The sequence below is a fragment of the Citrus clementina genome, unplaced genomic scaffold (genome assembly GCF_000493195.1).
Source record: "Citrus clementina cultivar Clemenules unplaced genomic scaffold, Citrus_clementina_v1.0 scaffold_4, whole genome shotgun sequence".
Classification (NCBI taxonomy): Eukaryota; Viridiplantae; Streptophyta; class Magnoliopsida; order Sapindales; family Rutaceae; genus Citrus; species Citrus x clementina.
The window spans coordinates 16,009,884-16,152,802 of record NW_006262274.1 but is presented as its reverse complement, the minus strand read 5'-3'; the positions used below and the strand labels follow the sequence as shown (position 1 = coordinate 16,152,802).

The 142,919-nt window shown below is 34.0% G+C and overlaps 15 protein-coding genes and 1 pseudogene across 22 annotated transcripts; 6 read left to right on the top strand and 10 right to left on the bottom strand.

Annotated features, from left to right (window-relative positions):
* The first annotated feature begins 1,070 nt into the window (after positions 1-1,070).
* LOC18045504 lies at positions 1,071-2,955 on the top strand. 2 transcript variants are annotated; one of them, XM_006437129.2, is made up of 3 exons: positions 1,071-2,023; positions 2,138-2,236; positions 2,673-2,955. In XM_006437129.2, the coding sequence occupies exons 1-2, from the start codon at positions 1,241-1,243 to the stop codon at positions 2,228-2,230; spliced, it is 876 nt and encodes a 291-aa protein (XP_006437192.2). In that variant the 5' UTR covers positions 1,071-1,240; the 3' UTR covers positions 2,231-2,236; positions 2,673-2,955. The 2 variants fall into 2 exon arrangements, with proteins under 2 accessions (XP_006437192.2, XP_024042318.1); XM_024186550.1 differs by having other exon boundaries at positions 1,071-2,063.
* A 309-nt stretch (positions 2,956-3,264) lies between these two features.
* On the bottom strand, positions 3,265-5,636 carry LOC18045503 (peroxisomal and mitochondrial division factor 2). Of its 2 annotated transcripts, XM_006437128.2 has the most exons (3): positions 5,494-5,636; positions 4,509-5,402; positions 3,265-3,680 (listed from the first exon to the last, which is right to left on the bottom strand). In XM_006437128.2, the coding sequence occupies exon 2, from the start codon at positions 5,399-5,401 to the stop codon at positions 4,553-4,555; it is 849 nt and encodes a 282-aa protein (XP_006437191.1). In that variant the 5' UTR covers position 5,402; positions 5,494-5,636; the 3' UTR covers positions 3,265-3,680; positions 4,509-4,552. The 2 variants fall into 2 exon arrangements, with proteins under 2 accessions (XP_006437191.1, XP_024042509.1); XM_024186741.1 differs by lacking the exon at positions 3,265-3,680 and having other exon boundaries at positions 4,267-5,402; positions 5,494-5,635.
* Positions 5,637-9,865: 4,229 nt separating this feature from the next.
* Positions 9,866-10,679, bottom strand: LOC18045502 (transcription factor PAR1). Its single transcript, XM_006437126.2, has one exon. The coding sequence runs from the start codon at positions 10,412-10,414 to the stop codon at positions 9,992-9,994; it is 423 nt and encodes a 140-aa protein (XP_006437189.1). The 5' UTR covers positions 10,415-10,679; the 3' UTR covers positions 9,866-9,991.
* A 5,461-nt stretch (positions 10,680-16,140) lies between these two features.
* On the bottom strand, positions 16,141-23,093 carry LOC18044455 (mitogen-activated protein kinase 20). The gene is made up of 10 exons (XM_006437125.2): positions 22,624-23,093; positions 21,065-21,473; positions 20,621-20,748; positions 20,424-20,483; positions 18,518-18,667; positions 18,209-18,364; positions 17,870-18,081; positions 17,666-17,767; positions 17,137-17,300; positions 16,141-17,059 (listed from the first exon to the last, which is right to left on the bottom strand). Exons 1-10 carry the CDS (start codon positions 22,645-22,647, stop codon positions 16,605-16,607), a joined length of 1,860 nt encoding a protein of 619 aa, XP_006437188.1. The 5' UTR covers positions 22,648-23,093; the 3' UTR covers positions 16,141-16,604.
* Positions 23,094-33,960: 10,867 nt separating this feature from the next.
* Positions 33,961-41,675, top strand: LOC18044454 (protein MEI2-like 2). Of its 2 annotated transcripts, none has more exons than XM_006437124.2 (13): positions 33,961-34,302; positions 35,205-35,272; positions 35,393-35,536; positions 35,621-36,081; positions 36,734-36,892; positions 36,985-37,101; positions 37,209-37,360; positions 38,283-38,374; positions 38,503-39,502; positions 39,610-39,694; positions 39,781-39,849; positions 40,119-40,298; positions 41,080-41,675. In XM_006437124.2, the coding sequence occupies exons 2-13, from the start codon at positions 35,230-35,232 to the stop codon at positions 41,194-41,196; spliced, it is 2,619 nt and encodes an 872-aa protein (XP_006437187.1). In that variant the 5' UTR covers positions 33,961-34,302; positions 35,205-35,229; the 3' UTR covers positions 41,197-41,675. The 2 variants fall into 2 exon arrangements, with proteins under 2 accessions (XP_006437187.1, XP_006437185.1); XM_006437122.2 differs by having other exon boundaries at positions 35,193-35,272.
* On the bottom strand, positions 41,165-45,955 carry LOC18044453 (ribose-phosphate pyrophosphokinase 4). Its single transcript, XM_006437119.2, has 7 exons — positions 45,621-45,955; positions 44,713-45,028; positions 44,113-44,208; positions 43,836-43,904; positions 43,586-43,714; positions 42,283-42,382; positions 41,165-42,212 (listed from the first exon to the last, which is right to left on the bottom strand). The coding sequence occupies exons 1-7, from the start codon at positions 45,758-45,760 to the stop codon at positions 42,079-42,081; spliced, it is 984 nt and encodes a 327-aa protein (XP_006437182.1). The 5' UTR covers positions 45,761-45,955; the 3' UTR covers positions 41,165-42,078.
* A 4,437-nt stretch (positions 45,956-50,392) lies between these two features.
* On the top strand, positions 50,393-52,623 carry LOC18044452 (glycerol-3-phosphate acyltransferase 1). The gene is made up of 2 exons (XM_006437117.2): positions 50,393-51,275; positions 51,542-52,623. The coding sequence occupies exons 1-2, from the start codon at positions 50,529-50,531 to the stop codon at positions 52,424-52,426; spliced, it is 1,632 nt and encodes a 543-aa protein (XP_006437180.1). The 5' UTR covers positions 50,393-50,528; the 3' UTR covers positions 52,427-52,623.
* A 1,946-nt stretch (positions 52,624-54,569) lies between these two features.
* On the bottom strand, positions 54,570-55,655 carry LOC18044451. The gene has a single exon (XM_006437116.2). The coding sequence runs from the start codon at positions 55,455-55,457 to the stop codon at positions 54,570-54,572; it is 888 nt and encodes a 295-aa protein (XP_006437179.1). The 5' UTR covers positions 55,458-55,655.
* A 2,114-nt stretch (positions 55,656-57,769) lies between these two features.
* Positions 57,770-60,397, bottom strand: LOC18044450 (PLASMODESMATA CALLOSE-BINDING PROTEIN 2). Its single transcript, XM_006437115.2, has 4 exons — positions 59,739-60,397; positions 58,496-58,972; positions 58,360-58,390; positions 57,770-58,257 (listed from the first exon to the last, which is right to left on the bottom strand). Exons 1-4 carry the CDS (start codon positions 59,800-59,802, stop codon positions 58,089-58,091), a joined length of 741 nt encoding a protein of 246 aa, XP_006437178.1. The 5' UTR covers positions 59,803-60,397; the 3' UTR covers positions 57,770-58,088.
* A 2,776-nt stretch (positions 60,398-63,173) lies between these two features.
* On the top strand, positions 63,174-64,783 carry LOC18044449 (pentatricopeptide repeat-containing protein At2g42920, chloroplastic). The gene has a single exon (XM_006437114.2). The coding sequence runs from the start codon at positions 63,174-63,176 to the stop codon at positions 64,776-64,778; it is 1,605 nt and encodes a 534-aa protein (XP_006437177.1). The 3' UTR covers positions 64,779-64,783.
* A 98-nt stretch (positions 64,784-64,881) lies between these two features.
* Positions 64,882-65,811, bottom strand: LOC18044448 (AT-hook motif nuclear-localized protein 16). Its single transcript, XM_006437113.2, has one exon. It carries the CDS (start codon positions 65,746-65,748, stop codon positions 64,951-64,953), a length of 798 nt encoding a protein of 265 aa, XP_006437176.1. The 5' UTR covers positions 65,749-65,811; the 3' UTR covers positions 64,882-64,950.
* Positions 65,812-66,291: 480 nt separating this feature from the next.
* LOC18045441 lies at positions 66,292-73,885 on the bottom strand. 3 transcript variants are annotated; one of them, XM_024185626.1, is made up of 10 exons: positions 73,509-73,884; positions 73,143-73,186; positions 72,375-72,492; positions 72,159-72,279; positions 70,458-71,134; positions 69,402-69,729; positions 69,058-69,325; positions 68,094-68,240; positions 67,213-67,614; positions 66,292-66,795 (listed from the first exon to the last, which is right to left on the bottom strand). In XM_024185626.1, exons 1-10 carry the CDS (start codon positions 73,705-73,707, stop codon positions 66,577-66,579), a joined length of 2,523 nt encoding a protein of 840 aa, XP_024041394.1. In that variant the 5' UTR covers positions 73,708-73,884; the 3' UTR covers positions 66,292-66,576. The 3 variants fall into 3 exon arrangements, with proteins under 3 accessions (XP_024041394.1, XP_024041395.1, XP_024041396.1); XM_024185627.1 differs by having other exon boundaries at positions 69,414-69,729; XM_024185628.1 differs by lacking the exon at positions 67,213-67,614 and having other exon boundaries at positions 73,509-73,885.
* Positions 73,886-77,796: 3,911 nt separating this feature from the next.
* On the top strand, positions 77,797-84,616 carry LOC18045440 (annotated as a pseudogene).
* Positions 84,617-84,693: 77 nt separating this feature from the next.
* Positions 84,694-87,131, top strand: LOC18045439 (two pore potassium channel c). Its single transcript, XM_006437106.2, has 2 exons — positions 84,694-85,940; positions 86,578-87,131. The coding sequence occupies exons 1-2, from the start codon at positions 84,910-84,912 to the stop codon at positions 86,720-86,722; spliced, it is 1,176 nt and encodes a 391-aa protein (XP_006437169.1). The 5' UTR covers positions 84,694-84,909; the 3' UTR covers positions 86,723-87,131.
* Positions 87,132-87,225: 94 nt separating this feature from the next.
* On the bottom strand, positions 87,226-90,395 carry LOC18045438. Of its 3 annotated transcripts, none has more exons than XM_006437104.2 (5): positions 90,118-90,395; positions 89,636-89,835; positions 88,303-88,772; positions 88,132-88,206; positions 87,226-87,472 (listed from the first exon to the last, which is right to left on the bottom strand). In XM_006437104.2, exons 1-4 carry the CDS (start codon positions 90,275-90,277, stop codon positions 88,167-88,169), a joined length of 870 nt encoding a protein of 289 aa, XP_006437167.1. In that variant the 5' UTR covers positions 90,278-90,395; the 3' UTR covers positions 87,226-87,472; positions 88,132-88,166. The 3 variants fall into 3 exon arrangements, with proteins under 3 accessions (XP_006437167.1, XP_006437168.1, XP_024041142.1); XM_006437105.2 differs by having other exon boundaries at positions 88,307-88,772; XM_024185374.1 differs by lacking the exon at positions 87,226-87,472 and having other exon boundaries at positions 87,634-88,206.
* A 13,473-nt stretch (positions 90,396-103,868) lies between these two features.
* LOC18045437 (probable WRKY transcription factor 28) lies at positions 103,869-106,733 on the bottom strand. Its single transcript, XM_006437103.2, has 3 exons — positions 106,114-106,733; positions 105,517-105,654; positions 103,869-104,797 (listed from the first exon to the last, which is right to left on the bottom strand). The coding sequence occupies exons 1-3, from the start codon at positions 106,614-106,616 to the stop codon at positions 104,410-104,412; spliced, it is 1,029 nt and encodes a 342-aa protein (XP_006437166.1). The 5' UTR covers positions 106,617-106,733; the 3' UTR covers positions 103,869-104,409.
* Between the last annotated feature and the right edge of the window lie 36,186 nt (positions 106,734-142,919).

The following is a 142,919-nucleotide window of genomic DNA, read 5'->3' as shown; positions in this document are numbered from 1 at the left end:
AAAATAGGACAAAATTCATCACATTATTTATCATTGTATGTTCCTGCATCAGGCCTTGTCATCCGGCCGAGCAGCATCCAGTTTCAATCCCCAGGAAGATTTTCAACTTCTTTTTCCCGGTGGTGACGGTGGAGCTGAGGAACAACGTCACGCGGCACGTCCACGTCAAGTGTGGGGTCGAAGAATGGAAGGACGAATTGTTGGCGCTCGAGAGTGGTGAATCAATATCTTGGTCGTTCAGAGAAATTCTGTTTCCTCTGAAATGGTGTTACGTTCATGTTAATGACGATGTTCAGGGAGTTTTCTGGGCATCCCACGTGAGATTGCAATGCACTGACTGCCATTGGATCATTCAATCTGATGGGGTTTATTTTTACAGACAGAACTCCAGGAAATGGATCAAGAACCGTCTACTCTTTAGACCCCTCGGAGAGATCAAACCTTGATGAGAACGTATGTAAATATGCAGGTAACAGGTTCAGCTAGTTAGACATTGGTCTCTCGGCCGCAGAGAGAGCATGGAGATTCTAGTTAATCACCAATGCGTCGATTGATCAAAGATTATGTGTTACCATTGTTTTGGGATAGTCCCAGCTGGTTGATTCGTGTTTGATCATTCTTTTCAATGAATGTAATCCAATAGACATGGCAACTCAATGTGGCAACTTGGAAGTGTTGTTAGTTTGTCACTGATGTATGGTGCAATTGAATCAAATTGATGCTTAACTAGAACCAGATTCCAGCTGAGCTAATGTTTCATTAACTTTGGAAATTTTATAATTAAATTGTCCAACATATGAAAGAAATAGAAATGAAGGGGACGACTGAGATGTTTATTTTATTTTTGTATCTACCATTCCTAATTCCTTGGTTTCTTTGAAAATCCAGCTTCAGCTGACAGTCAAAAGAAAGTGACAAATAGAAATATCACCACTCCCCCATCTCCCATTCAACGCCTAATCTTCAATTATAACGTATATTTTCTCATTTCTTTATATCTTTTTTTTTCCATAATTTTCTTGATGGATATCTCTCCATGTCTCATGGATGATAATTTTCTTGATGGGTATCTCTCTATGTCTCATGGATTGACTTGTAGCAAAATCAGGATGCCACGATGAGCAGATTGTATGCGGTGGCTATTATGACAAATTTCTAAGTGTTGAAAAAGGAGGAGGATAAAGAGAGAGAGATATCATTTTACTGTTGTGTCATTAACTTCTGAAGAAATCATTACCAAATGGAAGAATCTTCAAACGGAAAACTGGGGGAGATCCAGAAAATGGAAACACAAGATAGGTATAGAGAAGTGTCTGGAGAGTTCAAAACTGAGGTTGAGGCTGGTTCTGCAAGAGCGACTTTGGTGACTTTGAATCCTGAGCCTGTGACTGAAACTCATAACAGAGATGATTCGTATGAGGCAGATTCTAATGAGTGCAGAACTGATCAGAAGGTGGATTCAAGGGAAATGGAGGAGAAAATTGTTAAAGACTCGAATGTTGATTCAGTTGAGCCTGAGGTTCATTCTCCATTTGAAAAGTTGATTGAAGGTGTAGAGGTACCTGTCGAGCAAGAAGAGGCTCTAGATGATGTTGCTGTATTGGAATCCACTGTAATTGAAGATAACCTATCGCTGTCTTCAGTTGAAACAAATAGGGATTCCAAGGTCATTGAGGAAGTAATTGTGCCTTGTTCGGATGCTAATGGTTGTTCTTCTCAAGGTGAGACAAAGGTGGTTTCCAATACAATAGAAGAAATACCAATAGCTTCATCTGATGAGGGGATGGTACAAATAGAGTGTCCTTCTCCTGATGACGATTGTGAAGTTCCTCCGGCTACAGTTGATGTGGTGCCGAAGGCAATTGACAATACGAATCTGCCAGCCTTGGAAAAGAATCCTGAAGAGTCATCAGCTACTGCTGATTTGGAATCAAAGGAAAAGGTTGACGAACCATTGAAGGAAGCTGCAAACGCTGGCTCTGCTGACAACGAGCCTGAGATTCCTGCAAGCACTGAAAATCAGGTTAAGAACTTTGCAACTCAGCCTAGATTGACATATCATGGTCAGTATGATCACGCAGGGCAAGGCACAATGCTACAATTGAATCTTTATTGTTGAATATTGTGTCTTATGCAGCCTGTTACACCTTTGAGTCAGCGCAGCATACAACCAACGTCATGGAGAAGCTGCTGTGGACTTCTTCAGATTCTGCATCGCTCTGACAGATAAATCAAGGTGAGCAGCAACACTTGTGGTGATTTTGTTTTCCAGATACTATTTTTAATTTGTTTTTCCTTCTGTGCACTTCGTGAAAGATTTTTAAGAATGAATTATACAATACTGGTTTCAAAAGGATAAGGCAACTTTAAGCCAAAAGTTTCTGCTCGTGGCCTATTTCTGTATCCTTATGGTTGGGCAATTTCTAAGCTGATCTCGTCCCATTTTGTCGGAGCTGGTGCCTGGAATCACTCCATTTTTCAGAGAAATTAAAGAATTATTTCTCATCAATTAGTTATAAAAACTTTACGATTTATCTTAAATCATTTTTTGAATGCAGGCAATCTAATAACATGTCTGAAACATCTTTTTGTGTTTCAAGCCATCTCCATCAAGTGATTATTTTTTTTCCGCTCCCTTTTTTGTTGCTTAAAAGATCTTTAATTCTTTATAGGAAGTGCTGTGAAACAAGAAAGCTTAAGGAATCCTAATTTTAAGTTTGATACAACATAAAGGTTGGGCTGATAACATTCTCCAGCATTTTTGGTGAAGTAATGATTGATTTCGGAGAAAGCATAAAAATATGAAGCATGTTAGTTCTGGGAGTGTGCGTGGGGTTTCTTCATCTGGTACCATTTTATGTAGTTTTAATTTCTCTAAATATTTCCTTGTTTCATAGTGATGATTGTAAAATTCTAATACCACTTATGACAAGTTTTAGAAGCCTATAAAACCAATTTGAGGGTGTTTTTGTTTTTATTGAGGTTTCTGCTATGGCTCGGGTTAATTTTGAGAACAAAGCAGCTCTTATGTCGAAGAAATTCTCATGTCCATCGATTGACATTGAGCCGGCAAGAAGGCAATATTGCTGTAATGAACAATTCAGCATAAATGAGAATACAAGACACGTCTAGGTTTTGAACCATAGCTGGTTCTTCCCATTCTCTCTGATTTCACTTCTTATAAAATAAAAAAGAAACCAAAGGACATCCAACCGCCAGAAATATACAGTAAGGCACGAAGTACGAAACTCTTCTAAGATTGGTCAAATGAGCTTATCTCCAATGTGTCATATTCAAATTACAGTACAACCAGTCGAGACAAAATAAACTAAACTAGTGCAAGAACGAACCATGTCTGAGTAGTAATATGTATTCGCCACATCAAGTTGCTATGCAGAAACACACAAGAAGAAAAGGTTTCCACAGCACATCAAGTGATGTAACCTATTAGGAAATGTCACACGCAAGGACCAAAATATAATGTGATCACGCTTGTAGTGCAGCCAGCACTAAATGTCATTTTTGCTTCACAAAGGAAAAGGCTCATTGTCAGGATCCAGCCGTAGGGACAATTCATGAAGTGGTACCTTATGAAATGAGTTTCCCTTGCCTGTAAGTGGAAACCTCATAGGATGGCAACAGCAACTTCCACAGGGGAGCCTTAAACTAAGGCAGGATCACTTGAAGGGAAATTGAAGAGAACCAGGAAAATGGAGAAAAGAAGGGAAACCAAAACAAAAGAGCTATTAGAAATAACTTCAAGCTATTGATCTGTCTTTGATTTAATCAGCTGATAAGCATTGGAAACTAGTCAAAAGGCCTAAATGATGCTGTCTCGAAATGCTTGTGCTTCAAGAAATTAAAATATCATGCAATTACACCAGTTACAAAATTCTATAGATAAAGCCTCCGACATGAAAAACTTCCAACATTTACGTGAACCTTGGGACGTTTTCTCGAAAAGAGTGTTCAACAAAAACACCAGGTATTAGGACTACTCAAGAGTGTGTTTTCAGTGACAGGTCAATTTTCTCCGAACCATAAATTGGTTTCACCAGTGCAAAATTATGAAATTAATCCCATACCATTCTAGCTGCTTAGCCTCACAAGGACAGCGCGAGCAATGCAACTAAACCAGACAATCAATTGTTAAGATGTCGAAGTTCCACTTTATTAACTGTATAATGATCCAACTTGTAATATCCAATACAAAAATCAGGCAAACAGCGAAATACAGAAATCTGAAGTAGCCCAACATGAAACATATATCAAATTCAACTAGGAATCATTTCTATAACTGCAACCAATCAAAATAAGAGAACTACATAGAATAGTTTGGTTTTCAGAAGAAAATGAGTTATCTGTGTCCAAATATCACAGCATCCAAATTATCATCAAACACCACAATCCATAAAAGGGCTCAAAAATATAGCCAAGCAAAGACATAAATCCTATCAATCAAAATTGAAAGTTTAACACATATTTGTAGTCTAAGGTCGTGCAGTCACCTCTTCAATTTTATCTCTTGCTCTCTATTTTGGGCAGCGTGCAATCACCTGCACCTAGCATAGCAAACACAAACCACAGCAGCGGCAGTAACAGCCGCAAGTGGCAACTGCCAGTTCAACCTACTGTCCTCTTCCTCGCCGTCACCATTTAGCTTAACAGCCCTCGCAGTCCCATTCACCCCATCCAAAGTCTTGTCTTTCAATCCAGCAATCACCTTCTCAGCCTCCTCAATCTCCTTCTGCCAAAGCAAAATCCTCTCTTCCATCTCCTTCACCGTTTGCTCCGCAGAGTTCTTCTCAGACTTACAGTTACCCAATTCAGACTCCAAATCATCAACTTTCTTCTTAAACCCAGAAATTTCTCTATCTTTCTCATCAAGTTTCTCCCTCATTTCCTCCTCAACCCTCACCCTTTTACTCTTCTCCTCCATCTCCCTCACTTCCAACAAGCCAACATTCCTCTCCAATTCCCTAACTTTCTTCTCACTCTCAACTTTCTCTTTCTTCAACCCATCAACTTCCCTCTCTAGTTCCTCCAATTTCACTCCTTTTTCGCCCAAAACCCTCTTCAACTCAGCCACCTCAGCACCCAATTCATCACCTTCACTCATCGAAGTCACCAAGTCATGCTGCAGCCGTGAAACCTCAATCTCCAATTCTTCGGCTCGAGCCGCAACCGACTCAAGAATCCTTTTATCTTCCTCTGATCCTTCAATCTCGATTGTAAGTTTCTTGATTGTGACCTTCATTTCCTTGTTCTCCAACTCTAAAGATTCCAGCTTTTTAGTTAGTTCCGTTACTTTGTTGTTGCTGCCGTCTTGATCCGGATCGAAGAAGTCCTCCGTCGTCTGATCGTCGACGCCATTGATCGCCACTGCTGTTGACTCCGCCATCCTGAAAAGAAAATGCTAACGCAATTGGATTATCAAAGATTGTATTGTATTGGGTGGGAACCAAATGAAAAGATAAAACGCAAAAGCTCTACCTTTCCTTTTAGAAAATCTCTGATTATGATTCTATTAGGGTTTCTGATTATTATTATTCTGCCCGAATTCTGAAAAAAAGAAAAATATCTCAAAAGGAAATTAACCCCAACGAATCATACAATGAGAAATAGACAGTTACAGATTATCAAACGCAGTTGGTTTTTTTTTTTTTTTTTGGAAATTTTTAATCTATCCCAAATAAATTGACATTTTACACCGCATTCTTAATAAATTTAACTTGTTGTACTGCACCCTAATTTTGTTATTTTCTCAGTTAAATTTAACGGTAGAGGGGTAAAATTAAAAGTTCATTATTTAAATTAATTTTAATAGGAATTCTCTTTATTACAATTGAAATAAAAATATTTAAAAAATTAAAAGAAAAATAATAGTGGTGACAATGTACATGTAATAAGAAATTTTTTTATTGCAATTAAAATAAAATTCTTTAAAAAATTAAAAGAAAAATAATAGTGGTGACAAATGTTGAAATGTACATGTAACAAGAAAATTTTTTTATTGTAATTGAAATAAAAATCTTTAAAAAATTAAAGGAAATAGTGGTGACAATGTATATGTAACAAAAAAAAATTTTTATTGCAATTAGAAAAAAAAAGGCTTAAAAAATTAAATGAGCTAAAAATTTTGGTTTTTTTCACATAGAGTGGCATTTTTATCATTCAATCAAAAGTTAGACGAAACCGTTAAAAATAACTGAAAAATTAACAAAATTGAGGATACGGTGTAATACATCAATTTTTTTAGGTGCGCGGTGTAAAATATCAATTTATTTGGAGTAGGTTAAAATTTTCCCTTTTTTTAAATCATATGAGTATGCCTCGCACGCACGTGCTTCACTAATTAGATATTTGGATTGGAATTTGGAATCTTTTGTCAGTACCAGCCAATAACGAGTCAGAAAAACTTCCTGAAACAAATTTTAGGTTACGCTGTAACAATGAATAACAATTTTTAGTTAAATTTGTTAAAACAATAAAGATTGTAAATAGAAATTGTTCAAGAATATCAGTTAACTAATTTCATAAATATAATATCTCAATTTAGTTAAAAGAAAAATCTGAAAGTTTTTCATTTTTAGTAGATAAAAAAGCTCTGAGGTCTAATTGAGGTTGATATTATGAACACGCATTGATATCACCTAAGTTTAAGTAATAATTCAACTTAAGAGTTAGTATTTAACAGGCGATATTCCCCATCTCGTCTAAATCTTAACACTTGTCATTTAAATGAAGTTCAATTAATCATGAGTACATTTTGATATTGGTATTTAGTGGGTGAAATTTCTTATTCCTATAAGTTCATCCCTCTTTTTTTGTCATGTTATTTATAGTTAAACAAGCAACTTTAAGGGTTATACCATATTATTATTGAATTGTAGTTGGCTTCATTTAAGTAGTACTATATTTATAAAGTTGGAATATAAAATTTATATTTTAATTGATATGACATACATACGGTTCTAGTATAAACTATTACGTGACAATGAAATGATAAATAATCACTCGACACACGATAATTTACTCTGAAGCTATATATAAAAATATGTATCTCAAATTTCTTTACATACAATTACAAAACTTAAATTACGAGTTTGAGTATTATTTATACTTATTACTGAGATAAACTTAAGAAACCCTCAAAGTGGGCTTTTCTTTTATTTAAAAAATATCAACGTGGGCTCGTGTGTATATCATCGGACTGCATATTTGCTCAGGGGGACCAAATGACAATTGACTACGAAGTATGAAAGACTCATCTACCATATTTGGTGTAATCTTTATTTGATGAGAATTCATGCATGGCTCCAATTTTAATCTCAATTTAGATTAGCTTCTTTCAAGTCTATTTTCACTTTTTAACTCTTCATCTTGACGGTTTTGACTCTTTCTTGAAGTCTATTTGAGCTCCCCTAGTTCTTGATAAGAACTCAGTCGAGTCCAGTGTGATTAATTTGACGATATGGAAAGAAGAAAGAGTCAGTCATGTGATGTCTCGTGCACCAACATTGTCATGTCTATAATCCATCAATTGCCTTATTTGAGCTCGTTTACTTTCTAGATGTTTTCTTCAAGATGATGCTTGAAAATTACCACGCATCTTATTTAACTAACTTCACCTAAATTATACTAATTTCTTCCCAAATTTAGTGAGAAGAGAATTGAAACTATAGGCCCTTTTTTTTGTACCGTAAAGGCTAAACTAACTATGACTATCCAATAGCATTAAACCCGATCTGTTTTTGTACATAATTTGTTATTATTGAAACAGAACAAAGAGTCAAAAGAACAACCAATTAAGTTATAACATACGCTCACTTAAGCGTTGTTTGGTATTGAGAAGTTGTAGTTTAAAAAGCTACAGTTACTATAGAAAAAAAAGTTGTAATTGTGAAATAAAAGTTAATCGTATGTAATAGATATAATTTTTAAATAATAATTTTAACAAAAATGATAAAAATGTAATAGATTTTTCATTATGGAAGTGTAAAATCAAATTAACTTAACTTTTAACCTACAACAACTAATATTTACTAAATACTTCAATACTGTAGTTTTTAAACTGCAACTGGTCAACCTCAATTTCAAATGAGGGTCTTAATTTATAACCACAAAATCCACTTATTTTGTGATTTCGGTTATGCACCTTAAAAGTGAGACAAGGTGAAGTTTGCACTTGAAATTCAATAATAATTTACCGTGAGGTGTTTTCCAATTTTCTGTAATACTAATAAACGCAAGTGGCCATTCAAAAGTTCTTTTCAATGAATAAAATTACTAATTTCATGCTTAATTATTCCAATTTCAGACTGCAATAATGTACGTTGATTTTCGATGGTTTAGGATAAGAGGAAGTAAACCATTACTAATGGGAATGAATACATCATCGCCACATTCTTAAGATCCAAACAAGAGTTTGAGCTTTTCTATATACATTATGAGAGTAGATTTACTTCTAAATACTTATAAGTAAATTACTTTAAAATTTCTACATATTTAGAAGTAGATTTGCTTTACTCCAGACTTTAAAATGTGAATTGCGATATCATAAGTTTGAGGCAAAAAATACTATTATTTCATAGCTATGAAGGTCGGACCTTTTTTAATTAATAATTCACACCAAAAAAAAAAAAAATACCGAAACCCTAGATTTATTAGAATTAGACCTTGATTTCGATTATTGAAACCACACAAAGACCTGCCATATGGTGATGACTGATGATTGTGACCAGTGTTAAATGTTTTCAATTTTTTTTAATAAATAAAGTTCATAAATAGGCAAATATATATTATTCAATTCATGATTAAAGAATGGATAAGGTTATTTATATTTTAAAAATTACTTTGAACACTACATATTACAAAAGTATCCATAATTTAATTCACCATTAAAGAGAATCTTACATGATTAAATAAATACATTACTCTTGACCCTTTCACTACATCAACATAAACAACCCTAATCCTAATTTTTATTTTTCTAATTTCTTTGTTATGCTTCTTGAAGTCCACATTATAATCAATTTTACACTATTATACACCTAAAAACATTTTAGAATGAGAAGTTTTGTTTCTTTATACATGGGCTTCCCTGCTGATGATGTTCCTGAAACTACCGAATTTAATAATTTTATAACTAAACAGTATATGTTGAATCAACTTTTACCTCCAATTCTACCACCATAAAAAATCATATTTGTAAGAACTCAAGGTTCCAATTTATCAAAAGTTTGTATTTCATATTTGTTAGTTCCCAACAGTCACAGGAGCATACCATCCAATTTTTGTAGCTCCTTTTTCTGCAGCAGGTTCAAGCATATCACTATTAAGCATCTATGCTATTTTGCACCCTCATCATTGTCCCTTCATTTGGAGCAAGAGCAACTAAACAGAGGTCAATGCCATTGTGTTAGAGCTGCAAGGGAGAGCACTGCCGGATAAATTCTTGGTATGAAATTTAATTTTCTGGGTTTATAGTGATGAACAAATTGAGGATTGTTTTGGTATTTTTAAGAATGTATTGGATAAAAATTCTTATAAAAGTCTCAAAAAGTGAGTGTCGCAAATAAGAGTGTTCAAAGAATTTTATAGAATACAATTAGCTCTACCCTCCAAGAATTTACTGAAAAGTGAGAATCGCATTAATATCTGAAAATTGCTATCCTTTCTAACATTGTAGCAAACTGAAACTATTTATCCTCTTTCCTAATTCCTTTCTTTCCTCTTCTTATCGCACTATCAAAATAATAAACATCTTAGAAAGCCAAAAAAAAGAAGAATAATAATAATAAACAAATAAATTAAGGGACATGCTTTTTCTCCCAACATTTGCAAAATAAATTTAACCAAAAAAAAAAAAGATTAAAAAAATAGACCAGAGAAATGGTGGGAAAATACAATTGGTCTGTCATGAAACTAATGAAGCCAACAAAGTCACCACAAGCAATTATCAATATCATCACTAATATTCAAAGATTCATCAAGCTCCAAATTTGCTCTTCTCCTTCTTCAACCCTTCAATAAAATTAGTAAGAACTTTCATGGCTTTAATCTGACATTGCAAAGCCAAAATGTAATCGGCAGTCTCTTCAAACAACTCGTCAACTCCTAGAGTTTCTCCTCCGGGCACAATCCTCTGCAATGCGAAAATCTTTGTCTCCAATAACTCTTCCTTACTCTGATCATCTTGATCTTCTTGAACCTTGTCCTTCTTCTGCTGCTGCTGCCGACGATGATGATAAGCGGCTGTGACGTCTCTTGTTGTTCTCTTCCTTCGGTTAACTAATTTCCGGTGAGCTTTACGTGCATTTTCATGATGACCCATCTGAGGTTTTTGGCTGGTTTTTATTTCTTTTATTTGAAATGCAGCTGTTGGGTTTATCTGTGTTTTAGTAGTCTCCATGATGGAAATGCAGAAGGAAAATGGAGGAGCTTGAGCTTGAGTTTGAGCTGGAGAAAAGGTGCTATTGCTGAAGCTAGGGTTGTGTTGTGGTGTTAAGAAGCTACGCTAATGAATGAGGGGGTGATGGTGATAAATTATTGTTGAGTTCTAGAAATGTCAATGCCAACGAAGCGGAGGGGCCACTTAGTTTTTGGCTTTCGAAGTTTTGTTTGGAGTTGGGAGGTGACGTCCACGATCCTTTATCTTCGCGTGGTCATGGTGAGGATATGAGCCAATGAGTGCTTGCATGTGCCATGTAGAGGCATTATCACAAATCCAAAAAGCATACAAAGTCCCACTTGCATGCCTTTTTTTTTGGGTGGGGGGGGGGGGGGGGGGGGTTGGTCTTCCATTTTTAAGTCAATGGTAATAGATTTCGTAAACATTTATAATTTCATTTATTATATAATTCAATGTAATTCTCTTTTTAAATGTACACTCATACAGTGGTAACCAATGAGTAAATTTCACATTTGTGCTCTTGTTCGACTTGAACCTGCTGTAAAGAATGACACAGAGGTTTATTCATGAGTAATTTTATTACGCTTTTTTACAGGGATGATTTTCCCTTGTGTTTTCTCTTCCAGTAGGGATGGAAATGGAAGGGAAAATGACTGACATTTCTATACATATTTCTGATATTCTCCATATATCCTCGTCTCTATCAGAATTTCTTCAAGGAATATTCATCTCCTTCCCGAATAATAACAGGAGATCTCTGAATGTCTCTGATATCTAAATAATTAATATGTTTTCAATTTTTTATTTTAATTCAATTATATTAAAATAAAAAATTTAAATAAAAGTAGAGTTAAGGTCAACATGATTTTTTTATTAAATAAAAGTTTAAAATATTTAATGAATATTACAATTAAAAAGTTTTAGGCCAACATGATCATATCCGGTCTTTTTAATATTCTAAATATAAATTTAAGACTACAATTGGTCGACTACGCCCAAAAATTTAATAATAGAAATACTTTGGTATTTGTTATTTATACCAATATTTAATATTTTATCATTTATATTTTATTATTTATTCACTAATAATTTTAAAAAATTAAAATTAAAATGGGAAAATGGAGAGGGCATGAGGTGCCCGTCTCTTCCCCGAATAAAAAACTGGGTAAAAAATCGTCTCCATCTCTTTCATGAATAAGAAATTATGTATAAATTTATCCTTATATCCTCTCCAAATGAAAAAAAAAATTCCCGAAGGTCCCCATCCCCATAGGAATTTCTACCATCCCTATCTTTTAGTGTCGCGAAGCTTCCCATCTAATGGAGAGGCGATGTTGGAAAATGGAAAGTGTGGTTCTAGTACTATATTTTGTGCTTTCTTTTATTGAAAGGAGTGGACCAAATTTGATAGATTTTTTAGCCCCTCCTTCCACTATAATTCAAAAATGGGTGCCTAACTAGAAAAAAAAAAAAAATTACTTGAAATAAGACAGTAAAGTTCTGAGAGTTTGTTTTGTCTCATTGTTTCAATGTTTTTATGTTGTTAAATAAACTCATTGGATTTCTCATTCAAAATGTTTTTTGTTTATATCTCAAACTACATTGATCATTTACGTAGATCTTGTATGTGCTTTGGAGTTTTTTTTTTTTTTTTTCGAATGAAGTCTTCATCTACATTAGTTAAGATGGGTCGAGAAGTGTAAAGAAGTAATCAAACTTATAGATTTTCTCCTTATTATCATTAGAATGTAGTTGTGAAGTCATTCGTTATTTTTTTTTTGCAAAAAAAAAAATATAATAAACGAAATTAGTTTTATGTTGTTAGTGTTATCATGTATTTAAGGAAAAAAAATTAAAATACATAAAAAATATTATATTAATAAGTAAATAATATTATGACATGTATATATTTATTTTAAAAAATTATAAATTACGATTAATTAATTATTTTATTTTTAATGTGTTCTAAAATTCTCAGTATTCTAGCAGTCGTGAGCTGTGACTTACTACCACCCAATATTGGCTATAATTTTCGCCCATACTTAATGCAATTTGCTCCCCTATCAACGAAAAAGTTTCAAGCACTCCTTAACTCACATCACTATCAGATAAACATTCGATTACATGGATAATTAGAATACTTTGAGCAATTCCCACGCGCAGACGGATGGCGAGTGTGCGAGGTCCTAATCGTTGGATGATCGATCACCTGCGAAGAGTGGGGAGGAAAAAAATGGTCCCACAAAACACAAAAACAAAGGGGAAAGAAAGAAAGAAAGGGGAGCACATGTGATCACATGATTTTCTTGAACCTAACACCACCCATGTGCTCTCCTTCGATCTATAATCAATACCATTGGCATGGATGCCACGTGGAATCTTTTATTCATCGGCCCCACCTAGAGCCCCGCGAAAAAATAAAAAAGTTAAAAAAAAATTTCCCATATTCATTTTTATTTTTGATAAACGGTGGTGATGGCAACGGTGAGTGTTGATGTTTCGAAGAAGGAAACAAAAGCCGTCGGGATTGTGCGTGAGATCTTGTTGTGTTGGGCATATGGGGCTCCATGTGATCAGAATCACCTAATCCTTTTGTCTTTTAAGCACTACACCATGTTTTCATTTTTTTTTTTTTTTACTATTTTTTTAATTCCAAAATTTTCTTGGATCTCTATAATCCCATATTTTGTTTTGCACATTTGTATTTGTTAATTTTTTTTTTTTTTGGGAATCCGTACTCATTCCGAGTACAAAATCATATAATACACATTGATCAATTGTTATCATTTATTCATTTTTATCACCCTTCTTCTTCGATATGATTCAAATTAGCACTACTATGATAAACTACTAATGAAAGAGCATTATTTATGCGTCAATGTATTTGTAACTTTAATGAAACCTTTACACCTAATGATGCATGGTTAAAAGTTCCCTTTCTAATAAAGTCGTCAACATTGATCGCAAGGTTAATGTGGTAGGAAGGGCAAAATATCTTAGTACATAATTTCCTTTCTCATCATTCATTGAGAAAAATCTATGCATACAATCATAAATCTATCAAAATCCGAGATAAGTTTTTTTAAATTATCTTGTAATTAACAATGTACTCAAATTCCACCTATGTAAGTGGAAAAAAAAAGAAGTGGTTAAACAGTTAATTATTACAGAAAGAATTACGTACGTCGAATACATTATCTGAACATATCGAGGTAGTGCGTTTGATTAATAAAACCTATCATATACGACTTAATTTTTTTCTTTACTTATTGAGTGGTTCTCGTCATCAACACATTTACCTCAGTATTTATATATGACATCACTCTTCTTTTTTTACCACAAGCAATCAAATGGCATCCTCACAAACGAATTTAAAAGTTTAATGCTGCAGAAAAGAAACGTGGACTTAATTTGCTCCTCAATTTTGGTTAATATGAACTCTCGATAGAAATGAAATAATGCAGAGATAACTATTGATGCAACACCCGAAATAATAATAATAATAATAACTTTCAGGAATTATATACTTGTAACAACGCAATGACACATTATTAGCACTTTAGCATATAGCCATACCTGTATTATATTATTTATAAGCAATTAGATGGGAAAGAAATCGTCTCTATTCACAGTTGAAAACCAAAAGCTTTCCTCGTCTTGATGGCCATGATAGTCCTTGATTATCAATTGAGAAACACTATTTGAATAACAGTAAGAGAATAAGAAGATAAAATTAGGTAATAGTATTTATATACTACAATATTATTATAATACAGATAGTATTTATATTTTAATCTTTACATTATCTTGCTGCTGTTCAAATGTCTCCCTGCTGTTCAAATAGCTGAGCACTTTCCGATTTCTGCATAAATTCTTGGATGGTATCTTGTGTCTGAGCTGTCTGATTTCCAAATAGATGTAAAGGGCGCAAGTGGGTCCTGATTTGATGGGATCTGACGGGACAACGCATGCATGCATGATGCATATGGACATAATTTAAAGATGCTACGGTGCGATGCATTGAATAATGATGGCTTGTGCCTTATTGGTGTATGAATATATCGGTAGATACGTTCTAGCTGAATGGCAATGGCATGAAATGAATTGAACCCCATTTCCAACAAATTATAAATGAATTGAAATCACTGTAAGTAATGGTTATGGCCTGCGACTGAGAGTCAGAGATTGTTGCACCATTGCTTTGCTTTTGCCTGCCCTTTCATTTATTCGCACCACCCTCCCCATGCCCCATGTCCTAAATCTTTACTGTTCTTTGCCTTTACTTTTATTTATTTATATTTGGTCTCTTACTCTCTTAGTCTCTTTCTAGTTTAAAAGAAAAAAATGATAAATCACTAAAAAAATGATAAATCACTTTCCCTCTATTTTTTTTAAAAAATAGAGAATCTATTTTAAAATCTTTCTGCTTTTTAGGGAATCTATTTTAAAATTCTAAGAAAAACATGTTTTTTCAGCTTAATTTTAGAATAAATTTCCTAAATAGCGAGGCATCGACTTGGAGCACCCCCAACGGTCTAAGAAATGTCCCAGAAGAGAAAAACCGAGTTACTTTTGGAGAAAAACCCAACTTCTCATCTCGAACCCGTAAGCCAAAGGTTATAGCACACCAATTTTGGGTCTTTTTCATGGGCCTCCCCTCAGAGAGTTTTTTTTGAGAATTTATTTCAAAATTAGGCAAAAAATATTGGATTTTTCTTAGAATTTTGGAAAAAATTCTACCAAAACTATTTCAGAGCCCCAAAATGACTCTCCTTTTTTCTGGTGGCATCACGTTGCCCGTGGGAAGGCGCGTGTGAACTTATTAAATTTTTTTTCTAAAAGGTGAATTTATAAAAATGATGAGAGCTGAAATATCTCGACCCACCCTTATCATATCATATTGTAAAGGATTTGAAGGCCCACAATCATGCCCTTGAGGTCTTGAAATTTTGACCCAAGTTTTTGCATGCACCTCCCCGCGGGCGAATGCAATGCCATCGGAAAAAACAGGAGACCGTTTGGAGCCCTGGGACAATTAATTTCTTTTCAAAACATTTAAAATATCTTTTTGAAATCCAAACACAAGGGTTGCACTAATACAAAATTAATATGAAAGATTCAATAAATTTTATATCCCATAGGTGATTGTCAAGATTTTTTATTTAACTAACCATTCGAGTTTGAATACTGAGGGGTGAGACGCAAAAAATTCAATATGAACTTTACCCAACGCCTTTCTGCATCTGAGATTTTCCCAATGCCTACTCCGTATCATTTTAGAAGTTTCTTTTTTAAAAAATCAGTTTTTTTTAATACATTGTAAATAGATTAGTTTTGTAAAATAAATTCAGAAAGAAATCAATAATTACATTGCAAAAAAAAAAAAAAACTTTCTTTCTTCAATTAAAATTTAAATTGTAGGTCTCATGTAATCATATGTAAAATATAATTATTAGAATTAAGCAAAAAGAGTAGGAATATAATTGGTGTCATGTTGATGTTTCAGCTTTCAAGAGAAGAAACCTGATTACACATTAAAGTGAGATATAATTTAATTATAAATGTCTACATTTGGTTTAGGTTTAGAGCGGCTGTCCTAAAAAGTCTGGCAGTTCTGGCCCGCCCTATACAACCGTTTTTCTGGTTTCTCTTCATAATTTCGTTATAAAATCTGTGATACAATTAGGCCTTTTTGGCTTTTTACATACCAATAATTTCCGAGACAATAGAGCAAAGTTATCTCTCACTTCAGTAATTTAATGAGATGCCCAATGAATAGACAATTGTCACAGATAAATCCAACAAAGTGAAAATTTCAGATTTACAGATGAATTACCAAGAGGGCCAGAACTTTCGGTATATTTGAAGCCTTTTCATTTTATCATTAAAATGAATCCACATGAACTTCCCATTTGAAATATGTTTCAAGAGAGGAGAGAGAGAATTATTTTTCTTTAAGGATGGAATTGTATAATTTCACTAACATATCATTTCTTATAAACAAACTTTTACTAGCGCCTAAGACAAACCTGAGAAAAGCTAGCTCTTTGAAGGAGTGGACAAACCTGAACTCGCATATTTTACACATCCTACTGCTCAATCCGCATTTTCTAGTTTTGTCCCAATGCCTTCAAAGAACCCTTCACTGTCAATTACTCAAACTTTACTGAAACTGCCTCTAGTCCTTTGGCTAATACATCCTCGTTGTCATACCATACTGAACCGTTCCAATCTTTCTGTGAGCGGCAGCTGTTGCTGCAGCAGCAGTGGCAGCAGCACCAACCCCACCATACTGAGATTTTGTCTGCAACAAATTTGTGTCAATGGAGATTTGGTCTTCTATGTGTTCCACCTTGTTCACCCCTGCTCGTGTCATAAAAAAGGGATTGGAGTCGATGTTGATAGCTATGTCTGTTGCAAATTTGGCCGCCATGCCACATTGAGGAACATGTTTCACCTGTGAAGGCATTTCCCTCTCAGAATCCATTTCTTGCTTTCCTGTACTAGATTTGCGGTAGCAATAAGCAGCAGGGACTGCCTGAGGGAGCACTGTGCTTCTGATAAATGTTCTTGGATCATAAGCATCTCTCCTGACACTTGCATTCTCATATGGCACAACTGGTCCCACAACCTTTCCTGGTTTGGCTGAAGAGAACAGCAAGTTTAATTCCAATCAACTCAATAGAGTCACTATAACATTTACCATGCAAGAGTAATAATACCTAATGGAAATCTTTGTTGTGCTGGCAAGGTCCTCGACAAATTTGCAGGAATTCCTTCTGACTCCTTGGAATTTTTGTTGAATACCTCTTCTGCAGCCTGCCGATCTCTGGAAAGGTTCTGCTGTTCCTTTGGAGGAACTGTATTTGAATGCACAATTGTTGACCTGCAATCATCAAAGTTAATCAAATCGGTCTTTATTCCTTGGGCTATCTGAAGTAAAGCAAACATCTCTCAAGCAAGAAATCTGTATCCTTGCAATACTGGTTAACCAGTTAGAACAGCCAGAACTGAAAGAAAATCCTCTGTAGAGGGGATTTCATTTGATATAGAAGAAACTGAAAGAAAATGTGATTTAGTAGGGTGCTTCAAGATGCCATTATATTACAGACTATCAAAACCTATAACTGACTATCTAGTCAAAGAGCATTAGTAAAGAAGAATTCATTGATTGATCCTTTGTTATCAACAAGTTATGGATGCTGTATATTTTCATGAACAAGAAGAATCTGCAAAACCAGAGTGTCCTACCTTGGAAGAGATACATGCTTTCTTTCGGGCGGGATTACCGGCCCACTTTTACCTACATTTTCCTCAAGATGTGCAAACTGCTTTCTGAACTGATCAACAGCACTGTAGATAAAATAACACCAAAAATCAGCATGAAGTAGAGACAAAAAAACATGTGACATATTTTTAATATCAAAACTAAATAGTGACTGAGAAAGTTATAACCTGGGATAGAGGAAATTAGTCCTCTCGGTTCCATTCATATAATCCTTTAGCAATTGAGGATGGTATTCCAATATCTCTCGGAAAATTAGTTCCCGTATGTCCTCCTTTGTGACCCTCCGTCTCTCAAATTCAAACTCCATCTTCGAAATTGGCTGACAGGATGGCTCCCTTTCAACTTTAGACAACCCTTTAAAATAGGGATCTGCAAGTGCCTGATAAAACACCAAACAAGAAAATTTCAACAAATATTCTTGTGGTTAATATTAAGTCAAGATATGACAATAAATGAGAATGACAAAACATGCTGTGTAACAATTCATAATCTAACACTAAGATAACCTCTTCAGCAGTTGGCCGGTCTTTTGGGTCAAAGGCAAGCAGCCTTTCCAACAGTCGAAGTGCTGAAGGATCTGCATTTGGAAATTTTTGTGAAAACTGAACCGGCTGTTTTTTCCTCATGCTGGTTAGGTATCTCCTTGCCTTGTCATTTCGAACCTGAATCCAGAAAGTAAGACATCAGAACCACAGACCTTTCTCTCCCTTGTCTTCCTTGGAAGGGGGCATGGGGTTGGGGGAATAAATTCTAATCAAATAATTCAAACTTTGAACACCATAACCAAATGACAGACAAATGAATTATTTGACTACCCGAGAGATTGTGTCTAACGAAGGTGTCCCAAGCAGATCTGTCATCAAGTCCAATTGGTGAACAACATTTTTTCCAGGGAAAAGTGGCTTCCCTGTTAGAACTTCAGCAAAGATGCAACCTATGCTCCATATGTCAATGGCTGGTGTATACTGCAAGCGAATGCAATCACAGATAATGGTGACTTCAAGTTATACTATAGGTAGAATTAAGCTTTAAAAAAGTAGTGGAACAAGCATACATGGCTTGCAATATTCTAAGACAACAAAAAGAATAGAAAAAGATGACAATTTGAACCTCAATGCTTCCTCTCCTATGTTCCTATGTTAGCGTGTCATTAGATTTAGATGGTGAATGGAATCTCTCTCACAGTACAACTGTGAGCATGCCTAACCAACACCAGCTTCAGGTATACATTACAACTCCTTAAAACTTGATGACCATGAATGCAGAAACAATAGAACATCAAGATAAATCTTGCTTGTGTCAACTAGTAGCTTGAAGTTACTTTTTGTGCATGATGTAGATTGTCTTTTTTAAAAACTTCTGTTGACATATGGTCTCAGTCTGCGACAGAACAAGTTACAATCAATGTACCACATTGAAAATCCAACTCCCTCTCAGACTCTCCATCTATCATCATATATCAGAAACATTCAAGTGCTGTAGAGACACAGCCAGAACAATCAGAAAAAGTGAAATCTGCTAAGCTACAATTCTATCCCATCTTGCAGCCTTCCCTATTGGAACTGATGGAAGTCGAACCAACTCACGTGGATCATAATGCATCCAAGAACTGATGGAAGTTGAACCAACCACAAGTTCAGCCCCTTTGAAATGCCAAAACATCATTCTTTAATTGGGTGTAAATGCATACATCAGCAAATATAATGCCAAGCACCACCATGTATCGATGATTTCTCCAATCTGTTTCACAAAAAGAGGCTAAAATGCCACTTTTGATCGACGAAATATGGATAAAGTTGACCATGCAGCTGAATAATATTGCTTCACGGACCTACTAAATAAGCTATAAGTAAATTGATTTGACAGAGAAATAATAGATGGAATCCCTTTATGTTATCTGGAACCTGGGATTCACGGGATATATAATGTGTTTTGAACAATAGAATTCTATTTGCAAGTATGCGTTTACACTTTCTTCAACATTCTAACATGAGTAACAACTAAAAGAAAGACGCTATTAGCCATTTAAAATTCCTAAATGATAGAAAATGTCTCTTGCATCCAAATTGATCTCTTGCAGTGATGGTGCATGAAACTCCATCAATCCCGCGTTTATGGGTCATGTGACTACTGGGCAGCTGCTATCAAATGATACTGCATAAAGTTTTCTCTATATTCTAATTCTACACTAAATAAAATCAATGTACGAAATCCTGAGCAGCCAATCAATTAGAAGCCATGAACGAAAAAGTTGTAATTCGGGAAACCTTTTCTTCTTTTTTTTCCCCCTACACTAAATAAAATCAACACATGAAATGCTGAGTAGCCAATCAGTTAGAATCCATCAAGGAAAAAGTTGTCATTCAGGAAACCATTTTTTTTAACCTTGCAATCTGAAGCAGCAACATGTCACTTATGGAACATAGAAGCCCAATATTTTTAAATTTTTCTGATACCCAAACTGGTTATACATTGTCAACCTAAAATCTCAACCCAAAACACTCAATATTGTGGTCACATACTAGGCACCTTACCCATTCATGAGCTACTACATGATCCATCAATAAAGAACTTCATAGGCGAAAATACAACATCCAGTAAAGGATCTACAAAATGTCATGGTCCAAAACTAGCACAAAACTATGCTAGTATTATTGTTTTGTTTTCATAAGACACCATGGCTGTCAACACTTCATTGGAAACAAGCGGGGGAAGCCATACCTTAGAAAAAAAGGATCCACAAAGCTCTGGAGCTCTATACCATCTTGTAGCAACATAATCCTGCAGAAATACCATAAAAGAACAAGAAATATGAGTTCCTATATTCAGAAAAAAAAGAACACAAGACATATAAATTTGGTAAGACAGTAATTTAACAATAATCAGAAAGGTTATATATAAACATACAAATGACATACCGTCCAGAAAATTGTAGTAGGTGTATCATTGAACGCAACTCTTGCTAGCCCAAAATCACAAATTTTAAGCTTACAGTTTGCATTTGCCAATATATTCTTTGGTTTTAGATCTCGATGGTAGACATTTGCTGCAACCAAGTAGATAACTATTAGATAGACATAAAAAAAAGGGAGCAAGAGAATAAAGGAAATGACAACATAGAATGACAGCAAGATATTATCCAAACTCAAGGGAGCAAGCATAACTAGATGAAAACAGGTCACAGACAGAAAGGCAATACCAGATTGTTGTGTCTTAAAAATAGTAAAACCGCAGCAATAATTATTTTTTTGCAACTACTACATACGTCATCCACAATTATGTCAACCAGTCAACTCAATTTTTGTTATTAATTAAGCAATAATGCCAGACACTGACAAAAAAGTTTGTAGTACGTAGATTACCTGTGTGAATATATTTTAGCGCACGCAAGAGCTGGTAAAGGAAGAACTGATAGTGCTCTCGTGTCAAATCATCATTGGCTTTGATGACTTGATGGAGGTCTGACTCCATGAGCTCAAAAACAACATAAATATCTTTAAAGTCCCTCCTCGAAGGGGGAAGCATAATGTGTTTGATTTCAACAATATCAGGATGTCGTAAAAGTCTAAGTAGTTTTATCTCCCGAAGAATGCGAGCAGCATCAGATATGTGTTCGAAAATATCGTGTATCTTCTTTATTGCCACTTTCTCACCAGTATGAGTGTCAATTGCTGAGCAAACAACACCATAACTACCTTTCCCAATAACTTCCTGAATTTTGTACCTACTGGCGTCACCATATTCAGAGAAAAACTCCATCTCCGGAGAATTCTGCAACATAGAAAAACCCAAGTGGCCAAACTAGGTTAGCATACCAGTGCAAGTAGCTAGTACTGACAGACTTATATCCACAGATACATGATATTAAGCCAACATGACTATTCAAATTCAAATTCATCGCTCGTAAAAATTGAAAATCTTTTGTAAGTTAGACATGAACACTTATTATGACAGGGGACCTGCCCAGCAACAAAACAAAGCTTGAATAAGCAGGATAAAAAGATAGTCACAAATCGCTTTTATCTACGATAACTTCATACTTCTCTTATTCTTCTTAAAATTATTAAATATTTCTTGCCGCTACGTATATTGTTCTATGTTCAAAAGCATGTCAACCAAAGATCAAAATCACATCTTGTACATCTCCAATTCATGAACATACGATACAGCAGCAAGTGAAAATATGTTTTAGAAAAGTGATGTCTAAGAAGAAAGCAATGGATTCCCTTAGTTCGCATTTGGCTGAATAAACGGTCCATTACATTATATGTTATCTAGATTGAATTCTCTCATAATCGAAATTCCAAATATGTTTTGAAATTGCTGAAGGTATAGAATTTTATGACAAGATGAGAATTAACACAGTTCTGAAAAAAGTACATTAAAAAAAAAAATCTAATTCAACATTTTAACTAAAACACAAAATCTGATAAATCCATTCCACGAGCAGACAATCATACATGTATCTAATTAGTAACTATACATGAACACAAATCAAAACCTCAAAGAGCACGGAGCATGTTCAGAGAAGCACACAAAAGGATCCAAGCAAAGATCCAAGGAAGCATACACAAAAGTAAGATCAAGCTCACATATTTTGTAAATGTCAGGATGAAAAAAAAAAATTTATCCACTCACAGCAATAAATGAATAAACAAATAAAACAGAAAGAGTAAACAGACAGCGAGTACTAGAGAGCGAGAGAGAGAGGACAGAATCAGGTCCGCTTTTAGATAGATACACAAACACACAGAGCACATAGCAGCATCTAATGAGATCAGATTCAAGCATTGAATTCAATTTTAAAAAAGAAAAAAAAAAGTAAATTCGCATTTAATTATGCTGTTTTCCATTAACAAAAAATATAATAATAATAACGCATAATCAAATCAATACACAAAAAAAAAGAAAGAAAATCAACCTTCTTGCGGTGATCTTGCTGCATAATTTAGTTGAAAACTGAACAAAATAATTTAAGCAACGGAGAGATAATGAAGTGAAAATTGAAAATGTTTTATTTTCAGAAATGTGGAGATTCAAATTAGCCGCATTTGCCCCATCTGCCTCTGCTCCTGATGACAAGGCCGCAGTCCCACCACAATCCTCTCCTCATACGACTCTCACTCACAACCGAATAACCATTGCCCTCAACTAACATAAATATGATCAACACGAGCGAGCAGGTTTACAGGTACTGCGATCTTGAACCGCACTTAAGCTTTGCTTTTAATTTTTTTTTAAAAGCGACCGCCAGACGACGACGTTGAGTGTAGATGCTGCAAGATCTCAACACCGACAGTAGGGAGAAGCAAGCTCCGCATACAATATATGTGAGAGAGAGAAATATTTTTTTTTCAATTGAATGTATTTTTGTCGTGAATCTAGGAATATATACAGAGTGTTATTAATTTCCCATCTTTTTAGTAATTTTTTTTCTTTTTAAATGCTTATCCAATTACAAATTTTTTTTTAAAAAAATACGGATAATGCGAGTTAAGTACGGTAGTAGTGGCATTGATGTGTAATTAGCGGTGAAGTTTAGGGGTGAATTGAGAGATTCGTTCTTTTGTTTGGGCGGGGTGCCGGGTGGGAGGCCGAGAGAATTTCGGGAATCTCTTTTCTGTTTCCAGAATTAACCCGTACGCGTCGTTTCTTTCTGAAAAGTGTTTTTGGACTTAGTATTATGCCGCGTGGGGGTTTTTTTTTTATTTTTTTATTCGTAGAATAATAATTAGTAGACCCACGTGGAAGGCCGAGAGAGACACGGGAGTCCAGACACGCTCCTACCGGAAACCTTTGCAATCATATTGAAAATGTATTTGCCACACTTGTACCAATCATTCAAATTTTACCATCATCTTCTATTCTTTAGTTCAACGTTAAAAATGCTTAAAGCCGAAAATAAATTTTCCAAGGTAACATGAAGTAGTCCTCTAGGCTATATCTTTAAAATGGGAAAGTGTTATTAGTGGTTGTGTATACTATCTAACATGTTTGTTACATGTGTCAATCCTTCTTGAACTTGAGTCGAGTGACCGGAGAACTTAAATTTTTTCACATTAATTTTGAAGTTGTGACTTTGAATCTCTCCGTGTGTTTTGTTAAGTAAATATTCTCTTTTATGTATAGTTTAAAAAAATCACAAATACTCTTAGAGCACTGCTCTTTTTTCATTTGGTATTGAGTACGTGTATATATTTCAACTAATTATGATAACACACATATTCGTATAGTAAGTATTGAACAGAGAAGGAGTAATGCTCCTCCATAAGCACTAAATAGCTTCTCTCATTACTAATATTTTCGAGTTAAACTTCAATTATGATACATAAACCGGGTGGCAAAATATAATTATTAGCCATTGAAATAGGTATCCGACTATGTGAATGGAAAAATAAAAACAAAAATACATGTGCAACACATGTCAAAAATGTTTTTGAGGAACACGTTTTCTCGGGAGTCTCGAAGTGAAATTAATGGATAAATTTATTAATTAAACAACCGTCACCAACCTCTTTTGAGTTTTGAACATTTGTTTTAATCTCATCGGTTATGGGGTATCTGAAAACCAGCCGCACACCAAATGCTCTGCTGACATTTTATCCTACTTTTAAATTGACCCAGTTTATGATTAAAAATTAATTAATTTGAATTTTATCGTAAGTAAAAAAATTATATTTTTTTTAAACAGGAAAAAAAATATATGTTTATGACAGAATGGTTTTGAAACTTCTAAAATGACGGCTATATTGGCGAACAAAAGATTTGATTTGAGGATTCAAAATGTTGGTGATTTGTTCCTAACAACCCATTACATAACGAGGGACAAATAGCTAAAAGAAAAGAAAATCCAAAGCAGAAGCCATTAATTTTGACCAGAAGGCTCATGAATAACTGGGATTGGCTGAAATTTGAAGACAGAAAAGGGTTTTACAGTCAACATCTACCCAACAAAATATTAAAAGAACAAAGACTAAGCAAAGAGATTCGGTCCGTTGTCGTTATTAATCATGTAAATTAAGAGGGTTGAGAATTAGGGTTAATCTCAATTTGATCTAGGGTTAATCCATCATAGTTTCAAACCCAAGGCCGTTAATTAAGCTTGAGTTAAGACAAAATTAGGAATAAATAACCACACATCTATAGCCTTACTTTAACTTGAACTTGGTTTGATTTTATGGACATATCGTACAATATCCTTTAGAAGTAAAAAGATAAACTTCAAATGAATGCAAAATGGCACAGTATTTTTAGGTGCAGATTTGACTTGGTTATGTTACAACTCGTCTTAATACTTACTATTTTATTTTTATCAAAATTGTTAAACTTTTTGTAAAATATTCCTATAGTGTCAACTAAGTATTCAAATTAAATAAGTTTAAAAATATTGTTCTACAATGTTTCATTTGTAAAGTCATTTTAAAATGTTTGGAAGCAGCATTGGAGGTGACACTCAAATACAAATAAAGACTCTAATGAAATACGAACTAAATGATCAAGTATTTAAGATGAGTGTCATAATGAGAAAGAAAGACCCACTGCATCGAAGGTATACATACAATAAACCAATATAATCATGATATGTATATGATGATGTACACATTATGGTAATTTTATTGGATAGTTATATGTACACGTATAAGAATCTCTTTTAACTCAAAAAGATTTTATTATAAGTTTGCTAGGGTTTTGGCTTTTCTTATGTTATATAATACAGATCCAAAGTTGTTGGGAAGTATCTAGCATTAGAATATATTCACATTATCATCATCTTTCAATTTTTTTTTTTAATCAGTAGATATATCCGGGGGGAAGAAGGATTTTACTATTATTATATGTTAATGCCTTCAAATTGTCAAATCATGATTAAGGGTGCGTTTGTGATTGAGGTTGGGCAGCTGTAGCTTAAAAGCTACAGCACTAAAGTGTTTAGTAAACACTAACTGCTGTAACTTTTAAGCTATGTTGATATGATTTTTCACTTGTATAATATAAAATTTATTATATCTTTAATAATTTTATTAAAATTATTATTTAAAATTTATATTTATTATATATTATTAACATTTATTTCATAATTACAGCCTTTTTTTCACAGCAGCTGTAGCTTAAAAGCTACAGCACCTCAATCCCAAACGCACCCTAAGATTCCTACAACAATGTGACTATATGATATAAGATTTATGGGGACACATTAAGGTTTATTCATTTAGGTAATTTTTAATGAGGGACCAAGCCAGTCATGCTTTCAGAAGTAATCATTTGGTGTTCAATTTATGATTCGGCATACTCGGCATTAATAATTTTGTAAAAATAGTCATCTAGATAATGATTCTGTTTGATATTAAGATACCGTTACTTTTATATAACAATTATTGTAAGATAAAAGTTGATGTAATAAGCATGATTTTTAAAATAATAATTTTGATAAAAATAATAAAAAAATTGTAGATTTTTTTATCATATTAGTGTAAGATTAAATCAATTTAATTTTCAAACTACAATAATTATATTAAACACTTTAATGTTATAACTGTTTAAACTAAACTGTCCAACCTCAAAGCCAGAATCTAAATAAGTTCTCTTAAACCAGGCCCCTCACAAGTCAACAATAGGTTGCGTTGACATAATTAATTAAAAAGCAATTGATTCAATTAGCAATATAAAAGCCATAGGCAAAACCAAATAAAAATTAACAATTGTACTATTCTTCCAATAAAACTTCCCCTATTATAAAATATTGTGGAAATGGAAACAATAAGTCCAAAGAGATAAAAACAAATATTTTTGGATGGTCTTATCTCTTCTATCTTTCTTTTCGTGTAATATTCTGTAATTTAGTAACGAGAGCTGTTTCAAATCAATTCAAAGAATGGAGCAGCGAAGGCATTGGGTTAATGAAATTATATATTCCCTTTCTGAGTCAACTTTTGAATGATTTAACAACGTTATAGCCACTCACCGGCAAGGCTAATTAACATTGAACATAAGATTAATTAAAAAGAAATTGAAGTTTAAAAATAAATAAAAATTGAAAGCAGATCTTTTGTCACTATCATTCAATCATTGATTTCTTTTGCTTAAAAGTAAGATGGTGAAAGAAAGAGAAAGATTACAAAGATTACACAAATTTAGACAACGCATCCTCGTTTTTGCCATTACAAATACAATTATTTTGGAATTATAACATTAAGACATTAATCACGTATTGAAACCAAATATCAATTTTTTTTTTTTCACAAAAAGAGGGGTTTTGGGGGGGAGGGGGGGAAGAGAGAAAGAAAAGTTGATTTCCTTAAGATAACAAATGAAATGATAATTGCTTTTAATATCATATACCATTAATTACTCTGAAGTTGCCCAAACAAAGAATATTAATGGCATGAAAATTGAAACACATACATTATTTTTAGAAAATTATCATCATGGTATTAAAATTCTGGCTAAAACCCAAGTTGACACAACATATGTCTAAAGATATTTTCAGGTACCAGCAGTAAATAGTTAGGCAATACAAAAATGCAAATGCTGGTATCTATATATGTGTGGCATGGTAATTTTCTTAAAAATAATTTAAAATATTTTTTTTTCCCAAAAAGAAACCCTTGATATTAAACAATATGCTGTGATTTTGAAGGACATGTGTGCCCAAGATGTTGCCTTATCTTTGAATAATTTGAACTATACGTTCACCAATAATGGAATAAAAGCATGAACATCAACTCAAAGTGGGAACTCATCGTATCTGTGATTAAAACTGGCACTCCACCGACTGAACAATTAACAGAGATTGAGTAAAAGTGCCCAAGGAATATAAACCGATGAAGATAAAGAGTAATTATATGCTCACGTATTTAGGGTTATGTAAAGATATATCAAAAGGGTCATGTTATGTATGCAGTGCAGTGTCTGTAAAGTTACAATCGTCACTACAACTTTTTCATTATATGTTATAATTTCTATTAATAGCAACACTATCGTTACGTATTATATAATTTCCATTAACACATAATGTATATGTGTACAAAAGGTAGTTAATTAGTAATATAATGCAATTAATGTTTTTTTTTATTATTTTATAAAAGTAGGTAGCATTCCAATTTCTAAATTGAGTAACTCAAATCACCAAAGCAAAGTACTCAACACATGGAGCACGTTAAACCAGACAAAGGTATCCAACTAATTCTTCCTTTCTTATGACTATTCTAAAAGTAGATCCGACCCAGTTCTTTCTTCTTTTACGTGAGTGATGATGAATTGATTGAATTCTCTCTCTTTTGCTTTTAAAAGCCTATAATATTATATTGCCCCAAAATGATCAAACGTTATAAATATCTTCATCCAATCAATCAATTGAGTGGCGTGTCGCATATTTGAATTTAAACGTGTTACAAAATTATTATAATAATAAATTTAGTAATGCTTGAATTAATACATTAATTAAAGGTCATTTATACGTTCAATTTGATATTAAAAAAATAGCCAGCTTGCATTTATATTGAAAAATATTCATAACCATGTGGTAAAGGCCAGTGCTACATTACGTTAATCGTAACGTACGCCACACATAGTAACAGTAGCGGATCTCATCATGAGAACTGTTGCTGTATGTGGATGTACGTTACGATAAACATAACGTAGTGTGGTTCTGTGCTAAAATATTTATTTTAAAGATATAATATCAAATGGTAACAATTTCTTATTTGAATTGGTCAATCACTTTCTTATTTCATTTTTAGAGTTGAGAGTTTGAGTCTCTCGTATATGTGAGAGCTCATATATTAATTTATCGACAAGATTAAGTTCTAGTATATATACACCGTATAGAGTCTCAGGTCTCGACAACATTATTTAAATGACTTATTTACCCTCTCCCTTTCATATCAAGAACTTAAGTATACGTAACCGTATGCTATGCGGTTTAAAAATACACACGGATACAGAAAGTGGAAAGAGGATATCCTTACCGTAACCTGCACGACAGGTATGTGGTGATTAAAACCACGTGGCCACGTGAAGTTTTCTTGAGGCAGTGGACAGTTACAAAATAGCCATACGAACCTTTTCTTTTTAAGTTGTGGGTCCCTTGTCCGGCGGTTGTACCTACCGGCCGCTGGGCAAAGAAGATGCCACACCACGCAGCTTCCAACTCGACTGGATCGTATCACTCGCTTGTGAGACGTATTCATCCTTCGGTGTTTCCTTTCCCTGTCTAGAATCTTTTGTGAGGACAAAACTCATAAATGTGTTGACATGGCAATTGATATTTTGCCTAAATGATTTTTGCTTATTTAAAATGTATAAATTATTCAATTTGTTCGCGTACTCAATGGAAGATGTAAAAGGCAGATTAATCGAGTGATTTTTTAATTAGATCTTTGTTCCGTTTGACCATCTGAGTTTAAGTTCTAGGGGGCATAAGGGTTAAAACTTAAAAATATATTTAGTCTTTGCTCAATCCTACCTTTCGTTTTTTTTTTTTTTTAATTTTAAGAGGTAGAAGCAATATAAATTGTAAATTCATATTTTTTCGAGTTTGATTTTAATGAATGTAAAACTCCTTGAACAGTGCTATATATTTTTAATTTTTTATCCCAAAAAATTATCTTCAATGGTATGGTATTCATCAATTAGTTAATAAGATAATACAATTAATTCACTTAGATCTAATAAAGAATTATCGACCATTTAATGAATTATTTGAGATGAAATTTAAAATAAAAAAATTGATTGTCTGCAGTGGTAAATTTTTTGTAGAAATAATATGGTGATATAACAAAATTAATGGAAATTTTGTAGAAATAATATGGTGCTATAGCAAAATTAATGGAAAATAATAAAAATAACATGTCATGTTGTCAATGGTCCAAAATTCTGATTGGACAAGATTATAATGGTGAAACTATAAAATTGAGCAACATAACATAAAATCTATAAACTTGAGGAGGTTAAATTAAGGGTGCGTTTGGGATTGAGGTGTTATAGTTTTTAAATTACAGCTGCTGTAGAAAAAAATTATAATTATGAAATAAAAGTTAATAATATGTAATAATAATAAATTTTAAATAATAGTTTTGAAAAAAATATTAAAAATATAATAGATTTTTCATTATACAAATGAAAAATCATATTAATATAGTTTCCAAAGTATAGCAGGTAGTGTTTACCAAAAATTTTAGTGCTGTAGCTTTTAAGTTACAGTTGTCCAACCTCAATCCCAAACGTACTTTAAGAACCGGTCAACATAATTCTATAACAGAATTATGTAAACCCAAGGGGCTGAACATAAAATACGTAAAGAAATTTTATGAATTTTCAATTCATGAGCTTATGAAATTTATCCTTATATATAAGTCTATGACAATTGGTTCAGATGTATTAACAACATTTTTTTTTGGGTGAAAGGAAAAAATAATTATTAAATAAAATAGATAAGGTGGGCATTGAGCCCAACACAACCCAATCCGCAAACTCGCAGTTATATTTTTTAATAAATTATTAAATAATATATATATTATATTAAAATTTAGAGGAAAAATAAAATATTGGTTTGATTTTTAAACTTTGAACTTCTGGATTTACTTGGCGATGTTATTATTTGTTTTTTTTTTCCGTAATTATTTTGATTAATTTATTTATTTTTACACTTTTCTAGTTTTGAAACAATACTAAATTGGAAAATGAGCCTTTTCTAAAAGCCCAACCCTCCCAGCCTACACCATTTACGGGTTATGCGAGGCCGAATGTCAACCCGATTCAATTCACCGCCCTTACAAACTACAAAGGCATAATCAGCTAGCAAGAAGGTTGAAAGGAATCTTTGTGGCTTTTATATTTTAGTTTGCACATAAGAGACTCGTTAATGTTCGAAGCGATTAAACTAGTGAACAGTCAAAGTATAAGAATAATAATTAAATGAAGGGACATTCAAAATTTAGTGTTTTTCTTCAGCTTTTTTGTGAAATGTTAAATTAAATAATGATCTCATGTAATATGTGCTTGTGTGTTTAATTAATAAAGTTTTATTTTAAAAAAATTCATATTTCAAATCGCTATTGTCAGTGCCGTTCATTTTAAAGTTGGCGAAAAGTTCGGGTTAGCTGAGTAGAGATGGCCAATGGCCCGGGCGACACGTGGCACGACACGAGCACGCTTTGGTGAGGCACGAGGCACGGCACAGCACGCACGTGGGCGGTCCCGGGCCTAGAATTTTAGGCACGCAGGCCTTAAAGCACGGCACGATTAGAGATGAGCCAAAGCACGGCACGCGAAAAAGCACGTAATAAGCACGGTTCATTAGTGGGCTAGCACGCGGCCCATGAGACATTAATAGCACGTGGGCCAAAATATATCTAAGTAAATTTTTTTAACAAAAAGTAAATATAAAATGTTATGAAATTAAAGTAAAATATCTTGAAATTAAATGTTTTAATATATTTTTTAGCATAGACTTGTAAAAATTAATTTAAATCATTAAATCTTAGTTTAAATAAATATTCTAATTTTTTATGTTTATAATTTATTAAATGAATAAGTAAATATCATGATTTTAATAAATAAAATTATAAATATCATAATTTTATATATGATATTTATTAAATGAATAATGTTATTTATGATATTAAATTTTATTTATGATATTTATTTAATTATTTATTTATGTTTATAATTTATTAAATGAATAAGTAAATAACTAAATATCATGATTTTAATAAATAAAATTATTATTATTGTTATTATTATTATTATTATTATTATTATTATGTTGGTAGGCTTAAAAAAGCACGTCAGGCACGTTGACTTTTTTAAGCACGCTAAAAAAAAAAAAGTTGGTGGGCTTTTTTTGGGTACGGCCCACACCGTGCTGGGCTCAACTAAAAAAAGGTACGCACGGCACGGCCCACCAAATTGGTGGGCCGACAGTTGCCCATTGGCCATAGTTAGCTGACCCGATCCTCTATTTTTTAAATATAAATTTATTAATTAAAACAATAAATTAAAATATAAAAAAGAAATAAAAATAAAAATTCATAATTCATAAATCAATAATTATTAAAAAAAAACTTAAAGTTACAACACTAGACTCTCATTTGAACCTTAATACCAAACATGTAAGCATTTAATTGCTTCATCATTATTTATTATATTATTTTGAAATAATTATTTTTTTAATTCATAATTAATTATTAACTTATTATAAGTTTACAATAAAAAAAAAATATGCGGAATCACGTATCGGCCCAAGCTCGGCCTAAGTCTGAGTCCTATATTTTCAACAACAGAGGCTTGAAAAGGCCCGGCCCGGGCCATCAATTTGCCATCCCTTGTTCACTTGTTAGCAACCCAATGAAATAGGCTCATTTAAATAATCAAACGCAACTGTCCCGTCACAGCCTGGCCTACAAGGCGACTTGACTGCCATTACCCATTAAATAAAGTCCGAGGCCAGCTCACCAATTCAAGCCCATGTTATTAACTTCATAATTAATCTTCTTCATGTACATACATTTATTCTTGGGAGGAGCTCTGATATGGTGTGTGTTTGATGATGTGGTCGATATTTTCGTGCGCTATTTTTCTCCTCACTCGTCAATAACATTTTAACGACTTTCTTCAATTTTATTTGTTGTAATGGATTTAATATATACTGCCTATTTTGAACTTATTTGTATTATTATCCTATATCATGAAATAAAGTTTAAAAACTTATTTTTTACTCAATAAACCCATCTTTATACCCAATACGTCCTTATTTAAATCTCTTTGATTTAGTTTTTTTTTTCTTTTTTTGCAACTTTTGTCTCTCTACTTTCTCTTAGTATTCTGTTTTTTGTTTTATAGCTAAATCTTCCCATCGTTCTTGGCTTGTTGTAGCGTTTTTTTTCTTCTTTTTTTTTTTAAGAATACTATTTGTTATCGATAGCTTTTTCATTGTTCCTTTGCTCATCTTCTCCATAACCTATTGCAGAGCTATACAAGAACAAAATTATACATACAAGCTTTCTTTTTATTATTATTTTTCACTCTTAACATATGCACCTTGTAATTTTTAAATGTATAATAGATAATTATGAAGGTGAGATTACAAAGGTGGCGGAGGCGTTGATCACTTAAGCTTTAATAGTGAGACAAACGAGAAAGGATAGTGAATCTAGAGAGCGAAAGAACAATATATTCGCGGAATTTCTGGGCGAAGGCAGTGGCTTTTTCGATTAGGAAATCATTGATTTCTTGGCGCCTTTGTTGGTGCTAGCCATGAAACTACAGCTACCATTATGAAAAATTAATGTAGAGATAAAAACTTTAGTGAGAGAAATTGAAGACAATAAAGCTATAATGGTTGGTTATAATAGTATTTTAAGTTAAGAAAATTTGTGTCATAATTTTTATTTTTAAGAAACGAATTTAATTAATAGTTCGATCGGTCTAAATAGTCTTATCCTATATAAATATTTATCTTTAAATAAGGATATTTTTATATTTTCACGTAATTTTAAGGTATATCCTAAAATTTATATATTAATGTCGGTTACATATTTTTTCGAACATCAAAAAAATAATGCAAATCAACGTAAGATCAAATTCATTATTCACTACTTGAAAGTTGTACAAACCAAACACAACTCTTCTGTGCATGCATCCCATGATGTAAAACCTTAAACCGTCACGGGCCGTCTAAGTGGAAAGTGAAATTTTTGATATGACCAAAATTCACCCAAACTCGATTCTCCTCGCCTCGTGTGACTTAACACAAACGTGTCGAAATCTGATTTGTGACATTTATTCCCTGGAGGCCCCCACACGGTTTAGCAGGTGAATCCCAATCGCTTCTGCCGACGCAACAGCACGTCACCAGCCACAGTTCCACAAATTCCTCTGCACTCAATCTCATTTAACGTATCCTACGCGTCAGTACCTCTTTGGTTGCAGCAACTCAAAGTGAACAAAAAACCCCCCATCAATTCTTCCCACCAATCACATCCTGCCACTGTCACCGCAACCGCACTCCTGCCCTCCAGGGCTTCACTCCCGATGGCAATCCCGTAATTAACCCAAACTCGAAGGTTAATTAATTGGTTGAATCTTAGTTCGCCCCACCTCACCTCCTTGTCAACGGACGCCAAACAGAATTCAAATACAGTGGAATTTTGAGAGGGAAGAGAGAATTAATTCATCGTTCAATAATTTGTGTCGATGTAGAGTTCTGTAGTGTGGTGTTATATAGGCTTTAGTGGTAACTAGTCCTTGCTTCCCTCCAATCATTTTATCTCTGTGAGATATTTTTCTTTTCTCCTTTTTCTCTTTCATTTTCCTTTTCTTTTTTTTTTAAAAAAATTTTCTTTTCTGTCTAGTTTCTCGGCGAGAGTAGAGGAAGTAGAAGAGTATAAGAAAGAAATATCTCTGCTTCTACGAAACTCTCTCTCTCTCTCTCTCCCTAACTCTTCGGTTTATTAATATATAAAAAATATATATATATACACATAATCCTGATCAAGACAAAAACTTTGTTTGAATTCTCTGAACACATCATCATCATCATCATCATCATCGTCTTTAATGGACTCTCTTTAATTCATTTATTTTCTCTCTCTCCAAACAGGTACTGTCTTTTCTCTCTCTTTCTTTCTTTCTTTCTTTCTTTCTTCCTTTTACGCTTCTTCGTAATTTTCGTATGTGATCAGTTGTTTTGTTTATTAGGAATTCAAGTAACTGTTACTGAAATAGTGAAATTTTGAGTTTAGAGTTTGTGTTTGTGCTTGACTTGATGGCTAAATGAGGCATTTTTTTTTTGTCCTTCATGTGTGTGTTGACTTTGTGCGGACTGTTGCTAATTCTGTTTGATTTTTTGATGTGTCGCGGAGTTTTGGATGTATTATTAGGTTGTTGAAGTTTGTGATTTCGTACCTGATCTTGAGAATTTGCTTTGCTCAATTGTGTATAGAGGAATGAGTATTTAATAGGCTCAAGTGAATGTTGTTTCATAATTGCTAATTACTTTTGATTGTAATGTTCATGGAGCTGAATTTTCTCACTTAACAAATTGTAATTGTGTTTGTACTTAGTTGATTACTAATGAATTTCACAAGAGCTTTTACTAATGAAAAACAGTAGAAATGTGGGCAACTGATTAACGAAATAGTTTTCCAGCGTGATAGTAAGGGAAGAAATCATGGAAGCTCGATTGTAATTGTCCTGTGCTTGAGGTATTTGGTTCAGCCTGACATTTTTGTGGTAGATAATTGAGCTCTTGGACCATGTTTGCAGTCACTTTGATCATTTCTGAAGAATTTAGTGAATGCACTTAAATTAAGTAAATTCCTATAGATTAATTAAATAGTTATATCGTCTTTCTTTTCTTTGCTTAATGTACTGTTTTCGATTTAATCTTCAATTCTTATAGATTTATATCTGTGCATCTCTTTATGAATGGCTATTTGATGATGTTAAGGCAGCTCCATAACAATAAACAAATTGAAAATTTGTTAATAGCTTAGCTCCCAGGTACTTTTGCTGCTGTGAGCAATTTATGGAACAACAATCAGGGGATTCTGTTTCGGGCCATTCTAAAGGTGCCTTCTATATCTCTCTCTGTCAATCTGATGAAAGCCAAGACAAACATTTATTCTTATGTTTCTAGTGTAGTTGCTGATGTCATATTCTGAGTGGTCTTTGGATCAATATTTTTGTAGGCTCATCTAATATTCCATCATTGACCATCCCTAAGAAAGTGGGAAGTGGTGCGTGGGGAATCTCATTTGGAACAGAAGCAAATAATGCATCGAATGATGCAAGCTTGTTTTCTAGTTCACTGCCTGTCCTTCCTCATGAGAAGTGTATGTGTGAGCTCTTCTTACAAGATATAGTAGATTTCTATTACTTAAAATTAACATCTTAGGCCTTCTTTTGCCAACATGCAGTGAACTTTGCTGATTCAGAACACCATGATCAATCTGTTGATGATAGCTCACCAACTTTAAACAAAATTGACCTGGAAAATGAGAGCAATGGTCCACTTGCTGGTGTTGAAACAATTGGAAGCTTGCTTCCTGATGATGAAAATGATCTTCTTGCTGGCTTAGTAGATGATTTTGACCTAAGGGGGTTGCCTAGCCAACTGGAGGATTTGGAAGATGATCTATTTGACAGTGGCGGAGGAATGGAGTTGGAATTTGAGCCCCATGAGAGCCTTAGTATTGGAGTGTCAAAACTGAACATATCTGACGGGATTGCTGGCACTGGCATTGCTCACTATCCTATCTCAAATGGTGTGGGAACAGTTGCTGGGGAACATCCATACGGGGAGCATCCTTCAAGAACACTGTTTGTGCGAAATATCAATAGTAATGTTGAGGACTTGGAATTGAGATCACTCTTTGAGGTATGTCATATTGTTTTTATTTCCTTTTACAAAACCTTTATGTCCACTTTGGCATTAGTATCTGTGTTATTAATGTCTTTGCTGATCATGTTACTTCTGAAATTTGGTTATTTTTCAAATAATATATGTATACCTGACATGTATTTGACTTGCTATGGACATTTTAACATCTTTCCTGGAAGAAAGAATGTATCAAAGGCTTAATGAAAAGGTTATCTCATGTTTTTCTCCATATACCAGATAAAATAATATTATCAAGTTATGAAAAGGAAATGAATAAGAGATCACATATTATTTAATGTTATTGAAAAAGAGATGTTCATTTTCTGTGTTTTTCTTGTTATGATTGAATGACTCTTGTTTCCTGTATGTGAGTGAATTTTGGGTATTATGTGTATTCTGTTGAATTTACATCCTGTTTCCATGTGCATTGAAGTCTTTTAGTGATTTGCTTTTAAGTGCTGAACCCTTTTGTTTTTTTTTTTCTGTAATTGCTGTTTTTGGGTCTGGTTGAAGAAGTGTATTATTGTGATTCTCTGGTGTTATTTCTAATTTGTTCTGCCATTTATCATGGTGAAAATGACTTTGAACTCAATTTGATAGTTTCTACAATCATTGATTGTCATTGATTGAATGCTTATTTTCTTTGTAGCAATATGGGGATATCAGAACTTTATACACTGCATGCAAGCATAGGGGTTTTGTGATGATATCTTACTATGATATCCGAGCAGCTCGGACTGCAATGCGTGCATTACAAAATAAGCCCTTACGACGAAGGAAGCTGGATATTCATTTTTCCATTCCCAAGGTTTGGTTCAGGATAGCTTGTCATATGATTTTATGTGGACGTTAATTCCATCCTGTACTTATTCATGAATTATTTTTCTGGCTAAATTCCAGGATAATCCATCAGAAAAGGATGTAAATCAAGGGACCCTTGTGGTGTTCAATTTGGATGCTTCTGTTTCAAATGATGACCTTCGTCAAATTTTTGGGGCTTACGGGGAGGTCAAAGAGGTGCTTGTTTGCCAATATATATTTATCTTTGACGCATCCTTATAATTGTACCCTGAACGCTATGCTAATTGTTTACCTAATATGTAAGTTTCTGTGTACAAATGCAGATCAGGGAAACACCTCATAAGCGACATCACAAATTCATAGAGTTTTATGATGTGAGAGCTGCTGAGGCGGCTCTCAGAGCATTAAATAGGAGTGATATAAATGGGAAACGCATAAAGCTTGAACCTAGTCGCCCTGGTGGAGCACGTCGAAAGTAAGTATCAATTTGCTGATTAAGTATGGTTTGTAAAATCAACATGCATTAATCTATCCCCTATACCATGCAGTGTGGGTTTAGTGGTTTAAACATTTTGTGGATCATGCAATCCAAGTTGGTTATTGATTGAGAAAGGGTGTTGCATGTTGATTTCTGAGTGGATATCTTGGTTCCACATTTTCTCAAAAGATTTCCAAAATTTCCTTTTGGTAATCAAAGCACAGCAGTAGCTTCAACAATAGTGTTTGTGGCTTTGTTTATTCTTCTTAAATTACTTGTTTCCTCATTAGTTGTTGATGATAACTGCAAGATTATCGAACATTCATATATTATCGGACCTGCCCTCTGACACCAGTTGCAGCTTCCATCTTCATCTGCCAGAGTTAAATTTCCAGTTAAATCATCAGTAGTCGAGAATATAAGATACCTGTACCTTTCTAACTTGTGAGTGCAATTTCTTATGAAATTCCTAGTTAAATGAATGCCATTATTTAAGTGAGATACAAGTGAATTGTAGATCACTTGAGTGGAACAGGGAAGCCTTTCAGTTTTTTAAATAGAAATAAAAAGATGCAGTTTTTGTTATGTTTATGTAACACTTTTGGACCTGCTGTTCGTTGGTGATTTTTTTTTTCAATAATATTCTTCTGGCAACTGTAAATCTGCTAACAGTTTTTTTTTTTTTTTTTTTACTTTTTCAAGTAAATCTATCCATAAATGATAGCTATTCTTTGTAAAATAACCGGATCTGATCTTCTATGGTCTCTGAATGTTATGTACATATTTTATGATTTATAATTTCTTTTGTTGATATTCCTTCTTGAATCATGTTTTGTTGAATTTCTTCACTTATATTATATGTCATGAATCATCTGTAAAATAGAAAATTAATAATGTCGAGGTACTTGTTTATGGTCAGCCTGATGCAACAATTAAATCAAGAGCTGGAACAAGATGAAGCCCGAGGTTTTCGGCATCAAGTAGGCTCACCAGTGACCAACTCTCCTCCAGGTAAATAGTTTTTTCTTTTTTTTGGTGGTAGTCTGAGAAGTTAATAATGTGTACTAAAGTTTATCAACTCCTTTTGGAAATGTTTTTTTCTTTCTATTATTAGCTAAATAGTGGCACGTCAATGACAGGTACCTGGGCACAGTTTGGTAGCCCAGTTGAACGCAATCCTTTGCATGCTTTTAGTAAGTCTCCGGGTTTGGGAACACTCAGTCCTATAAATAGTAATCCTTTGCATGCTTTTAGTAAGTCCACGGGTTTGGCAACACCCACTCCCGTAAACAGTAATCACTTGCCCGGGTTGGCTTCGATTCTACCACCTCATCTATCTAACACTGGAAAGATTGCTCCAATTGGTAAGGACCAAGGAAGGGCTAATCAAACAAACCACATGTTTTCTAACTCTGCATCACTGCAAGGAGCAGCCTATCAGCATTCTCAATCCTTTCCTGAACAGAAATTAAGTGCAAGTCCTGGCCCTAAATCTCCTTTTGGTGAATCAAATTCAAATTCTTCTGGTGTTGGAACTTTATCAGGTCCTCAGTTTTTATGGGGAAGCCCCCCTCCTTATTCTGAGCGTTCCAGCTCTTCTGCCTGGCCAACATCCTCTGTGGGGCACCCATTTTCGTCTAGTGGACAAGGACAGGGCTTTCCCTATGGTAGTCGGCATGGATCTTTTATTGGTTCACATCATCAACATCATGTTGGATCAGCTCCCTCTGGTGTTTCCCTTGACAGGAATTTCGGCTTTTTCCCTGAGTCACCAGAAACATCCTTTACGAACCCAGTTCCGCTAGGGGGTATGGGTCTAAGTCGTAACAATGCAGGTTATATGATGAATGTTGGTGGTCGTGTTGGTGTTGGCCTTCCGTTAAATGTGACTGATAATGGTTCACCTAGTCTCAGAATGATGTCATTCCCAAGGCATGGTCCCCTCTTCTTTGGAAATGGTTCTTACTCGGGACTAGGAATAACTAGCAATGAGGCGTTTACTGAACGTGGTCGCACCAGGCGAGTTGAGAATAGTGGGAGCCAGGTTGATAGCAAAAAGCAGTATCAGCTTGATTTGGACAAAATCATTAGTGGGGAGGATACTAGGACTACTTTAATGATCAAAAACATCCCTAATAAGTAAGAAAATTTATGAATATTCTTATAAAAATGTTGCAGTGCTTGTTGGTTTCAAATGAAGATGGTTAGCTTATTGATAATATCTACTTTTATTGTCTTCCTTTAAGGTATACTTCAAAAATGCTGCTGGCTGCCATTGATGAGAATCACAGGGGTACTTATGATTTTCTGTACTTGCCAATTGACTTTAAGGTACCTCAACTTTGGGAAATTCTATAATCTCGTTATTATATAACATTTTTTGATTGATTTGCTGCTGATAAGCTATTTGTATGCAGAATAAGTGCAATGTGGGGTATGCCTTTATCAACATGGTGTCTCCTTCGCACATTATTTCCTTTTACGAGGTACGAGTTCGACCCCTTCCTCACTGTTTCCAAAGTTGATGCACGTACTTTTAATTCACTTTTTCTTTTATATTATTCGTGCGTTGAAAGCTGGAGAAGTTGGTTCTCTATTCATAAATGGTAAAATTGTTAAAGGCCATCCAATAGAAGATTACCTGTGTTAGATATCAGATTGTCAGGCAACTGATTTGTACTCTATATTGCTGATGTGAAGAACCTTGGGTATCCATTTACTCAACTAAGAACTTATATGATGGAAATCTTTGCAGGCATTTAATGGGAAGAAATGGGAGAAATTCAATAGTGAGAAAGTTGCATCCTTGGCATATGCCCGAATCCAGGGCCAGGCTGCCCTTGTAACACACTTTCAAAATTCTAGCCTGATGAATGAAGATAAACGATGCCGGCCAATAGTCTTCCACTCTGAGGGCCAAGAAACCAGTGATCAGGTACCTTATTTAGTTCTCTTTCTTTTCTGCAACTACAGAATGTAGTGCCTAGTGAGTTGAAATTTCCCCTGGTATTTGTCTTTGTATTGTTCTCTAATCAAGTACTCTTACCATTCAATAGGATTTTCAGTCATTGGTCTGAATTAATATCATTCTTGTAAAGAAAATTCGTCAAACAAATTATGCTATTGTTTAGGTGATTCTTGATTTACCTATTTGTCCACTTGTTGACATTGTTTTATTGCATAACTGAATTGTCAAATATAAAATGTATTTGGATTTGCCACCTGAACATATCAACTTTTAATGGTCTATACTTATTTTTAGCTGCCAAATTTTAGTAAGATGAAGAATAGAAATGATAATACTATGCAGTTTGAACTTATCTATCTTCAATTTTGAAGTGGTCCGACAAAAGGGGCATAAGGATAAAAGTGGAAATTGTAAGGGATGAGAGGTTCATCCCATGTATGTGGTTAAATGGGTGGAGATAGATCAGAATGTAGTGATCCCAAATATAAGGAGAAAAAGGAAAGTGGATGGAGAGAGAGTCCCAATTATGTTTTTTTTTTTTTTGGTGGGGGGGGTGGGGTTAAGTGGAAATGTGACACCCCAAGGTACCCCTAGGGGAGAGATTAGATTGATATAATACAAGCAGAACATGCATATGAGCTGATCAGAGTCCAAATAAAGTTTACCATATGTGTGATTCCGTTGAAGATATTGTATGGACTCAGTTTAGTCTTTGCTAACTGTTTTTATGCTTTTGTGGATCTTCCAGGAAGCTTTACTTTCCAGCAATTTGAACATATTTATACGTCAGCCAGATGGGTCATATTCTGGGGACTCCTTGGAAAGCTTAAATGGCTACCCGGATGAGAAGCCAGAGAAGATTTAACAGTAAATTGGAAATTTTACTCTTGGCCTTAAGATATGGTGGCTTGGAGTGCTGACTGTTGTATAGGTATTTAAGTGTACAAAGTTGGAAGAGAAACCAAGGTACAAGTGTATATTATGCATGCATCGTGGTCGGTGTCCTCTTTTCAGTTATGGACACTCCACATATATTCACTAGGGAGCTTCTGAGTGAAGTGGCAGAGAGCATTTTGTTAACATTTAGAGCAGCAAATTGTTATTGAACCGGATGAGAAGAATAAGTTTGGAGCAGCATATTACTGAGAAGTGAAAAAGTCTTTGCAGCCATATGCGCATTCCACGATGATCTCTCTTATATTATAATCTTTCAAAGTTCTTTTGTTGGGTCAAATTTGCATGTTTATGTCCGTAAATATTGTGGGAGGTCTATTACTTAATTGTATAGCGAGAATAATCAGACACTGGATCGGTTCATCATAATGAGATTAATGGTTGTACAGATGTTCTATTTACTCTAAAACGTTACTGTATTGAATGTCCGTAAACATATTATATTTCTCATGCGAACCAACAATGGTGATTGAATTTGTTTTCTATTCGTTTGCTTAAAAATTCTGAAACTGGTGCGGCAGTTTTGATATTCACGGTGTGAAACATGTAAGTCATTCTGCCAGCGACGAAGGCAAGTGCTATAACTGAAGACTGATAAACAAAAAGGTTCATTGGAAAGGCAATGATATATATATATTTTTTACTTTAATTTAATTTTTATTTATTTGTTTATTTTTTCCCCCCACAGAAGTTGGGATTTCACACAAGTCTTGTGATACATATCATATCAATAATAAAACTAGCCTATAAGAAAATTGCAGTACTCATGAAGTTACATTGCCAACAAAATCCATCAGATTTGTAGAGCATCAGCAATCGATCCTGCCAGGCTCAAAACTTCAAAAGGAGCCTTATTTGCTATGGCTTTGACAGTGAGCGGGCACGAATCCGTGATCCAAAAGTTGGCAAAAGCATTCTCCATGTTTTCTGAAAATTATATGCAATAAGAACACTGAAGTTGAAGAGATAATATGGTTGAGAGAATACAGGTAATTACCGCCGTTCTTGAGAGTGAATCGCTCCCAAGAGCCTTTTGGAAACACACCATGCGTGACATAAGCGCTCACCTTCGCTGCACCATGAGCTGCCAGAACTTTCTGAAACCATAACGAGAAGAAAACTACATTAGCCACCCATATTATGAAAAGACTTCTTGAATTTCGATGCACGTGCTGTGTGCTCCTCATTTTTAAATCTGAAGAAATGCAGCAAAGGTCCCATATTATGACATAACTAATGAGGGAACTATTTGAGCTTTCAAATTTATACCAAATAAAATTACATTAACCACCCATATTATGACAAGACTTCTTGAATTTCGATGCACGTGCTATGTGCTCCTCATTTTTAAGTCCGAAGAAACACAGCAAAGGTCCTATATCGTGAATTTATCCAGATGCCATTTTCAAACAAAACAAGACATAGCGAAGAAATTGAGTAATTGCCAGAAATGTCAATTTATACTTGAGTAGTGGTCAGTTAAGGATCCATGTTTGCAGTTTGTAGATAATTTAAATTGAGCGAACAACAGAACATCAAAATTTATTTTCTTCTTTTCAGTCTCTCCACTTTCACCACGCAAAAAGAAGATTAAAAATTCTTTTCTTTGGTTGTTCTTTCTTTCTATTTCAGAAAGTGAACTGCAGTAACACCCAATAATCATTAGAAAAATGAAAGGCATGCAAGAAAATACAAAGCCAGGATAAAGATAAAGTATAAACTACCCCACCAGCAGTTGATACTGAAAGCCCTGGAAGCTTAAAGAGAAAAATGGAAGGCATATCCCTACCAGATTTGAACAGTGTAACCACTACTATTTTGCTAAATTTCAGAAAGCTTGATCTAACTGATCTGCAATTTGGTTCCATAGACTTGTCCAACTTAAGTTCAACTTGCACCACAAAATAATTATCCAAGAAAGGCCCATATTGGCAAATTCTAAGGTACAGGAGATATTAATGTACAAAAAATTCATAATCAATGATTTTTGTTTTACAGATTGGTGTGAAGTCAATATATCTGATGAACAAAAAAAGTTTGTAATAAATTTGGAAAACTGTAGACAAAAAGTTATAAATGTGAAAGGACTTTTGCCCAAAAGGCCAAGAACTTAGATGAATAATATATGCTTATTGAAGATGTTTGAGTACTGACTCCACAAAAATCTTTCTTTTTTTTTTTTGGGTTGGAATAATTATTTATTCAAAGAATCAAGTTTTTAAAAATCAGAAGGTCAGAACCCATTCAAACTCTGAAACACAAATTTTTAAAAGAACAGCAGGTGGAAGGTAAGATAATACCTGGCACTCAATGAGAGTGCCTCCGGATTGCACCAAATCATCAACAATGACCACATGATAACCAGCAGGATTTCCCTCCTTGATCCTAACTATCCTCTTATCACCTTCACGAACCTTGGCACACACCACCTGCCACTCAACAGGATCAGCTTATCCAGATTATACAATAACTAGAGTAGAAGTTTTATTAACTTATAACCTTGGAAGAGGGAAATCATTTATTTAAATTCATTGAAGAATTAAAACCAACCGTAGGGAAATGATCCAGCATCTTGTGGAACCGCTTCCAGGCTCCATCATCCGGAAATGCAATAACTATCTGAAAGTAAATTGGAGAGATTATGGGCTAGCAAATATAGTAGTGACAGTGCAGTGCAAAAGCCTTCAGTGAAGTCTCTAATAAAACAACAATATCAATATGCAGACAATGATAATGCCTCAATAATAAGAAGAATGATCAGAAACATTACTCATAGAATAACAATATAGTGTACAAGAACAGGCGACTATGTTTTCTGTGTACTCACATTATTGGCATCAGGGAGCTGGTGCAGACGTTGCTTTAACAGAGGAATCCCCGTCTCAAACAGAGGCAAGACATGGTCACTGAAATAAAATCTTTCCTACACAAGGAGAACTGGCAAATAAAAATAAGGCCTTCTAAAAACAAACATGCAGCTGGTACTTAAGAAAACATGTCATGGATAAACAGAGCCATCTTTCAAAGGTAAAAGTTGTTGAAGATAGATATGGACATTTTTAATGTTAACGAGCTTATTCATCACAAGTGTCAAGAAGGCAAACAAGTAAAGAAAAATGATCATTCACAAATCTACACAATTTATTCATGAATAAGAGGATTCAAGCCATGTGCAATCAATGTAAAGTGCCTTCAGACTGTCTACTCCCCGTCAAAAACACTTTGGATGGCCAATGAGTACAAGGAAACATTGAGCTGAAGAATCTACAACTAGATACTCTGCAACATCATATTGGTGTATAATACCCTAAATGTTTAAGTTAGCAGAAACTTCGGTAAAGAAAAACAACCGATCCAAACATAGAAAGGACATATCATAGCAAAAATCAGAACATAGTTTAATAGTTCTGATTGCATGTAGTTTAACCTGCAAAGCATGTATGTCATAGATGACTAAACTAGTCGGGCCACCTCTTGAAGTGGGAATATTTGACAATATCCTCGCCATGGTAAATGCAGTTGCTACATCCCCTTCTTCTTCCATTCGCTCAAAGGAGCCAGTTGGAAAGAAAGGCAATACCAGCGTGAAGGAAGCAACAAACAGCCTCGGGAGTGCATATATGACAGAAATCTGTTCAAAGATGACTCCCGGGGAGCTGAAAGACGCAAGAAAGGCCACATGCTGACCTCGAATATCATGTGCACTATTTATATAAAGATTTGGCCACCCGTCAGCAAAGTTCCTGATACATCCATAGCACAGAAAATTACCATTCTAACTCAAACACAAAAACATTCACGTTGGTCAACACCACAGCTATACAATGCACTTACAGCGCATGCTATGAAATCATTAAAAAAAAAAAAAATTCTTGAAAATTTTGGGATTTTTCAAACATGGTTTAGTCTCCATATTTCCTAAGAGAGCTGCAAAGCCCCTATCGAAAGACAAAACTGACAATTGATTTTTCTATGCTATGCGGTGGATATGTTATGAGCTGAAATCACAAATACAATAATTGTGTTGGGTGAGTTTTATGAGAAATAAACCATCGATCATAACACTACAAAATTCCTCTGTATCAAAACTTAAACACAACTTCAACTAGGATGAATTAACAATTCCTTTTTTTCTTTATTAAATAATAAAAAAAATCTCACAAGTGAAGCAGCAATCGCCAAGAGAAAAGAGAAAATTAAAAAAACCCCACATCAAATTCATGGCAGAGAAGCTAAACAAAGCAAGAGAAACACAAAGAAAATTGAAAAAAAAAAACACACACACACACATAAGTTGATAGAAACAGAGAAAAGAGAGAATTCAGAATTAAAAACCTCCAGTTAATGGACTGGAGAGTAATGAGGTCGGATTGAGCTGCGACTTTGCGCGCAAGCTCTTCGCACTCCACACAATAGAACAAATGAACTTGCTTCTTCTGTGACTTCTTTGCCTTTACTTCTCTTTTGTCCTCCATTCTTTTTTGTGCAGTGGCGAGAATGAATGAATTGAGTGAGGGTTTCAGAGAGAACGCCTCCGCATTTTATACTTTTTTTTTTTTTTTTAATAACTCAGTTGTGCGTAAGCGCGACGCCCGGGTTAGAAACTTGAACTCGTTTGACTGACATTTGACTTCAAAGTTTGAACATTCGTAGATTTTTCAACATTATTCAAGAGTCCATAATTTCTTTTCTTCTTCCAAACTCCACTCCAAAGTTTATTCATATAATTTTTTTTCCGTACCAAAGTTCATGAAATAATCCCATTCAAATGCAACCCATTATTTAGTGTAATCGAAGTAAGTTATGGCAGATGTTGGATTGGATTTCTAATGCATTCTATAACTATGTTTTTAAATTATTTTTTATTTATTGTAATAATGTAATTTTTTCTTTTTGGGGAAAAAGAGAACCCTTTTAAATCAATTTAAATTTAAATATGTTTACATATGCCTTCCTGAAAAGCTAAAATTGGAAAAACACTTTAGAGGAGGGGTTTATTCTAATTAATTTTGCTAATTAAAAAAAATTCTAATTGATTGTGTTAAATTTTTATTATTAATTTTTGTTTATATGCATCATGTCCTTGACAATATTTAAATGTGGACATGGTGGTTAATGTTTATCATATTTAAATGATTACAAGCATTTTCCATGCCCGTTTCTTTCTTCAACGGAGAGAACATAAACATAGGTCGATAATAAATGCGTAGACCGCAATTTTTTAAAAATTAATTTACATCAACTCATAAATAATTTTTTTTTTTATAATTTTATTGTTTTCCGTCGAATAATTAAAGAATTATAAAAAATTACTTAAAAAATAATGTAACTTAATAACTTAATCGCTGGTGCTAAAACTTATACGTATGGTGAAGGCGGCCATGATGTGAGCTATTTAGAAATGGAGCATCCTATAAGAGTCCCAAGCATATTTTTCAGAATGTTAGGCTCATGATAAAAATTCGATGTTGATTTTTTTTTTTTCTATTCTTTTCATCCATATTCTATCTCATGCATGTTCTCAATTTTTCTCGGAAAGGTGGCGTAATATACTTTTTCCCAAGCGCCATTTTAGAACAATTATTTTCCAATTTATTGATGCCAAATCTCAACAAAGATTCTACAAGAGATGCCGCCATTAATTAAAGATTGAGCTGTGCATGCCATCCAATGAAATAGTGGAATATGCCAACTGTTAGCAATTACAATCTTAGCTTTACCTTTCCCCACTCGGCCACCTAATGAAGAAAACATAACACCGATAAAATGGGGGTGGGGAAAACAATTAAATGTTTAAATATTTAAGTGTTGTAGAGTGGAACTATTGGCATCCTTCTAATTTCTTGAAAAAAAATCATAATTGAAAATTTGGGCTTGTTAACTGACATGAGAAAATCAATAGAAAGAGAGATATAAATTTATTATTTTTTCTTTCTTTTTGTTAAGATTTCAAATTTCATAACAGACAAATTAAAGCAAGAGAGAGAAGGAGAGTTTTTTTTTTCTTTTTTTTTTTTTGGAGAAGAAGAAGAATAGAGTTGATTTTTTAGTTAAATTGGGTTTCAAAATTATTTTGCATTCGTTCATTTAATTTTGGGGGTGTGGTAGAAATTAGAAAAGGAGTATTTTTTTTTTTTTTAAAAAAAAAGGGAATTGGAGGTGTGATGATTGATAGATCCACTACTCAGTAAGTAAATGACAAATTTTCAGAATAGTATGAGATAGGTTTGGTTAGCCTATTCTATGTACATGGTATTTGAAAAGCAAATTAATTATGCTGGTCTCACGGTCTCACCGCCAACTTGTACAGTGCTATTCAACTAATCCATGGACGGTATTCAATCAACTTCAATGTTTTTTTTTCTTTTTTTTTTTTTAAATAGATGTACTCTTCTCCAGTCTATAGAGAAAAGCAAAATTTGTTTGTAAATTAAATGATTATCGTTACTAAATTTACACCCACAAAAAAATTTAAATTATCAAACACACCTACAACTTGTAGTAGATTTATATTTTTATTTTTTAATAAAATCTATCTGTTGCGGGTTTTATCAATTACCATACCCACTAGTATTCCACAGACTGAATTTTTTTTTTGATTTTATCATTTAAAATCACAAATATTAAAAAATACTTTTAATAATACATAAAAAAATAAATTATATAATTCAAAATATAAACTTATAACAATAGCTAAAAAAATAGACATACGATACTCAATTCTAAATTTGATCAATATAATAAGAAATTAAAATTTCAACATTAAAATAAATACACAAAATATATTAATCTAACACAAATTATTTATGTTGTAGACAAATCATCATCACTAATTATTGATCAATGTATTACTCTATCTTTTAATCAATATACAAGTATTATCAACAATATTAACAAGTAAATTTTGTACAACTAATGTTAACAATTTATTAAAGAAATTAAAACACAACTTTACCAAGTAATCATTAGGTTCAAGTCATTGAAATAAAACAAACAAAATCAATCAATTAAAATAAAATATTAGTAATATTAAACTTGAAAATTATAAATTTCTAGTCATTAAAAGCTTTTGTGTGTGTGTGTGTGTCTATAGCGATAAGAAATGTTAAATTTAGGAATTAAGAACTTTAACTTATATATATATATATATGATTAAATTTTTTAACGTAATTTTTGTTATTAAAATTAAAAATATAAATAATTAAAATAAAGAATACGGATTGGCGGATATTTATGCGGGTGTCCGATAAATTTTTTTATCTCAATACCAAACTCACTTGTAATTTACAGTGGATTTTAGTTTGAAATACCAAACCTGCCCGCAACTTGCAAGATTACCCGTAGTGAGTGGGTTTGTGAGTTGGCAAGTAATTTTGCTATCCCTAACTATTGTACCCCCCTATACTTCAATACCATCATATTTTATTATGTTAATTCTTTATCCATTGGATTTTATCTAGACTGTATGGTAGAACCTTTAGGATACAGTAGTCAAACCCTTAAAAGTCAGTAAATGTAATATGAATCGTCATATATACCCAGCACAAACTTTTTTTTTTTTTGGATTGATTAATCTATTGACATTACAAAAAAAAAAAAATTACTAATAACTAAACACATAAATAAATTCATAAAATAACCCAAAGGTCTATTGAGACTAGCTTGAAATTATGCCCTTATTAATATTTGAGATAAATATATATTTTCAGTCACACAAACCTTGTTGAGAGCAAAAATCTACCACTAAGTCAAAGCTTTATTACATGAAATTTTGTTTTAGTAAAAGGATCAACAAAATTAAAAAAGATATAGTGCAGTTCAGAGATGTGCCTATTATTTGCTTGAACATGTATTATTGCAAATATATGGTATACCCCTAATAAGATTTAGAAAAATCAAAACCCTAAAGAGAATGAATCCACACCGGCTAAGAGTCGTGCAACTTTAATTGTTTTCCCCCACCTCCATTTATAAGTGTTATGTTTTGTTCAACAGGTGGGCGAGGCAGAAAGTTAAAGCTTTGCAAAATTATTTGTAATGCCACGACACTGGACAAAATACCATGGGAAACTAAATGCATGCCTAGCTTGCGCATACATTGCATGATTCAACTAACGATTTTCTGGCATTAGATGACATATTTCACATATCATTACTTTAGAATAGTAACATTACTGCATGATCATGCACTGTAAACTATAAATCATATAAATATTTGAATCCTCTAATGTTTCACGCAGACACTATGCGTGATAATCTAACAGTAATATCAAATGATTGAATGTTCACCAAACCAAACCCTCAGCGAGACTTGCATGATCTCAACTACCAAATCAACAAAACGTAAAATTATATTCAAGAACATGCAATTTCATTGATTAATTTCTTTGGTTCAAAATAATATATACTATCCTATGTTCCTTTTTAGCAATAATACCACATCACGTCCGTCGGAATTCTTTGCTTTTATAGCAACTAAAAGCATCTCTCGATCGTCCTTAGACAACTACCAACTAATTGGGATCTTAATTAGCGAAATATGAGATGACAATACATTGAAGTCAACACATGGCATGTTCATAGCGAAACAAAGTCAATCACCTAAATAGCAGCCGTAATTTTGCTGATACGATTTTGACCGGTATATAACAATTTTAAAATATTGTTTAAAAGAAAAAAAGTCAAAAATTTTCGGATGGTATGGGCTATCTAACTTGGGACTGGTCCTTTGGATTGAAAAATTGATATCCCAAAAAAGTTGTGTACACATTCCAATGCCTAAAATGAAAATTGTTGAGGAGTGTGAAAAAGAAAAAAAAAATTTCGAAACAATGACCAAAGGATGAAAACTTTTAATGGCGGTCACCAACAATCCCACCTAACTAAAAAACGTTGCTAAGCTAAGAAAAAATAAAACTCTGTAGCGTCATGTGTGGATGTGCTCATGTGCATGTTCATATCGCGCTTCTTGTTTGAATAATACGAAAGAATTAACGAAAACAAGGGGGAGAAAAGAAAAGTTTTTGACAGTGTAATTAATGCCAGCGGTGTGTGGCTAACCAAACGCATTGGTCAACTTGCCACTAGACTGCCTTGTAATCAGAGTCTTATAAATATTTTCTGCTTCTCTTGCACCTTCTTCAGTTCTCCACAAAGCTCCTAAGCAGAATTTATCTTCTTTTCTCTTGTGTTTTGTCTCTTGACATCGTTGCATAAGTAGAAGCAAAAGCAAAAACATTAGCCATGGTGCTTCCTAATGTAGTACTGAGGCTAGTAGCAGACTTGCTCTGGTACAAGATTCTGGCAAATTCGTGCTACAAAGCTGCAAAAAAGATGAGAAGCTATGGTTTCCTTTTAAGGAACCCATATGGCAAATCATCCCAACAGTCACAGTCACATCAAAATCCTCTTTTTCCTAGTGTTACAAAGTGTGATTTAGAAAATAAAGGCTTTGACACTGTGGTTTGTGACATGCATGGAGTTTTGTTAAGGTCCCAATCTTTTTTCCCTTATTTCATGCTTGTTGCCTTTGAAGGTGGCGGCATTTTGCGAGCATTTTGTTTGCTTTTGTCTTGTCTTTTCTTGTGGGTCTTGGACTATGAGTGTAAACTAAGAGTCATGATTTTCATAACCTTTTGTGGGCTTAAAACGAAGGACTTGGAGAATGTGAGTAGGGCGGTTTTGCCTAAATTCTACCTTGAGAATCTCAATGCTGAAGTCTATGAAGTTTTAGCCTCAGCTGGGTCTAGATTTGTGTTCACAAGTGTTCCTAGAGTCATGGTCGAGGGATTCTTGAAAGAATATTTGAGAGTTGATGGTGTTGTAGGGACTGAATTGCAAACTTCTGGTCAATATTTTACTGGTTTAGTTTGTGGCTCTGGTTTGCTTGTAAAACACACAGCTCTTATCAATTATTTTGGTGACCAGAAGCCTGAACTTGGCCTCGGAAGTTCAAGTTTCCATGACCAACTCTTCATCTCTCAGTGCAAGGTAATTATTCTTTTTCCTTATATTGGCAATTTATTTTTGAAGCCCATAGAGCAATTTTGAGAAATTTTGTCATATTTATAGAAAAACCATTATTCATTTTCTTTTTACAATTTTGGGTAACCACCATCCTGCCAATTCCGGTTTGGCTTCAATATACCTTAGATCTTCATTTAGAAATTTTCCCATTTGAGTTATGATTAGTAAACAGATTAATTACTTGTGTACAACATAATTGTATTTAAGCTGACTAATCAATATTATTATAGGAAGCTTATGTGGTGAACAAGGAAGAGAGTAAAAGCAGTGCAAATTCTATAATGCCAAGGAACAAATATCCAAAGCCTCTCATATTTCATGATGGAAGGCTAGCTTTCTTGCCCACTCCATTGGCAACTCTTTCAATGTTCATGTGGCTACCAGTTGGAATCATTCTAGCCATTTTCAGACTCTTTGTGGGCATCATGCTTCCATGCAAACTAGCCATCTTATTGGTCGCAATGAGTGGTATAGAGATAAGACTTAAAGGCCAAAGCCCATCATCATCAAGTTATTCAAAAGGGGTCCTCTACGTTTGCTCACATAGAACACTTTTGGACCCTGTTTTCCTCAGCAAATCCTTAGCTAAGCCTTTGACTGCAGTCACATATAGCCTAAGCAAAATGTCTGAGATTATAGCCCCAATCAGAACCGTCAGATTGACAAGAGACAGAAAGAAAGATGGAGACACCATGCGAAAATTGCTAAGTGAAGGTGACTTGGTTGTTTGCCCGGAAGGAACCACATGCAGGGAGCCCTATTTGTTGAGGTTTAGCTCATTGTTTGCTGAGCTAGCTGATGACATAGTCCCTGTGGCAATGAACACACATGTGAGCATGTTCTATGGGACCACCGCCAGTGGACTAAAATGCTTGGATCCCATTTTCTTTTTGATGAACCCTAGACCAAGCTACCATATTCAGATACTTGGGAAATTGCCCAAAGAGCTCACATGTTCAGGAGGGAGATCAAGTCATGAGGTGGCAAATCACATACAAAGGCAGCTGGCTGATGCATTAGGGTTTGAGTGCACTAATCTTACAAGAAGGGACAAGTACTTGATGTTAGCTGGAAATGAAGGGTTTGTCAATGGTGACCAGCGACCAAAAACCTAGCTACTTAACCTACCCATCCCATATCATGAAATTTCGGTCTTTTGAAGCAGCAATAATTCTTTTCCCTATAAGGTCCTTGTAATACGTTAGAGGTCGCCATTAGTTGTGGTTAATTAATTTAAATGTTATATGTTACAATTCTTATTGCAGAATGACATATGTATGATTTCCAGTTATTTTAGGTATAAATTTTATATTCGAGCTAAGGTGGTCTCACTCTAATGGTAAGATGCGATTTTCCCAAGCCTCGAGTCTTGACTTCAACTAAAAAAATCAAATGTTGTATTCAAATCACTATTGTTTACACTTACGTTCAAATGTTTCCATCTACATTTAGCGGATAAGATTGAGACATTAATATATATATATATATCTGAAATTGATTCAAGAAAATAAATAGGTTATGAAGACATTAATATCTTGAGTTTTGCTTCAGTTAGAGAGCGATGGAGTTGGCTTCAGTTAATGATTTCATTCTATCTCCTTTAATTTTTTGGGTACTGATCACTCACGAAGCACAGACCCCCATTATCCAAAACAAAAGAATGAAAGAGAGAAAGAGAGAAAAATTAAAAAGAAGTTTTAAATTACAGTTTTTTGTTTTAAAATTGCCTTGAGATACGTGCAGCATGCATGCTATAAGTATATATCATGCAAGCTGTCATGGACGGTTAGAAATTCCTGCTTGCAACTGAATTTAATGTTGAGATAAATGCAAATTGAGGGGTCTCTTGCGATGAAAACCAATTCTCTGTGAGTTGTTGAAGAGAGGCAGGCAAGGCAACCCCATGATTTATAAATACCACTGGTTTTGTAGGCTCCTCCTGTTTTCAATGATTTGATTTTTGCATCTCCTGCGATCTATTATGTCTCACCTTTTTCCATATGTTTTTTGCCTCCTCTCATTTCCTTTAGTTCATGTATGTATTATAACAGTTTTCTGACTTGAAATTCCGATAAAGTTTAAGAAAATTTTAAAATCATATCCTTTAATATTATTATTATTATTATAAAATTAAACTTTAAAATCACACGATTTTAAATTTTTTTACATTTTAAAATCTTGAATTGAAGATTTTATATATATAGACACAAACTAAATTCGCATCGAAAGAAGAAGGTGTGGGCAATTAAACTCTACTGAGGTTATTGATAATCTTTGGGTCGAAAGTGATTGTTAATCCAAAGGCATAACTATAATTTATCTTATTCAACGGCTTCATGGTGCTTGTCGTTTTCAGAGGACGACCGGACTTATTTGTCTTGTCGGTGAGCATTAATTTTATCCTTGATGAACTTAGAGCATGCATGTTCTTGAATCTTCGTTGAGTACTCGCACTTGAAGTTGATCCAAATCCTTCATGTTTTCAAATGGCAGATTTCTCCTTCGACTTTTGAACTTTCTAAGCTTCAAGCAGTACTAGTCGTAATGCAAAAGACACTTTGGCACGCAGACATAACTCATTGAAACTCATTAGCTCTATAATGCGAGAAAGAATCGTATGAGCGATCCTACCACCTCAGCAGGCTAAGGTGGAAGGACTAATCATTAAAATTTTGTCAAGATAAGTGATTCCCACTAAGAAACTCACCATTTATTTATATTAAATTTTTGTGGTTCTCAATATAAAACCTAGCTACTTCGGGTTCCATATGAAATCTATTGTTCCTTCACCGCCCAACATAAGTTTTTCAACAGATGTGGGGAACTATCTATCATATTTTATAAAATACATATGGACTCAAATACACAGTTTATAGAATTATCTATCATATTTTACAAAATGTATATAAGATTAGTGGGTGATATTATGGTAAAAGAAAAAAAAAATATCAATCACCAAAAGTGTTGACAATATATTTTTAGCATAAATCATGCATGTAATCATCATATCACCAGAGATTCAGAGAACATGGTCTAATCTAAAATACTGTACAAAACTTCTTATCTCTTCCTACTTACCCTTTAAAAAAATTGTCACGTGGACAGAGCAAAATGTCCCACATATTGCCAGCTCAAAATAAAAGAACCTGTCCCCAAAAATTAATGTATGTGTTATGTCTACATGTTTTTATCAAGAGCACCGAATGCAACTTGGAAGCTGAATCTATCATTCAATTTATTTAAAAGTGGAAAAAAAAATTATGATAACATTTTATAAGAATCACATAAATACTTAGCTTCCATCCCTAACGCATCATCCACCGTCCGATTATCCCATCTCTGCCTCATACCTTGGTTAAGCCGTTGGATGAAACCCTTATGATTCACCTCACAAAATTCCAAGAATCTTGCCGTAACTCCAGCGTCCTTACTGTCCCAACAAATGTGACCAAATTCTGGCAACTCACCACCCACGTAATTTTTGGCATCCCCAAATCCAGCTAACATGCTTATGTACTCAACCAAGCCTTGTATCAGCGACGGGGGAGCCCTAGACTGGCCGTCCCAGAGCCATATCCTAGCCATGCCACGTTGCAACGCCGAGACAATTGCGTGGTTGGCATTAGCAATATTAGTATCGCTCATTACTGATGAACTTAGACTAATCACAAAATCATCATTGCTTTCATTGGTTGTGTCCACGGCGACCAATATTCTCTGTGTCGTGTTCGTGGTGAGCCGGAGAGTGACATGCTGAACTTGCTTCTTGCTGTCCAGGGAAAAATTGGTATTGGGATAAAGAATGTTTTCGGCGAAGGAGCTTGTGTTGAGGAGTATTCTTGTGGCCTTGTCGTTTGATATGTAGAAGAGCTCGAAGCGTCTGCCCGCCGGAGAGTCTTTAGCTTCATTGATGATTGTTATATCGAAGCCTTTTGATGCTTCATGGTTTGCCCATATGGAGATTACTCCTAGGACAATGACTGCAAGTAGCCGGAAGGTAATGGAAGTGTTTGAAGACAAATGGTTGATGCTGTGGTAATCGGCATCGTTTTCATCGGCACAGGCGGTGCCGGCGGCGTCGGCGGAGGAGGAGGAGGTGGTGGCAGTCGGGGCCAAGAGGGGTCGGAAGAGGTGGGGGTCTTCCATACATGACAAAGGTGTGCTGCAAAAATGTGAAAAGCAATTACTAAATTAAGAGAGGAAATATTATTAATGGTCCAGAGAAGCTGGATATGTGATGAAGCCGCCATTTTGATAAAACAGAATTTTATTTTGAGTGGTTGCAAACGGTGAAGGGGGAGGCCTTCAGTGTGGCCAGAGCTTATTGAAATGTGCAAATATGCTACGGACCAACAATTATTTGGATACGTTTCTTTTTTAAAAAAAAAAAAGAAAAAAGAAAAAAGAAAAGGATATAAAAAAATAAAATAATAATAATAATAGTAAATAATTCTTTTTGTAGTGGGGTTGTATTTGTCTTGAGTGTTAAATGATGTGGCCTACACGACGTGCAAAGGGTTAACATGTTAAAATCGGGTAACGCGATCTATTCATAGCAAGATTTTCATGATTTTGACAAATTAAGAATAAAAAAAAACAGGTACGTACATATTGATGCCTGGTTCATTTGAGCTGGATGACTCAGCGATCACCTCAATCGTCAGTGATGAAAGAAATACAAAGTTTGTATTTAAAATACATGGTTATTGTGGACAACTGTGTGTCTGATGGATAAGGTCATCACAGCCATTCATTGGCTTATTGAAATAACATGTGTGTGATGGATAAGGCCATCACAGCCATTCATTGGCTAACTGAAATGTACGTATACATATATGATAATGTACAAGAACAGATCACATGGTGGATCAACGCACTTTCTTATGTGGTCGGACAAACAGCAATGGAGCTGGATCATCCTTTGTCGGCATCCGCTCTTTAGAATATTAACTATCGCTTGGTACTTTTCGTTCTGGAATTCTTGAGATCCAATCGCTCGATCTTATATGCTGATGTATTAATTATTTGTTATACAAACAAATGTGTCACTGCATCCTTGCGATGTTGACTAATTAGAAAATTTTATAATCTTGCTAAAAGGAATTATCACCTTAATTAGTACATACATCTTTTTTTAGTATGTTCAAATAGATACCATATGTAAAACGTAGAATGTAACAGTGAGATACTTTTGTACATATCTAACATTCTGTCACCTCACTACTTTATTTTATATAGAGAAAATATCCACTGTCCACCTGTTTTTTTTTTCTAATTTTTTTAAAATACACAATTTTTTTTTTTGCTGGAATCTACCTAAAGTTATATTTTATTTAACTTTTTCATCTTTGTTTGGAATTCGTTAAGAAAACTAACAGAAACTTTAAAAAATAATCATTTTACCCCCAAAATGAAAATTATAATTTTACCTTAAAAATGTCAAAAATAATAAGATTTAATGATGAATATCATTATTGGTACATTAATAAAGTATAAAAAAATCTTAACTACTAGAGATTATAACTCAATGAATAATAAAACTCTACTTATCTTAAATTCAATTGATGGTTTGCGAGATTTGACTATTTTTAATACTATTGTTATAATTTAGCATTCTAATTACAGATATATTTAAAAAAAAAAATCCTGCATTTGATGGTTGTGGAATTAATCTAATTTTTGGTAATTTTTAGGGTGGAATTATAACTTTCGTTTTGGAGGGTAAAATGGTCATTTTTTAAAGTTTCTGTTAGTTTTCTTAACGGATTCCAAACGGAAGTAAAAAAGTGAAACAAAATATAATTTTAGGTGGATTTTAACAAAAAAAAATTATATATTTTTAAAAAGTTGGAAAAAATGGGTGAAAAATGGATATTTTCCGTTTTATATATATATGGATCAATCATGAGATGACCTGTGGCAGATGGGCCGCTCACTGGCATGGGCTTCTTATTTGGGCCAGATCCAACCAGGAAACCCGACATTTGAAAATGAAAGAATTGGTTGTCGGTACTTGATGGTTGGAATCCAGGCCCAAAATAGCCATGCTACTTATTTTTGCCGTCATCACTAACAAAATAGCCGAAAACAAATATAATAATTGATCCATCCCACACTGGGCCTTTTAGATGAACGAGGGAGTGAGTTCAAGTCCCGTTTTACTAGGGACTCAAATTCTTTTTAAATAGAAGTAGTTTTCTCTCTAAACAGTAAACACTAATATGAAAACTAAACCATGACAAAATCACACTCAAAAGTAATGTTAGAGTTTATTTTTCCAATCATTAGAGTAGTTTGCTCTTCAATGTAAGAATAGTAATTTGGGCTACGCTGCAATAAAAATGATATTAATTAATCACAAAAGATTTATGATTGTAATATATCAATAGTATTATGATTGAAATTATAAAAAAAAAATAAACAAATTGATCCATAGACAAATATTAATGCCTCGGAGCTCTACAAACAAGAAAATTAACCATGATTTCTACCAGTACAAAAACTCGCCATTTTGCTTTCATTACCCTTGTGATTTCTCTCTCCATCACTAATGACACTACCCCATGTACATACAACTCTACAACAGCAACCCAAAATTGAACCAAGTTCGTATGTGCTTAGTCAATCAGCATATCCCCAAAAAAAAAAAAAATAAATAAAAAAAAAAGAGGAAAGAAAAAGAAACACTAAAGGTAATTGCATGACTTGAAGTTTGATTCATTCAAAAAAGTGAATACAGCTTCCATGTATACTTTTAATTCTAGTGGTAGCTAGAATTTAGACCAGCTGCAGCATTAGGAAACATGGCGCAGGAAAGAAAATTGACATGCTATGAGGCTTGGCTGCTGCAAGTGCAAGCGATGCAGTGGGGCTCGGTGGATTAGGAACAGCACCATATACTGTCGCCCCATTAGAATTTGTTGTGTTTAAGATTGATGAACTTGTGCTGCAACAAATTCCCATTAAAGCTTGTCACAATTTGGTTCTTAATTGCTTGTTGTACAAGAAGTCAATAAATTAAAACAAAAGCAGTGCTGGAGAGTGTCACCTGGTGGATTGATATTGGCATGTACCGCTACCTAAAATCATAGTAAAGATATCCAATTAACAAATAAACAAAGTGATGGTCTAGTGGTGTAAGTGTAACTGTGCAGTATATATGGAACAATAATAAAGATACTCACTGGGGTTAGTGCTGGTACTAACAGCAGCTCCTCCAAAATTGCAGCTACTTGGAATCGGATTCTTCTGATAAAATGAATTGAATGCATAAGAAGCATGGTCTCTAAGGGTGTTGGGATTGTAACAACTTCCACCGGGCTGAATTGCTGAGCAATCAGCACCATACCCACAAGCATAGTCCAAAGCAACTTGTAACGCGGTATGTGATGCACTTTGGCTAGCTACACACCAGCTTGCTCCGGAGGATACAGGGGTCGTCGTGGTGGGCGGAGTCAAACTCGGGGTTGTTGCTGCCGGGGATGTTGTTTCTGGGGTTGAAGTTGGGTTCAAAATTGGTATTGATGAAGTGGGAGTAGCGGGAGTTATGATTGGTACCGTTGTTATTGGTGTGGTAATGTCTCTTTTGGTAGTGGATATAGAAGAATTTAATTGTACATTTTTATCTTCAATGCCAAGTTGTGCACTTGTGACACTTGCACCTGAATTTTGAGACAGGCAAAAGTAAGATGCCTAATGTGAATTGGGTTTGTGAGAATTGAATTTCAAACAAGAACTAGAGCAAAATTATTGTTGTGGAAAAAGGAATCAAGATCTTTTCAAATAGTTAGTTCAAAATTCAATATCAACCACACATTCATGTTACTAACTACATTCTTTTTCTTATAGAGCAGCTCTGTGGGCACCTTTGGCTATGGTTGTACTCAATTATGTTGGTAGAAAGGAAGCTAGAAGAAACATCTTCAACAAGAAGACAGTAAAGCAAAAATTTAATAAGAATATGGCTTATGTATAACAGGTCATATGTAATAATTGAGGACAAAAAGAGCAAATAAAGAGAAAAGTTAAAATTGAAACAAGAACCATGCATCATTGAAATTTTGAAAAAACAGTAGCTTCCTAGAGTAATAACACACTAACACCAATTAACTATTTGGCAATATGAAAAGAAATTCCATTCAGATAAAGGACGGTCAATTCAGAAAAGGAGACCAATACCCACATGGGAAAGCAATCAAATTCTATGTCCAACATGTAAAGTAAGCAAACTTTGAATCAAAGAAGGTAAACTATGTTTGAACATGAAATGACCAAATTCACGCCAATTTTTTAGCTTCCCCTGTTCATATTTCAACGAATGAAACTGCAGTTTCATTGAGATTGCTGGCTCGTGAACAAGAAAAAGAAACGAACAGAAAATTAGAAATATACAAATGCTTAAGAAGCAAAGAAGACAAAGAAAGTTACCTGAACAAAGGAAGAGACAAAATAGTAGGAGTGATATTTGAATGAAACTTGCTGCTCTTCCCATTTGTCAAGATCATCAAAGCTTTGTTTTGCAGCTTTTTGCAGCTTCTTCAGTGTTAATATAAATAATTCTCCAATCTCAGTTCTACCTGCTTCTCACGTTCAAAAGAAAGAAAGATAGAAAGAGAGGCCAAGACATCATCAACTAAAGAAATTAAAATATGAATGATATTGTAGAAAGAAGAAGATTTTTCACCCTCTTTGTGAATTATACAAATATATTTTGAAAGATAAGTGCAATCTAGAGCGAAAGGAAGAAACATGGAGTGTGGGAAGGTGCAAGCAACAAGAGAGGAATTAAGGTGCAAAAAGGAGGGAAAAGATTGGAAAAGAAGTTAAAGAGAGAATTGTTTTGGAATTGAGGTTTGGTAATGTGGTGATTGTAATGATGATGATGATGTGTGCCTCTTGCCTTTCTCTTTTTTTTATATTTATCATGTACTCCTTTTTCTTGTTCTATAACAGTGAATCAAAATTATATTAAATATAATACCAATATTTGTAACTTCCATTAAATTGACTTCTTGCTGAAATTAATCACCTAGCCAAAGAGAGGGGATTAAAGAGTGAGAATCTGAAGAAAAGAAAAAGAAGCAATTAAGCAAAGATGGTTGTGTGTTCCTAGACTGCACTAAAAAGTAGCAATCAAGTACTAGTCTATTATCTCTTCTGTTTGGGTGTCTTTGTTTTTTAAGCTGATTGGCTTCTTTTTGTTTTTTTTTTTTGTTTTTGTTTTTGTTTTTTTTTTGTGGGCAAGCCTTTGTTGTTGGGTCGTTATGTGAAGGGGAGACTCTTATCACAACTAAATGGTCCCTTTTAGTATTTTATTCTACTTTGTGGAACAATCTTGTCAAATTTTTTCGCTTCAAAATGGAGAAGAAAACCATTTCCTCTATGTAATTAAAGAATGGTTCCGATTCTCAATTGATCATATATTATAAACGAACACAAACTTCTTCACCAATTAATCCACAAACAAATAGTTGTTTCTAGTAATTAGGGATCTTCTTTGTCATTAAGGTTATATTAATATGTGCCTTAAGAGCATATTAAATAAAAACTCAAACACTTCCCATCAACTTATAAATAATCTCTTTTAAACAATTGATTCCAACTAATATCCAAATTTAATGTAAGTTTTGGAATCTTGGATCATCACTTGTATGTGGATTTAATTGCTAAAAGCATAGCATGGGGGACCATGGATAAAACTTGCAAGCAAACAAATTCAGTGAAATTGAGCCTTAAAATAAAGTAGATCGTCCAAAATACTATCATGAGGCTACACTTTTGACCAATTGGATTCCCACCTATACATTATAAAATACTCCTAAACCTCTAAATATTTAAATATACAAATAAAGGCTCTCCTTGATTGTTGCCACCGCTTTATTATTTTAAATAATTAAATGAGAATATATCTGATAGAGACTTCAAAGTGTAAAATTTTCAAAGGCCAATAATTGTTTGTAATCTAATAATTTCCCCATAATCTTCTACAAAATATAACTTTTAACGCGACCAAATCTTTGTTATGCCTCCATAACTCCAAAGTCACTATTGGCCACATGACTTCTAACATTTTTTTTCTTTCATATTCTGATTATTTAGTGGAAAAGATTTTACGTAATTCAAGGCAAAAGCTGGAAGCCTACTTTTGCAAACTTGACATTAACGATTCAGCACAAGGAACCTAAAGATAAAGAGTGGCTGGCATCTCAATTAAATTCCTTTTCTTGGGCGACATCCAAGTATATGGATTACTAATGCTTGGTTGTAAACAAAACGAAAGAGAAGATAAAGAAGGAAGAATCTGATCCTCATTCTCTCTTGCGAATTGCTAATGCTTGCAATTTCATAAACACTGAGTGTAAAGGCCGCAATCATGTAGTGTAGGATCCCCACTCATTCTGCCTTCTTCTTCTTGTTGTTTGGCATTTCATATGATTCACTTTTCACGTGCCGTTTTAAACTAATGACTTAATAATTTAGGTCTGAGTTGTATCAAAGTTAAGGTCATTTGTTCGATTCCTTATGTTTTTATCTCTTCACTTTAGGTACTGGTGGTCATGGTGGAATTATGATTTTAGTTTGATGGGGTCTGTAATGAAGAAACTACAAATTTTTAGTGGATTAGAATTGAAAAAAAAAAAAATTCTATAACTGAAGAAGCCAAAATGTAAAAATTTTCAAAGAAATTAACTAAATTTCAATTAAAATGTGCTTATATTTTAATACTCCTCTATAATTAGGGATGACAATTGTACCCGCAAACTCACAAACCCGTCCAAACCCGCCCGCCAAAACTCGCTTGCTGCGAAAATTGTGCAGGATGCGGGCTGGTTTGGTATTATAAACCGAAACCCGTACTTGGATGCGAGTGAGTTTGGTATTAGCCCAATATCCGGCAGATATCCGTATGGATATCCACTAGACCCGCAATGTTTTTTTAAATATTTTTAATTTAATTTTAATTGAAAAAATATATAAAGAAAATAATGCAATTATGCAAAGTGCCAAATAACCAAAGTATTTTTGTTTGGTATATTTTTATTTAACTTAATGCATGAATTATTTCATTATTATAATTTTTTTTGAATTAATATTTGAAAAGTATTATTCTTTGAAAAATATTAATCTTATCATTATTGTAGGCATCATGTTGAATGGGTGCTAATGATGGTGAATAAAATAAAAATCTTCTCTTGGTGCTTGCGTTGAATGATACTATGAAATATAATTGTTATTTTTATATACTAGTTTGTGGGTTTTTTTTTTCATAGATTTGTGTATTTTATACTTAAATTTGAGAATTTGTGTTGAATTGATGTTGAAATTTTAATTTTTTACTTACATTGGTTAAATTTAAAATTGAGTATGTTATGTTGTAAATTGAATTTGAAGTTATTATTGTAAATTTATATATTGAACATTTGTGATTTTAAATTTACAAATCCACAAAAAATCCGTCGGATATCATTGCGGGTTTGGTAATTGTTAAAACCCGTAGCGGGTGGGTTTTCTAAAAAAAATTAAAACCCTCTGCAGGTTGTGGATGGATTTAGTAATTTAAATTTTGTGTGGGTTTAAGTTTAGTAATGATAAACCCACTGTGAGCGATGCTTATTACCATCCATATATATAACTAATGCATTTTATGATAGTGTAAACTATATAGTTAAAATTTAACTATTATTAATCACTGCTTTCTAAAATGTCTAACATAACAATTAGATCAACATTGAATTCCTATCCACAACCATAGGTCAAGTAAGTTCAGCCTCCTTATGAGTGAGGGTGGCAATAGTCAATAATAGTATTCTGCCACAGAGGATAACATATAGAGAAAACAAGAACCATAGAATTAAAACAAAAATGGCAGTTTGGTCACAAATTCCATCACCAACCTCCATGTCCAAGTTCATTTCGGACCAACCATTACTCTCTTTGCTAGACAAACAATGCACTTCAATGAAAGACCTGAAAAAAATCCATGCCCATCTCATCAAAACTGGCCTGCCCAAAGACCCCATTGCCGCCAGCCGTATCTTGGCCTTTTGCACATCTCCGGCCGGCGACATCAACTATGCTTACTTAGTCTTTACACAAATAAAGAAGCCAAATCTTTTTATTTGGAATACCATCATTAGAGGCTTCTCTCAGAGCTCAACTCCACGAAATGCAATATTGCTTTTCATTGACATGTTGGTCACTTCACCAATTCAGCCACAAAGGTTAACTTATCCTTCACTATTCAAGGCATATGCTCAGCTTGGTTTAGCTCGTGATGGAGCTCAGCTTCATGGTAGAGTTGTAAAACAAGGTCTTGAATTTGATCAGTTTATACATAACACTATCATTTATATGTATGCAAATTGTGGATTTTTGAGTGAAGCAAGACTGATCTTTGATGAAGTAGATACGGAATTCGATGTTGTTGCTTGGAATTCAATGATTATAGGCCTGGCTAAATGTGGAGAAATTGATGAGTCTAGGAGGCTGTTTGACAAAATGGTGTCTAGAAATACAGTTTCTTGGAACTCTATGATTAGTGGGTATGTGAGGAATGTTAAGTTTAAGGAGGCATTGGAGCTTTTTCGCGAAATGCAAGAGCAGAATATTAAGCCTAGTGAGTTTACAATGGTGAGCTTGTTGAATGCTTGTGCCAAATTAGGAGCAATTAGACAAGGTGAATGGATTCATAATTTCTTAGTGACGAATTGCTTTGAGTTGAATACCATAGTTGTTACTGCAATTATAGACATGTATTGCAAATGTGGCTGCCCTGAAAGGGCACTTCAAGTGTTTAACACTGTTCCCAAGAAAGGATTATCATGTTGGAATTCCATGGTTTTTGGCCTAGCTATGAATGGTTATGAGAATGAAGCGATAAAATTGTTCTCGGGGCTTCAATCTTCGAATCTTAAACCAGATTACATTAGTTTCATTGCTGTCCTAACAGCTTGTAATCACTCAGGCAAAGTGAATCAAGCGAAGGATTACTTCACATTAATGACGGAAACATACAAGATTAAGCCATCCATAAAGCACTATAGCTGTATGGTTGATGCGCTAGGCAGAGCTGGACTGCTAGAAGAGGCAGAAAAGCTAATAAGAAGTATGCCTTCAGACCCAGATGCTATTATATGGGGGTCTTTACTCTCCGCTTGTAGAAAGCATGGAAATATTGAGATGGCTAAACAAGCAGCAAAGCAAATAATTGAGTTGGATAAAAATGAAAGCTGTGGTTATGTGCTTATGTCTAATCTTTATGCTGCTTCCTATCAGTTTGAGGAAGCAATGGAGGAGAGGCTTTTGATGAAGGAAGTGAAGATAGAGAAAGAACCGGGGTGTAGTTTGATAGAAGTAGATGGTGAAGTTCATGAATTTGTCGCTGGTGGGAGGCTGCATCCGAAAGCCCCAGAGGTTTACCTTTTATTAAATGACTTGGGATTGCTAATACAAGAAATGGGATCATAGATAATTGTAAAGAAACATGTTTGATATTGATTACTTGTACATAATCTTTAACATAATGGAAAACAAAGAAATTTAATAATAATAAGAAATGATTAATGGAAGCTTAAGCTTAACAGTAGTAAAGAGATGACCCAACAATTTTGCCCAGAGGCATTGGTGTTAATAATGCTAATCAGGTTTTTGACATAGGCTTCCCTGGTGCCCAAGCGTAAATCTCAGGAGGCATAGTCCCATTAGTCAGCAAGTTCTGGGGTGGCAACCCGTGTAAATCAGAGATGTCGAGGTGGTGGTGACGACTATTTTGGTAATGCTGGTTCTGCATGGCAGCAGCTAATTCATCATCATCTAATGGAAGACGATCAAAAGTAGCATTCATGAAAGACGCGGCCATGATAACAACTGGGCCCGAAGCAATCAGTGCACCGACCACAACCCCACCCACAACCTGTCCCTGAGCACCTGCCAAGTAAATTGTTAGCCCGGTGATTCCCGGTGGGGCAGGCGGAGGCAGGATTGATCCGAGCAATGATAGAATCTCAAAACGGCCATGAAGGGTCACAATCGACCCAGAAGTGGCTGGTTGGCGCAGTGTGACGTTTGTTACACAGCCACTCCCACTTAATATGCACATACCGCGTTGCTTCCTTCTTGCAAAGTTAGCTAAGCTTTCACTTACATCGCAGCCTGAGCTCACCTCCATTGCATGTGCCCGAAGAGCATTGGCACTGTCACGGGTGACAATGATGGGCGGCTTTGGCTTGTTCTTTGAGCCAGCTGGCCTACCACGAGGCCTCCTAAGGGTTTCCCCATCAGCTGCAGAAACTGGCGACACTGCCTTGGCTACTTTGGGAGGCATAAGCATCGCATCAGTGCCTGGTCTCTGGTGATTACCTTTATCCAGTTCTTGGTTTCTATCCACAGCAGCTTTGGTCGCAACTGAATGTACATTAAGATCTGTGCCTCCGGCCATGCTTGCAAGTTCAGTTCTTTGCTCAAAATGGAAAAAAAAACTTCACAAAAATTATGAACATTAAGTGAGTTTAAGTAGTGGATTTTTACCATTAAATTTATTATATGAACCCAAAAAGAATGATTGGGAATTAGGAGATGGTTAAGTGATACCAAACTTTTAATTTAAAAATGGATCAATATATTCATATCATAGCCTACCTTCCAACTGCCCTTCATGTCAATTGCCTTCCCCAACAGATACCCATATTAAACTTCTATTAACTTGATGGTTTATGGTAAATAAGGCTCAATTCCTGCAATTATAATTCCTAAATTTTACATCGTCAACTAGAAGAACAGTGTTCGATTACCATATTTTTCATAGAACCCATATAAGAACAGCACAATGACTTGATCATAGCAAATGCTTCAATTTAAAAAAATAGACACATGCAAGACCGATTTATTGAGTGCGACACAAAACCCCAGCCAGATGAGTTTTGCCATTTGCTTTTTGTCAACCATCCGATCAAAAAAATTTCTGCACCTTGACAAAATGGGATAAAGCAAGCTATATCTCTAAAATCAGAAATCATGCCCCAACATGAAATCATATAAAAATGCAATGTTGAGGCAGAGGGCAGTGACTGTCATTTTCTATTTAGAGATATATACAATTGGACATTGCCACACTCAAAATCAACGTGCAATCTTTCAACTATAACAAAACCCTAAGCTGCTGCTATCGAAAACAGATTTAGGAAGACTGAAAACTGTTAGTAGCTGTGCTGCTGAATCTAGCGTAATTGCAGGCTGTAGTGCCTTAAGAATCAGTTAGGAAAAAAAATCACCAAGGTCTTGGTGCTGATGTTCTTGTGATTCTATCGGAATGATAGGTATTTGGATTTGGGTACCCCAGAGATTCATAATGCTGTGAAGCTTGCTGATCAACTTGATATCCTGGATGATGCTGATTCTGTCGAAGCAAGCTGTAGTATGCACTATCAGAATGCATTGACGATGCCTGTCGACTGGCTCCCAAATCCCACGTAGAAGAGCGATTATGCTGGCACCATAGGAAGAAAAAATAAGTAATTAAGCAGAGTGGAGAGAAGAGTTGAGTACAATAACTAGAGCACAAAAATACCTACCAGCCAAATAAAATTAGATAATTCAAGCACCACAGGAAAACCAAAAAAAAAAAAAAAAAACATCATAAGATAAAGCAAAAAAGCAGAGGGGAGACGAGTTGAGGGAGGAGAACAGTTGAAGACAAAAATTTTCTATCAGCCAAAAGGAAGAGGAAAAAAATATAAAAATAAAAACCCTAAAAGATATGATTACAGTGAAAACCATTTTATCTGGACATCAAATTAAGTCCGTATCAATAATCTCAAATTATGCATCTTAATAAGATAGCAAGCCAATCTACACCATCACAGTGAGTACTCATAAAAGGGGAACAGACATTCATCGCTTCTACCTGGTGACGTGGTAAACTATTTCCATCCATATAGTGAGACTGTGGAGGACCATTGTAGCCAACTGCAGCACCCATTGGTAAGGTAGAACTCCCAACAAAACTTCCATAGGCAGAAAGGCCACTATTGGACAGAGGCAAGCCGCCTATAGTGCCACTGCTTCTGTACTGCGGAAGATTGTAATTCATGCCTGCCAGAGAATCGTGAAACACGCTGGCCTCTGGATAGGCATGCTGCAAAGCAGACGGAACATATGTCTGCCTCTGTGGCATGGAAGGATAGCCAATCATGTTGGTTAATTTGCCTGAAGGAAGTCTAGATTGAGCGTAAGAATGCAAAGGCTGAAGATGGGAAAGTGCATCTCTTCCGGTAAGGTTGGAACCAGGCAGATCATGTGGGGAAATCTGAGGTAAAGAGAACGTGCCAGAATTCAAAAGCTGCAGAATTATATTCCAATGATAATTTAACTCTAATCTTCCCATACTACAGATCTAATTATCTGTAGACACCAAAAGATGGGCCAAATTCAAGATAGCAAACCAAAGTATCACAATGACCGGATGACATTGAAAACAAGTTTACAACTAAAGGAGTAACAAGAGTAAAATCTCATTCAAATTATTGAAAATTTCAAAATTATCGGATAATGAAACATAAGTATACCATCTAAAGCCTTAATTCCAATTTTGGTTGCTTCAATCATCAATTTATTAATCATAAGCAAAAGATATTATTCTTATGGTGGTATAGATCAATATTCAAAATTTCAAGAAAGTATTCAGTGAGTGATCAAGCTAACATATTAAAAAAATATATAAACTAATAAAAAGGCGTTAACATCAAAAAGCGAAGACAAACATGATTATGAGACCATTTAGAGTACCTCTGACACAGGCATTGTCGCATGTAATGAGACTGTAGAGCCGTAACCAGATGGCATTGATTGTGTTGCAAGAAAAGATGAGGAATCTCTCATTCTCAAGGACTGACGAGTTGGTGCCAATAAACCACTTGGTATATTTTCGAAATTCTGTAGAATAATACATAACATGAGTACCAATTTAACGGTGCCAAACAAGTTGAAAATCATGTAAAATACAGGAAGATGACAGGATAAACAAACAATCAATAACACAAATAGGAAGGAATTGGCACAAACAACCAATAGGAAAGAAGGCCAGGAAGGAAAAACACGAGTATGATTGCAAAACTGACCATAAATCAGTTGGTCATGAGTATGAATGATAATACTAAATGATATGGCGGCCAGGAATCTAAACTTGATGAGAACAAATAATAAACAAAAGATAATACAAAGAATTGGCACATGCCATTAATGTGTTATATTAGAAAAAGGAAAAAGTAAAGCAAATTGAAATCAAATTAGAAATATCTAGCTTAGTGACCTTGAATTGGCATCAGATTAAATGGATATATTTCTGATATTGTATGTTATCAACTTTGTATTTTACTTAATTTCACATGATAAAATTCTGTATCTATGTACGTTGGGTAAAACAGAGCAACGTTTTACAAAAAGTAGGGTAAAATTATGCATCTATGACCTTGAACTTTAATAAGCAAATGCAAATTGAAAGTGCATTTCGGCTATTTCATTACCAAATACAACAAATGAATCAAAGTCCCCAAATGTTAATCTGGTTTGCAGTCAAAGGTTTGTATTTAGAAAGAAAACAATAGAAATCCCACCTAACATCACTTGCCACTGGGCATAGGCAACTAGCTATCATTAAACAAAAAAAGGGTTTTAATATATGCTTGCTTTATTTAAGGCAACTAAAACCGGGAATCAATGACAGAAGAAAGTCTATGAAATTGAGAATTACCGTTTCACTCGGTACAGAAGGAAGATTCCTCTCATTAAGTTCTGCCACAAAAGGGAAGTTGGAATCTGACTGTTGAATGTCATTCATGCTATTACCTGGCAATGACAAAGAAGTAATATATTCATGCTCCCGTGTTGCTTGAGGAATATCTTGCTTCATCAACTCTGGCTGTGAAGACACAGGAGGGTCATAATTCCTGGTTTCTGCAGTTACTCTGTGAGTATCATGCATAAAACCAAACTGCTCAGCACCAAGGTATTCGGAATTTCTGCACAGGAAGAGAAAAATCCTATTAACCAATATCCAAAAAGTATGCATTGTAACTAAACTAAAGTTAATCATGCCTGAAGTTGTACATGGCAGATGGAGCATCTGCTGCTGAGACCTCCAAATTGCTTTCTATTGGATTAAATGCCACTACTGTGGGAGATGCAGAAGTAACTCCAGACTTATAGGTACCAAAACTCAAATGTGAACAATCAGCAGCAAATGTTTGCAAATGGTTTGGAAGCACCACTGCACTGTGATTCTCCGTTGGAGGCATTACTGGTTCCTCTTTCCCTATATTAAGCTGCTGCAAATTGGCCACAGCTGATGACAATGCTGACACAACATCATCATTCAAAGATGCAGAGTAGTTTTGGGAAGGCAAATCTGAAACATTGGCTATTCCTGAAAAATTAAGAAAGATGGAAAACCCAAGATCATATTAAAGGAAGATAAAAAAAACTGCTTCCAGCTCAATAGATTTACTCAAATGTTCAACAAAAATGAAACATAATACGTATAAATCACTCAATTTGAATAAAATTGACTGACATGAACAAGTATGATTATTTTACCAGAAAAAATTTCATATACTGCTATTAAGATATATATATATATACATGGACCAAAAATACTCAAGTACCGATAACAGATGCCCAAAACTTACTGCTAATGGCAGGGTACCCACAAGGCCACAACACAGACTCAAATTGGATTCAGAAAAGTCCAAGTGCTGATTGATTAGTGATTAAGTTGAGAAAACATACTTCTCAGAAAGATTAATGTAGCAGATCAGATGGAAACTAAATTTGAGTAAAGCCATTGCTTATAGATGTGTACTTTTAGATGCAAGGATAAATGTACATCACGAAAACCAGTATCAACTGAATTTTAAAACAGTCTTTATAGCATACTAAAATCTTTATTAGTAAGCAAAGTCTCAGATAAAAAACTAACACAAACCAGGCAAAGTAAAACTACAAGGGAAATTAGAATTCTTAAAAGGTGAGTCAAGTCTATTATGGTTAGTTATTGGTAAGGCATCGCACTTAATATAGTAATAGTCTGCTACACAATTGTATGATACAGATAAAATAACAAACTAACATCAATTTGATAACAAAAATAATTACCTTCTTGAAACATGCGTCCATGAGAATCATGAGAACTTGTCTCCTTAAGCAAGTCATCATTAGATACTCCCCCAGCACCGTCTGCAAAAATCCGTCTGCTGGGAACCGAAACAGACTCATTGCTGTTAGAACTTTGATTATGACTATCATAATGCCTCTGTGATATTTGAATGTCATCTGACTCGGAGTGCCTTGACAATTTAGCTCTATCACTATATAAGCAAGTACGATTAGAGTACCCATCTGCGTCTAAGGTAGCAGATGCATCTGTGATTAATAATCCAGTGGCAGCAGGTAGATGCTCAATCACAGGCCATTCATCATCAAAATCATGCAGACCAGCACTCCTGCCACACCCATGAATTTTCTCCGAAGAATTAGAAGGATGTGAAGAGTATGGGTCTTGATGGAGTTCTGGAGACGTCAAAACTTGTGGATTTTTGTTGTGATACTGAATTGAGTTTGGTAAAACTGCAGCTTGACTTGTACAAGATATTTCACTTGACATTTGCGAGCCTATGTTTAATGGCCTACCCCTCACAATATCAGCCAGAGAAACCTGGCCTTTGGAAATGCCCGGCCAAGTAGGCTGATTTCCTGAACACATTTGCATAGATGAAGAGATAGTATCACCCGTTCCTAATAACTGTCTTCTATTATCAGCATTAAAAAAATCGCTGCAAAAGAATTTGAAGCACTCAAATAATATGCTAGACATTTAATAAGGAACGACAGAACTGAGTTAAAAGGTTGGCACATTCTTATAGCATCCAATTACTTACACAGAATAAAAATTGAAAAGCTGACAATACACAAACACATAAATGTCCAATTTGAACCAACACTTTTCCAACCCCAATACTCTTAGCAAGATGCAGCATAAAGTAGTAAAAGAATGTATCCCACATTAGCAAAAACATATTTGCAGGACAAAAATATTCTAGTTCCCAAAATCACTCACAACCAAATGCCATTGATGGCCTAAGAAAGGAATTTTCCTTGAAAACCCCTTCCTACAGTTAACTAGGAATTTTATCTTCAGATCCACCAGAAAAAAAACTTCAAGAAACTTGAAAAGCTTTAAACTGCTTTCCACAAGCACCGAGACAGACAACTGCAAGTGGAAGGAAATTATCCTGCTGCAGCTAAGTATATCACCTTTCCACTTCCAGAAACCATGTTAGTACACCATATCAGTTTTCCAAATTCTGATTAGATTTTAGCGGTAGCCAATATGCTATACGGTCAGTAAATATGTCCACCAAAATCACAAAATGATCTATCAGATAAAATTTTGCTTTCAGTTACAAAGTGTTTAGCAAAAATCTGTAGCACAAAAGCTAACATACTGCAATTTCAGTGTCTAGTTATTTTGAAATCTCCACAGTATTTGTAAAGCTTATCACAGAAAATTCAGGCTATATTGAAAAGGAATCTATGGATAGCAATGCATGGAAGAAAAAATCCAGAATCATATTAAATGGGCATATATACATGCAAAAGGGATGTGAAATGGGTAAATGATAGTAAGAGTCTAATGAAACAACTGACAAATTTGGTGGTCCTTAACTAAAATTAGTCCCAATTTAGAAACTAGATGCTCACTTCATTACTATGGAAGGCTTTGATAGTGAAACCAAATTTAAAATCTTTCCCGTCAGATAATATATACATATATATATATATATATGTAGAACTAACCTGTGAATTGGAGGTTGCTCATTTATAATCTTTCCTGTCGCATGATAAGTATAAGATGATGATGAGGATCCTGATGGAGCTGCTGAACCCATCTCTCGCTTGTTGGCAGTCTTACCAAGCTCTGTAATGAGAAGTACATGTTCACACAGCAAGAATAGTTAATATTGTTGCATGCATCAGGCAAGATTTTGACATTGAACTGCAAGAAGAAAGCACCATTATAGTTGTTTTCTGTTGAACCAGTTTGTCCAACCGCTTGTTCGCTACCAAATCTAGCTCCGCGATTCGCAGTCACACTGTTACTCCGAGCCCTTGATTCTTGCGTCTCCTTCATCTAATGAAATAAAAAATAAAAAATCCAATATACAGTAAAACTTCTGTGTAGCGATATTCAATACAGGAATAATCTCCATATAGTCATAAAAAATTATAGTCCCAATTTGGGTCATTTATAAATAAGAATAAACTTCACATTGTAATAAGTTATAGTTTTTGTGGATCCTGTTTTAAGAAACTTGCTTCCACATAATAATAACTATATGTATGTTGTAAAAAAATATATGCTATTTCACATTAAAGGTTAAAGATGGAATAAAATATTTTCTAAACTTGCTTGGGACAATAATTTAATATTTTAGAGTTGTTACCAAATTATTGTCTAATATTTATAGAAATTATATTGAGTGAAAAACATGAAAGAGAACACAAACGTTTAGACTTTTAAGATGACTTTAGATATTTCCAATCCTATAAGATTAATGTAGTGTGCATACTTTACCTCTATATGACTTAGACTAAGAATGACCAAGTCAAACCAATAGTTTTTAAAGTCACATCTCTATAAAATTATAACCTCCTCATACGACTTAAAATAAAAATAATTGGTCCCAACATTAACATTATGACTGTAGAGTGATTACTGTGAAAGGTAGAACAAATAAAGAATGAAAGACAACAACAACCTGCAGATTGTCAATTAATTACCTCTTTTCTTCTTTCACGCTTGCTCTTCACTTCCTTAAAAGCATCTACACAATTTAGAATTTTGTATTAATTTATGAAGACCTCTTCAGATTCATACGCAAGAATCAGCAAAATATGAACAAGCTAAGTTAACATTGCTAAACAAATGCACACAATAAATTAAAAATTAAAAAAATAAAATGTTATACAAAATAACGCCAAGACCGACATAAAAGAGAAACTCATAACTTTCTATCAGACTTTTTTTTTGTCGTTTCGGTTTTCTCGAAAACCAAACAAAATGCAGCAAGAAAAGCAAAAATAAATTCTTTCTTTCTTTTTTTCCTTTGAAATTTTCGCGTGCAAACAAGAGAAAGCGGAGAAGACCTTGAGAGAGGAGGCGTTGGAAGGCGTCGTTGGGGTCCATATTGCATTCGACAAGAACGGCGTAGATCTCGCTGTCCGTACAGTTCTTGTTAAGCGTCTCCTTCAAATTCTGCACTATCTTCTTAGCGGCCGCCGGAATCTGCGACGCTCCGCCCGCCACATTACTGTTATTATTGCTCTTCTTGCTATCACTCCCCATCCCTTCGCTTCACTCTTCTTTCTATCCTCTTGCGGCTCGCTCCGTTTCTTTTCCTCCGCCCTTTCTTTCAAAGCCTTTTTTTTTTTTTTCTCCCTTTTGGATTCGCAGCAGATCAATCAAGCCAAACAATCAAACAAACAAACAAAACAAAAACCTACTCTCCTTTTCTCTCTCTTTCGCTTTTTTAATTCTATTTATTTAAACGACACGCGTAAGTAAAATCTCCTTGGACTCAGCAGTAGTAATGCAGTATTAGTAACTTACTGAGTATTCCTATTTTTACTGTCCGTGAGTTAAAGCTCCGTCACAGTCCTCGGATCAACCGTTGCGTGCTTTAGTCTACGTGGTTTTTTTTTTTTTCATTTTAGCGGATGGAGATGCGAGATTAAAGGAAACTTTATCCAGAGTGGAATACAGACTACGGAGATATGGGACCTGTCTACCTTACAGATTCTGTAACATACGCACCCAATGCATGCACCACACCTGTCCTGCATATGGAGAAAAAGCATGCAATTGTTTTTGTTTGGTAGCTAGCTAACCAATCAGGAGCTGGCTAAGTTGGATCTGTATGTTACAGAATCTGTAACTTAGCCAGCTCCCGGAGATATGATATATGTAGAGGGTTTGTACGGCGGTGTCGTTTCTGGTCAGAGTACGGTCTCTATCTCTAATTTTCAAGGCGACTTTTAATTTTTTGATTTGGTACGCTGAGAGAGAAATAGAGAATTTCCCGTTAAGTTTGGTAATTCGAATCTATGGTTTCCCATTTTTCAGTTTAGGATATGGTTAAGTGCTTAGGTAACCTTTTTATTAGTGAGGGACTATTAGCACCCCGTAATCTTCTTTTCAAACCCATTACTGTGAAATCTTATTTTAATTCCCTAAATATCCTTTTTCATTTTTTCAGTTTCTTTTCTGACTCAAAAACAAAAAAAAAAAATTCAGTTTCTTCCGAACAATCTCAATTGCATTTTTTTTAACAATTTTTTGAATGATTTAAGCATACATATTTAATTGAAAAAAAACCATATATATGTATGAATTAAGTAGAATTAAAAGCGACCTCAAAAAATTATCATGTAATTTTTTAAATTAAAAAAAAATAGAATGCAAAAGTATTTGTGAGCAGACAAAAAATGTAAGAGGCCTTCATATAGTTGTATTTATGTAGAAACTTAGAGGGATTTGTTATAGTTGGTATAGTTGTATTTCATTATTTTGTCATTTAATGAAATTATATTAGGAGAGGGTTTTACAAGGAGTACATAGGGGTGCCAATAGTTAAACTCTTCTTATTAATCTTTTATAAATATATAAGTAATAGTTATTAAATAAGAGTATAAAACAAACTAAATTTTAATCATATATTATTATATATACACGTACGACAAAATATTATGAAGAATTGAATATAAGTCAACTCAACATTGAATCTAAATCTAATTATAATATGTGACGTGACATATGTCTAAGATCATCTTATAAATAGTTCAATGTTCAATGTCAAAATTTGACTCATTGTTTCTTAGATGGATTTAGGAATGCATTGAATGGACTTTTGATTATTTTCCTTCAAACCTATTTGAATGATTGTTTCTTAATTAAAACGTCTATCATTTGATGGTGCTATGGAAATAGCAAGAAACATGGGAAATGCATGTTTAATTCAATAATGAAAGTTTCATAAGACGACTAGAACAGACTACCATGAGATAAAAAAAAATCTTTATAAAAAGATATGATTTGAAGCTATTATATATCCAAAGTCATTGAAATAATTTGATGGTTTTCCTTGACTTTGTTCATATCAACAAACAATTTTCAAATTGCTTGATTCTTTTAGATGAGTATAAGTCAATAATTTGGATGTTGAAAGCCTAAACGGACACAAAATTATTTTTTTTCAATTGTCCTTTTCACCGATTAAGAGTTGGTAACACAATTTTACAAAATAATATATTTTTATAACATATATCGTATTAACTATATCAATAAATTATATTAAGGTGTTATTTGAGATTGAGTTACTGTAACTTTTAAGTTACAGCTGCTATGGAAAAAAAAGTTGTAAGGGCCAATTTGGGAATGTTATAACTTTTAAAACAATTGTTATTAGCTGTGTTGTAAAAATAATCATTTGTGAATAGAATCAGTTAAGTATTTGAGGCCAGTTTGAAAATGTTGTAACTTCTAAAATAATTGCGGTTAGCTAGCCCTCAATGGCGTGGTCGAGTTAGTTGCAGTGCAGCTGTAACACCTACCAAAACCCGGGTTCGATTCTTGGGGATGGTAAGGGGAGTAAAAACAATATTTGGGCTTGCCCACCCCCCTTACCTTTTAAAAAAATTATTGTTAATTATGCTGTAAAAATAATCAACTGTGAAGAAAATCAATTAAGTGTTTGGTAAATTTTGTTTTATGTGAAGAAAATCAATTAAGTGTTTGATAAATTCTGTTTTCAGAAGTACTGTGAGTTTTGAAAGCAATTATGGACGTTTGGTAAATTTTACTGTTACTCTAACGAGAGAAAACAAATGAGTAAAATATACATAATATAGGATAAAATATACTTATATATATAAAAACATGTAAATGTAATATTTTTAATTGTGTATTATAATAATTTTTACTAAAAATAAAATTTATTATATATTATTTTTTATCTTAAAAACAATTGATAATTAAATTTATAATATAGTGAAACAAATTTAATAATAATTTGACCAACAAACTGATATTAATAAATTTATATTGATGAATTATAATAAAATTTTATTATAATATTGATTTTGTTTCCAATTATAATAAAATTTTATTATAATATTGATTTTGTTTCCAAGTTGAATAAGGATAAGTTTGGGTTTAGGTAATAATTTTAAGGATATTTATGGAATTGTATTAAAAGATAAAATTGATTCTCAAAATCAGAATTTAAAGCTACTCTTTCCGTACTTTTCAAAATCAGCTGTAGGAGGGGCTAATTTTGACAAAAATGATTTTGATTTTTTTTTTACCAAACACTAGAATTAGCTTTTAAAATTTCAAAATCACTTTTAAGCATTCCAAAAGCAATCCCAAACGGGCCCTTGATAAATTTTGTTTTCAAAAGTATTGTAAGTTTTGAAAGCAGTTATAGACATTAGGTAAATTTTATTGTAAAATTACTTAGAGAAAACAAATGACTAAAATATAAATAATGTAAAATGAAATTTACTTATACATATAAAAACATGTACATTCAATATTTTTAGTTGTGTATTATAATAATTTTAATTAAAAATAAAATCTATAATATATTGATTTTAATTTTTAATTTTTTATCTTAAAATAATTGATAACTAAATTTATAATATAGTGAAACAAATTTAATGATAATTCGACCAACAAATGATATTAATAAATTATATTGATGAATTATAACAAAATTTATTAAAATATTAATTTGTTTTCAATTTGAATAAGGGTAATTTTGGGTTTAGGTAATAATTTTAAGGATATTTATAGAATTGTATTAAATGACAATTTTGATTCTCAAAATCATAATTTAAAAGGTACTCATTCCCTACTTTTAAAAAACAACTGTAGGACGGTTGCTTTTGACAAAAGTATTTTTAATTTTTTGTATACCAAACACTAAAATAAATTTTTAGATTTTTAAAATCACTTTTAAGTCTCTCAAAACTAATCACAAATGGGCCATAATTATAAAAAAATTAATAATATATAATAAAAATAAAATTTAAATAATAAGTTTAATAAAATTATTAAAGATATAATAGATTATCTATTATACAAGTGAAAAATTATATCAATATAACTTTCAAATTATATCAGCTAAAGTTTACTAAATACAAATTACAACCGCCCAACCTCAATTTCAAACGCATACAAAGGTAGTCATGACAGACTTCTAAATTTCTTTTCTATTTTTTTGAAATGGACTTTAATTCTATTTGTCAACAGAGTTATTAAAATATTTAAAAAAATGAAATATTGGTTTTACATTATTTTCGATATTAATAAAACGGTGCAACACAGTTTAAACATGCAAAACTCGAAGTCGAAGCGGAACATTGGAACTTTGGAAGCATTCCACGTGCACTCGTAAGCCATCCTCCGCTTATCTCCGAACGCTTTGGGCCCAAAAAATAAATGATGATAATAATAACAACTAAAAAAAATACCGCTTGATTTTATTTTCACTATTTATTTTCTTCATTTAAATTGACCGTTTCAGGTTTTCAAGTTAGTGAAGCATCATCATCATCATCACAGTATCACGCTGCTGCCAGCTGGATCCCTCTGTAAGTATATCTGTATATGGCCAATTTCTAAGTTTTACTAGTTGTTTTATAAAACTAACTCTTAATTTTTACTCTTTTTCTTACGTGAATTGTAATGTTGTTTGTAATTGTAGTATCATTGGTTGAGAACTTGAAAGTGTTGGTATTTTTCTGTTCTGGAATTAATTATAGTAGAGTAGTTTGAGTGCTTTGGGACCATATATGAATTTATCGATCCAAAATTTTATCTTTTTATTGGAAAAAAAAAAGAAAGAAGAATTGGGCAATAAGAAAAATTAAAGAATTCAGCTGGAAACTAGTAATTCATTGTGTCCGCATAGGACTCTAGATGATAAGGTGCATACTGTTCAGATGGGTTGGTTATTTTCAGTAACTGGTTGCTAATTTTCCCTTTCTTTGCAGAGGTGAAATGCAACATGAGTGATGCGGCAAATGGACATTCTGTTTTCGTATGCAATAATGGAATGAAGAAGCCTGAAACTCAAAAGATTCATCTCAGTAGAGATTCCTTGCTGGGGGGTGATCTTTGGACTGATGGACTTATTTGTGCCTTTGAGTTTGTTCGAGGCCACAAGAAGATGGTTAAATCAAAACCTGGCTCAAAAGTTGAACCATCTTTAACTCCTAAAGTTAATGGTTTTAGTCTCAGTAAATCTTCACCTGTGATAGAGTCTGCGATTATGATTAAGGATAAGTTTGATGAACATGATTTTAGTGAGGACTGTCATGTAGGGCATCTTAATGGCAGGGAAAATTTTCTTCCGAGAAGTTATTGGATACCAATTGGCTGGGATAGAATTTCTCAACTGGTCCAGTCAGTGCAAATTGATGCCGGCTGGAATGAGCAGCCTTTTGATTTTCCCAGTGAAGAAGATGATGTCACTGTTGAGGATTTGGCTGCTCCTTACTGGGAAAGGCCAGTGGGTCCAACTTGGTGGTGTCATGTTGCTGCAGATCATCCACACATTAATGCTTGGTTGAGTAATGCTCAATGGTTGCATCCTGCTATCAGTGTTGCTTTGCGAGATGAAAGTAAGCTGATAAGTGATCGAATGAAGCACCTTCTTTACGAGGTAAATTTCTTGATTGATACTTGATCAGTTGACCATGTCAGTGTTCCATTTCTAAGGACCAATATGAGAGTACTTTTGAGTGTCACCTGGGGTAAGTCACTGTTTTCTGTTCTCAAGGCATGAGAAAGCAGTTATCTTACCCTGTATATGGAATCATAACCCTAGCAAGTAAGTTATAAACTACTCTGACATTTAAAAATCTAGTCTGATGCCATTTCCCAGTATTGAGGTAATCATTTACTTTTATCTAAATACGAGAAAACACAAAAAATACAACAGGTTCTTAATTTATTGGCATTCACAACCAACAAAGAGCTATCAATTTGATAACTTTCCTGAAATTCTATGGACAATTGCCTCCACTGCTTAAACATCTCTTTTCCACCTCTTCTACGAAGTATCTGCATTCCCCCACTGCTGCTTTTCCTATTGTCTTTCCTTTCTTTGGTAGTTTCACTTCGACAGGAAAAAAGAAAGCAGGTGGGGGGTGGTAGGAAAGCACACTAAGGCCTGACTTTGTGATGTGATGAGATGCATGATGCAATACCTATAAAGTTTATTGCAGCTTGATAAAGTGTGTGAAAACATGTGAAATCTTGTTTTTTGTGTCAAAGATGCTGTTGTATATTGTTGGAAATTTTAGTTCTTAGAGCAGTGGCCTGTGTTTTTGATTTATAATTATTTTAGCTAATTTAAGTGGATTGAAAGTTCAGCAATTGGCACATATGATTAACTATCAGCTCTGGCAGAGAAGTGATGTCAAGAAAAGCTGACCATGGATTTCTTCTCACTTTGAGTGTAGAGTTGAGAAATTTGTTTCTTGTCGGATGTTTGATATAATAATAGATTTTGAGAGATTTTCATGGTTGTTTTTTTTTTTAATTTATAGGATTGTGTTATATTTGAAACTTATATTAATTTTCTTATTGATTGACAGGTTCCTGTAAGAGTTGCTGGTGGAATATTATTTGAGCTATTAGGGCAGTCAGCTGGTGATCCACTAGTCGATGAGGATGACGTCCCAATAGTTCTAAGATCGTGGCAGGCACAAAAAATTTTACTAACTGCTTTGCACGTCAAAGGATCGACATCAAATATTAATGTGTTAGGTATCATGGAAGTACAGGTTTGTCCACAGTAAAAAAAAAAAGAAAAAGAAAAAGAAAAAGAAAAACTTGCTGCAGCCATCTTTCTCGACAATGGCTAACCTATTGTCAAATATATTTTTATATATTTTATCACAAGATCTTGTATCATGCTTTATTCAGGAACTGCTTGCCGCTGGAGGTAGTAACATACCACGAACTATTTATGAAGTTGTAGCACATCTAGCTTGTCGTCTTGCACAATGGGATGATAGGTACTGGAGCTTTATGTTGTTCATATCTTTGACTTAGCCGCTGAGAAGCATTCATGGCTTTTACTTTCCTGTGGTCACCTTCAGGTTTAACCTACAGTCTACTAGTTCAAGAAAAAATATAGTTCTATGATTAATGTTTTCTGTTGATTTAACTATGAGGAAGCAAGTTTATTGACAACCATTTGCTGGCTTTTTCCACCATTCTTTGAATAGAATATTAGAAGTAGCAGCATAGGCAATAGTAAGGATTGATGTTTTCTCAATTTCAGGCAATTTTTTCCTAATTCCTATTTTGATTGTTTCTAATTATTGCGAATTAGGTTGTTCCGCAAATCCATATTTGGGGCAGCCGATGAGATTGAGTTGAAGTTTATGAATAGGTGCATCCACACACATTGGACATTTTTACTACTTCAGTTTCACTTTCCTTGTGGGTCTTTTTTTGGTAAGTCCTCTGTTGTCTTTACCTGACACATTTTTCACTTATGAATAGGAGAACACATGAGGATATGCACCTAGTCGGTATAATTTTGAACCAAGAGATCAGCAGGCTATCAACTCAGGTATCAAACTACTTTGTCCTTGTGGACAGATTACTCTTGCAATTGAAAATTGACATTTGCATCTTTTTCTGGGCAAACATCAATCTACTAAATAGCTAGAATATTGGCAATTCATTTTCTTTACTGTTTATGCTGTTTGCTAGTTTGTCAATTTTTATGCTCAACTGGATTTTGCCTGTAGACATCAATCTATCAAACATCAGTCATTATACTTCACCTGCTGAAATTGCTTTGCAGTGATCTAAAGCTTGAAAAAATAATTAAACTTCAGCTATATGTTTGGTATCTTGTATAGAGTTAGGCAAATCACTCATCGAGGAAGGAATGTATTGGGATGATAACCTGCATGACTACCTTTTTTAATGTGTAGTGCCTGGACCTTCCTGCAACTGGTTGAAACATGGAAATCATAACCTTGAAGCTGATATTTTTTTTTCAAAGTAACTTCCGAGAACTATTTTAGCTGTGATTTTTGTGCCTGCCTCAGTATGATATATTGTGTGCGGATTATGATTATTGGTGTAAAAGTCCATTGTGGGGGCTTATAAGGTTCCTGATACCATGTCTGTCAGGGTCTATATAGACTTGGACGAGAACTGACCATGAATGTTCACAAAAAGAATCATATCTGAATGTGAAGCTCCAGCGCATAATATAATTTTCTGACACATGAACCGATACTAATCTCTTGCTATATAATATTTTGAACAAGCATACTTGTTTCTGTTGGAATGCTGCAATTAGTATCATCATATTTCTTGCCCAAGTTGGTGAATGTTTGCACATGAGGAGTTTCAGTTTTATTTGAAATTTTTAGTCTGCTTTGTTTATGTTGTTTTCTTTTATGATCTGGTAACCTCTTTTACAGAGGTAATTTTTGACAAAATCAGGCTTAACAAATGACATTGCAGCTGGTTAAGATTCCACTAGCATACTAGTTCTTGTGGATGTTCTGATATGAAGATAGGGTAAAAAATAAAAATAAAAATAGAAGAATCTCTGCTTATGATTTATGAATTTACCTTTCATTATGTAACTCAACTTACAGGTTATAAGAGTGAAATGGTCACTTCATGTGAGGGACGAAATTGTGTTTGAGCTTCTTCAACACTTGAAAGGGAATCTTGCATGGGCTTTGCTAGAGTGAATGAGAAAGTCCACAAGGGAAATGATTGAAGAACAAGAAGCAGTTCGTGGACGCCTATTTACAATTCAAGATGTCATGCAGAGTACTGTTCGTGCATGGTTACAGGTGAGATTAAGAAATTTTTATGGTCAAATTTTCTCAATCTCAATATGATGATTTTCTGTAGCCAGCTAGGATGTTTTTCACACACACACACACACATTTAGAAAATGTTGTTTGGGAAGACAAAATTACTGCTCAGTAGTACAAATTTATGAAATTATAAAGAGGCAGTTGTCTAGATACTCTGTGCTAGTGAATGTGCTTTGTTTGGTAATGACAAAAATTAATAATGTAGTATCAATTCAAACTTATGCTCTAATACAAAACGAAGGTGACTTAGATCGACTTGACTTGTACACTTTGAACATGATGCACCTTGAGTTGTATTTAAACTGCCAAAACACTTGGGTTAAGTTTGGCTAGAGGTACGCTGTGTCATCTACTCACATGTTTGTTTGTGATGCTTGGATGGCAGTTGCATTTGTTTCAGAATAACTCTACCTAAGTAGATCTGATAGAATACATAATCTTAGCCTTGATTTATCATCAATGAACGTATGTTTGGAAAATTGTTGCGCTAAAACTATGGTCTATAAAATCATCTAAAATGATAAACACTAAAGATGTGAATAGCCCTCCATTGGAAGTATTATCTAGCATTTTATTTAACTTACAGTACTTTTGACTTTAAAATTTCTGACAAAAGTTACCAATATCACTGTCCTGCATCTGTCCAAGATAAGTGTAGGTTTTGTTTATTTATTTATTTATTTTAGTGACCAAACACCCATATCCTGTCCCACCACAAATTAGATTTATCCCCCTTCCCTTTGAAGGTTGTTGTGAGGGGGATTAAACCCTTGAACTCTTGCTACTTCTGCAAGAGAGAGACCAAGCCAACTGGGCTGTCTCCTTGGGGACGAAAACTATATGATTCTTAATATAGATATGTCCTATCCTTGACTTTCTTTACTATCGTAAGATTTCTCTTTTCTCTTCCATCAGTCTTTTATAATTTGGATCAAATTTTTATGCCTGTTTCCTCACTTTATCACTACTTCTAATTCAAGGACAGAAGCCTTACAGTCACACATAATTTAGGAGTTTTTGGGGGTTGTGGCCTCATCCTTTCTATTATCACTGGACTTTTTGGGATCAATGTTGATGGAATACCTGGAGCTAGAGGGTCTCCATATGCATTTGCATTGTTCTCTGGGATCCTTTTCTTGTTAGGAGTTGTGCTAATTGCAATTGGACTGCTCTACCTTGGATTGAAGAAACCCATCCTTGATGAACATGTTGAAGTGAGAAAATTAGAGCTCGAAGGACTCGTTAAGATGTTTGAGCAAGAAGCTGAATCTCATGCACAGGTCCGAAAATCTGTTCCGCATTCCACTTTACCTCCAACTGCGGCAGATTTACTCCCAGATGGGGCAAGTTATGTTCTCATCAGTTGATGATAGTGCATGCGAGTGAGCCACTACATTGTGTTGCAGTAAGTGCTTTTTGCTTTGTTCTCTTTATGAAATAATAGAGGGCATGTATGAAATTAATGAAAGGTGATTCTCAATCAATTTCTTATCAGTTTTGATATTTGAGGAGTATTAGTTGCGTATCATTCTAACCATTGTTAATGCTCAAAATAGAAGGGGAACAAGATAACTGCTTAGTACAAAGTCAGGAAAAATTTTCATTGCTTAGAAAGAAAGAAAAGACTAATTCGCAAATTAGAAAAAGTTTCATGCATGCATTAAATAATTCAGAAGATTTATACTTGTCTACACATCGATTCAGTTGATGTTTTCCTTTAGCTAGCATGGTGGCTTGAATCAACCTTTCAGCAGATTCTATCTTTCATTAGGTAACAATGAGTTTGCCAGTTTTGAGTTCTGTGAATGTACAAAAACAATTCTTGATATTTGTCTACTTTTTGGTTTCAACTTGACTGATAGAAGTGGAAGCTGAAAATGTTTTTGATCTTTTTCATCCAGTTTTTCTCATTGATCTCTCTAAATATTTTGGCTCTCGAGCCATCTGTGGAGTTTGATTTAGTAAAGAAACTGTATGATAAAAGCAGGAGCTGATGGAACAAATTCTGTATAAATTTTGCCAACAGGTCAAGTGATTTACTGTGTATTTCTCCAATATTCTGACTAATTTGTCTATCATTTGTCTCATGCAGAGTAATAGCTTGCAGCCACCCACCTTCATGAGGATGTAATGATCTTTTATACACCAATTACCATGATTTGGTTGATAAGGCACGGCCAAGATTTTTGTTTTCTTGTATCAGTCGGTAGACAATCAAAATCACACTTGTTATGGTGCAACTCCCAGAAAGTATTATGATTTACAAACATATGATGTGTTATTTGACGGTCTTTTATTGGATAGTGTTCATCTTGCCTTGAGTTAGACGGCTCTTTGAAAGCTTTACAAAATTACCAATGAAATTAATGAAAGTAGTTGATTTTTTTTTGGGAAAAAGTACCCCACAAAGGCTAACGTGGACACCTTGAGAGTGCCAGCATGGCATTTCGACTTTACAATCAATTTTTGCAAAAGATACGACTGTTAGATGAACCACCAACCTGTCGAAACTCAACATGCACACTTCAAATGCTATTGACTTGTAGTTTTAGATAATACTATCAAAATTTTCTCCAATGGAAGCAAAATTTGTCCAGAACGCAACCCAGATTGTTACTGTATGGATGAGCCTTTTCTCTCAAAAACTAAAGGACTTGAAGAAGGAAGCAGCAAAGCATCATCAATAAAGAGAGAATTGCCATCGGGGAATCTAGATCATGGCCCTTCAAGGCGGCAATCAACCGCCCATCTCGTCAGAAATGATGCCATTATTCCCATCATCACAGCACCAAAGCCTCCATCTTATCTAAACATTATTGCCAACTTGAAGAAGGGAAAACTCACTCGCCGCTCGCACTCTGCTCCTTCTGTCTTCACTCAGTTTAAGGAAGCTTTCCCGGATTCTTTAGACCCCAGACCGCCCCTGAAATCAACTCCTTTGATCGTTCAACAAGCTTTCATTGGTTTGGTTTTGTATATAATTGCTGGCATTGTGATATATTTGACTAATGGAAACTTTAAGGGCAAAGCTACATTCAAGCCTGTAGACGCGTTGTATTTCATTGTAGTTACTCTCTGTACAATTGGCTACGGCGATATTGTTCCAGACACAACATTTACTAAGCTGTTCACTTGTGTTTTTATATTGATTGGATTTGGTTTCGTTGATATTCTGCTTAATGGATTGGTCACATACATTTGTGACAGGCAAGAAGCAGTTTTCTTAAGCACTATGGATGAGAATAGGTTCAACGCAATGGTGAGAACTTATATGATTGATAAAGAGAAAGGAAGAATGAGAATAAGGATCAAAGTGTGCTTGGCTTTAGGAGTTGTGATCGGTTGTCTTGCTATAGGGACAGTGACTGTGCATTTTCTTGAGGATATGAATTGGGTTGATAGTTTTTATCTTTCTGTTACTTCTGTGACTACTGTTGGCTATGGAGACTATGCTTTTACGACACTAACAGGGAGGTGTTTCGCTATTATTTGGTTGCTAGTAAGCACATTGGCTGTTGCCAGAGCTTTTCTGTATTTAACTGAGCTGAGGATCGAGAAGAGGAATCGGAGAATTGCAAAATGGGTTCTTCAGAAGAAGATGACTCTGGGCGATTTGGTAGCTGCAGACCTTGACAATGATGGTTCCATCAGGTACCTTCATTATCTTATATGCTCATAGGTTGATAATTAAATTTAGTTATTCAAAGTTCTAAAACCCTAAAGCAAGTTTTCTCTCATCTTCATGTTATCTCCCACCATACACTTGGTTTGTAGTAGTTGATACAGAAGTAGGATGTCCTGTGACAAAAAATAGACTTGAAAGAAAATAGTTAAGAAGAGAAATTTTCTGCAGAACGTCTATAAGTGGGCCCAATCACTTCTGTTGGGACATTTGGTAGTACGGGAAGATAATACTTCATTTAGTGTAGGATTACGCGACAAGCAGATTTGAAATCCTACTATGAAAATCATGAATAATGAAGTGATTGTTCATGTTCAAGAGGCTCCTTTCAACCTGTAAGTGCAGAGAAAGCATACAATAGGTTTTGAAAGAAAAGTTGTATCATGCAAGAATAACATATGCTCCCAGTAGGATATTTGAGCTGTGGTTTCTCTGGATGGAAGATACTAGTAAACTGTAAAAACTCACTCTACTTAATACTTATGGGTGATTATCCTCTTTGGCTTTTCCTATTCATTAACTGGCTTTGCCAACTTTCCATGTTAGCTCTGCTATTTCTGTAGAAGTAAACATATAACCACCTAATTGATTTGTTTCACCTTGCAGTAAATCTGAATTTGTCATATACAAACTTAAGGAGATGGGAAAGATTGCAGAGAAAGACATCCTGCAGATCTGTAACCAATTTGATTTGATAGATGACAGTAAATGTGGCAAAATTACTGTTGCCGACCTTATGCACAGTGATTGACTCATTCGAGGTTCCCTATTTGGAACTAGAAAGCCGGGGAATTTTTTGGGTTTAGCCTTAACAATTTCCTCAAGATGGAATCGCATCAAATGTACAGAAGGGAAAATCAAGAAAGTACCTGATCATCATTTTTTTATATACAACAGTCAGCTGGTGCCATATCCAAATCGCCATTCCCTACAGAAGAAAACTGCTAAGCTGGCTAGGATAATGGGAGCTATTCTTAGGAAAATAGCAATTTATTATCATTTGCTTGTTTTTACCTTCTCTTCTGGTCCTAGAGAATGTACATATATATATATATAAGAGTTGAAAAATTGCAGTACCTAAAAATTGTAGAGAACATTTCATTGTAAGATAAATTTATTATTACATCAATTATTAAAAGTTGCTTTTTCCATTCCTTGCTTACAAACAGTCTCATCGGGACATGCTTTTTCCATTCACAAGATAGGTAAAGATTGGTAAGTTGAAACTTCTTACAGGAAAGAACACAAGAAATAGAAGAGCAACTTGCATTATACTGGGGACTTTCAGATAAAAAGTACCATGCATCTCAAATGCTCCAGAAGCATTTCTGAAGGCTAAATTCACCAACAAATTTCTTCGTTTCAGGCTTTCAGCTGCAAGATAAGATTACATCAATCTTGTTTACAGGTCTTTCTCTTCAATTTCAGCTGCTAACAACTTAGGTTGAGCCCAAGCAGCTTCATGCCAGAGCTTTTGCATCAACAATGCCCTCAGAATTCTCTGGCAACCATAAAATTGAAATCAGGATAGATGTCAAGTTCAAGAAACCGTAAAAAGAAATGATAATTGAAAAAGAATTCAAATAAACAATTTGGAAAACAAAGAGAAATATAAATTTTGCCAGCACAACCTAAGTTAATTGAAAAGAAATATTTGGAGAACTGAAAATAAATAAAGAAATATTGAATTTCACCTTTGATCACAAGCCTGAAATCCAAGAAGATCCTCACTGCTTATTATCTTATTGCAAAATTTGACTTCTAATCATGTACCTCATGAAAGATGAGCTACAGAATTTCCAAATCATTTAATTTACTTAGTAGATGTTTCCACTCATCATAACATTGTTTTTGCAGCATTAGAAGTTAGAACATTTGGCTTGCTTTCATTCAAGGATGCTTCACAAATTCATTCTTCATTTTTCTCAATACATACCCTTATTTTTTAAATCAGTCAAACAAAAAGTTCACTATTGGCCTCTTGGTTAAGGGATCGACCTCCTCAAACCAACCTGAGGGAATTTGTGTTTGTGCATAGTGTGGGGCAAGGGTGTGTGGTAACCTTATTTTGTTCTCATGATTCTTGCTCAAAGAATTATCGGCTTTTCACTGAGATTAAACAAGCATATATATTGGTTTATGGAAAAACCTAGACCTTACCAGGAGTTGAAGAACCATATCCGTACAAACAAACTTTAACTGCTGTCCACTGTGGACTGCATGAAATCCACGATTCTGCATGTGAATGCAACAATGAATCAATTATAAACAGTATAACATCTCTAAGCAATGTTCTTATTGTTCCACAGTATTGAAAAAAAGGGCACTTACCTGCCTCTAATGCTGCGAACACTCTCAAGAAGTTCCATTGCTTGCTGCACCTTTACATTTTTTGGCTTCTCCTTGTTATCGAGTATTAGGGATGAGACATTTAATATGGTGACAAGTTCTGATTCAATATCGTTAAGCTGTTGATCTAGATTTTCCAAGAAGCCAGAAAAAGAGGATATTTCCCTCCAACTGTTAGTTTTGTTATCTTCGGTATCAATGTACAAACCTACAGATCCCTGACAGTCCATTTCCTCGCCAACAAGTGGACTTGCTTCTGAAAATTGCAAAACTTGACTGCCATTGTCACCAGGTTTTGGGGCATTAGGGTCAAAGTCTTTATCCTCATCTTTCTCCTCTTGAACTCTCTTCTTTGGAGATACAATCCGAACTAGCCCAGAAGGATCTTCCAAGTCAACTTCAAGATCCAAAGCAACATTTCCTATCAGTTGAGTTTCTTTTACAGATATTGCCTGAAATCAAAACAAACTTCTGATAGTATGATAAAATAGAATCTCATGTCCTTGAACAAGATCAACCAAAAATCAACTGAAATAAAATGAATAGTTGGATACTTGTTGTTTTAGGATGGGAGAGCAGAACTAGATAATTATGTTGGATATAACAGCTGTAGATATACTATAAGCCTAACATTAAAATGAAAAAAAATCACAAAAAAAAAATCATCAATTAACACCATTTAGCTTCTTAAAAGCTGGATTTTTTTGTTCCATTGTCATGCTGAATATTAATACTCTAATAGGTTACTAAACATGAGCACCATGATCAAGATTAAAATTTAAAGGGAAAGATCATGTATTTTAGGATAAATTTGAAATTTCCAACATATTAAAAAGGACTTCCAGAAACACAGTAAATTCCCATCTTTTCTCAATTTAGTGTGGCTGTTTGAGGATATCAACCAATTTTGTCGCATCTGCAACATTTATCTTCTTTTTGCTACAGATACCCAGTGCCTATCGGTATCCATTCATATTGCCATACAGGGTTTACAGCAATATCAACTTATAAGACATGTTTTTTTCAATAACATATAAATTGTTGGACCATCTTTTATACTTAAGCTTCAATAACACCAATCAAAATAGATCAAGTGGGATCCATATCGAATAAGGCACCAACAAGTATCTTCGAGCCATTCAAGATTAGTCCTAAAAGAAGTCATTTGAAGATCAATATTGATCTAGAAAGTTCGTAAAATTACAGCTGCAATGGATCTGATTACTAGCAAAAGTTTCGTCAGCATTGATCCCAAATCTTCAGTCAGAACACAAGCATTAGTTGGAAAAAGTATCTGAAAAAGCTCTTCTCTTACCTCGTTGAGCTTTGTGCAAAGTTCATCAAGCAATTCAATCCGGTTCTTTGACTTCTCCATTGCTTGCATAACCTGCTTCTTCTGAGATAGCAATTCCCTAGCATCACTTTCCTTCCCTCTATGGACATTGATAGCTGCCTGTCGCTTAAGCTTCTCCGCTGCCTCCGAAAGCCGCAAAAGTCTCAGTCTTGCACTGCTTGCTGAACAAACAACCAATGCACGTTGCATACAAATATATTTCTCAGATATTTCAACAACGAATTCAATACATTCAACCATCACATCAAACAAAAGTCTTTTGAGTATCAATGACAAACATGATCCTTCAATAACGAAGAACTTAAAAACCCAACAACTTTTGACCACAAAAAAAAATCATGTACCCAATTCATTATTAAGCGTTAGCATTGAATATATATAATCCAAGTAATAAACTTTTGTCTAAAATTGAGACAAAAACATAAAATTTTGAACTGGGTTACCTTTGGCTCGAGTGGTCTCGGCTTCGGTGTGAAGTTGGTCAAGCTGGGAACGTAGCTGCTCTGTGTTTGTACTCGAAGAGAGGCAATTCGGCCTTACAAGAAAAGCCCTGCTAGGCCTGCAGGCCACAACCATTAAGCCAGAGCCACTGTGCAATATCATCTCTCTCTTATAGTCTTTCTGGAACCGCTAAGAATCTCAAAAAAGCATATCCAAATTAAAAGAATTTCAGTTTTTATTCATTACAATTTCCCAGGTCGCCAAAAGGAGGAAAATCGTATCTTCGTTTTTTAATAATTATTATTTTTATTAATTTCCCAAAATCAACTTTTTACTTATTATTTTTATTTTTTAAAATTGATTTTAGGACCCGTGAGGTCGGATACATGTAGCCCTTTAAATTACAGTACTAAAATATGATAAATATTAATTGCTCTAATTTAGAAGTTAAATTAATTTGATGAAAAAATTATAATATTTTTATTATTTTTGTTAATTTATTATTTAAAAGTCATATTTAATGTATATTATTAATTTTTTTCATATTTATAAATTTTTTTTCACATCAATTTTAATTTAAAAGTTATAGCATCCTAATACCAAACAAAACCTTATTTTAACTAAGGGCATGGATAAATCCATCCCACTTGCAGAAAATAGCTATAATAAGTTCACATTATTTTATAAAATATACAAATTAATAAAAAAATAACAATTAATCAAATAAATTATTCTTTTTTTTGTTTGTTTTTGTTTTACATAGGTGTCTTTAGCCTTACTTTAAGATAGGTTCTCTTTGATTTTTTATCTTAATAATAAGAAATGACTAAAATATCTCCAGAAACATTAGTTTTTGTATCTAATAGTTTAGATAGTTAATTTTATTTGATTAAGTCTCCAAACTTCTTATTTATTTATATTTAAAAATAATAATATGAACTTACTTTAATTCTTATAAGGAGTGAGGGGGTTTACAAAAATTATAGAGTGGAAATGTCACCGCCCCTTAGCTAATATAGCATAAAACTAATAAAATGTTTTAAATAAAACTTTTGAACTAAACAAAATACTTTTGAGTACCTTATAATTGGGCTGGGAGATTGCCACTTTCCCCCCTATAGTAATCAACATATACCATTTATCCCCTTACTGTTTTTATAATGGCCAAAAATCTCTCTGACAGTATAAGTTTACAATATTACCCTTATTTTCAACTATTCTTTTATTTACATTTATTATAAATTAAACAAATTGCATGAATAGAACTAAATAAAAAAATTAAGTATTAAAAATAAGAAATATATGTTTTGATATGAGCAAAAAAATTAATGATAAATTTTTTTTCTTGTAATTATTTATTTTGTGAACATTTTCTCATAATAAACATGGTGTAATATTTTAAAATTAAATGTAAAAAGTATAGGCAAAATATTTTATTATTTATCTTATTTAAATTTTTATTTGTCATTCAAATTTTCTTATAATAATTTTTTTATCATTTTATAATAATTTTCTTATATATTTATTATAAGAAAATTTTCACAAAATAAATAAGTACAAGAAAAAAATTTATTATTAATTTTTTTGCTCATATCAAAACAAATATTTCTTATTTTTAATGTTTAATTTTTTATTTAATTTCTATTCATGTGATTTATTTAATTTATAATAAATATAAATAAAAGAGTAGTTAAAAATAATAATAATATTATAAACTTATGTTGTCAGGGAAGTTTTTGGCTATTATAAAAATAATATAAGGGTAAATAATATATATTAATTACTGTAGAGGAGAAAGTGACAATCCTCTAATTAGGCTTATAAGAAGTACATTTTTATTCACACACAAAATAATCATATACAACACATATATACAGGCAATGAAAGTGAAGAGGGCTGTGCTGCGTTTTCAACGCGGGATTCTTTACAAAAGTGGTAAGCCAATATTTAATGACGTAAAAATTATTATGCTTAAAATAGAATTTACTCGAGAAAATCCCTTAACAACAAGAGACTCTGATATTACAAGTCTGTTGCAGGATATTGATCCATGATGTGTCTAAAATCCACTGGTTAGCCGAGTGTTGACGTGGCTTCGGCTCTGGCCATATAGGATACAGACCAGATTATTTCTCATATGGCTGCCGTATGGGACATGGGGTAGACTATTTCTCACGCGGCTTCCTTGTGCTTCGCCCGTGTTGAGTTTGTGTTGTAAGGCCCATATTTCGGATTCTTAACATAGTATTTGACAATTAGTCAAAGCGCATATATGTAATTTTTTAGTCAAGACATCTTCATTTTAATAAAATGAAGATATTTATTAGAGAAGAATTTTCCTCTTTTTTTACACACACATATATTTATATGCGTATATATACATATATGTGTGTGTGTGTTAGAAATATTCTAAGTAGGAATTTTGATTATATTAAATTTAGGGACAAATTAAAAAAAACAAACACAGACTTCATCTTATTTTTGTAGCATATTGAAATCTGATTTTTTTTCTTTTTATCTTATCCATGACTTTAATATGATTAGAGATCCCTTATTAGAAGCCCACTTATATACATACATACATACATACATACATACATACATACATATATATATATATATATATATATATGTATGTATGTATACATATATATATATATATTGGATCGAAGGATGGATGTGTTTTCGTAAAAACTCTTTATTGCTTACTTTTGATAAAATAATTGGATCGTGGTTGGTTTATTTTAAATAAGCTTTACCGAGTTTGGTTATGGAGTTCTTTGGATCATACAGTGATCAAACAAATTTGAACGCGGTTGGTCAAATTTTTAATAACTAATTGGTACGTGGCGTTGTTAAACCAGATCGATGCTACACAAAGTGAAGCCTTTGGACCCATATCTGACTTAGAACAGATCAATAGTCCGCACGTTCGGGTTTCCAGCCGATATACCAAATCAGTTTTATTTTACCAAATAAAGTTAAGTTGCTTTAAACGTGGTTGATTCTTTTTATTGGGCTATTATCAGATTTAGATTAGGTTCTTTTAGAGGTTTGGGTACATACACAGTACCAGATCCGGATCCCGGAAATGGTGCTCTGAAGGAATGGAGGGAGAAGAGAAGATTTACAACTGAGGATCGAGATCCGGTCTCTTTGCCTCAGAGGAACGTAGAAATTTTATGGCAGATCTGATAAAGACCAGTATGCAAGCATGATTTGAAAAGAAAAGTGCTTTAAAAATAAATTGCTGGAATTTAAATGTGCATAAAATTAAATTGCAGAAATTTAAAGTACATGGAATTGAAATGGCTTTAAATTAAATTGCAAGTGCTTTAATGAAACTAAAAATGGAATGCTTACATTGATTGCTTTTCTTTGTAGAGAAGAAAGGGAAATTATGGGAAATTAATCTGAAGACAGGAGAAATTCCTTTTTGTCTTCGGATTCCAGATTCCTATTCCCAGAGAGAGAGAGAGTTTTAGAGAGAAGGAAGAGAAGTAGAGAGAGAGGCTCTGAAAATGAGAAATGAAAAACCTGAGGAGTCTAAGTCTTCCTCTCGGTTTATATACAAAAATCTTTAAACTGTTCACTGTAGCGGGACTTTAAGTGCACAGTAACATCTGGAACTCTGCACTGTTCACTGTAGCGGGACTTTAAGTGCACAGTAACAATTGGATCGTAACTTTGAATAGTAAATGCTTTGTACAAAAATTGAAATACGATACGGGTGAAGAGACATGTGCGCTCTCACTTGTGTCCAGAGGACCACCCGAAGAAATACTAGAATAGAAATTACTTTTCTTTTCTCTTTTTTTTTTTTAAGTAAATATTCAAATAATCATTTACAATGCTTTACTGGAGAGAAAATGCCGAAACAATCATCTTCGTTTTCATCTCCAAGGGAAATGAATGGCTCTTCGTCTTCATCATCATCTTCATCTTCAGAGGAGTCTGCAACTGAGGATTTTGATCTTGAGGCGAGGAGCTGTTCCATGGCTTTAAAATATTCATCTTCAGTCTTGGCGCCTGCCAAAAGAGACTGGGCTTTGGATTTTTGGGTTAGGAAGGTTTGTTGGGCTTTAGAGGTGGTTAAGGTTGGTTGAAGAAGATTTTTAGAGGAAAGCCAATCTTTGATCATATTAACAGTCAGTTTGGACTGTTCATCAAATTTTGACCACCATTTGACTTTAAAGGTTCTTTGAAGGATGACTTGGGAATCTTGGGTGTGGAAGCGGAGGTTCCACGAACAGACCCATGGTAGGAAGAAATTTGCACAAAAGCAAAGAAAGGGGGAAAATCTTTTTTCTGAGTCAGAAGGTAAGTAATGGGCTTTGAAAAGGTTTAGGCAATTTGTAGCGTTTGGCGATAGGATTTGTGGAATTTGGCCAAAAAGATTCCACCAGTGATGAAACCAATTTGGGAGACTTTGAACGGTTATCTTCGTATTGAAGAAAAATAACCATGAATGAGATTTTTTGGGGTTTTGGATAAAAAAGGTGTTATACCATGCTTGTTGGTAATCCCAATAGGAAAAAGTCCGACAATGAGGTAAACGGGTCTCAAAATTTAAAGGGAAGGTTTTAAAATTGTGGAGTAGGTCACCCCATTGGTTTGGGCTCAATACTTTTAGGATTGTGGCCGTGGAATAAGCCGGTTCAGAATGGGTTTTGTCAAGAAAGAAATGTTTGAATTTAACTGATTCAGTTATTTCTAAAATGCTTTGATAGTAAGACTGGGGTTTTGTCAAATCCCATGGTTTGAAAAACCAGCCTTTGGGGAAAAACTTTGAAATGCTTTGAAAAGGATCAGAATGGTAAAATCCATCTTCTAGAGAAAGAATGTTTTGAAAATGGGTTTTATCAAACCAATCGGAGGTTTTCTTTGAAGGTGTTGGCTGAGAAAGCACAATTTGGGAAGATGAGCTTTCAGCAGAGACAACAACATTTTGGGAAGAGGGTTTTGTAATTTCAATTTCTTCTTTAGGAGAAATTTGGCTTTGAGAAAGGTTTTGAAGGGCGAGCATGAGCTCAGGAGATTTTGTAATGGAACTCATCCATTGCTTTACTTGGTCATCAGAAGAAATAGATTTGTATTGGGAACCATGTTCTTCAACCAGTTCAATCCAGGATTTGATGGGTATGGCTGAAGAAAGTAATTTTTCTTTGGAAGGGGTTGAAAGGGATTCTTTGGAAGGTTCTTGGGAACCAGTGTCTTTGAGAACTGCTTTACCTTTATTCTTCTTTGGCGGCATTATCTGTTTTGAAGAAATTCTCTGGTTAGAAAATCAGGAACATAATTTTTATCACCTTTAATAAATTCGATATCAAAATCAAAAACACTTAAAATAGCTTGCCATCGTGCAAAAATCTGTTTTGATGCAATGTTATGAACATCCTTTTCTAAAACATGTTTTGCAGCTTTGCAATCAATCCTAAGTAAAAATTTTTGATTTAGTAAATCACTTTGGAATTTAGATATGCATAAAACAATGGAAAGAATTTCTTTTTTGATAGTAGAATAATTTTTCTGGCAATCATTCCAATGTGCAGAAACATATTGTACTATCTGTTCTTTATCATTTTCCCTTTGTTTCAATATACCTCCATAACCTATGTCAGATGCATCAGTTTCAACAATTTTAAATAATGCAGGATTTGCAAGAAATAAACATGGGATACTTTTTACAGACTGCTTTATTAATCTAACAACTTTAGTATGCTCTTCTGACCAAGCAACAGGATTCTTTTTCAACCTATCATGCAAAGGTTTAGACATCCTATTGATATTAGGGCAAAAATCAAGAACATAATTTAAACTTCCAAGGAATCTTTGTAATTGGGTTTTGTCCAAAATCTTGTCTGGGAATTTATCTGCAAACAAAAGTGATCTTTCTATTGGAGTGATAGTTCCTTTGGAAATATAATGACCTAGGAACCAGACTTTTGTTTGAAATAAAGAAATTTTTGAACTAGAAAGGGCTAACCCAGCCTTTTTAGTACAAGATAAAAAGTCTTTAAATGTTTGAAATGTTGATCAATACTTTGAGAAAAAATCAACACATCATCAATGTAAACAATGCAAAACTCAGAATAGGGATTATAAATATCGTTCATGATTCTTTGAAATTCTGAGGGTGCATTTTTCAAACCAAAAGGCATTACTGTCCATTCGTATTGTCCAAAGGGAACAATAAAAGCTGTTTTGTATCGATCTTTGGGGTGAATTTGTATCTGCCAAAAACCAGACTTCATATCAAATTTGGAAAAAATGAAAGCTGAACAAAGTTTTTGGAGCAAATCTTTTTTATTAGGTATTGGGCACCTAATCCATTTTAAAGCTTTATTCAAAGGTTTGTAGTTTATCACAAGTCTAGGTACGCCTCTTTCAATCTCAGAATTTTTATTAACATAAAAAGCGGCACAAGACCATGGGGACCTTGACTTAACAATGAGTCCTTTTGACTCTAAATCTTTAATTTCATTTTTGCAATGTTGTTCCAAATCCATATTCATTTGGATTGGACGGGCTTTAGTGGGTATTTGCTTTTCATTAAAAGAGTTTTCATACGGCAAATCTACCAAATGTTGTTTCCTATTCCAAAAAGCAGATGGTAAATCGGCACATATTTCTTTTTCAATAAGACTTTTGAAATCGGAGACTTTTCTTTGTATAAAATCACTTTGTAGTTGACTTTCAGTTCTTTGAAAATTTAAATCCTTTTGTAAACAAAACAAATCATCTTGTTTGGATTTAAGGATGGCATTGATTTTGTTTTGGTAAACAGAACAAGCTTTAACAATGTTGAGATTCCTAGTTTTTGGCTTTTCAATAAACGAGAAAACAAGGTCTTTGGATTTTGCTTTGAAATATATACCATCATAATTGACAGCATATGGGGTTATAAGATTTATAAAAGGGGTTCCTAGAATGATAGCATGGTGTATATCATTTGTAAGAACAAAAGAGGTTTTAAATTCAATTTTATTATTATAAATCGAGGCTTCAACTTTGGAACTAACATTCAATTTTGAATTGTTAGCAGCAGAAAGTCTTTCTTTTATTTTTTCATGAAATCTTTTGGGGACGATCTCTTCTCTGATGCAATTTAAATCGGCGCCAGTATCAAAAAGGGCAATGGCGTCCATAGCAAAATCATCAGAAAAGATGAGAGTGACTTTAATCAAATACTTTCTTGTGGTGATTTGTTTTAAAACAAATAGAAAATCATTGGGTATAGACTCAATGTTTTCTACTTTAATTTCATCACCATCATCAGAATTAGATTCATTATCTGAATTATCCTGCAATTGTTTTTGTAAAAGAAGTTGCATAGTATCAGAATCACTTTTTTGTTTTTCTTTTAAATCTCTGATTTCACATTTGATTTCTTTTATCTCTTTTTGAAGATCTTGGATATTAGGAACTACCTTTTTTGTTTTCTTTTTATCTAAAATTTGAGTAAGATCATAAGAATTCTTTTTAATAATTGGAACCTTAGAAATCTCAGTTGAGGTTCCGGCTTTGTCGGAATCCATGGTTTTTAAAAGTTTATCAAGGTATTCCTTTTGAAGATTTGGATCAGAAATATGCTTTACAAGTTCAAGAAAAATCTCTTGGTCTTTAGTCAAAACATTGATTTTCTTTGAATAGGAATCTGAATCAGAATCGCTGCTGCTAGATGCAGAGGTGTCTGAATCAAGTAACTCATCGACTTGGAGGGGGTCACTATCTCCCGACATGGAAGACTCAGAGTCTGAAGACTCTATAAGGAGGGGGGCTATTTTGGAAAGGATGTCCTCATTAAGGTCAAGCTCTTGGAGTCTTTTGTTCATTCTGCAAAACTTTGCAGTATGACCTTTCATGCCACATTTAAAACATGTAGCATCTTTGAAATTGAATGGGGTTTTAGGTTTGGCTTTAAACTCTTTCTTTTTAGAGAAACTATGTTTCTTATAAGGCCTTGAAGGTTTCTTATAAGGAAGTTTCCTAAAATTATGAAATGGTTTCCTATGGCTCTTAGACTTGTAATGTTTCTTGTAAGGTTTCGAAGAACACTTGCCATTACAGTCTTTGGAAGTAGAAGCTTTAAAGGGGTCATAGTTGAATTGCTTACAGAAACTGCCTAATTCTTGCTTAGATCTCCTAAGCTCCTGCTTTAGACGTTTCTGAAGTTTCAAATCTTGACAAATCTTTAAACTTTCTTTATTGACAAAACTGACTAGTTCACTATAAGTGAGCTCGTCATAAGGAATACGATTGTCATAAAGAGCTTTGATGGAGTTTCTAACATTTTCTCCCAAAAGGGTAGGTAAACCTGCAAGGAATTTTTCCTTCCAAGTTACATGATTTGCATCATCCCTAAGGAAGAGTCTAGTAAAGAAAGTGGTTTTGTATTCTTGGAAATCACTAAGTTTTCTACACCTTAAGTTGTGTAGTAACTCGGCGTTTTTGTTCCTAAGGTGAGAAGGGTCACCTATGAAGTGAAGGGAAATGGTCAATATCAGGGTGGCAACAACATCCTGAATTGGGTTATTGAATTCGTCAAGAATGGGAGCACCATTCTCATCGGTTTGAATAGCATTAAAGATGTCTAATTGCTGCAATTTAGTGAGAAGATGATCCCACCATCCTTTAAGTTGACCAGTAAAACCCGCAATTAGGATTTCTGCAATGGCCTTGTCAGAAGTTCCTGATTGGGTTTTATAGACATTGGCTGCCATGGTCATTTGCTGCAATACACCTAGAATGTTGTACTCAGACATTCCATCTATATTCCACTCATAGACAGAGGATGCATTATATCGGGCTTGATTTAATGCACTAGGCCTGTTGTCTATAGTCAAATCAGGTGGAGATTTGGCAATAGGGAGTGCTAATTCCCAATGGATTTTATTGGCTTTAGAAACAGGTTCTTCGGTAAAGGCTTCTAAGTCAGAAGAGGCAATAGAAACCTGGTCATGATCAAGTACTCCAATCTTGCTAGATTGAGGAGTATCAGGGGCAATTTGAATCTTACTAGATGAGGAAGAAGCAGCTTCTATTCTATCTAGTTGCTCTCTAATAGCTTGGGCAAAATCTGATTTTGATTCGTGGACAAGCTTTTGACTAGTTTTCGAAACCTGAAAGGGTTTGAAAATAGGTTCCTTAAGCTTTTTATCAGAATCTGATTTTGAAGGAATAGGCTTTGGACTAGGAGAAACAGATATGGTTGACTGTTGGAATTGATTTTCTATTCTAGTCAACTGTTTTCCTATAGTATTTAAGTTAGTATTACAGAAATTGTTCTGTTGGATAATACTACTTAAATTACTATCAGTATCATTAGGCTTAGGGATTTTGTAAGGTGAGGCTTTGATTTCTATAGGAGGTTCGCCGTGGTCAACGGTTACACTCCGGAGAGGTGGATGCTCAGAATCGATAGTTTTATTACTTTCGGAGAGTTTCCATTCAGTGGTCCTTTTCCTAATAGTAATAGGGTTTGACTCTTTGAAGGGGTAAGAAATGTTGTTATTAGAAGAATATATCTCGAACCAATCAAAAAACAATATATGAACTTGATGAAGATTCACAAATTCATAATAAGTTTGTTGGATTTCTTTTCTTTGATTTAAAAAGTGTTTGAAAAACCAAAGTCTTTTTTCTTTGTTTAAATCAGAATAAAAGTCTTTATGCAGAAAAGCTTTATCCAATTCAAATTCCTTTTCAATGACATTTATAACATTTTCTGTAACAGCAGAAAATGTAGGGGAAGTTGGAGGAGAAGGTTCATTCTCTTCCTGTCTTTGTCCATGTTGACTACTAGTGTAAATAGGGTGAGGAACTCTAGTGGCATAGTCAACAGATCGTATAAAAGTGCTAGGTATATCTGAAGTTGAAAACCTAGGTTGATTTTGAAAATGAAGATTTATAACAGAATGGATTTTTGTAAATTTCCTTTCTAGTGAAGGAATACTTGAGCACGACTCTTTATCAGAAAATCTGGTTGAAGCAGATCTTCTAAATGACAATTTGACTTTTCCATCAGAATATTGAGTCACATTTTGCAACTCTGTATTAGGCTCAAGTTGTTTTGGAATCGCTGGTGGAGCGGCTCCTTCAAGAATCCATTCTTCTGGAAGATGGACATCTTTCCATTGAATAGGTTTTGGAATGACAGTATTGGCTCTAGACAAATCAGTCTGCAAGAGAAGAGTCTCATCTCTTTTTGACTGGAATTTATGTTGTGTACTGAATGCAGTAATCATTGCCTTATACGAGATTTTAAAAATTAAGGCAACTGGGATGGATCCCTCAATCATATTATAATTATGGGTTTTGATTTGTAAAATCATGCTTTTCAAAATATTTTTATCTTTAAGTGAAATTGTTATGTTTGGATAACAATCAAATGAAATTGGACCTTTACAAAGACTGGATTCGATGCTGCTTAGCAAAGAATCATCAAAAGAGATGAATCGCCCATCTCTTAGGACAACAAGGATGGAAGTATCCAAGCCTTCTTTGGTTAAGGGTTTTATACCGACTTGAATAAGACCTATGTGAACATAATTGAAATTCTTTTCTTTTAATTTCTTTAAAGAATGCTCAGAAAACAAATGAATTGTTTCAAAAGGATTTGAAAGAGTTATATCACGTTCTTCAGTTTTTATGATATAATCATTCTTTAAAAAATCAAGCTTTTTTGTTTTGTAAATCTTTTCTTTAGAAATTTTTGGAAGTTCCCAACAATCAATTGCTTTATCAAAGTTCTCAATAAAGAATTCTTCCGAACTCACAACATGCTTTGAATCACTAGTCTTCCCGGAAGAAGAGCTAGAAAAGGATGATGTTCTACAGTGCATAGGGTCCATGAGTAAAACCTATGGTCTATCTATGGTTTTGTCAGAATAGCTACATGTATGGTTTTACAGCCCTAATCGGATGATCTTATCCTATGGCGGGACTTACTACCAGTAAAGATTCACCACACAACAAAACTTCAAAATAAAACACAAGACTTTAAAACACAGAACTATAAACTGCTTTATATTATCCTCCCCTTGGCTCTGATACATACATATATATATATATAAATTTAGGGACAAATTAAAAAAAACAAACACAGACTTCATCTTATTTTTGTAGCATATTGAAATCTGATTTTTTTTCTTTTTATCTTATCCATGACTTTAATATGATTAGAGATCCCTTATTAGAAGCCCACTTATATACATACATACATACATACATACATACATACATACATACATACATACATATATATATATATATCCACTTGGACGTGCTATTAAGATATATGATTTTAATAGAGTTAGTTAGTGTTCAATTAACTATAAAGTCATATGACTTTATAGCACGTTCACATGAAGAAAAAATGAAGGCTGAAAAAAATGATGGCGCTTACACCTGAGAGTACACGTAAGTATGTATGTACACACACACACACACACACACACACACAAACACACACACATATATATATCCAGGATCCCAAACTTTATTAAAGTTTGAAAAAGCTATTAAAACCGTGCCGTTTAAAGTATAATTCCATTACATATTAAACCACAAAAATCAAGGATCTTGATTTATAAACATATTCATTTAGATATACATATACATTTGTATGTACACACACATATGGATCCTTGATTTGTTAAAGTTTAGGAAAGTTATTGGAATAATATATGTGTGTGTGTGTGTGTGTGTGTGTGTGTATAATCATTTGCAGGTGTGGGTATCCTAATTATTTTTGTGTGAATACACTATTGAAGCAAACAATTTAATAATTCATTAAAATGACTATTAAAACGCATGGTTTAATAATGTGTCTGCATTAAAAAAAAAAGGAGCAACCACACCTTAGAAAGACTGCACACACACGCACACAATAATAATAATAATAATAATAATTCTCTGGTGAGGATGTCCTAATTTTAACAAAGTGAGAATGCCATTAACAGATAATAAAACACAATTATTATTATTTTTTTTGTATTTTAGTGTGCAGGATACTCTCGATAGAGAGTGACTATATATAGATATATATAATGAGGCTAATGTAATTCAATATAATCCAGTCTAATATTAATAGTTTGTGTAATTTAATCTGCATATTAAATGTAGCCTAAAGACTTAAAAAAAGCAAAAGTGACTCAATGTTGCAAACTTGTCTGGTTGATCAACTAACAAAAAGACTTGGAGAAAATTGAGAACAAACAATAGAGAACAATATTAGTGGATTACGGTCTATGGATCATGATGAAAAGCATTTCTGTGACCATACATGAAGCAACTTAAGGCTTATGTATGTTGTCACTATTTTTTGTATATTGCAGAATACCTAGAAAACCCTAATTGGCGATCTCGTGGATATCGTTCGTGTTTTATGATATTGTAAAACTTCCCAGGGCAATTAGAGTTTATGGATTGAGGAAGCCAATGGGTATGATGGTTCTTCTTTTATTTGAGGATGGACCGCTCAACCAAAAGATTAAGACTCTAACATCATGACTCATTTTTTATTATCATTATTATTATTAGTATTATTTTAATTTTAATGAGTCCATCCAATCACCTTATATCCTAGTTAAATTTTTTTTTTCTTTCTCATCACATGATTGACTAATTTTGAAAGTATAAAGGTATACAATTGTACCTATCAAATGCTAAGTAGATAGTACACTGATGATGTGGTTTGCCCATCTCATATATATAGGTTTTTCTCCTTTTTAAATCTCAGAAATTAGAATTTTCTTGTTGCAACTCTTTTTTTTTTATTTTTTATTTTTTTAACATTACCTTCATCTGACCTCTCACCACCTTCTAGTTAAAAGTTGACCCCCCTTAACCAGTTAACCTCTTGCAACTCTTTACTTACACTACAAGAGTTCGATCAACTAAACTGTATTTTTTGCTTTTTTTTTTTTGTCGTAATTCCATGAGTACCTTTTATCATCTTCTTTATATCCAATTAATAAAAGATAGGACCACAGCAGAGATTATATATATATTGAACAAATTTTCACTTGTTAATTTATATTACTATTAGTAAACTTACACATAGCCATACTTGCACTTTGAATCGTAAAAACATACCCTCCAATTAATTAGTGCGCCCACATTACAAGTCAAAAAAAGAAAAAAAGAGTAATAACTTTTCATGTCAAACATTATTCATTTTTAAAAGTTCGATTGAATATTGATTTTAGAATTTCTAGTTTCTTCGATCGAGTCATTCTTTCTCTATCTCAACCAAGCTTCTCCTTCTTCTTCATCCCTCACCGATCAGTCGCATTTGCTTAATTATACACTCCTCGTAGAACTTGCTATATGCTTCATAATTATACAAAAATACCCTTTCTTTTCAAGCTTTAAATTAATGCTGCATAAGTACCAGTAATTAGATTCTTTATTTTCCTCGCATAATCACTCTTGTTCCACACTAATATTTATCAAGCCCACACACCTCTATTTTACTGAACATTTAGGCTGTGAAAAGCCAAGCTCATAAATTTCTAGAAAATTAGTATATACTGACAGCTTCTTAGAGTGCTGACTCCTAACGAGTTCAAATTAAAAGAGTTTACATCCATTAAAACCACCAACTTTTCCAGTCTAATGAAATTTACAAAAAATTAATAATTGCATTTATATTTCTAGTAAATGCATTCAAAGTTAGAAGTATGCAAAAATTAATATAAAATGCATTATTAAATTTCAAGTACATTGAAATAAAATACGCATCAATATCTTTATAAACTGGAAAGGGGTCGAGGACCGCTCAATGACTAGTGTGGGTACGACCTCGAACCCTCCCATGTGCATGCTATAAAAGTTGATTTTCTTCCAAACATTTAGTAGTAGATCCAATCTGTTCTGGAATACAAAAAACCAGTAAAAAAGAAAAAGATCATAGGGCAAACGATATAATCTTAGACACTAACACAACAGCTGAATAGTTAGCAACCCCATTGACTTTAAACATAACGTGTCCAAATTTTTCATTTACATCTAGAAGCTTTAAGAGTCAATAATCCATGCTTCTCTTATCTCCAATAACACAAAGTCACCTCCATTTACAGTGGCAATCAAACAGCCACCATCTGAATTGCAACTGCTGTCAACTTAGTGCAAGTCCAATCAATATCCCATCTAAGATCTTATTTGCATCTTGGCAGCAATATATATCAAACAAATTTCTATACTCCTTCAAGGGATCAAAAAGTTAAGCATCATGGTTCCAATAGGTCAGCGATATTCATTCGATGCTTTAAATACATAACCTGATGAGTTCATGGCTGCTGTCTATTGATGAATGAGGGAACTAAATCTTGCAGTAAGCCATAATCAGGAACCTGATGACCAAGTTGTTGCTGCTGCTGCTGTGGGGAAATATTAAGATTCTGATAGTACATTGAGCTTGGAATGTTAACACCTTGGTTGTTGTTTGCGGATGGAAGAAATTGACTGAGCAGGAATTCCTGAGGAAAGGTAGGCCTCATCGACGCAGATGCCAGAAGGGAAGGAGACAGCATTCCAGCTGCGTTGCCACGAAGTGTTGCGGGGCACTGATGGTTGTGCTGCCCTTCATATGTTGTGATCACAACTGTTGGATCTTGGTATGATCTCTCAACACGTTTCTTCACGGTGCACTTTTGGCTCGTGCATCTGTAGTAACTCCTGCATTATGCCCAAGTTGCAACGACATCAATATGGGAGATACATCTATATAACTTATATATGAGATTATATATGAAGTTTCACGTTGATTTCAATCAAGATAACCAAAGGGGAAAAGGGACAAAATAAAACTTAATTCATACGATGAAATTGATGTTGTAAGAGCAATTATGGTGCATGCTAATACATATATAAATTAACTATATATCATTCCGAAAATTAATGATCTCTTGATTGAATGTAAGAAAATATTTACTTTTAAGAAACCATTATGCAGTTTTGATTCCAAGTAGAATGTCAATATGTTACATTTCCATCACTATATTATACCAGAAAGGAAAAGTTAGAACTGTATGTACAGATGTAATGACACTATAGTTAATTGTCTGATGTAGTAAAGCTATGTATAAAAGCGGTTATGTGACTGCAACTAGAATAGGTGGATCTGGTCTTTAATTGCATGAAGTGACAATTCCACCACCATGATCGGTTTTAAAATCACATTTTAAGTGCACAATTGTGAACTGATTAAAAATCTCCTAATAATACTGTAAATGACTTTGGAAAGTTCTCTCTTAAATCTAATTTTCCTTTATGTTTTATGCAAAAAATTGAGAAAATTTTGGTAAGAAAATCCATAAATTAATCATGAATTTTAATCATTTTTTTGTTGTGATATACAAGTGAGCAAGTGATTGAAAATATAAAAGAAATTAAACCTTGGATAAGGGCTATTCTTGACAGCCTTCTGTCCATACTTTCTCCATCTGTATCCATCTTCAAGATGATCAATCTCACTCTTTGTCAAGAAGGCAAACCGCGGCTCCCTTTGCTTTTTCTCCTTTTTCGGCTTGTTCCTGATTTATTCATTCGCATTAATTAATACAAAAGATTAGTACATATCAAAATGAAGTTAATAACATTTTATATGTATTTCAACCTAAATTAAACATGCAAGTAATTTCTCCCCTCCTTGACGCTAATAACATGTTTGCACATAAAATGACTGTTGATGATCATAGATTAGGGTTTTGTGGACCCTCTATTAGAGTATGTTGGATCCAGATGAAATAATTAAGACAAAATAATACAAATCCATTAAGATACAGTTCATTGAAAGGTAAAGAAAGTCTTGCAAAAAAATATTAATTAGTAAGCTGCAGAGAAAGAAAACAAAGGAATTATATCCACAGAAGACTTTGAATTTAAGTCTTACCCCCATAAAAATGAAAATGATATATAAATACAAGACCTTATTAATTAAATTTTACTTAAACAGAAGAAAGCAGTATTTTAATTAATTTCACAAAACCTACACTTTATTCTTTGACTTCTCATCATCATCTCCATCTTCTTGCCCTTTTACCTGCTGCTTATCTTTCTTGTTACTCTGATTCCCTGAATCTTCATCTGCGCCAGCTTCGTTAGATGAAGAAGATACAGAAGAATTTGGGGTTGATGGGTTGTTATTATTCTCAGTAGCCCCAGCTGAATCTCCTGCAAAAGCAGTAGTCTTCTTGGGAGTGTCGTCCACAGGGGGAGTGATTATTTCAGATGATGAGCAAGATATGTCGAAAGCTCTCGAAAGAGAGGTGTAGTCCATGGAGTTGCCATGCAAGCAGTCAGTGAAGCTCACGTATGGGCTGGTGGGATCAAAGGCTGCTGCTTGTAGGTTTTCTACTGCCGGTGTTGGTGGATTCATGTACATAGAGGGGTTGTTGTCTTGAAAGAAGTTAAAACCTAGCCGGTTGAATCCATGGGGATTACAGTCGAAAGGATCATAAAAATGGTAAGAGCTCTTTTTCTCATTATTTGACATAGACGATGAAGAAGAAGCACTGATGATGATGGTGATGGTGATGATGATGATGAGGGCAAGAAGAAGATAAAGTGAAGAGCAGAAAAGAAAGAGAGAGCGTTGTTTTGGTTAAAAGAGCTATTAAACCCTTTGCCTTTATTCTTCTTTGAAAGTGAGCTTTGTATTAAAGTTTTCTACAACTTTAGAGAGAGAGAGAGAGGACGATCGCGAGTGTTGTTTGGATGCAGGTTTGGCTATTCCCTATTATTTTAACTCTATTCTTTCTTTTATAATTAATTCATTTCCGTAAACAAATTCTCAAAACCTTTTCATATTTGAATCTAGTGCTAATTCGAGTTATATACCGATCTTTAATTTACAATGTTGTACTCAATGCTAATTGAATAAAATATGGAATTTAAATGCAGCATTAATCTAAGCTGTGCTAATATTTGAAAATCTTCTCATGTATATATCTATGAGTGCATGGTTTAAAATTTAATTAATTAATTATTTATTTAATAACTAGTAATTTCATCCTTGTAAAAAATTCAGCACAAGATAAAATGAACAGCATTGGATCTATATATATTGAACTAAATTGTAACTATACATTGTTGTAAATGTATTACACGAAACAAGATTTTTAAAACATCGGCACATTCCAAATCAATACTAGATTCAAATTCAAAATTTTTACCTCTACAAAATTTATATAGTACAAAGATTTTTTTTTCTATATAATATTCATAATAGATGATATTAGAGAAATTAAAAAGGGAGAGAGAGAGAAAAAAATCAAGGAAAAAGACATGAGAGTAGCTTAACCAAGACTAAGACTGAAGCTTGACCAGTGATTGCAGGCGGTCATAATCAACGTTATTAAGCAGAGAGAGAGGGCGAAAGAGCGGTCAATGTTTACAACTTTACGGTTTTCTTTTTAATTGTTGGGGGATCGGATTACACGTGTCAAGGATTTGGCACCGTCATTTGACCGTAACTGGCACGTGGGAGATACATAATCATCTCCTGTTCGAATTTTCTTGCTTTCTTGCACAACTTGAGTTGTGTGTTGCGTCTTATGTGTTGCTGATTGGGCTTTCACGTCATCCTAAATTCTCCGTTACCTTCCGAATTTTGTGGCACGCTTTTGCCAACAGAAACCCAAAAGACTCCAATCTCCAGTCAAACTTTCACCTTTGAATTGAAATTACTTACAACACTCGCTTCTTGCAATTCGGCCGAATCTTTTGTTTTTTTGCTTCCTTTTATTTTAATTTAGTAAGCATGCATGTTTCGTGTGCATTGTGCCCATCTCAAGGTCTCAACTTTATAGTTAGGCCAAACGGCGGTAACTAGCTATAGTTCAATACTAAATTATAGTTAAAACCACCAGTTATTGCGATATAATAGATTAACTTATATTTTAGAGAAAAATGACTAGAGAACTAAACTTTAATTTTTAGTTTTTTTTCTGGATTAAAATCTTTTAATGATATGAGCTTAGTAAAATTTCACGCATTGATTGGTAGTTAATAAATTTAAAATATAGAAAAGTTAAATCTTATCCATATACTATTATTACATGAAATATGACATAAGGTTGTTAAAAGTTTAGGAATGCTCATATTAGAAAATGGTTATGATATTCTTTTATTAGGATTTGAGAAATTATCAGCCATATACCTTTAAATGACACCCGTATCAATTGTGTGTGAACACTTTTCAAGTGTATCACTCATATACTCTAAGTTGACAAAACACTTCTGTCGTCCACCAATCCGTTAACTTCCATTAGAAAGTTAACAGAATTGTGGCAAATTGACTATTTTACCCTTGAAACTCAAAATGAAGTAAAAAGATACATTTACCCAAAAAATTAACGTAAATTTTCAATACATAATTTTTTTTATTTTTTTATTAACAATACATTTTTCTGATTATTAACAATTATTAATGGTACATATTATTAACAATTATCCAAAAAAAATCCATATTATACTATAAAACATTATTAACTACATATTATTTACAATTATACATATTATACCATAAAAATTTTCAGTTGGAGCTTGGACGAGTAGATCTTCAAAATTTAGGTTAAATTTTTGGAGGAGTAGATTCGGTTGTAAAGTAGTTTTTTTTAGCAATTATTAACAATTATCCGATAAATGGGATGACATGTCATTTTTGTCAATATATATCATATGACATGTCATTTTTTATAAGGTAAATGGGATGACATGTCGTTTTTTAAAATCAAAGTTTCGTCAATCTTAAAAGACTAAATTACCCTTATGATGTCAGCGCTTGCAAACGGAATTTAACGGATTGGTGGACGGCAGAAGTGTTTTGTCAACTTAGGGTATACGAGTGATTTACTTGAAAAGTGTTCACACACGTTTGATACGGGTGTCATTTAAGGATATATGGCTGATAATTTTCCTTAGGATTTAAACAGTATTTTGTACATATATAGATGTTCTATTTTGTAATGTGTACACATTTAAATCTTTGAATTTTTTAATGCTGTACAATACAATAATGATGACAAGCAAGAAGAAAACCTAGCTAAATTCAATAAGTAAAGAGAACAAAAAGAAAACCTAGCTAATAAAAACAACCTTGAACAATGATGACAACGGAGAAGTAGCTAGCTAGCTAGCTAGGCTGAGAAGCACCATCTTGTAAGAAGAGAGAGAAGCAAGGATACTCGGTAAGTATTATTTTAGAAAACCATTAGCCTAGCTCTTTAGAACAGAAGACTCAAAATCGATATGGTAATAACCCTAGACTTAATTTAATTTTATACAATATATAGTTTGTCAAATGTTTCAATGTAACCAATTGCTATAGATTGTAATTACTCTTCAATCACAGTTATAGTTATTCTCTATGCTTGGACATGAATGCCCAGTTGACTAAATTCTATATATGCGTATCATTTCTGGAAAAAGTCATATATATAAATATACACCAGACAGCTGAACTGAATAAGCCAATAAGGGAAGTCGTCAATGTTGTTTTTTAAGCCTGAAAGGTCAAACTACTATAAAATAGAACTTCAACGCAGGTTAATTTTCAACAAATTCTCTGAACTCGACCTGATGCTTGATACCTCTGAACCCCTGGATTTTTGCATTTCTTTTTCCTCAAAAACTTTAATTTGTTTAATTATCTTGCAAATAGCTAGCTATGTATCCTTAAATGAGTCTCACAACTTGTCTTTCTCAAAAGCGTGTGTGTGTGTGTGTGTGTAAACAATTTGTCCTTGTTTAATCAGGCATGTAGGCAGAAAGAACAAAAGTCAATAACAATAGGCTAAAAGAGTGGCCAATTATTTCAAGTTGATGCACTAGCTAGGGCAACTAAATTAACACATCCTATATAGCCTGGCAGTTTGAAAATATTTCAGTATAACGAGATAACATGTATTGATATATCTGTATGTTTTGCAAATTAAATTTGCTAGCATTTTAACATGACTTGCTGCTGTGGTACTGCAGAAGTAGATTGATGATCATTCCGCACGCCGAAAACGTCGAGTCCAATATTGATTTGATGTAAAATGGGTCGCATATGGCATGATTTATGGGATTCAAAGATTCAATCATGGAGAAAAGACTGCAAATTTTCCTTTTTCACATGATATATATCTCAAAGCAATCTATTCCATTGCGTGCTGAAGATATCGTAAAGTTGATGCTGATTGAGTGATTGTTTAGCTTCATCATTTGATTCATTTCAACTATACATACAACTCAAGATTTTGTTAATTTTGATGTAATTTGGATTCCCGATTAACTCGAGGGTAAATTTGCTATTGGTTGTGTTATATGAGGGTCAAGATACAATAATTCTGAATGGGAATGTGGTGGTTACACGGTAATGAGTGAGAATGTCCAATCTACTATATACTTACATAACATGGAAGGAATATTTATGGCTGCAATTTCCAACCTTCGATAGGAGAACACACTTAAAAATATATATAAATTAAAAATAAAAACCCAAAAATGAAGAGCTTGAGATTGTTGACTTTTGTCTCTTGGCCTCATCAATCAATGAATAATTAATAAAATATGATATATAGAGCTTATAGTAGCATTGTTGCTGTCAATGGAGAAATGGTAACTTGTTAGGTATGGGCAGTACACTACTAACCTCATGGACAATGAAATATATACATATATAGACATATAGGATAATGAAATTTAAATTAATTAACAAACTATTTTTTCTGACCAGGCTCTCTTTGTATTAAAAAAATCATTCAGCAGTTGGGTGTTCATTGGGGAAAGGATTGATCTTTGTTTAGTTATAGTAATAATACCTTGTCATTAATTAATTTGGATGGTATCATTATGCGGAAAGTAATTTATTATCAATCCGTTGTATATGCAAATTATTAACGGTGTTTGGATGGAGACAAATTCAAACCACAGAGACCATTATGGTCACCGATGGGAAAATGTTGTCGATTTTCAAGTAGCAGTATTCAACCATGACATGCTAGGGATAGCTACTTGCACTTGCAATTGCAGAACCCACATGTGCAAACATGTGGTGCATGTCTCCAAACCCTTTTATGAATCCCGTTTTGAATTAGGAATCCCGTCTTGAAATGATCTGTGAAATGAAAGAAGTTTTGATTTTTTTTTGATTTTTTTCAAAAAAAGGAAATTGTAAAAGGATACGTAATTTTTATTGTATTTTTATGAGGCATATATGTGTGTATACTTTTAATTTTTTGTTTGTTTTAGGGTGAGGGAGTGGGCCTCCTCCTAAAGAATTTGAATTCAGATGGCCAACCATATAAAATTATTTAGAGTTAAGACTGTAGTGGCAATAAATACTCTTGTTGTGTACATATAATTTTTCCTAGCCAATTTTACACTAATCATCATTTTGGTTAGAGCTTAAGCTATTGTCATTTAATTTAAGAATGATTGACGACTTTTAGTTAGTGAAATTTGTTTAGATTAATTATCAAACTAGAGTTTGGCAAAAACAAGTCATAGTTAGATATGTACTTAATTATTAATAGTAGTTTTCAGGTTGGTATCTTATCTAACTTAAAGCAAATTAACCGAACCCCATGTTGCATCAATATATATTATCTAATTGATTTGTTTAATGACACTGTAATCTCATAATCTATTACAAGTGCTTACTGGTTTTGTCCTATGTTCCATTTTGATAAATAATTAATACATGAGTTCACTTCGAGTCCAAAATACAAATGTGAAAGCATTTTAAACACTTAGATAGGCTCTCTCGAAACTTTGAATCATTCTTGACTGTGAGCTCCAACCACTAAAGTGTTTAGACTAGGAGATAGAAGAATCTCTATTCAAACCCAATTAAGTTTTCCAATAATAATATTAAAAATCTGTTTCTTTTTCTGAATCATTCAAACATCTGCTCCACCAATTAATCAAGATATTATTCTTTGGAGAGAAGGAAGAAGACATGGATCTATTAATTGAAAAGTTGACTATTTCATGCTTATTAAATCTTCAATACTCATAATAAGGTTCACAAAGGTCAAAATTCACCTAAGATCATCGTTGCCAAAGCAGTTTTCAAAAGGTTTAGCAATTTGATTCCTCCCACATTAATTAATTATTAATTCAGTTGAAGAGAGATGCAAAAAAGAGATCTTGACTTTGGTGTTGTTATATTTTATTGTTTGTTTTGCAATGACATTCTGGGTACAATTTCATCTTTCAAAGGAGAAAGGGATTTGGCAATATATAATATATGTTGTGCACACATTTTTACATGATTTTCGTCTAAAAATGCCAGATAAGAAAAGCATGCTTATATAAAGTAGCGTTAGACAAATCATGCAATTTATTCTTAATCTAACTCACATTCTTGACAAATTGGACTCACCTACATTACATTAAAGTCATCTTTTGGGGCTATATATATATATATATATACACACACATATATTAGCGTTATTTAACAATTCTCTGATAAATATTAAACAATACAATAATAGAAACAAAACATTGAGTCCAATACCTGTCTTCATCTTAATAAAGATTAATTGTCAATTAAAATGAAGATTCATTTATTCAATTTTTGCTAATCAAATACTATTTGCAAGTTGTTTTAATTGCGTCATTTCCTTTTCTATGTTTTTTAAACACTTGTTAAATTGAGTCCTTGTGCTCATAAATAAATAAGAGTGAATTTTATCTTTACTATATTGTTCTCAAAAGCTTTCTTTTACTCTCCTGCACATGCTAACATGATGAGGGAATGATTATGTTATCTAATTAATATCTTTCATAAATTTAAAAGTTGGACGTAGTCCTTTTTTTTAATTAATCATATATGAAATGGAGTAAAACTATGTAATCAGATTGATTTGTGTAATTTACACTCAAACTTTGCTTGTCATTTCATACGAGTTATGGACGCAAGTGATGAAGGTATATTGATCATATCAATCACTCCCAAGATAGCACATAAATGGTGTTTTAATTTTCCATAATCAAATAAAGCCATGGAATCTAACCTTTAACCACAACAAGTAATTGTGAGCAAAAATGACACGATCAAACAGTCTTGCTTACGATGAATTAGGAGGTTGTCAAAATCACTTTTTTTTGGAGCCTTTTAGAGTGTGGGTGGGCGTTGTTGAAAGGGAGGTTATTGTCATGATTTTATAGTTGGTTGGTATGGAGCAATATGAGATGACGATTTGCGATTGGTATTCTTCCTTTTTTTTATTTTTTAAATTTGTTAGAGATCAAATAATGGACCTCATCAAGTCTTCTTAGTTGTCTTTTCAATTTGATAGCCTCTTCCTACCAAATCCTAAAATAGAAGAAACGTTGAAGGAAATTTTAGTGATAAATGCATGCATAGTCAAAGGAACTATATACAGGCCCACATTTTGGAGTCACGAACTTGAAAGATATTTGGTATTAGTCGATCGGGTTGATAAGGCACATTAAAAGTTGAAAGCAACTTTCTTTTTGCTAGTAGTAGGGTCCAGAATCATTTAACTCAAAATCTTTTTTCAGTTCTTGTACATTGGGAAATTATCATTGTTGTAGTCTTGTGGACACACACACACATATATGCAATAACAAACAAGAGTAAGTCTTTACCCTTTTTTATTTCTTGGATATGCACCTTGAAAACTCCTATTTATCGTTTGAATGAGTCTTTACACTTTTCAAAAATGTCAAAATTGATTACTTGCTCTTTCACTCAATAGTAATTGAGTAATGTGATAAATAATATCACATAATTAATGAATAAATATCATTGCCCCATTCTCAAACTGTTCACCATTATAGTTGTTATTAGATGAAGACTGGCTAGTTTATAGGGCTCATAACTGTGTCCAACCTTTTTCCAACAATTAGATTTGAGAAAGTCAATTATTTTTTAAGTTATAAATATCAATTTTCATTTCCTTTTTTCTTCTCCATATGAGTAAGATTTGAACTTCAGATCTTTTGTTTTCACTCAAGAAATCTTAATAGTTGAATGAGTTAACACTTATAAACTAATCTGTTAATTATAAAAAGCAATGAAGAGGAACAATATATACTGAAAATTGCTATTGGCTTTTATTTTATGCAAAAATTTATGTACCTTTCCGAATGATTTCTTTAAGCATGATTGCTTCTCATAAAATATTGATTCACATTTTTTCCCCACTTTTCACGCGTTAATAACTCTTGGGCCTGTGAGCTAGTCAACAAGGGTAATGCTTTTCACACCCCTTCAATATCCTTATTAAACCCTATTTTTGTAATCATAATTGTATAGTTAGAGAAAATTACATAAAAGGACAGTTATGAACATAGTTAAACTTAAATTTCTTTATGAATTATGAACCCCGACTATCTATAAATCTGAATATATGATATAATTATTTTTTTATAAAATCAAAATAAATTTGAATCAATGAAGAAATAAACCATCTAATAAGAAGTTTTTTTTTTGAAAAAGTATGTTTATAATCTACTTAATTTATTCTAGATGATAGTAAAATTAATTAAACTCTGTTATAATTTTCATCAAAGAAAGAGTCATAAATGTAAAAAGTAGGGTTTCATAAGAATCAACAATTCACGCATTTTTTTTTTAATTTAAAAACAACAATTCACTCATTATTTTGCGGAGCCCAACTAACCATGGGCCAGGCCTTAGCTCTAAAAGCTTGTGACCCATATGTGCAGGTTCAAGTCAATAACCATGAACCATTGAGCAATTAAAAGTTTATTATTTAATCCGAACTTGAACCGAAGATTAGGCTTCGCAAAATGCGGGTCCAGTTTGGGTTTTGGTGTTGTTCGGGATCGGACCGGATGAGAGAAAAGACCGGATCCGGGTTAAAACTCGGTTTTTCTGGGTGCGGTTTGGGCTTGAGCCCAGCACCTTCCGGGTCTGGGTTTTGATCCGGGCTTTCTAAACTCGCATGTGATAACTTCAATTTTTTCTTTCATTTCTCTAATAATACAAATTTTAAAAAAGAAAATAATCAAATAAACTCATTCAATCTCAAACTTTTAGAAAGAAAATAGTCAAATACAAATATATAACACACTAACAATGTAAAATTTGCACAAATGATAAATTAAAATTATTTCAATCTACTTTCTAATACCTAAATTCATCTAATTTCTAACTTAAACTCATTCAATCTATATATAAAATAAATAAATTAAATTCAACAACACAATAATCACACAATAAATTTAAATAACATCCAACATATCATAAATTCATAATTATATATATTTTTTAAATTTATTAAAAAACCGGGTCCGGTTCGGGTTCTGAGTTTTTGGTGTTGAACCCGGACCCGGGCCTGAAAATGTCCCGGTTTGAGAATTTCAAACCTGGGTCCGGTTTTTATGTGCATGCGGTCTGGATTTTGTCCGGACCGAATTGGCCGGGTCCAGGCCAGGTCCGGTCGGGACTGGCTTTTTTGACACCCCTACCGAAGATGTAGTTTAGTTATTTTCGGTAGATGTTTATAAAAGGATAAACTCTCTATTTACCCTTAGATAATGAAAATCTTAGACTTATCTTTAGAACTATGAAAATTTCAGCTTACTCTTATTTATTATTAAAAAGATTAAAATGAAGGTCATGAATGTGTACTCATTTGCCATCATCTTCTGAGAAAAAAGAAGAAAATAAATTTAAGTATTCATATTTTTAGAGGATAAATTGAAGAGTGGCATTTTATTTGGATAAATTGAAGTCTACTCTTATGAAATATCCAACTGATTGATAATTCAGAAAGCTTCAAGTTTTTTTCATGAGGCAGACGTCCCGGTTAAGGTCCAAATTATATTATTAATTAACATTATTAGATATACAGTCCATTAAGAGAAATCTTATGCTCATAGGATACTTTTCTAAGATAGGATTTGAAATAAAAAAACTATATAATATAAAAATGAATCTCTTAATGTCTAAGTCCCAATTTAAATCTCAACTGATGTGACATTCATTCATTAAATAGTGGGTAAGTAATTTTATAAGTTATGAATTCCATCATCTAATGAATAAGTCACACATAACATTGAGACTCAAATGTTAGAATTCGTAACATTATTGTATTTGAGCAAACCTAAGCAGTGAACACTGTGTCTTTTCCCATAATTGATCTAGCTTAGCTTCTCTTGATGCATTCTTGTTTACGTTTATATTTTATGTACTCCGTGAAAAAATATTATGCTCAAAATATTTTCTTTGTATATAAAAGAACGAGAGAGTTACAAGCTTATATACAACTATTAAGGTCAGCCAAATCTCTTAGTGTAATGGCTATACAGGCTGTCCTATTTATGACTACATACATTAAGGAATGAAATCATTTGTACATAAGGAATATTAATATTATCAAGTGATACTTGCTCAAAATAAAGATTGTGTCTAGAATAAGGGATTGCCGATGCCAAATCTTGCCGCTAATAATATTCGGTGAGCTGTAGCTACTGATTGTATGATTTATCATCCCCCCTCAAGCTGGTGTGCGGAAGCGGAAAAATCCCAAGCTTGCGACGAAGATTAAGAAACTGAAATTTTGAGAGAGCCTTCGTGAAGACATCGGCTATCTGCTTAAATGAAGGGACATAATGTGTAGAAAGCTGACCAGCAGTTACTTTCTCCCGAACAAAATGATAGTCCAGTTCTATATGTTTTGATCGAGCATGAAAAACTGGATTTTTTGACATGTGTAAAGCACTTTGATTATCACACAGTATCCTTGGGGGTTGAAGAAGAAATAGGCCAATGTCCATAAACAAATAAGTAAGCCAAGTGATTTCAGCTGCAGTTGACGCCATGGCACGGTATTCAGCTTCTGCACTAGAACGGGAAACAGTTGGTTGTTTCTTAGATGCCCAAGATACACAATTAGCACCAATATACACACAGTAACCGGTAGTGCTTCTTCTAGTGTCCTTGCATCCAGCCCAATCTGCATCACAAAAGGCAACAATTTTTAAAGGACTTTGAGATGTATATCGAATGCCAAATTGAATGGTTCCCTTTAGATATCGAAGTATTCTCTTGACAGCTCGCATATTAGCCTCGTTGGGGGCTTGAAAGTTTTGACAAACTTTGTTTACAGCATGTACAATATCAGGCCTAGTAAAGGTCAAATATTGTAATGCTCCCACAATGCTACGATATGTTGTTGGATCGACTGGTGTAAGATCATTTGGATGTTCTTGAGGTTTTACTGCAATTGGAGTGGAGAGATGTGTGCTGTCCATCATTTTAGTCCTGCAAAGTAGATCATAAGTATACTTTGTTTGAGAGATAAATATGCCATCAGAAAGATAATTTATTTCAAGTCCTAAAAAATAATGTAAGGGGCCCAAATCTTTGATGGCAAACTCTTTGCTGAGAAGAGAGATAAGTTTCTCTAAAAGTAGCTCATTGTTTCCTGCAAGGACAATATCGTCAACATAAACAAGCATAAGAGTTATAGTGTTGTGTGTGTGTAGGACAAATAACGAAGAATCTGCCTTACTGCATTTGAAGCCATTCTGAAGTAAAAATTGAGACAACCTTTCAAACCAAGCACGAGGTGCTTGCTTTAGTCCATAAAGTGATCGCTTTAATTTACATACATGGTTGGGAAATCTAGCATCTGTAAATCCTGGAGGTTGTTCCATGTATATTGTTTCTTTTAAGAAACCATGAAGAAATGCATTCTTCACATCAAGTTGTCGCATCACCCATTTTTCAGTTACAGCTAAGGATAAAATGACTCGAATGGTGGTGTGTTTAATAACCGGACTAAAGGTTTCTCCAAAGTCCAGTCCCGGTATTTGAGTATATCCCTGTGCCACCAATCGTGCTTTATGTCGATCAAGAGTTCCATTTTTCTTGAATTTATTTTTGAACACCCATTTTGATCCTACAACATTCAAGTCCTCTGGCCGAGGAACTAGAACCCAAGTCTCATTATGTTCAAGAGCTCGAATTTCTTCTTCCATAGCAGATTTCCAATGTGGCTGCTTAATTGCGGATTTCCATGATTTTGGCTCAACTTGAACATTAAGTGCCATTTGATCAGCAAGTTCAGGATTATTTTTCAATCGACGCCTTGTGATCATATGGTGAGGAGCTGTCAAGTTTTGATTTGAAGATGATGACTGAGAAGAGTGCCCGCTTTCATGTGGTATTCTTAGGTCCACATAGATGTTGATTCCTTCTGGACTGGTCTCTGAAGAATTTGCTGTGACATCTTGAGTGCTTTCTCTAGAGTTATCTGATCTTGTGGGCTCAATAGCGTCTGACACCACCAAAGGAATGTCATCACTTGTTATTGGTACAGCTGCTGGATTGGAGTCATTTGAATTTGTTGTTTCAAGAACAGTTACTGAAATCTCGTTATTGGAAGTGGCGTCATCTATGTCTGAGTTGGTGTGAACTTCCTCTTGAATTGGACGAGTAACTGTAGTTGGTGGAGTGTCCGAAGGTAAGCCCAAGTCAAAGAACAAATTCTTATTACCATAATGAGCACTACTATTTGCTGCCATCTTATTATTTGTGTTAGCAAAACTTGTTTTCAGCCATGCGTCAGACTCAGGAAAGGAAGCCAACTCTAAATTTCCCTGCACAACAGAATTTAAATTGTTATCCTTAAACGGAAAGGAATTCTCATCAAATACAACATGTCTTGAAATATAAACCCTTTTGCTTGAGGGTTGTAGGCAACGATATCCTTTGTGCATTGAACTATATCCTAAGAAAACACAAGGGTATGTTTTCTTAGAAAACTTGTTCTGGCCTTGATGTCGTAGATGAGGAAAGCACCTGCAACCAAAACTCTTCAAAATCTGATAGTCAGGATGACGATTATATAATTTGAAAAATGGAGTGTCATTATTTATTGCATGTGAAGGAAGTCTGTTAATAATGTAAACAGAAGTAAGAAATGCCTCAATCCAATAACATAAGGGCATATTTGCATGAAATAACAAAGTTAAGCCAGTTTCAACTATGTGTCGATGTTTTCTCTCGGCGACACCATTTTGTTCCGGAGTTCCTAGACAAGAAAATTGATGTATAATGCCACACTTTTCCAAGTGACCCTTGAAGAGAGTTGAACTAAACTCACCTCCTCCGTCACTTTGAAAAATCTTTATCTTTTTGTCAAATTGATTTTCCACTTCACGCTGAAATTTAATGAAGCAATCATAAAAATCTGATTTTTTCTTTAAAGGATAAAGCCAAGTGTACCGAGAGAAATCATCTATGAAAACTGCATAATAGAGAAACTTTTGCACAGAACTATTAGGAGCAGGGCCCCAAAGATCGCAATGGATTTTATCTAAAGGAGAACGAGAAATGTTATTGGAAACATGAAATGGTAGTTTGCAATGCTTGCCTAATTGGCAGCTAGTACAAATATTTTTTTTATTCATCCAACTACTAACATTAATCTGATTTTTATTATGAAGATTCATAAGAGACTTAAGTTGAGGATGTCCTAATCTTTGATGCCAAACTGTAAAGGGTGCTTTGGCAATTTTTATAGCACTAAGAGCTTCATGTTGAATGTCTTCTAAGGCATATAAACCTGCCTTCTTATGCCCCTTTGCCAACGTTCTTCCCTGTTGATCCTTAATCAAGAACTCATTAGATGAGAATTCAACAGTACATTTATTATCAGAAGTAAGTTGGCTAACAGAAATTAAATTCTTCGTTAATTTAGGCACAACTAAAACGTCTTTTAAAAGAAGTTTACCGTTAGCAGTATTCAATTTAGTTTGGCCAACGTGAGAAATATTCAAGCTATTTCCATTGCCAACATAAATTGAACTATTGCCATGATAAGGTTTTAGATGCTTTATAATACCTGGGTCATTTGTCATGTGAGCTGTCGCACCTGAGTCGGCATAAAGATTTTGTCCATTTGTCCGTCAATCTTCATTGCAGCTAAGGCCTCTGGGATATCTTCTTCATCACGATCGTACCTATAAAAACAGTCAGGTGCAGTATGATTTGTCCTAAAACAGATTTGGCAAGCCTCTTTTTCTTCATCTTTTTGTTCTTGATTATTTGGTGGTTTGTTAGCATGCTGTCCAAGCCCGTTCTTTCCTTGATTTTCTTGCTTATTTGGCTTTTGGTAATTAGAATTATTACCTCTATAGCCATTATTTCCTCTGCCAGAAAAACCACGTCCACGTGAATTGTAACCACCACGTCCTCTGCCTCTTCCTCGCTGGCTTAGAAAAGCCTGAGCCTGATTGTAATTATTTTTGGTCTCTTCTTCTTGAGCGATCAGATCTTGTTCGTGATTTTCTAAGGCCATAAGGAATTGTTTAAAGGTGGGATATGGTGGTTTAGACAGCATGGCTAGCCTGAAATCTTGATATTTTGGTCCAAGACCTCGGGCTAAGTTGAAGACCTTATCTAGATCATCAACGGGTTTATTGATTGCTGCAAGAGAGTCACATAAATTTTTGAATTTCCGTGTGTACTCTTCAAGTGTGAGATTATTTTTCTTCAAGGTAAGCATCCTATCTCTGAGATACACTTCCTTTTCTTTGGTTACAGGAAGTAACTGATCTTCAAGAGATGTCCAGAGATGAAAGGCTGTTTCCATGCCTATATTGGAGCTCAACACTTCTTCTGTCATAAGTCCTAACAACCAAGACGTAAGCAAACCGTCGTTGCTTTCCCATGAGATCAATTCGGGATTTTCAACAATTTCTCCATCTTTCTGTAAAATTTTCTCTTGTGGCTTTTCAGACATAAGAATGTGGTGCGATAATCCGAGGCTTCGAATGAGGGGTAGGATTTGAGATCGCCACAGAAGAAAATTTGTAGAGTTAAGTCTCACGGAGATAAGGCTGGAACATTGGTGGAAGGCTTGGATGTTTAGGGTTGGCTCTTTAGGAAGAGATGACGAAGAAGAAGAGGAGGTTGCACCAGGAGCCATAACGTGCTCTGATACCATGAAAAAATATTATGCTCAAAATATTTTCTTTGTATATAAAAGAACGAGAGAGTTACAAGCTTATATACAACTATTAAGGTCAGCCAAATCTCTTAGTGTAATGGCTATACAGGCTGTCCTATTTATGACTACATACATTAAGGAATGAAATCATTTGTACATAAGGAATATTAATATTATCAAGTGATACTTGCTCAAAATAAAGATTGTGTCTAGAATAAGGGATTGCCGATGCCAAATCTTGCCGCTAATAATATTCGGTGAGCTGTAGCTACTGATTGTATGATTTATCACTCCGTTCCACTTTGATTGTGGTGAATCATCAAATAATCTCTTGTTTTAAAATCTGCTCACAGATTATGTTTGATAATCACTTATTTGATTATTGCTTGCTTGTGTATTGGGTCCCAAAAACCAACTCAAATAAACATCCACCACAATTCTCATGCAGTACTAAACCCAATCAATGGAGAATTAATTAGCTAGATCAGTTGATATTAAACAAGCTAATAGTTTTATATTTAATTAGATAATTTTCTCATGGAAAATCTTAATTGAAATTATGAGACAACTCCTTAGAATTTGTTTTAAAAATAATGATAAATTTTTAGGTGATCATTTATGAACAATTTTTATACTATATAGTTTCCCTGAAATAGACAAATAGTGGCTTGGGTCCATCAGGTAGCTACATAACTTTGTGCCGAATACCAATGGGCCTTTGGTCCAATGAGAGAAGCCTTGCACTTACAATGTTGAGTGTAAGGGTTCGACCTTCCATAAGAGCATTATAAAGGTTAGTTTCAGTACTCCCTCAATTATCAACTAATTGAGTGGAGACAGTCTCTCCCTTACGAAATATGAGTGGAGTAAGCACCTCTCAAATATTAGAGAGGATTTAAAATATCTGGGCAAGTACTTCAGTGGGTTAATGTATGGCGATGGTCCCAGTTGTTTAGTATAATTGTAAATATTATAATTGTAATGTCTGATATATTATCAATAACAATATGTGTATAACAAAATTAAAAAAAAAAAATTTGTGCCGAAGTAATCCACAAACTGTAGCTGATGAGTTTCCAGTTCATCCTTATCACCTCCATTGTCACTTTCCGTCTACTTCTTAGCCTGCAGAAGTGAAATCATCAGGACCAATCGACTCATCATCATGAAATCCCGAGTCCAATTGACCAGTTGAGAATGTTCCTGACTGTTCAATTTCTTCAAATCTTTCAGTCATAGGTAATCTTTCTATAAGATTTGTTGAGAGTGATTTGTTCCACGGCGGCGCCAAAGGGTGCGAGGAGGGGCTGAAGCTCCTGCTGACTTATAACAAAAATTGAAATTGTTTTTGTTTTTAATGATCCATTTATTATTTATCATCTATGAGTTACAGTAGATTCTCTTGTCTTCCTTTAATTCGTTAATTTCCCGTTAGATTAATACAATTTATGATTATTTCTTTCTCTCATCTCTTTTTTAATTGTTAAATAATTTATCACAATGACCAAATTCATTGACAAGTTACATTTGCAAGCTCATATTATAACTAAATTTAAAAGTCTTTAAGATTTTAAATTCTAGCGAACTAGTGGTTCAATCTACATTATAGGATAAGGATTGAGGCATTTAAAAAAACCTTAACATGTGACTAAGTATCATTATCATTATATAAATTAATAAAAATTACAAGTCATTATAGAATTTAAACAATATCACGTGTTGAATGAAATTTATTATTTTGATGCTTCTTTTTAGGAAAAAAAAATTTAATTGTAATGTAGTATAACTTAACCCCTCATGTACTAATTCCTGACACTGTCATTGGGTATGTTGTATGTAAATACCAAACCAGTCGCCTCAGGACATAATCCAAATCAAAGAGTGATAATGAAACTAAGAACCAAAGTTTAATCACACATAGCAACAGTGAACATAAAAAGAAACAAAGCTGTAAAGATCAGACACCAGGATTTACAGTGGTTTAGCTGATTAACCAGCCTACATCCAATCCCCTCGATGACCAAAGCGGAGCTTTTATTAATTCTGAGAGAATTAAGTTACAGACTGGTAAACTTTTATATTATTGTGTGAAACAGACACAACCCCTGATGGCTTTATATAGAGATTCAAAGAGCTCTGAGAAGGTTTTAATCAATCAGGATAAGGTGAGTTTATCAAGCTTTTCCTACTTCTTAACACTTTTAACTGACTTCCACAGCCGTGACACGTCCTTAATATTCCTCCTCTGCGGCCATCATTACCGTTTGAGCTAAATAAGCGAACCGTTAAGTGAGATCAGATCACGGCCCATTTGAGCTAATGATCAAATCACAGCCCACCTCAGCAAGATTCAGATAAGATAGATGAGATAAGCATATCGGGATATTGGTATTAGTCTATGAATACTCAATATTTTCGAATGAAAGGTAAAATTCAACTATTTAATAGTTGGATTTTAACTATTAAAATCCAACAGCCGTCATTTGAAATTGTGGGCTACTGTATTTGCCGGTTCCATTGAAATGTGAGTTAGGGTATCAAAGAAATCGTCGGTAGTTTTGATAAATTTATCAGTCATACAGTACAAGGGGTCATGGAAATATTGTTCAAATTGTATGCTTTATTTGTAAATTCACTAATGGATTTAATAAGATAGATATGTGATTGGAACTTATGCAGCTACTTAGTACATGTGTAATGTGTTGAAAACTCTAATAAGTTATATAATGTTACCCCACTTAACCTGGCTGTTAGAGTTTATTTGTTAGTTCAAGAGTGGTTTTATGTTTCATTTTTTTTTCTAATAAAATTCTCAGTCAAATTCTTTGCTCAATATTACAAATGAGTACATATTCTGTTTATGATTACCTGCATCATTACTGAACTTCATAGTTGTGAATTCTTGACTCGTTAATTCTCTTACTAATTTTTGTTTTCAAATTAAAGCATTTCACACTGATATAACGGAAAACAATTTGAAAAGTTAAATCGTAGTTAGGTTAGATCTCTCTCAATATAAATGATTTTCATATGTTTATTTAATTTATGTGCATAGGAAGAGTGGTAATAATAACTATTTTCTTATTCTAGGATTGTACTGAGTATAGAAACTTCAACGAGAGATTTGTTTTGAATTTCTTGCTTCTTATAGCAATGTATCAAGTTTCTTGATTTTGTTTCACCATTGATTGATGAGATTTATGGAGTAATTATATGAGCTACTTAACCAGGGAAGCAAGCAAAGGTAAAATATCATTCTCCATTGCTGGTTAATTTTTCTTTCCTGTGAAATTTCTATTAACTTGTGCTCAAATTTTTTTTATTTATTTTGATCTGCAAAAATGTTGAACTGAAAAAGGAAGAGTTACAAAAGTATCCTAAACATAGATTAAATTATAAAATGATATTAGCTTAGGCTCAAGCATCCTCAAATAACTTTTTTATGGATAGTCATTGATGGATAATTTCATCAAATATAAATAAAATAAGATAATCCTAAATTAATCAAGCCTACTGTTAGAGAATTTATTTCTCGAAAAATATAAAAGCACTCAAAAATCATGTTTTTTTAATCAAACTGCAATAATTAATCCTTCTATTACTAACGCACCATGGAGGAGAGAAACTTGGATTATCAAGACAAGATAGACTAGCATTACAGCAGAGTCACTTTCTAATAAAACATAATGCCACCCTCTACTAGCTGCTTCTTCAGTGGCCACATTTATACAAAAAAATTTTAGCATAAAATGCTGTTTGATGACCCAGAGGCATAGTAAAGCACCCTTTAAAAGCCCCATTAACTCCCTAAAAACCTCACCACAAGCTGCCTCTCGAGGATTTCCTCTAGCAAGTTTATCCGTTTAATCTTAATCCAAGAAATTAAAAGAGAATGCTAGAAAACTGAGACTACCTTTGGAGCACATTGCAAATGCTTTTTTAAGCTCACTATGTCATAAATTGGAAAATGCCTAACACATGACCTGAAAAATAAGAGGAGAATGAAATTCTGAGCTTTCCACAAATAATAAAGCACTATGACATCATGTGCTCAAATTTGTGAGGAGGAGAATGAAATCCTGTAATGTATATGTTGAAGTAATAACAAGATTAATCTGTATTGCCAGTAGCTTCATATGTGGTTTTATGAATGCGAAGTTGTCTTGTTGGACGTTGAAAGTGGGGTGGCCGAAATCTTGGTCTACGTGGCTCATAATAAAAACAATTAATAAGCTAATTAAAAGCGTCCCAGAAAGGGATTTTGTTCCATTTGCTGAGATGGCCGCATGGTTTCTTCCTCCTTTCCTAGTGATGGATATATTCACAAATTAATAGATAAATTTGTAGATTTTGTTGGAGAAAGTAATAATTTTATTATTTGACACTTTATTTATTTATTTTGTTTATTGCTTATTCTCCAAAAAAATGGTTCATCATGGCGGTGAAGTAATGTTGCAGTGATAACAATTTCCACTCTCCAGTCTCCCTCGATTATCCTTATTTGTTACTTGTTTAAAAATACTGCTCAAATTCTCTCCCTTTAAAACTATTGGAATTTGCTCATTACAGTGATTGCTTTCAGCAGCACCATCTTCTTGGAAGAAAATAAAAAGTGCGTCGTTTTCTCTTTTTCTTTCTTTTATTTGTAAATTTCTTGTTGGCTAAGAAAATGGGGACATCTCATGACTCATAAGCTACTTATTTTGTGAAACAAGAAGTGTCTTTTATGGAGATTAGACCTAGAAATTGTGGCATAAGTTGTTCGGGTTGGATTTGTCTGGTAGAGTCTAGAAAATAGTCGACCCTAATCTACTTAGAATTTACTGCCGTTGAGCAGACCCCATAAGTACAACCTGAAGCCTATGTTGGCAACTTGGTTTATAAGTATAACCTGAGGTAAATGACCTGATTTGAGAGTAAGCCTATATGAATGATTCGAAAATTCACCAGTCCGATCTAAAAGTAAGGTAGTCCGACCTCAAAATTCACTTGTCCGCCTGAGAATTAGCTTGACATGAAAAATTGCTAGTCAAGAGAACATGACCTAATTTCTAAGGAAGTTGTATGCCACGATTTCTTAAACCACCTCCAATTGATAACCACTTACAACTACTAAAGAAAGTAGGTTGAAGTTAAGGAGGTAACCGCCCATGACCAAGAGCCTATTTAAGCTGAAGAGAGCATAAGAGGAAGGGGCTAGCAAAATCAACCAAAAACTTCTACACGTTTAAGCCTTAACATTCCCTACAAGATTTTCAGCTCTTCTACCTGAAAACTCATTGATTTTAACTCATTCACAATTCTTTCTTCTTATTTTTCTCTCTTCATATGCAATTTCTAACTTAAGCATCAGGGGTATCCTAACCGTGTTTTCTGGTTGGTAGGTATAGAAAGTTGCGATCAAATTGACGTTTGAGCTTGGATTCGCGCTGTTATTCCCCAAAGGAAACAAATTTACCCATTGAGGTCATTTATCGGCATCAACATCTTGGTGCCATATGTGGGGAATGGTGCGAAAAGCCATACGTTTGAAGATTTAGAGGGAGAAGACTGTTGGGTTAGGAAATGGCGATGGATGATAATGATAGAGATAGGCAGACCTTGCGCCAATTGGCAGAGGAAATGAATGCCACAACAGATAGGAGATGGAGATAAGGGATTGAGAGCCAAATGGCAAGATTTGAGGAGATGATCAATGGGCTGGTTGATTCCCAAGTTAGAGGGGCTTAAGTTCAAACTAGTGATCCAGAGAGTAGTGGAGCGTGGGAGAGGGAAGAGCTTGGTGGTGAACAGTAGAGCGGAATGAGACTACCACAAGTCAGGGTATGACAGGAGAACAAAAGTGCAGGAGAACAACTAAATGAGTTGAGGGGAAGAATTAATGACCTGAATCATGAAAGGGAGAGAGGAGAGCTGAGAAACCCCCAACGAGCAAATGAGCTTGAGTAGCGAATGTTGCAATTTCAAAAAGCCCTAGAGGCATTAGACGCGAAAACAGAGGGCAAGAAAATGGTAGGAAGATTGTTACTTGATGACGAATCCCCCTTGGTACCTGAGGTGATGGTGGTAACTTTGCCATCCAAGTATGTGGTTCCAGCCTTGGTGTATTAAGGAAAAACTGACCCGAATCATCGTGTGGAGAGGTTAACGAGATGATCGGGATTCAAGGTTTAAATGATTTTCAAAGGTGCCATGTTTTTCCCTTACCTCTAGAAGGACATGCACGGGAATAATACCAGAAGTTAAAGAATAGAAGCATAAGAAATTTCAAGGAGTTATGTGAGCTTTTCATTGTGCATTTTAGAGGTTCATGCATACCAGAGTAGAATGCAAATAGGTTGAAAAAATTGGTCCAAGGAGAATTTGAAAGTTTGAGGAGTTTTGTGACTAGGTATCATAAAAAAGTTACTGATTTAGGGGCCTTTGATCATCCAGATGCTCTGGAAGGATTAAAGAAAGGTTTGAGAATTAATCAATTGTGGAATAACTTATATAGTAAAGGGATAACAACATACGCTGAGGCGTATAACCAAGCAAAATTGGATATGAAAACCGAAGATGTAGAGGAAGAGAAGAGGAGAATAGAAGAGTAGAGAGGGGTTCTAGTGAGAAGGGGAGACCCAAGAAGGAGAGGAGATAACCTTGGGTATAGCTCGATGAGGAACTTAGATGATAGGCATCATTATGACGGAGGGTTGTTCAATTACAGACGACCATAGAGACTAGCTTCAGATTGGGAAAGAAGTTGTGAAAGAAGGGAAATCTCATTAATAGGTAGGGGCCGAGAGAGAAGTTATTAAACTATAGGAAGAACCAGCGGAAGAACATGGTAAGAGACTATAATAGGTTACTGCCGCCTGTAGAATGAAGAGGATCAAGATTTGACCATGGTGTGAACTTAGTAGAGCAGAGCGGAAGATACACACCGTTGAATACGAGCAGAGCAGAAATATATGCAGCAATAAAAGATAAGGGGTTACTAACCCAGCCAAAGCTTATTGTAGGGGGTCTAGACAGAAGTGCTCACCACAAGTATTGCGAGTTTCACAAGGTGTCTGGACATGGAACCACATATTGCATAGACTTGAAAGAATATATTGAATGGCTAGTGCAAAATCAATATCTAAAGGAGAATATGGATGACCAAGGAAGAGGTGGGAGAAGAGGGGACATCAGAGATAATATAGCGATGGTGATTATGGGAGGGTTGACTTTAGCAGGAGACTCAAACCGTTTAAGGATAAATTATAGCAGATATTCGTTAAAAAGTTATGAGGTGAATTTTAATGTTCCGGCACCAAAGAAATAGCGGGTTCGGAAGGTGCTAATCATGTTCACAGACGAAGACGAGGAAGCGGTCGCACATCCACATGAGGATGCGCTTGTAGTGAAGGTTACCTTGGTAGGGCAAGAGTTGAACCGGGCTCTTGTAAATGGGGGAAGCTCGGTCGACATTTTGTTTAAGCAAACCCTAAAAGATCTACAAATAGGGGACCTCAGGCTTTATCCTATCAGAACATTGCTAAAAGGGTTTGGTGAGCTAAGCTGATTCCCCTTGGGATGATTGACTTGTCACTGACAATAGGGTCTAACCCACTACAAAAGACAATGATGGTGACATGGGTGGTAGTTGATGAGCCTAGCCTTTATCAAGTTATTTTGAGCAGACCGTTCAATAGGATAGTAGGAGCGATAAGCTCAACCCACATGCAATGTGTGAAGTTTAGAGTTCAAGGTGGGGTTGGAGTGATGAGGGGCCAACAACAAATAGCTTGAAGCTGTTATGCTACAGTTGCGAGAGAATCTATGTAGATCACAAGTATATATCCACGAGCTAAGAGTAGATTGTTCCATCAACGGCCTAATGAAGAAATGAAACAAGTGCCGGTGAGTGAGGATGATTCGAGCAGAGTGGTAAGAGTGGGAATAAAAATGACGGATGATATTTCCAATGAGCTTTATAATTTATTGATGGAGTTCTACGGTTGAGCTGGGAAGGACCGTACAAAGTGCTACACTCATTTGGTAATGGGGCATATAAGTTAGATTATCCGAATGACAGGGTCGTCAGCAAGGTATGGAATGCAGAGCACTTGTGGAAATACTATCAGTAGGCCAATCTTACTAATAATGTTCTTGTTTGTTTGTTTTCTTTAAATATGTTAGGAACGTTTGTTTCTTTGATATTTCAATTTTTTGTGTTCAATTCTATAATTTCTGTTATATTAATATTAATGAGGTTATTCAGAAGTGCAACTTTATTTCTCAACTTGTCTGCTTGTGACCGGTTTTACTTGAGAATGAGATCGACATCTTGGCCTTGTTGAGGTCCAACGTGAAAAATTTATTCAATCTTATTGAGATTGAGATCGAGATCGGCTCTTGGCCTTATTGAGGTATAATATGAATAATTTGTCCAATCTTATTGAGATTGAGATAAGCTCTTAGCCTTGTTAAAGTCCAACGTGAAAAATTTATCCAATCTTATTGAGATTGAGATTGACTCTTGGCCTTGTTGAGGTCCTACCTGAAAAATTTATCCAATTTTATTGAGATTGAGATCAGCATTTCAGCCTTGTTGAGGTCCAACGTAAAAAAATTATCCACTTATTGAGATTGAGATCGACATTTTGACCTTGTTGAGGTCCAACATGAATAATTTATCCAATCTTATTGAGATTGAGATCGACATTTCGGCCTTGTTGAGGTCTAACGTAAAAAACTTATTTAATCTTATTGAGGTTGAGATTGGCATTTCGGCCTTGTTGAGGTCCATCGTGAAAAATTCATCCAATCTTATTGAGATTGAGATCGAGATCAGCATTTCAGCCTTGTAGAGGTCCAATGTGAAAAAATTATCTAATCTTATTGAGATTGAGATCGGTATTTCGGCCTTGTTAAGGTCCAACGTGCAAAATTTATCCAATCTTATTGAGATCGAGGTTGTCATTTTGACCTTGTTGAGGTCCAATTATAATTCGGCCTTATTGAGATTGAGGTCGGCTATTACCTTGTGGTTAGACAACCTTAATTTAACTTGTTGAGATCTACATTTTTCAATTTTATCTAAATTGGCATTTACGTTATATAGGTCGACCATTTCCTTGTTAAGGTCGGCCATAGCCTTAAGTTCTACAATTTTCAATTTTGTTGAGGTCGGCCAAAGCCATAACATTTAAGTTCTACGTTATTCAATCTTGTTGAGGTCGGCCATAGCCATAGCATTTAAGTTCTAGATTATTCAATATTACTGAGGTTGGCCGTTATCTTGTTGAGGTTGGCCATAGCCAAAACATTTAAGTTCTACAATTTTCAATCTTGTTGAGGTTGGCCATTATCTTATTGAGGTCGGCCAAAGCCATAACATTTAAGTTCTACGATATTCAATCTTGTTGAGGTCGGCCATAACCATAACATTTAAGTTCTACAATTTTCAATCTTATTGAGATCATCCGTTATCTTGTTGAGGTCGGCCATAGCCAAAACATTTAATTTCTATAATTTTCAATCTTGTTGAGGTCGACTATTTCCTTATTGAGGTCCGCCGTAGCCTTGACACTTATCTTGTGGGTTGAGATAAATTTGTTCAATTGCCAAAGTTCAAACTGGCTTACAATCCATAAGATCCAAATAGTGATAGCCCGACAAAACAAAAAGAGTAAAAGAGTGCAGGTTAAACAATGATTATCAGCATGCAAAACCAAATTAAAGTTTAAAGAAAAGCCTACACAAGTTCTTGGCACTATACATAGTGAACACTATGCTAAGCGAACTGAATTCACTTAGGAGATTTTCTTTTGGCCTTCAACAACTCTATTAGTTAGGGAAGCCTCACCCTCGATTCCGACTTCACCGCTCTGATGCACTTGGCTATGGTTCTCTTCTTGGCCCGTGCCAAAAGATTTCTTCCTAGCTCTCTCTTTGCTCACGTAAGCTGTCAACATCCACTGAAAGTCCATGTCTGGATGCTTTTCTTGGAATAACTCGATGCATGTTTGAATGACATCGGCTTTTAACTGTTTTTTCTCCGATCGGGTACGTTGATCAGCATTAGACTTGATTCAGCAATCTTGGACTCTTTATTCCCATTGGATCGCTTTTCGGTTATCAAGTCTTTTGCTAGGCGGGTATTTTTCCCATTCTGAGCATTAAGATCATACTTGGGCCGATCTCGCTCGATTGCTACCTTCTCATTATTGAGCTTGGCTTTGGACAAAGCATGCTTGAGCTCTTCTATCTTTCCTCGACCTTTTAATAACTTCGCAAAGGTCTCTATATGCATTGCCATAAGCAAAGATTGCTGGAAGATGAAGCATGTTAGCCAAGGTGAGGCATACAAATAACATCGAAGAATAACTACAGAAGAAAAAAACTACTACCAACCTCGGCTTGGTTTCGGCCAAGCAGTTCAAGAGCGTGAGCGGCTGACAAGTGAGAAAAGTCATCAAGGGCATTCTGGTTCACGGATTGAGCAGTTAGGTTAACCATGGGAAGCAAGCTCTCCACTCTCTCTCGCTTTAACTCCACGATGTCCTCACTTTCAAGTAAGTTTCCTTTCGGACATATCGGGGAAGAGGTGGAAGGTAAAATGCACAAAGGACTCGAGTCACCAGCTCGGTCATATTTATTATGAGATGGCACATTACGAATCGAAGCTGAGGGTTGTTTATCTTTTTTTCTCATCAGCCTTGTTCTTGTGCATTGTTTGTCGCAGTTTGTTGCTATGCGGTTCGCGCTCCTCGTCCGATCCCTTCTCAACCAATGCCTTCGTAATCTCTGTACATTTGGTGGAAGACATGTTCCCTTTAACAACCGCCAAAGAAAGACCAAGTTTCCAACACCGATTGTACCTCCTCGGTATTGAAAACTAGGGGACTGGTGTTGGGTTTTGAGAAAAATTTTCTATTTTTAAATAATTAGTTTCCAACACCGGCAATGACTTCTCGGTATTGAAAACTAGGGGACTAGTGTTCGGATTGGATTTTTCTGGTGGTGTTTAGAAAATAGTTGACCCTAATTACTTAGAATTTGTTGCCGTTGAGCAAACCTCATAAGTACAACCTGGAGCCTAAGTTGGCGACCTGGTTTACAAGTACAACCTGAGGTAAATGACCTGATTTGAGAGTAAGCCTATATGAGTGATCCGAAAATTCACCAGTCCGATCTGCAGGTAGTCCGATCTCGAAATTCATTTATCCGACCTGAGAATTAACTTAACATGGAAAATTGCTAGTCAAGAGAACGTGGCCTAATTTCTAAGGGAGTTGTATGCCATGATTTCTTAAACCACCTCCGAATGATAACCACTTGCAACTACTGAAGAAAGTGGGCTGAAGTTAAGGAGGTAACCACCCACGACCAAGAGCCTATTTAAGCTGAAGAGAGCATAAGAGGAAGGGGTTAGCAAAATCAACCAAAAACTTCTAGAAGTTTAAGCCTTAACATTCCCTACAAGATTTTGAGCTCCTCTACCTGAAAATTTCTTGATTTTAACTCATTCACAATTCTTCCTTCTTATTTTTCTCTCTTCATATGCAATTTCTAACTTAAGCATTAGAGGGTCTACGCTGGAACCCCATCCTAATTGTGTTTTTTGATTGGCAAATATAGAAGTTGCGATCAAACTGACGTTTGAGCTTGGATTCGCGTTGTTATTCCCCAAAGGAAACAAATTCAATTGTTGAGGTCGTTTTTTGGCATTAACATAAGTGTATCTCTAAATCATCTTAAATACACATGGAGAAGCCTTGATTGATAGCAACTCAATATTGATTGAAGTATTGTGCATTGGATTCACAGAACAAGTTAAGAGAGAAAAGAAAAGAAAATAATAAGACGGCCCTAATGCCGAACTATGGATGGAAAGAGTTACTATTAACTTCAATTTTTTTTTCTCCCGTTCCCGCAGTGTTATCATTAACTTTAATTTTCTTTTTCACGCTTATTTTGATTGTTCATTATTGTGGACTATTTTAGGATAGCAACATTTTCCGATTACTATCAGCACGGCTTCGGTATTGTTTATGTTAGTGTTAATTAATAAATTAATACGACTCATTATTAGAACGTAGTCAATAGTCTATCATTAATAATCTCCTACGATTAGATCACATGCTTTGTGTAATAGTTACGGATTTTATTGATATATGCACAAGGATTTAACATCAACTTGAGTTTATCCCCCTTTTTTTACATTATTGAGCTTTTTGGTTTAAATTTATATTGCAACAATGACCTGTTTGCTGTGGCCTGTGAGGACAGCTTCAGAAATTTATTCGAATAAGTTAATTACTACATTAATTTGTTATGAAATTATTTTGTTAAACGAATTATTAGAAGTCCTGTGACGATCTCCCTTACACATATAGAAGGCTTTACATGATGATTATGGTAAAATTAAATTTTCATTATAAATGATTATAGTCTTTTTTATTTTATGTCATGTACATAAAAGACCAAAACCAAAGTTTTTACCTAAAGGTAGTAAAAAACTTGATTATTTGTAAATATTCAAAACATTAGTTTATAAAATTATATATGAATTTTAGTCCAACCGAAACTAGCATGGATGCAAAAATTTGTTCCAATCTTTTCTTGCATGTAACCGATTCTTAAATTCATCATGGCATAAGTTGTTAACAACTTTTAACGAAGTAGTTGTCTTTTTATAAAATTTAATTTATTTTATTTACAATATATTAGTTTAATTAGATATCTACTTAGCAAGTCAATTGTGATGAGATTCTATAATTGGCACGTGGCGTTTTTTTAGAGTAGGAAATTGGTTTAAACAGGAAATTTATTAAATATTCTAGATATTTCTTAGGAGGTAAGTAAGGCAAGAATATCCGATTTATTCCTATTCAGATTCATAAGAATTATAAAGGGAAAGAAACTCTTATTTGGAAAGAATCCAAGTTTTCTAAGACTTGTGATTTTTGTGAAACCATAGTGTTTATACAAAAAGAGGTATTTCATAATTGAACAAGACAACATAGAGCATAAAGCAGAAAAGCAAAATTTGGCCTCCTCTCTATACCAGATTTGACGCATGATGTTGTGTTGATTTATTTTATTGTCTTCTTCATTCTAGCCTTGTAACAAGACTATTTCTTTTCATTTCTGTGGAGAGTCTATATGGATCTTGAATCACTAGAAATTAAAGAATTGAAGAATTGCTATTGATCACTTGTGAAGTGCCTTGAGGATCGTGGATCAAGAGCGATAGCAGTTATTCAAGAGAAGTATATTCAGTCTGAGGTTGAGTAAATTGTATGGTGATAAACTGTAAGTGAAAGTCTTAAGTTTGGTAAATCCATAGGTTATAACATCTCAACTTAGAAAATTACTTTTCATCTAGGAGTGGCTTTATGGATGTAGAATTGATAAATCCAAACCACTTGAAAATCTTCGTGTCATTTAATTTTTGCAGTTTATTGTTTTTAGCAAAATTAATATTTTTTTATGCAGATGAACAATAACATGAACAGTATCATAAATAGCGATTGTGAATAGTACCATAAATAGTAACTGTGAACATTATTTGTGAGCAGTAACTGCGAACAATACTTGTGAATAGTAACTATAACTAGTGTTTTTCAAAAAATAATTTGGTTTAATTAATTTTGTATTTGAAATATAATTAGGTGAATTATATTGGAGATTTTCTCAAGCTTCACTCTCTTAAGGAATTTAATTAATTAAGTCATTAATTAATTAGTTCTAGGGTTTTAAAATTGACTACATCTATTTATAATAGATCTAAATTCTTTTCAATTGGTATCAAAGCAAGACACTAACTCTTTATTTGGTGAAAATTTTGGAGCCTAAATCTATTTTGTTGGTATGAATTTGCAACAACAGGGAGGCTCTTTGGCTCGTCTACTTGTATCAGATGGAACAAATTATGCTTATTAGAAGCACATGATGAAAATTTATCTGACAGTTATTGATGAAAGAGTTTGGCAATGCATACTTATGAGATATACTCCACCTACAAAGATTGATGAAAATAAAGTAAAATCTCTGAAGCCAATCAAAGAATGGTTTGATGACGAACACAATGCATCTGGATCAATACAAAAAGACTTAATACTATTGTCAACGGAGTTGATATGTTTCAACATCAAGTAATTTCTACATGTAAGACACCAAAAGCTGCTTGGGATATACTTTGAAGTACTCTTGAAGGGGACAATATGGTAAAATATTCTAAACTTATAGAAACTTACATCTAATTTTGAGAACTTGAAAATGCATGAGCATGAAACCATATTTGAATTTAATTCTAGAATTCTTCCTATAGGTAATTATTTTTATGCTCTTGGGAAACCTATTTCTGAGGAAGAGATTTGTAGAAAGATCTTAAAATTTGTCCATCCTAGATATTATCCTGAGATTTTGGCTATTGAAGAATATGTTGATATGTCTGCAATGACTAGAATTTGATGGTCTATGAGATTAATTACTTAAATTTGAATATCAAGAAAGAAAAGATTATTACTTTTCAGGCTAAAACACAAGCTCCCGTCGCCAAACCAAGTGAGAATGATGATCCATATATATACACAGATAATTCTCTTGCGCTCATTGCAAAGAATTTCAATAAAATGTAGAAAAAGAAGAACTTTAAGAAACCAAATAAGACTTTTGCATTAGTGACTCCAATAGCTCAAACGGTTTCTTCTTACCCTAATTCTAAATTATTTGATCTTAACAAGCTTAAGGGTATTTAATGTAGAGAATGTGAGGCATAGAGCATATACAAACATAATGCGCTAACACTCGCATAAAGAAAAAAACAATGCAATCCACTTGCAGTGATGATGATTTAAATGATAGCATTGATGATGGGGACCTTATTAGAGGACTTGTAACATATGATGATGTCTCAAAACAGACTAATGGTAATGTACATGAATCAAACATTGGAGGTGCATCGTCATCTAAATCCTTACACATAACTCCCTACAAAGGAAGATATTAATTCTCATCTTAACATAACTGTGCAACATGATAACAAGAATGATCATTCAGACAACAACGGTAGTGACATAGATATAAATAATAAGAAAGCTTTTCATGAAAGCTATAAGATGATGTTTGCTAAATGAGAATAAGTCTACAATGAGAATATGGCCTTGATGACTTAAAAATCCAACCTTTTGGATGATAAAGCGAAACTTGAGAGTAAGGTAATTCATTACAAATTGTTACTTATTGACAAAGATAACCAATTACTTGTAGTAACTATATAATTAGAGAATACCAAAAAGTCACTTAAGATGATGAATTCTGGAATTCAAAAGTTAGATTGTATCTTGTCAATTGGCAAATCTAGTTCAGATTATCATGATCTTAAATACTAACATAATGAATATTCATATTTTTAAGGCTTTGTTAAAACTTCTGCATCAACAGCTCTTCCATTAACAGCTTCTCCATGTTGTGCAAATTTTATTGAACTCGCAAGCGCACGAATTTATTGTAGTATAGATCAATGGTGACGAGTGTCAATCCCACGAGGAGGTGGATTTTAATTGTGTGTAGAATTAATTTTGTAAATGGGTGATTGGATTTGTGGTGGAAATGATTTGGAATATGCTAAAACTTAAATTAAAATGGCGAGAATAAATTCTAAAATTGGAATTGAAATGATGAGAATAAATTGAAGAGAATTCTATTGAAATGACGTACTTGGGTATCTGGATCCGTATCAACATGCATCATGGGCTAAATAATCCTTATTAATGCCAATTAAATCATGAGGGGGGAATCCACACCTCATGAACCACGCTCTAATCAATATGGTGCTAATGGCTTATCGTGCCAAATAATAATAACCTTGTACTAGGGGGCCGGTGAAACCAAGGCGGTACTAGACAAGATTAGTATTATTTGTCGACGAGAAGTCAAAACATCCACAAAAATTAGAGGGGAAGAGAAAGTAAATTTACCAAATAAAGCCCATGACACATGTTGAGGCTTCACTTTCAACCCAAGCTTGAGAGAAAATTAGCCACTCATAATTGAACTAGGGGTAAAATGAGAATTTATTAAAATACGTAGAAAATACAAGATAGAGGAGGAATTACAGAAAATGGATCCCAAAAATGGATTCAGATATATCAAATTAGGAGGGAGAGGCCCCCTATTTATAGATACATGGAGTAAATCATGGCCATCGGATTAAAAACAGTTTGGATACTCAGGATTGCGCCACGTCATCAGTCAATAGTACGCGGTTTGACCACGCGGATGAACAGTAACACGGTTTGACCCGGGTTGAGCAGTAACGCGGTTTGGTTAAAAATAATCCTGTGTGATGCATGTACTGTACGCGAGATTTTTCGTCCACTGATATGTTGTCACGTCACCATCAACAGTAGATAAGAATTTTAGTCCAACAGGATCGTGACACCTCATCGGTCAATGCCACATCATCGGTCAATACCACATCATCGGTCAATGCCACGTCATCAAACCGTCTATGTGAACAGTGTCGTGAACAGTAACGTAGATAGTACCGTACACGTGAATAGTCCCGTACATGTGAATAGTGTCATTTTTCTTTTTATGCTCCTCCTAAGGTTTTCGACCGTCCTGAGTTCAAAAGTGATGTCTGTTTTATCGTCTGATCTCTCCTTTATTGTGAAATGACCATGATGCCCCTAAAATACATAAAATACTTAATTAAAATCAAACACACATAATTAAATTGCAAGAAGCTTAAATACATAAAAGTAAGGGTTGTTAGTAAAACTTGAAATGTAAAATGATGATTTTCTCCTTTATAAATATACATTTTCTAACACTCAACACTCCACCAGTAGCTAAATTTTCATATCGTCAAAAAGGTATAGTTGTTGCACATTCTTCATCAGTTCTTTAAGGTAAGAACAACATGTTTATTCTTACTAGTCATTTTTGCCATATTAAAGGGCATATAAGACCTAATTACTTCATAAACACATGAAAAATATTATGTTCTTTAATTATTCTTATAGGAAACCTAGGTATTTAGGATGACATGTAGACCTAAGGTTGAGAGGAATGACTATAAACCTAGATCATTTAGATAAGGACGTATAATTATAAAGCTTATGTTTCTTTTACTTCCTTAAGAGCTTGTGCTGCTGACTTTTGGTGTTTTGATAGTGATTGTTCTAGACACATGATAAGTAATAGAAGTGCCTTGATCAATTATCAAAAAATTGGTCGAGAAAATGTGACTTTTGCTGATGGTGTGAAAAGTCATTTACTTGGAAAGGAAACACTAAATGTGGAAGGTTTTCCAAAACTTAATAATGTTCTACATATAGAGGATCTCAAAGTGAATTTACTCAGCATTAGTCAAATTTGTAATTAGAACTTGTTTGTCAACTACAGCATGAACAAATGTCATGTTCTTGATGCTGATGGAAATTGCATTTTGGAAGGACATCGATAATATGATTATTGTTATAAATTAACTAGTTTCATTATTTTCCATAAAATCATGCTTGATGATACAAACTTATAGCATCAAAAGCTTGGTCATTTGAACTATAAGTTACCAACTAAAATTATGAAAACAGATGCTGTTAAAGGAATTCTAATACCGAAAAAGAGACAACTTGGAGTATGTGGTTCATGTCAATCTGATAAATAACAAAAGGCATCATATAAAGCCATTCAAGATAGAACAACGTCTGTTGGGTGATTTTTAATGCAATAGGTGTTAATGTGCAAGTGTATACAATAAGTAATATACTGATGAGTATTCAAATCGTCTTCACAGGGATTGATGTTATCAGATTTGCTACAACAATCTTAATAGTGCAGTTTTATTCTAAATTAAATTAAGACAATTAATGAGGCTAATTAACTAGTTTAAAAAAATACCATATATTAAATGCAATATATAAAGCAAATTCTCACGTTAAACACAAAGATGTAATCAATGGGAAAATAGTAGTTAGGTAATTAAACTCACTTAATGGTTTTGACTTTTTTTTTTCAATTAAGATTATGTTGTTACAGCATCTATTACAACACTACACAGAATCCCTTATGTATCTTCAGCTATCACCTATTGAATATCTTATATCTAAATGCAACCTAACGATGACCAATTGTTATGCTAACATTAGATATAGAGTTAAACGTTCTAGGTTTCATTTATCTTACAAGATGAATCCCTATGTCTAGTTCTTCACTAATTTTAGATCAAGCATGACCTTATTCAAATTGAGAAAACCATATATTGTCTTAATTTATTCTACTAAGTTAGACATTTTTTAGGTTCTTTCTGAGCTAGTATCCACTAAATGGGTGGTAACCAAAATAAAAAATTCTAATAAGTAAATTAAGATAAAATGCTATGGTGAATATAAAGCAATACACACATATCAGTCAAATAACCATTAAGCTTGTTTATCACTCAACCATAATAAAGTTTAGTTTATGATTTGGAATAAAACAGTAAATAAAATCATTTTAGTCATTAAGTACATTCTTAGAAATAAATAGAAAACAAGAAAATAAGGTAAAGACTTGAAGTCCGCTTAATCTCGCGATTTCTCCTTCTTCTTCTCTGTGAATACTCTGTTGCAACTCTTAAATCTCTCTTAATTTATATTTTCTTTCTTTTTTTCTCTGTTATTTTTTCTTAATGATGGCTCTCTTTTTTTCTTTTCATGTGTGCTCCTTTTATAACTTGGAATTAGGGCAACCAAAAACGTGTGGCCGCATATCATCCATTTTTGGAAACTTCATATCGCAATCTTTTAGTTATTGCGCGCGAAATTCAGTCTATCATTGCTACAAGATTATTGCAGTAACGACTACAACATCTTCGTTGTTTCGAACTTGTTTTAATTCCTCTGTAGCTAAGTTCTTTTGTTATCTCTACAAGTTTGTTGCAACAACATTCCATCCATAAAACTTGAACTTTTAGGTCACCTACAATCATGCACATATTCTGAGCACAAAATAATCTAAAACAAAATCAATTTATTAAAAGTAAACTTAAATAAATGCTTATGCAAAATATAACTAAAATGAAATAAAAATACATTATTTACTCTGTAAGTAAATATTGATTTAAGTCTAAAAATATCATGATAACTCTCATTTCATAGAGTTATCAACGTCTAAGGCACTTTAGATACTTCATATGGACCTTATTGGACCAATAGAAGTTAAAAGTTCAGCTGGAAAAGGGTACGTCGTATTTGTATGTGTAGATGATTTTATAGATACACATGAGTTGATATAGAAAAATCAAATACATTTGTTGTGTTTAGAAAGTTATGTAAAATTGTTAAAAATGAAAAGGATTCCAATATTGTTAGAATTAAGAGTGATCATGGAAAATAATTTGAAAACTCTAATTTTGAGGAATATTGTAATTTATGTAGAATCACATGAATTTTCCTTACCTATTACTCCACAATAAATTGGTGTCGTAAAAGAAAAGAATAGGACATTACAGGAAATGGCTCGAGTAATGTTGAACTCCAAGAAACTTTTAAAGAGATTGTGGGCTGCAGCTATTAGCACTGCTTGCTACACCATTAATCATATTTATCTGCGTCTAACTATTAAGAAAACTCCTTATGAGTTGTGGAAAGATAAGAGACTTTATCTAGGTTACTTTCATATTTTTGGGAGTATGTGTTTTGTATTGAATGATAATGACTAGCTTGGTAAATTTGATCTAAAAAGTGATGAAGGTGTTTCTTGGTTATTCTAATAATAGTAGATCATTTTATATTTATAATATGAGAAATCATAGGATTATTGAATTTGGAAATATAATTATTTATGATTATCAAGATTTTGTAATTTACTTTCTTGAGGAAGAAATAACTAGTTTTCTAGAAACACCAAAAGTTGTTATAGTTGCTCTCGTAGCTCGAATCATTGAGAAAGGTCAATGTGATGCAGCTTTTTTGTAAGAAAAAGAACCAGTTGGAGAAGACACAACTAAGGAAACTTTAGAAACTCAAGCTATATAAAGGTGTAAGTTTCAAAGGTTTAGGCAATCATGGACGTGCATGACCCAATTAGAAAGGAACCATCATCATGAGTTAAGAAAAATCACCCGTCTGATATTATTTTTGGTAATCTTGATGAATAAATGGCCATAAGGAAAAGGTATGCAAATATGGTAATATTTACTTACTTTACATCATTGATTGAACCTAAGAATACTAAGGAAGCTTTACTTAGCGAACTTTGGGTTAAAAACTATACAAGAAAAATTAGAATAATTTGAACAAAATGATATATGGATGCTAGTGCTTAGACCTAGTCACACTAATGTTAAACGAACCAAATGGATTTCTAAGAACAAAACTGATGAATTTCAAAACATAGTGAGAAATAAAGCTATGTTGGTTGCACAAGTTACATCAAAATCGAAGATGTTGATTTTGATGAAACCTTTGCACTAATTGTTAGACTAGAGTTCATTCGTTTGCTTCTTGTAGTTGCTTGTCTAATAAGCTTTAAGTTATTTCATATGGATGTCAAGAGTGCCTTTTTGAATGAAATCTTAAATGAAGAAGTCTATATCAAACAACCTTACGGTTTTGAAGATTCCGATTTCCTAAAACATGTTTTTAAGTTAAAAAAGGCTTTCTATGGTTTAAAGCAAGCTCCTCGACCTTGGTATGACAGATTGACTAAATTCTTGCTAAAAAATAGTTGTTTGCGAGGGGGAGTAGATAAAACATTATTTGTCAAGCAACTTAATCCAACGATTTTAATTGCTCAAATCTATGTTGATGAAGTATTTGGTTTTACTTCTTCTGATCATGTACAAGAATTTGTGAGTCAAATGAAAAAGTGTTTGAGATGAGCATGATGGATGAATTGACTTACTTTTTAGGTTCGCAAGTGAAACAAATGGATAATAGAATTCTTATCAATCAAAGTAAGTATACCAAGAACTTAGTTAAGAGGTTTAGTTTAGACTTAGCAAAACACATGAGAACTCTTATTGGTACTATTACCAAGTTGACAATTAATGATAGTGATTCTAGTAATGATTCCAGTCTTTACAGAAGTATGATTGGCAGCTTACTTTATTTGACTGCAAGCAGAGTAGATGTATGAGTGGTAGCTAACTTTATATGCTAGGTTCCGAGAGAATCCAAAGGAGTCTCACTTATCAGTTATTAAACGAATCATTCGTTTTGTCAGTGGGACGATCAATTATGGCACTTGGTATACTAATGACACTAATTTAAGTCTTGCAGGATATAGTGACACAGATTGGGCTGGGCAATACAAATGATAGAAAAAGCACCACTAGAGGATGTTTTATCTTGGAAACAACTAAGTGTCGTGGCATAGTAAGAAACAAAATTGAATTTCTTTTTCCATGACTGAAGCTAAATATATTGCAGTTGGAGTTTGTTGCATCCAATTACTCTGGATGAAACAAATGCTTGCAGATTATGGTATTTTCGGGACATTTTGATTGTGTTTTATGATAACACTAGTGATATTAATATTTCCAAAAATCTTGGTCAACATTCTAGGACTAAGCATATTGATATTCATCATCATTTTATTAGAAATTTAGTTGAGAGTAAGATTGTGTCCTTAAAATCTATTGATATTGAAAAACAGTTTGCTGATATCTTTACAAATACTCTAGGTTCTTTAGAAAGAGCTTTGAGAGTGTGTTCTATGTAAGTCAAAATGTTTTTGCATTTAAATTATAGTGATGCATTTATACATTAGATATAGAGCATGCATTTATGTGTTTTTAATTTTATGTCTTTGTTTTTGTGTTCCGTTTGTGAAAAATTGATAAGTCCTTAGTGTTGCGCAAATTTTAATGTACTCGCAAACGCACGAAT

Bases quoted from the DNA above. Each gene is read 5' to 3' on its own strand.
- LOC18045441 (XM_024185626.1), bottom strand. From the start codon at position 73,707: ATGGGGAGTGATAGCAAGAAGAGCAATAATAACAGTAATGTGGCGGGC. The intron at 72,493-73,142 runs GTAATTAATTGA...TTATTTCATTAG, and splicing joins AGCGTGAAAGAAGAAAAGAG to ATGAAGGAGACGCAAGAATC. The intron at 68,241-69,057 runs GTAATTCTCAAT...ATTATTCTACAG, and splicing joins CTTCTGTACCGAGTGAAACG to AATTTCGAAAATATACCAAG.
- LOC18045502 (XM_006437126.2), bottom strand. From the start codon at position 10,414: ATGGAGACTACTAAAACACAGATAAACCCAACAGCTGCATTTCAAATA.
- LOC18045437 (XM_006437103.2), bottom strand. From the start codon at position 106,616: ATGTCAAATAATGAGAAAAAGAGCTCTTACCATTTTTATGATCCTTTC. The intron at 105,655-106,113 runs GTAGGTTTTGTG...TGAATAAATCAG, and splicing joins GAGAAGTCAAAGAATAAAGT to GAACAAGCCGAAAAAGGAGA. The intron at 104,798-105,516 runs GTTTAATTTCTT...GGCATAATGCAG, and splicing joins AAGAATAGCCCTTATCCAAG to GAGTTACTACAGATGCACGA.
- LOC18045503 (XM_006437128.2), bottom strand. From the start codon at position 5,401: ATGGCGGAGTCAACAGCAGTGGCGATCAATGGCGTCGACGATCAGACG.
- LOC18044449 (XM_006437114.2), top strand. From the start codon at position 63,174: ATGGCAGTTTGGTCACAAATTCCATCACCAACCTCCATGTCCAAGTTC.
- LOC18044448 (XM_006437113.2), bottom strand. From the start codon at position 65,748: ATGGCCGGAGGCACAGATCTTAATGTACATTCAGTTGCGACCAAAGCT.
- LOC18044452 (XM_006437117.2), top strand. From the start codon at position 50,529: ATGGTGCTTCCTAATGTAGTACTGAGGCTAGTAGCAGACTTGCTCTGG. The intron at 51,276-51,541 runs GTAATTATTCTT...ATATTATTATAG, and splicing joins TCTTCATCTCTCAGTGCAAG to GAAGCTTATGTGGTGAACAA.
- LOC18044450 (XM_006437115.2), bottom strand. From the start codon at position 59,802: ATGGGAAGAGCAGCAAGTTTCATTCAAATATCACTCCTACTATTTTGT. The intron at 58,973-59,738 runs GTAACTTTCTTT...CTCAAAATTCAG, and splicing joins TTGTCTCTTCCTTTGTTCAG to GTGCAAGTGTCACAAGTGCA. The intron at 58,391-58,495 runs GTGAGTATCTTT...CTATGATTTTAG, and splicing joins TAGTACCAGCACTAACCCCA to GTAGCGGTACATGCCAATAT.
- LOC18045439 (XM_006437106.2), top strand. From the start codon at position 84,910: ATGGATGAGCCTTTTCTCTCAAAAACTAAAGGACTTGAAGAAGGAAGC. The intron at 85,941-86,577 runs GTACCTTCATTA...TTCACCTTGCAG, and splicing joins GACAATGATGGTTCCATCAG to TAAATCTGAATTTGTCATAT.
- LOC18045438 (XM_006437105.2), bottom strand. From the start codon at position 90,277: ATGATATTGCACAGTGGCTCTGGCTTAATGGTTGTGGCCTGCAGGCCT. The intron at 88,773-89,635 runs GTAAGAGAAGAG...TTTTGATTTCAG, and splicing joins TTTGCACAAAGCTCAACGAG to GCAATATCTGTAAAAGAAAC. The intron at 87,473-88,131 runs GTAAGGTCTAGG...TATGGTTGCCAG, and splicing joins ATATGGTTCTTCAACTCCTG to AGAATTCTGAGGGCATTGTT.
- LOC18044451 (XM_006437116.2), bottom strand. From the start codon at position 55,457: ATGGAAGACCCCCACCTCTTCCGACCCCTCTTGGCCCCGACTGCCACC.
- LOC18045504 (XM_024186550.1), top strand. From the start codon at position 1,241: ATGGAAGAATCTTCAAACGGAAAACTGGGGGAGATCCAGAAAATGGAA. The intron at 2,064-2,137 runs GTCAGTATGATC...TGTCTTATGCAG, and splicing joins GCCTAGATTGACATATCATG to CCTGTTACACCTTTGAGTCA.
- LOC18044453 (XM_006437119.2), bottom strand. From the start codon at position 45,760: ATGGAGGACAAAAGAGAAGTAAAGGCAAAGAAGTCACAGAAGAAGCAA. The intron at 42,383-43,585 runs GTATTATCTTAC...TTATGGTTTCAG, and splicing joins GCACTCTCATTGAGTGCCAG to AAAGTTCTGGCAGCTCATGG. The intron at 42,213-42,282 runs GTAATTACCTGT...TATAATTTTCAG, and splicing joins ATTCACTCTCAAGAACGGCG to AAAACATGGAGAATGCTTTT.
- LOC18044454 (XM_006437124.2), top strand. From the start codon at position 35,230: ATGGAACAACAATCAGGGGATTCTGTTTCGGGCCATTCTAAAG. The intron at 37,102-37,208 runs GTGCTTGTTTGC...GTACAAATGCAG, and splicing joins CTTACGGGGAGGTCAAAGAG to ATCAGGGAAACACCTCATAA. The intron at 37,361-38,282 runs GTAAGTATCAAT...GTTTATGGTCAG, and splicing joins CCTGGTGGAGCACGTCGAAA to CCTGATGCAACAATTAAATC.
- LOC18044455 (XM_006437125.2), bottom strand. From the start codon at position 22,647: ATGCAGCAAGATCACCGCAAGAAG. The intron at 21,474-22,623 runs GTTGATTTTCTT...TCTATGTTGCAG, and splicing joins AGCAAGATCACCGCAAGAAG to AATTCTCCGGAGATGGAGTT. The intron at 17,301-17,665 runs GTAGGACACTCT...TGATGATTGCAG, and splicing joins AAGCATGTATCTCTTCCAAG to GTCAACAATTGTGCATTCAA.